This window comes from Puma concolor, chromosome D3 (assembly GCF_028749965.1).
Source record: "Puma concolor isolate L17-30 chromosome D3, mPumCon1.1.hap2, whole genome shotgun sequence".
Classification (NCBI taxonomy): domain Eukaryota; kingdom Metazoa; phylum Chordata; class Mammalia; order Carnivora; family Felidae; genus Puma; species Puma concolor.
Window position 1 is genome coordinate 87,088,798 of NC_141678.1, and position 144,179 is coordinate 87,232,976.

A 144,179-nucleotide genomic window follows, 5' to 3' on the forward strand; every position below is an offset into this window, starting at 1 on the left:
AATCATATATCATGAATTTAGATTTATAATGTTCTAACTATGGTTATTCCTGACCATTCTGAAACTGCTATTTTCATACTTTCAATCTCACCCACGATCTATTTAGAAGGAGGTTTTAATCAGGTTTCTCCTGCATACACTTTAGTTATTAATTTTTACTATTACTCTATCTCAATCAGCAACTTGGGCTTTTATAATTTTGAGCATCGATGTAAATTTTCTATACAATGCCTGAGTACTTGAAACAATGAACCATATATGCCTGTGTGGATGTATGGAGAACTGTATGTATGGCTATTTGTAATTCTCTACTTGTGCTAACAACCGTGTTTGTTACATTAATTTAAATCCTAACTTACAATAAAAATGTGTGGCATTTTACCGGATGATAAATGGTAGTCATCCAGCTGGCAATGTATATATGGATCAGGAAAGGGATGAAGAGAGACCTTGTATGTTGGAATCTGCTTATCATCACAAGCTATGCAACACAATGGAAAAAAAAACATGGACCCAGAAGCGCATGGGTCCACTTAACTCTCAGCCATTCTTCAACCTTTTACCCATACCTATACATCACTAGCAGGCATGGCCTCAGTCTGCTTTACCCAATCATTTGGCTTTGGTGAAGATATTTATGCCCTAGGTCACAGGAAATATTCAGTTACTCTCCTAAGAGCTCATGATACTATTTGTGGTGATTTGTGCTAGGAGAAAAAGAAATGCTTTTTTTTTTTTTTTTTTCTTGGAAAAGTTGTGCACTTTTGTTTTTCCTCACAATGTGAACATGAATTCTAATACTTGGGTTATGTACAGTGGGTCTGTCAGTTGCGATCATATGCATTTCCTACCCTTTATTTCTCTTACCTGACTACATTAAAACATCTGGGGGTGCTTGGGTGCCTCAGTCTGCTGAGCATCTGACTTCAGTTCAGGTCATGATCTCAAGGTGCATGAGTTCAAGCCCCTCATCAGGTTTGCTGCTGTCAGCACGGGCCCGCTTCAGATCCTCTGTCCCCCACCCCACCTCTGTCCCTCCCCTACTCATGCTCTGTCTCAAAAATAAACATTTAAATTAAAATATCTGCCTCATATTCATATAAGCTAAACAGGGTCTTAAAACAAAGTATTATGTAGAGCACAAACCTTGGAACCAAACATAGCTTTGATGTTTATTTATTTTATTTTGAGAGAGAGAGAGAGAGAAAGAGAATGCACATGCACAAGGTAGGGAAACAGAGAGAGAGAGAGGGAGACAGGGAATCCCAAGTAGGTTCCACACTGTCAGCACAGAGCCTGACGCAGGGCTTGAACTCAAGAATAGTGAGATCATAACCTGAGCTGAAACAGAGTCAGACGCTTAACCAACTGAACCACCCAGGTGCCCCCAGACATAGGTTTAAAACCAGCTTTGCAACCTTCTTAGTTGCATAATTATGGGTGAGCTAATTAACTTTCCTGATTGCAAATGACAAAACTTTTACTCAAAGAAGTACGCAAAAATCAGTTATTTATTACCTCACTCTAGAAAAGGATCTGGCCTTAGAGACTCAAAAGACACTAATATTCTTTTTCTCAATATCTTAGCTTTGCTTCTCTGAGTGTGTTTGTCTCATTCTTTTGTATAACTGGCAAAATGTAGAGAAAGAGGGGAACATGGTCCAGACTTCCATCTTCCCATATAGCGACCCTAGAAGAAAGGGAAAGCTTTTCTGCCAACATCTGGATGTAAAATCCATGGTGAGAACCCCATCAGAATTGACATTATGAGATTGCCCGTTCGTAGGTTATTTATTCACACTCTGAGCTGCAGGGCAGGGTATTATAATTGGAACAGAGTTAAAAGGAGTTGGGCAGATTTCCACCAAGGAGATAGGTGGGATTAACAGAAAATGGGCAGAAAGAATCTTCGGTAGGGGGGAAAAACCTGATGCCTCTATAACCCCTAAACCTCAGCTTCTACAAGTAGAAATTGGGGTTAAAAATAGCACCCATTGGGGCGCCTGGGTGGCTCAGTCGGTTGATCATCCAACACTTAATTTTGGCTCAGATCATGATCTCACAGTTTGTGGGATCAAGCCCTGTATCAGCTCTGTGCTGACAGCATGGAGCCTGCTTGGCATTCTCTTCCCCTCCTCTCTCTCTCTGCCCCTCCCCCATTTACACTCATTCTCTCTCTCTCTCTCTCAAAATAAATAAATAGAATTTTAAAAATTATAAGATATTCCAGATAGGTCCTTCCCCTCTCTGCCATGTGAAGATGCAGAAAAAAGATTTGTCTTTGAACCAGAAAGCTGGGTCCCCATCAAACACAGACTTGTTAGCACTTTGATCTTGGGCTTTCCAGCCTCTAAAACTGTGAGACGTAAATTTCTGTTGCTTATAAGCCATCCCTATTCAAGCTATGGTATTTTGCTATAGTAGCCTGAATGGACCGAAATAATTGTCTTTCTAGGGATCGGATGCAACGTTGCATGGCATCTCACTATGGCTGCAAGCGTAACCACGGGGTCGCTCCCTTCGTCGGCGCCCGGCCTCAGAAGCAGGCTTGCCGCATCATTATAGGAGGCCTTACAGACAGAGGTGCTCAGGGCCTTACAGCTACTTGTGCAGCCATTGCCAGGCACAATTTCCAGAACAAAGGGAATTTTCCTCATTTTGCAGAGGGAAGAAACTATTGGCCCAAAAGAGAAATACTTTCACAAGCTCCTTTTACATTAATTGGGTTATTAATTTATTTATCACGAGAACATATTAAAAAAAAAAAAAAAGCAAGCAATAGGATTCGTAAACAAAAGGATTCTAACCAATAGATGTAGGGAAGTTATTCATGGTGCCCAGGGCAGGCAAACATTCTGTGGGTCTTCCAGAAAGTCACCTGGAGCCCAGTCTGCCTTACTTAAGAATAAAGATCCTTTATTAATGATTTATTAATAATTCTGATCTTTAAGAAGGAAAGAGACGCATGGCTAAAAGTTTCATCCCCTACTTGTGAATTTTCCTAATTATGCTCCATAACTTTGTCCTATGAATTTACATAATATTTAATTTTTAAGGGGATCATCAAATTCTAATTCGTTTTCCCAATACCAAAACAGAAAGGTAATAAATATTTTATGCCGTTTTAAACTGGGAGAATTGAAGCAAGGTATATTCATGTTCCACTTCAAATAGCAAAGCACATGGATTTGAACTCCGCTTTCTTTGCACATGTTAATAAATAGGGGTCTTAATTATAGATGTGGAGAAGCAGACAAGGATGTCTATCACCATTTCTGTTCAACATTATACTGGAAGTTTTATTCAGCGTAATTGGCAAGAAAAAGAAATAAAAGACATCCAGATTAGAAAGGAAGAGTAAATCTATTTCTATTTGCAGGTGACATGACCTTACATGTAGAAAATTCTAAGGAATCCACAAAGAAACTATTAGAGCAAAGGAAAGACTTAACAAGGTTACAGAATACAAAATCAGTGTACAAAATAAAGTTCTATTTGTGTATGCAAGCAACAAAAAATTCAAAAACTAAGTTAAGAAAATGATTACAATAACAATAAACAGAATAAAATGCTTAGGAATAAATTTAAAACAAATATAAGACATCCACATGGAAAATTACAAAGTATCATTGAAAAGCATTTTAAAAGACCTGAATAAATAGATGGGGCACCTGGGTGGCTGGGTCGGTTGAGCATCCAACTCTTGATTTCGATTCAGGTCATGATCTCACAGTTTGTGAGTTCCAGCCCCACATCAGGCTCTGTGCTGACAGTGCAGAGCCTGCTTGGGATCTCCCCCCCCCCCAACCCCCGCCTCTCCTTTGCTCGTGCACTCTCTCTCAAAATAAATAAATAAACTTTTAAAAAATAAATAAATAAAAAATAAAAGACCTAAATAAATAGAAAGACATCCTGTGTCAATGATTGGAAGATTTTATATTGTTAAAATGGCAATACTCCCCCAAACTGAACTACAGATTTAAAGCAATTTCTGTCAAATATGCAGCCACCATTCTCGTAGAAAGTGATATGGTTACCCACATGGAAAGAATATGGACATTATTGGCTTATATTCATATGGAAATTAAGGGAAACAGACTAGCCAAAACAAAATTGAACGACTTCTGCTTCCCAGTTTCAAAACTTACTACAAAGCTCAATACAATTGACAACCCAGAAATAATCACTCACATTTTGGTCAATTGACTATCTATCAGTGTGGCAAGATAATTCGATGAGGAAAGACTAGTGTTTTTCCACAAATGGGACAACTGGATATCCACATGCAAAAGAATGAATTTAGATCCATACCTCATACCGTCTACAAAATGAACTCTAAGTGGATTAACGTCCTAAATACAAGCCCTGAAACTATAAAATTCTCCGGAAAAAAAAAAAAAAACACACACACACACACACACAAAACATAGGCATACATCTTCATGGTGTGATTTAGGTAATGGTTTCTTAGACGTGACAGCAAAAACACGAGCAAAAATTCAGGACATGAAAAGATCGTGAACATCATTAGTTGTCAAGGAAATGCAAATCAAAAAAAAAAAACAAAAACAAAAACAAAATGAGATACCCCATCACACTCTCTAGGATGGCTAAAATCAAAAAGAGGAGAAATGGCATTGTTGGCAAAGAAATGGAGAAATTGGAAGCCTCACATGCCGCTGTTGAGAATCTAAAATGATGCGGCCACTGTGGAAAACAGTCTGGCAGTCCCTCAAAAAGTTAGACATAGAATTAACATACCACCCAGCAATTCTCCTCCTAGATATATACCCAAAAGAACTGAAAACAAGTATTCAAGCAAATACTTGCACACGAGTGTTCATAACAGACCTATTTGCAATAGCCAAGGTGGAAATAACTCAAATGTCCTACTATGGAGGAAATGGGTAAGCAAAAATACAATTGGATACTATTTAGCCATAAGACGAAATGAAGTAGTTATACACACTGCAACATGGATGACCTTTGAAAACATTGTATCAGGTGAAAGAACCACGTCACAAAAGGTCACCTATGATATGATTCCATTTATCTGGGTATGAGTTTGCTCAGGCTGCCATAACAAAACACCACAAGCTGGGTGGCTTGGACAACGAGCTGTATTTCCTCACAGTTCTGGATGAACTGGGAGGGAATAAATAAATCCTGAAGTCTGATGAAATAAATAAAGGAGTTCAAGGTCAAGGCACCAGAAAATTTAGTTTCTGGTGAGACCTCTCATTCTGGCTTGGAGATGGCTGCCCTCTAGCTGTGTCCCCTCACAGATTTTCCTCTTTATGTGCCTGGGGGGAGAGCCTCTCCAGTGACTCTTACTCTTCTTATAAGGACAGAAGTCCTACGGGATTAGGGTTCCACCTTATGACCTCATTTAACCTTAATTACTTCCTTAAAGGTATTCTCTCCAAATATAGTCATATTGAGAGAGCTTCAGTATGTGGATTTGGCTGGGAAACAATTCATCCCCTCTGAGGATGGTGGGAGGGGGGAATGGGCAGTGACCGATAAATGGGTACAAAGTCCTCTTTTGGGGATGATGACAATGTTTTGGACCTAGATAAAGGTGATGGTTGCACAATATTGTGAACATTCTCAATGCTACTGAACTGTATAGTTTAATTAAAATGTTAATTTTATGTTATGTGAATTTCCCCTCAATTAAAAAAATTAATTGAGGGGCCCCTGGGTGGTTCAGTCAGTTGGGCGTCCAACTTCAGCTCAGGTCATGATCTCACAGTCCATGAGTTAGAGCACCACAACGGGCTCTGTGCTGACAGCTCAGAGCCTGGAGTCTGCTTCAGATTCTGTGTCTCCCTCTCTCTCTCTCTCTGGCCCTTCCCTTCTTGCGCTCTGTCCTTATCTCTCTCAAAAATAAATACACATTAAAAAATTTTTCTAAATTAATTGAAATTTTAGGAAAAAGTCAGCAAATAACAAGTTTTGGCGAGGATGTGGAGAAACCAGAACCCCTCTATACTGCTGTAGAAATGTATAATGCTGCAGCAACCTTGGAAAATAGTCAACAGCCCCTCAAAAAGGTAAACAGCAATTCTACTTCTAGGTACTTGCCCCCAACATGAAAGCACGTACTCACAAACACTTGTACATGAATGTTCATAACAGCCTTATTCACAAGAGCTGAAAGATAGAAGCAACCAAAATGTCTGTAATTCATGAGTGGATAAAACATGGGTAGATGGAATGGATAAATCATATCCGTAAAATGAAACATTATATAGCTAAAAAAAAAAAAAAAAAAAGGTGGGGGGAATGAAATACTGATACACCCGATAACATGGATGAAACTTGGAAACATTATGCCCAGTGAAAGAAGACAACACAAAAGACCACATATTATATGATCTCGCTTACGTGAAATATCCTGAGAAGGCACATCTACAGAAGCAAAATGATGTAGTGTTTACTTAGATTCAGTAGTCGTTGGGGGAAAAGAGTAGCCACAGCTAAGGAGTGGGGGTTTCTTTTGGAGATGATGACAATGAAAATGTTCTAAAATTACCTGTGGTGACAGTTCCACGTAACTGTGAATAAATAAAAACCATTGAAATGTACACCTTAAATTGCTGAATTACATGGCATGTGAATTATGTTTCAATAAGGTGTTACAAAAATAAAAGCAATAAGAAGACATTAAGTTGAAAACAAGAATTTATTTTATAAAGAACTTAATGTGTAAAGACATCAACATAGTTTGGTAAGGAGAATTAGAAGAGTGTCCTTTTCTGAGAACTTATGAAAGCAGCATTTTCTATATATCTGGTGACATTTAGATGTAGCCTTCTAAAGTGATCGATTAGGGGCACCTGGGTGGTTCAGTTGGTTGAGCGGCTGACTTCGGCTCAGGTCATGATCTCACAGTTCGTGAGTTCGAGCCCCGCATTGGACTCTGTGCTGACAGCTCAGAGCCTGGAGCCTGCTTCCGATTCTGTGTCTCCCTCTTTCTCTTCACCTCCCCTGCTCATGCTCTGTCTCTCTCAAAAATAAACATTAAAAATAAAATTAAAGTGTTCGATTAGATGAATGGCTCTTATGTGAACCTTTGAGTTTCATTCCCAGATATCTACATTATTCAGCAAGACATTTCTGTCCCCATTTCCCTACTACCTTCCATTTAAATGTTCACTGTCACTTAACTTCTCAGAAACACTCCCTTTGGTAAAGTGAGGTAAGTAGATACTTTCATTTCCACACCGTGAGATTCGATTAGCTAATGATGGAGAAGTTCTTGGATGAAGAGTGCAGTGCAAGTTCAAAGTAATATTGTTATTATGTTTAGGTATCTTTTCAATATGTAAAGTCATATAACCTCATTATTATAGTCAGATACATGATTCCTGGCAAGTGTAACTTCCAGGGAAAAGAAATAAAAGCCAACTCTTTACAGATCTAGCACAAACACACATTTTCCTGTGATCTTCACGCGGTGCCCAAGTTTGCAATCTCTCTCTCAACTCAACTTTAATGATAATGGCCTCCATTTGTGCCCCTGCTGAATGTAATCTATTTAATTGAAGTTCCGAAAATGACCCTGACTTTCAGCCCTGCCTTGGCTGGTGAGACAGCCATGTTGAATGCATCTTGGATCTGTAAATAAAATACTGATTCTAGTCACTTCTACAGAGTGCATTTTGATAGTGTGGATTTTTTTTTTTTTTCAGTGCTGACTCAATTTTAAAGTTAAGTATCTCTAAGGGAAAGTGGGATATCAGTTAAGGCAAAAAGGCAGTCTAGGGCTAACACTGGTAATTTCTTTAAAAAATACTTTGAGCCCTCTCTTAATTTGTGAAGGTAACCTTGCACAGCAATCAGATAGATTAAACACCGTGTCATGTTGACTCTGAAATGAAGACAAAAGTCTTGGAATTCTAAAGAACGTCTTCTCGCATAGCAGGTCTCTACAATGAATACACTTCTTACTGACAGTATTTTAGGACACTTCAGAAGGTCTAGGGAAGACTGGGTCTCACAGGGACCTTTGGCTGACCACTTGAAGACCTCTCCATCTGTGCTTTTCCACAGGAGTTGTGCCCATGTTGTCTGCTTACTAAATATTCTGATTAAAAAATGAATGAACAGATGACACTTAAGATCATTGTACTGGTAGTTTCTTTTTTTTTTTTTTTAATTTTTTTTTTCAACGTTTATTTATTTTTGGGACAGAGAGAGACAGAGCATGAACGGGGGAGGGGCAGAGAGAGAGGAAGACACAGAATCGGAAACAGGCTCCAGGCTCCGAGCCATCAGCCCAGAGCCTGACGCGGGGCTCGAACTCACGGACCGCGAGATCGTGACCTGGCTGAAGTCGGACGCTTAACCGACTGCGCCACCCAGGCGCCCCAGTACTGGTAGTTTCTGACCATAATTTGTTAATCCTAAGTGTTTCCCCCTCTGCAAATTCAAATCCTTTGTCTTTTGTTCTGATGTGTACCTAGTTAGCAGAATAATAGTTCCCCCAAAGATGTCCCCATCCTGCTCCCTGGAACCTATGAGTATCTTACTTTACATGGCAAAGGAGAATTAAAGTTGCAGGTGGAATTAAGGTTGTTAATCAGATGAGTTTAACATAGAGAAATTATCCTAGATTTTCTTAGTGGGCCCAGTGTAACTATAAGGGGTGCTTGGGTGGCTCAGTTGATTGAGTCTCTGACTTCGGCTCAGATCATGATCTTGTAGTTTGTGAGTTCGAGCCCCTCATTGGGTTTACTGCTGTCAGCGCGGAGCCCGCTTTGGATCCTCTGCCCCCCTCTCTCTCTCTGCCTCTCCCTGGTTCACGCTGTCTCTCTCAAAAATAAACATTAAATAAATAAATAAATAATAAACAAATAAATGGCTTTAAAGATGGGGGGGACAAAAAAGGAGGTCACAGGCAGCATGAGATTCATTTGCTATCACTGGCTTTGACGATGACCAGGGAATGCTGTTAGCTCCAAAAGCTGGAAAAGGCAAGAAAGGGATTTTCCTCTAGAGTCTGCAGAGAGGGCATAACCCTGCAGACACCTTGAGTTTAGCCAGGGATAGCCTTGTCACACTTTGGATCTGAAAAACTGTAAAATAAAAATTTTTTGTCGTTCTAAGCCAGTGAGTTTGTGGTCATCTGATACAGCAGCATACAGAAAATGGATACAGTTGCCTCCTTCTTGTTCACTCACTAGAGTTCCTTGTATAGTGTAGATATTGACCTGTGGTCTACTTTTCCATCTTAAACAAGTCTTCTTACCTTCTCATCTGTCACTTTTTCTGTGCTGTCCTTCATTCAACAAAAATCCTTAATTTTTATGGAGTCGAATCTCTCATTTTTTTTTCTCTCATGCATCGTACTCTTTGGTATTTTGTTTAAAACCTTTTCTCTCCCTCAAGTTCCAAAGACATTTTCCTTTCTTTCCTTTGTTAGTGTTACGGCTTAAACTTCCCAATTTAGGTTTCCAGTTCACGGAGAAGCTGGTCGTTCATGCGGGGTGAAGTAGGTCTCTGTTGGTTAGGATGCTGTAATAGGGTCCAAACTTGCTGTGGCTTAAGAAAGACAGAAATTTCTTTGGCTCTGACTAAAGGTCAAGATATCAACAGGCAATCCAGACGTGCAGGACCTCAACCCGTGCCTTCCATTTTGGAATCAGGGCAGCTATTCTAACACATGTGTCATCTTAAGGGACAGGGGATGTTTTCATTCCCACCTACTTTCTGATAAATGCATCCAAAGACAGAAACTTATATTCTGTTCTGCTTTACATTTGTCTCCACATTTTGGGCTTTACATTTTTTAAGTGTCATTTACGTCTACAAATCTTATAATTTGCTGGGGGGGGGGGTTCTATTAACACTCGGCAGATTTAGCAGTTTTTCCTGTTTTTCATTGTATCGCGTCATAGAACAATCTTCTGTGACATTTTTGTCTTTGGGTCTCAATGTTGTGTCATGGTGTAATGTTTTGGAAGATATTTATTTATTAACGTTCCAAATGTCAATTAACATGCAACACCATGAAACGTATCAATGGAAATAATTAAGTTAACCCAATAGATACACAGAATCTGCAAAGTGTGGCTGCACTGGTAGGTACATAGGTGATGAGACTTATTTTATAATTGGCAATGGGCAAGTTTCTTTTGATGCTTATTTTTAAGACTCATTTCAATTTCAAGAACATGAATGCAGTAATATTAATAATAGTAATAAATAACAGAAAGCTAAGCAATTGTTCCACTTTTTCTACTAAAACCTACCACAAAATTTATGTTCTTCAGCACTACAGACTAAGCAAATATTTAAGAGAAGAAGAAAGGGGGGGAAGCACAGAAATATACATATATATATATATATATATATATATATATATATAGGAACCCTTATGCCAGTTGGTATGAATATAAAATGGTAGAAAAAATGTATGGCCTTTCCTCAAAAAATTAAATATTGAATTACCATTTGATCCAGCAACGCCGCTTCTGGGCACATACCCCAGATAAAAAGCTGGAGCCCAAATAGACATTTGTACACACTTGTCCCTTGCAGCGTTGTTCAAAACCCAACATGCAGAAGCAACCCAAGTGTCCATCAACAGATAGATGAATTAGATAAAATGTGGCTGATAGATGCAATGAAATATTATTTATCCTTGATAAGGGAATGAAATTCTACATGCCACACCATGGCTGAAACCTGAGGACGGTATAAGGAAACTAAAACAGACACAAGGACAAACACTCTATGATTCCACTTACGTGAGCCACCTGGGACAGTCAGATTTACAAAGACAGAAAGTAGAATGGTGGTAGCCAGGGGCGGGGGCAAGAGGACATTACCGTCGAATGGGTCCAGAGTTCCAATTGAGGAAGATGAAAACATTGTGGAGCTGGGTAGTGACGACGCCTGCACGACAATGTAAATGTGCTATGTCACTGTGAGCTGTACATTTAAAAATGGGTAAGATGGTAAGCTTTAAAGGGCGCCTGGATGGCTCAGTTGGTTAAGCATCTAACTTGATTTCCACTCAAGTCATGATCTCACAGTTCGTGGGATTGAGCCCCACGTCAGCTCTGCATAGAGCATGGAGTCTGTTTGGGATTCTCTCTCTTTCTCTCTCTCTCTCTCTCTCTGTCTCTGTCTCTGTCTCTCTCTCTCTCTCTCTCTCTCTGCCCCTTACCTCTTAAAATAACAAACATATTTTTAAAAATGGTCAACTTTAATGTATATTTTACCACCATTTTAAAAATAAAATTTTAAAAAGACAGATAAATTTGAAAAGTGAGAAGAAATGGCTGATGATAGGGTCCTGTAGTGTCTCATCACAGTTTCGTGATTTCGTCCAAAGGTGATCTTCTACAGTTAGCAAATAAAACAAACAGGTGACAACATCACACAGAAATGAGGCATCAGGGACCTATCAGTGCAGGGGACATCCAAGTCATGTCAGGAACCTGGATGGGGAGGTTGGAATCACAGAATGTAAGACTTCAAAGTGAACTTAGAGGGGGCGCCTGGGTGGCTCAGTCAGTTAAGCATCTGACTTCAGCTCAGTTCATGATCTCATGGTTTGTGAGTTTGATCCCCACATTGAGCTCTGTGCTCACAGAGCAGGCTCAGAGCCTGGAGCCTGCTTCGAATTCTGGATCTCCTTCTCTCTTTGTCCATCCCCCAATCACTCTCGGTCTCTCTCTTTCTCTTGCAACAATAAATTAAAAAAAATGTTTTAATTCAAAATGAATTTAGAGACAGTGTTCATGGTTTAGTTTGTTTGCTTGTTTATTTCTTATTTTAACCCAGTAGCTGTGGGCCTACAGACTGTGAGTCAATCCTAATTTGTTTATAATTTTATATATCTATTTTTGTTTTAGTTTTTTGAGAAAGAGAGAGAGAGAGGGCGCAGATGAGCGAGGGGCAGAGAGAGAGAGAGAGAGAATCCCACTAGGGACAGGGTGGGGGAAGAGACAGAGAGAGAAGCAGGGCTCACCCAAAATGTGTCTCATGTTCACCTGAAGAGGGGCTCGAGCTCACCTGATGGGGGTCTCAAACTCACGAACCATGAGATCATGACCTGAGCCAAAGTCAAATGCTTAACAACTGAGCCTCTCAGAGTCCTATATATAGTTTTTAATTTGCACACGTGCACCATTGTAGGGAGACAGTCTGTGACTTTCATCAGATTCACAAAGCAATCTCTCAACCTGCAGAAACTGAAGAAATAGGTCCAGTCCAAGCTCCCCTTTCTTGGATGAGGAAGCTGAGACTTGAAGAAAGATGGCTTCAAGCGCAAGGTCACAGAGTTAGTTACAGTAGAATCTGCTTCTCCTCTTCACAGAGGTATTTTGCGTTTCAGGTGACTTCCCCTTGAGGGTGTTCCCATTTTTAAGAGAGCGCTTCTTGGAACTAGCTGTCCTCAGAACAAAGGGATGGCTTGTAGCGCCCTTGGCTTTGCCGGTCCTGCCTTTACTGATTCCAGTGGGAGTCTTTTACCAAGGGAGGGACAAGGGCGACCAGAATAGAAGCAGAGGAAGGGTACAGTATCTTCTGACAGCCATGGAGGGCGGGGGGCAGGTGCAGGCTGTAACTTTTTGGATGTCCTTGGGTTTAAATGACGCCCCAGAGATGGTGACAGGAAGTAGAACCATTGTACTCATATCACAGAAGGATCTAGCTGCAGGGCGGGGCACAGCAAGGTCCAGTGTCCCCGGGGAGGCTGGAGAGTCATTCGCAGAAGGACCTTCCCAGAACAAAAAGAGAAGGAAGAAATTTGGGCTTAGCACAATGACTACAGAGAGCAAACAGGCAGTCTGATAAAGCATCAAGCCGGCCAAAGAAATCTAAGCCCTCTTCTTGTCGGGAACTAGCTGTGTTTTAGTAATAAGATCCTTCCTCAGAAAAGCAGGTGATTTGTAGACAACTGGTGTTCATGAGCACACATCAGTGGGTTTGGCTGAAAACCTCACAATGCCAGAGAATAGAAGAGTTAAATCAAATAATGAAGGTGCCATAGTGGTTCAGTAAACGGAGGCAAACTGCCCGGAAACCGTGCGCCCTTGTATTAAGTCTCAGAAATGTTGTGCCAGGCGGACACAATGCTCAAAAGAAGTGTTAGTTAAATTAGTAGATTAGAATTATCAGCTAATTAAACTGTGGGGCATAGTCTTCCCAGCATGAAGCAGTAGTCAGGCAGAGCCTATTCCAATTAGCCAGGGGGAAACAGGACTCCTGGGAGGAGGAGGGGAGCACCTCAAAAGGTGCTCCCGGATCCTCAGACTCTGCAGTACCTGCTCAGAAGATCCATTTAGTGATGGGGAGAGACGTGCTTTACGAATGTGGAGGATTCCAGCAACAACTCGTTTTTCTATACATGAAGATAAAGCGGTCTCTTTCAGGGGCACCTGAGTGGCTCAGTCGGTTGAGCTTCTGACTTCAGCTTAGGTCAGGATCTCATGGTTCACGAGTTCGAGCCCCACATCGGGCTCTCTTCTGTCAGCATGGAGCTCACCTTGGATCTTCTGTCCTCCTTTCTCTCTGCCCCTCCCCTGCTCTATCTCTCAAAGATAAATAAACATTAAAAAAATTTTTGTTTAATCTGCCTCTTTCAGACAATGTGGACAGCAAATATAAGAGACACTGGTTTGTTTTTTCTTGTATCCATGAAATGAACTCTCAGAAAGTTTGAGGCATAAGAATTAGAGTGTTCATGGGGCACCTGGGTGGCTCAGTCGGTGTCCAACTTCAGCTCAGGTCACGATCTCACGATTCATGGGTTCCAGCCCTGCATCGGGCTCTGTGCTGACAGCTCACAGCCTGGAGCCTGCTTCAGATTCTGTGTCTCCCTCTCTCTCTGCCCTTCCCCTCTCGAGCTCTGTCTCATGCTCTATCTCAAAAAATAAATAAACGTTAAAAAGAAAAGAATTAGAGTGTTCTGACAATGGCCTGTATGCTGGGCCAGAATTTGAATTATTTACACAATAAAAAATAAAAATTGTTTTCCTGTAATGTCAAATGTACAGTTTTCTGCTATTATAATTTTTAATCATATACTGACTCTTGCACTAAGGATTATCTACAATAATGTATAGCATCAATACATGTGAATGGGGAATTAAAAAGAAATTAAAAATCTATATGGTAAAAAAAGATCTGGTCAGTAGAATAATGAATGTTACATGAGCTGCTTAGCATGAGAAACTCTAAAAAGTCTTATGTGATCAACTGGTGTCAATTTGACATCAACTATAACAGTTTTATTTTTAGCATTGTAAGAATAAACATACAATAAACTCTCAAAGAAGATGTATCGTAAATAATCCAGTCTGGCTATTTTAACCACCCAAATAATTCAAGGTTATTGGATTTTTTAATTACATATTCAGGGGGCACCTGGATGGCTCAGTTGTTTGAGTGTCTGACTCTTGATTTCGGCTCCGGGTCCTGGGATCAAGCCCTGCCCTGGGTTCTGCACTGAGCGTGAAGCTTACTTGAGATTCTCAATCTCTCTCTCTCTCTTTTCCTTCTCCCCTCTCCCTTGCTTGTACTCACTCTCTCTAAAATTTTTTTAATTAAAAAATAAAATTATATATTTAGAGTTTTCACGATAGAAGTAATCATTGTCATTAAAGACATGTTTGAAATTACAAAGAGGTGGAAAAAGAAAAATTACATTTTACTTTAGGACTTCTGTGTACAGGTTTATTTGCTTACTTTGGGTACATAGTAACAGTACAGTTATAATACATATGATTTGGTGTTCTTATCTTGTTCCTTAAATGGAAATCATCTTCCAATGATTATTAGATCTTACTTCCAACAATAGTGTCTGTTATTATACATACCGTACTTCCTAAATTGCATTTTAATAGTTGCACAACATTCCGCTAATTGTTTATTATTTACAATAGCACCAAAAAGTGCTTAGGAATCAACTTCACAAAATAAATGCAACACTTGTACACTGAAAATTACAAAACATGATTGGAAAAATCTTTTTTTAAGGCCTAAATAAATGGAAAGACATCCTGTGTCACAGATTGGAAAACTCAATATCCGTAAGATGACAATACTCCCAAATTGATCTATACATGCAATGCAATCCCTCACAAAATTCCACCTGCCCTTTCCATGAAAATGAACAAGGTTCATCCTAAAGTTCACTGAAGAGAGGCTCACAGACACATAAGTCAGTGGTTTATTAATTTATTCAAAACACACAGTGAGACACTGTGTGGGGGGAGATAGAATAGTGCAATATAGCATAGAGAACAAGCACGGTAAAAGATGACCCTCCCTGAATCTTGGGATTCTCATGTCTCTCTCTCTCTCCCTCCCTTCCTCTCTCCAACCCCTCTCTTCCAGTCACAAGGACCAGAGTTGAGGTTAAGCAGGAAGTGCCTGGGGTGGGTTACAGGCACTGCCTCCATTAGAACCCAGGGGCAAGTACTTAGGGCCTCAGCTGTGAATCGCCAGCGGGCCTGCTGAACAACCATGGTTTTGTCCGTGTTGCTTAACCCAAGCACAATGGGGCCAGGATGGGTCCAAATGAGTAGCCAATTTAGGGACGATTAGCTGTCAACCTAGAAGTGACATGATCTGTACCTCATGACTTGGCCCATCTCATATTTTTCTTCTGTAAACACTTTTGCTCGTTTCATCCTATTTATCATATGTGTAATATGTCTTGAAAGTTGCTAGTGTATTATCCACATTTAACATAGCTTATGAATTCTGCTCATGTTTTTCAAGCGACTTCTTTCCTCATTTTCTATCTTTAGCACATCTCATGAGTTTTACCTATAACGGGTATGCTATTAGCTTATGTATGCTTATGTACACTTAACACATATGAGTTTCATCCATCCCATCTGTGATGGTTAATTTTATGTGTCAACTTAACTGGGTTAAAGGACGCCCTGATAGCTGGGAAAACATTACATCTGGATGTGTCTGCAAGGCTGTGTTTGGAAAACATTAGCATTGGAATCAGTAGATTCAGCAAAACAGATCCACCGTTAACCAATGAGGTGGTGTCGTCCAATTCCTTGAGGGCCAGAATAGAAATTGATTAGCATAGAAAAGGTAGAGGAAGAGTGAATTTACTCACTGTGCTCCGCTGGGATATACCCATCTTTTCCTCCGACATCAACATCTGTGCCTCTGGTTGTCGGGCTTTCAGACTCAGACTGGGACTTACACTCAGACCTTCAAGTTCTGGCTGAATTTTATCAGTGGCTTCCCTGGTCTCCAGTTTACAGATGGCAGTTGGTAAGACTTCTTGGCCTCCAAACCACATGAACCAATTCCTACCTGCTCTGTTTCTGCAGAAAACCCTAACTGATATACTTTCTGTCTCTCTCGTCTTCTGTCAGAATCAAATAGTCATAAATAATATAGCAAACTCCCATTTTTAAAATAATTTTTGTTCATTTATTTATTTTAGAGAGACAGAGAAGCACGAGTGGGGGAGGGGCAGAGAGAGAGGGAGAGAGAGAGAGAGAGAGAGAGAGAGAGAGAGAATCCCAAGGAAGCCCCTTGCTGCCAGCGAAGAGCCCGATGTGGGCCTTGAACTCATGTCCCATGAGATCCTGACTTGAGCCAAACCAAGAGTCGGACACTTAACTGACTGAGCCACCCAGGTACCCCAGCAAACTCACATTATAAGGATAGAGACAAACTACTGGATTTAGTCCATTTTCAGGGTACTTTCATATTATATATTTCATTATATATTACATCTTCATAAAATATTATAAACTTTAGCCATTTGACCTTCCAAGCCAATGTGACCCTTTGTAAAGTACTAGCCCTATTGGTTGACAGTTACAGTCAAGTTGTTTTCATCCTTGGCCTCCTAATACAACTGTATCCATCGAGAGACAGAAATCACAAGAGTTATTTTTACATAGACAATTTAACATAAAGGATCAATCACTAGATATAAAAAATCGTTGACTATGTTTTGAAGATCTGAAAAGCTAAAACAGGGAACACTAAACCACCATGGAGATAACAAAACTTCAGGAAGCAAGTGTCCCGAGGTGGTACTTTGATTCTGGTTCTTCAAAGGTTAGAAAAATTGCAAACTGGATTCACTTCCTGCCCTAGGAATCAGCCGCTGTTGTTGGAGTGAAAAAATATCGCTGGGGGTTTGCTCACAGCTCAGCGGCAGACAAGAAGCCCCCAGGAAGGAAAAGCCCTCATCCCTACCCCTGCAGCCTTCCTCTGGCCGTCCCTATGGGCAGAACCCACAGGGAATCAATTGACAGAGCAGATACGTGGTTTGCAGAGGCCCAACCTCCCAACACATAGCCTGGTAGAGAGGCTGGTGTGGAGTTGAAGGCCAAAGACTTAGTGATGGCACAACAACCCCGTCCAATGTAGTTAGATAATTTGTTATGTGTCGTTATTACTGAAGAATAGCAATTCCTCACTGGCATCAGAGCTACATATGGACTGAAGGCACAGGGGCCAATTTTTATTTCTATGGGTTTTAAACTGGTATTCTATTGCAGGGAAAGTCTAAGAGTCGATCCCAAAAGGAGTAACATATATTTCCTCTTTGAGTGGGGGAAACTATCCTGAATTATCAGTTAATGGTCAATACTTTATCCTCCTGAATGTTTTATTTTTAACCCACGTTTCTTTCAGACTTTCAAAAAGGCTTATTCAGAGTTTTTTGCTAGGATATAATGATAAGATACTTCTGAGTGTTAAACCTCTAGTAAGTGTCCCCATTTTCTACAAATTTATAAAGGGTCACTTTCAATTGCCATATGAATTTTTATCTCTATCCCATTGGGTATAAATATAGCTATAAAACTCTTTCTACTGAAATACTTAATGATTCAAAATAAGCTCCATTCACCTAGAGATATTACGCTAAGTGAATTAGGTCAGAGAAAGACAAATACCATTCGATTTCACTTGTATGTGGAATCTAAAAAACAAAACAAATGAACAAGCAAAACAAGACAGAAACAGATTCATACCTACAGAGAACAAACTGGTGGTTGCCAGAGGGTGGGGGGGAGGGTAATGGGTGAAATAGCTGAAAAGAATTAAGAGGTACAAACTTCCACTTATAAAGAATTCATGGGGATGAAAAGTACAGCATAGAGAATATAGTCAATAATATTATAACTTCGTACGGTAACAGATGGTGTGATATGATTCATAGGAAATATATATTTAGTCAAATGACCAAAATAGGTTTCTCAGATACAGTTGATCTTCATTCACAGTTACTGAAAATGCCCCAGAGCCATAGAGGTGAAATGGGGATCTTATTATTAAGGAAGGTAACTTTTGGATTGTACCCAAGCGTGGAGGTTAGTTGCCAGGAGGACCAACTCTGGGATTAGAGTGTTAGAACCTCTAGTCCCTTCCTCTGACCTCTGATGAGGGGAAAGCGCTGGAGACTGAATCAGCCAATAACCAACAACAATCGTGGTTATGAGATAAAGGCTCCATAAAAAAGCCAAGAGGACTGGGTTTGGAGAGCGTCCGGGTTGGCGACCACGTGGAGATACGGGGAGAGGGGTGTACCTGGAGAGAGCATGGAAACCCCACACCCATTCCTGTGCCTGACCCGTGTATCTCTTCATCTGACTATTGATTCGTGTCTTTAATACACTGGTAAACACAATGTTCCCCTGAGTTCTGTGAGCTGCTCTAGTAAATTACAAGAACCTAAGGAGGAGGTTGTTGGAGCCTTGAATCTGTAGCTGGCTGGTCAGAAGCACAGGTAACGGCCTGGGGTCTGTGGCTGGCATCCAGACAGGGGGGCTGCGGGGTGGGGGGGGAATCTTGTACAACTGAACCCCAAACCTGTGGAATCTTATGCCATCTCCAAGTGGATAGTGTCAGAATTGAGTTGAATCGAGTTGAATTCTTGGACACACTGCTGGTGTCCAAGAATTGCTTGGTGTTGGGGGTGGGGGTGGGTGGGGAACACATGCACAACATTGGACTTGAGTCCAGGAACCCTCTTTCAGGGTGGTAACTAGATTTATTGCAGTGATCACTTTGTAATGTATGTACATGTCAAATCACTAAGTTGTAACCTGAAAGGAATATAATATCGTATGTCAACTACACTTCAAAAAAAAAAAAATTGGAAGAATTTTATTAATTTTTAAAAATTTTAATGTTTATTTTTTAGAGAGAGAGTGTGTGTGTGTGAGTGGGGGGAAGTGCAGAAAGAGAAGGAGACACAGCATCTGAAACAGGCTCCAGACTCTGAGCTGTCAGCAAAGAGCCCGACTCAGGGCTCGAACCCATGGACCACAAGATCATAACCTGAGCCAAAGTTGAACGCTTAACCAACTGAGCCACCCAGGGGCCTTGAAAGAACTTTCTTTAAAAAAAGCAAAAATGAGCTCCATTCAGGGTACAGTATTTTTTTTTAATCTTAATTAATTAATTTATTTTGAGGGAGATAGAGTGCTAGTGGAGGAGGGGCAGAGAGAGAGGGAGAGAGAATCTGAAGCAGGCTCCACCCTGTCAGTACAGAGCCTGATGCGGGGCTTGAACTCACAAACTGTGAAAACATGACCTGAGCTGAAATCAAGAGTTGGACCTGACTCGGGGCGCCTGGGTGGCTCAGTCAGTTGGGCGACCAACTTCGGCTCAGGTCATGATCTCACAGTCCGTGAGTTCGAGCCCCTCATCGGGCTCTGTGCTGACAGCTCGGAGCCTGGAGCCTGTTTCAGATTCTGTGTCTCCCTCTCTCTCTGACCCTCCCCCATTCATGCGCTGTCTCTCTATGTCTCAAAAATAAATAAACGTCAAATAAAAAAAAAAAAATTAAAAAAAAAAAAGAGTTGGACCTGACTGACTGAAGCCACCCAGTTGCCCCTGAAGGCTTATTATGAAACTGGCTATGTGTCGTTATTTCTGAAGAACAAAACTCAGTTTAACTATCAAGGGAATTATGCCAATATCATTAACGCCAGACTTACATTTTCAGTAGTTTTTGAATATCAGTAGAAATTCAAGACTATATTGAAGTTTTAATAATTAATCAGAAATATGCAATGTTAATATATTCTATATGACTTATTATACACTGCACAGACATAGACAAGCATAGATCACACTATGTAAATGAGACCATAGAGTTGGGGAAAAACCCAGGACTCATTGAGGTAACACCTTCCCTGTTTTAATTTTAAGTAGGTTTACATCATCTTATTACTGAATTCAGAGTAAAACTAAACATTAGGATTGGTCACAAAGAACTATTAACTGCACACTCTACTTACTATAAAATGTTTTCAAAGTAATATTACTAATACTGATATTTCCCTTTAATTTTGTATATCTGTTATCTAAAATAATAATTTAAAAACCCCTGCGATCATAGAAGAATACGCAAGAATTGCTCACCATGGCAAAAGGGACTGTGTTCGTGAAGAATGTAGTTTTAATAGTGACAAAAGTAGTTTCATTTATCAAAATATTTTTTGAAAGACACATATCCAGATTTTAACCATTTGGTATTATATATTGTCCCATTCCTTCAAAACATTTTTTTTTTCAAGAAATACAAAAACTAGTTACCGCCCCCGCCCCAATGAAATTTAAATTCAGTAAGTCTGGAATTTTATTTCTGTCTGTTCATTGCATTAATCTTTCTGATGTAATTTTGGAACACAGTGACTGGCCTGAGTTGAGATATAACTATTCACAAATTTTGTCACAATGGTAACATCTGGTTTAGTCCCTGCCATCCCACCTTAATGAGCAAGTGTCTACGATATGTTACCTATTTAAATAACATGTTCAACCACTGTTTACAGAATACGCCCAGGGTTACATAAAAGGTTAAAACATTTTTCCAGCTAAGAAAACTGAAACAAGAATTTCTTGGTCAGGTTGTATCCTGGATCGAGTCCACCAGAACATATTCAACAGATAGTCTACTTGATGATATAACTGAGGCACAAAAAGAGAGAAAAGACTTCTCCCTGGTTTGTATCTATTCATTTTAATTAGTTTTTGGTTATTGTGGTTGCTGTAAACTTTCAGGAACTTGTTATTGCTAATTAAGTTTTAGTTTAAAGACATAAACATATACAGTGATTGTGCCAATAGGTGGGAAGGTTTATTTTAGATATCTTAAAGATTATTACTTCTTTTACGATCAGAAACACCTTGCAATTTTTAGGTAACTGATTAATATGCAGGTTGCTATACCATAGCAGCACTGCGAGTAGATAAAACACATTCAGTTCAGTAGTGAGGCATTAGGATTTTAAGAAGCTTATGGAATGATTATTAAATTCACAGAAAAACTCTCCATTTTGAAAATGCTTTTTTTTTTTTTTTTTTTTAGTAATAATTATGACATAAAGTGGCCAAATGTGACAGGTCCCTGACTTAATCCTTCAATTAATCTCCACAGTTTTATGGGGAGGTTGTTCACACATGAGGAGAATGAGTTAAAAAGCTAATGGAGGGGCACGTGAGCGACTCAGTCGGTTGAGCATCCAACTCTTGATTTCGGCTCAGGTCATGATCCCAGGGTGGTGGGATCGAGCCCTGTGTTGGGCTCCACATTCAGCTTAAGATCCTCTCTCTCTCTCCCTCTGCCCCTCTCCCCGACTTGTTCTCTCTCTCTAAAATAAAAAAGTAAAAATAAATTTTAAAAAGCTAATGACACTTGTCTTGGATCACACAACCAATAAATGACAGTGTCATTCTTCCCATAGAAGCACCTAAGAGCTGGTTTTCCTTAGAACAATTATTTTCCCACAGTTTCAAGGGGCCATTACACAAAGCTAAAACTGAAAAAAACCTTCAAACTCCAGGAGCAAAAGAACCTCTTGGTTCAAAGCCGGATGTTGAGCCAAACCTGAGACACCAAAATAACTCTTGACTTCATATCTGGCATCTTCAGCAGCAGGATCTCCATTCATTTGTACCTGTAACCACCTAACGGTGTGCAATCCAGCCACGTGCTAGAGATCTTTCCATCGATGTTCCCTCTGTGCTGTTCAAATTCCAAAGCTAGGGCCACCCGGGTGGCTCAGTCGGTTAAGCATCCAACTTCAGCGCAGGTCATGATCTCACCGTTCATGAGTTCAAGCCGGGCATTAAGGTCTATACTGATAGCTCAGAGCTCAGAGCCTGGAGCCTGCTTCAGATACTGTGTCTCCCTCTCTCTCTCTCTCTGTTCACTCTCTCTCTCTCTCAAAAATAAGTAAACACTGGGGCGCCTGGGTGGCGCAGTCGGTTAAGCGTCCGACTTCAGCCAGGTCACGATCTCGCGGTCCGTGAGTTCGAGCCCCGCGTCGGGCTCTGGGCTGATGGCTCTGAGCCTGGAGCTTGTTTCCGATTCTGTGTCTCCCTCTCTCTCTGCCCCTCCCCCGTTCATGCTCTGTCTCTCTCTGTCCCCAAAATAAATAAACGTTGAAAAAAAAATTTAAAAAAAAAAAAAAAAAAAAATAAGTAAACATTAAAAAAAATTTTTTTTAATTCTAAAGCTAACATTCCTAGGCCCAATTCCCTCTTCAGCTATCAACCTGATCTCTGCAAAGGTTTCAGTAGGTGCTGGTTACTGTTAGCTCACAAGCTCATTCAGAGAGCCAGAAGGTCTACATGCCAGAGAAGCTTTTGATACATCTCTGGTGTGAACCACCGTACCTGACACATAGTAGGATATGTTGAATGGATAAATAAACAAACGAGTAGGTGAATGAAAGTATGTCACAATGACAAGAGAAAAGTTGTTTTTGGGGGATTTACTACAAGTTTAGCAAGACAACCAAGGCTAGAGAGAGAAGTCTCTTAGGCACTGTTGCTCTCCAACTCTTTTGGTCATTTGCTCATTTTTCCCTGCTGGAACTCTAAGACAAGGGCACCATGCTCAACTGCCTCTCTTTTCCCCAGCACCCTCCCGACAGATGAACCCTCCAACCAACAAGGGAGTTAGTACAAAAATCAGTCTATCTCTTTTAATCAGTGGTGGGCTGGAAAATTCTGAACAACCGTGGGGGAGGGGGCAGGGAGCAAAAAGCACAAGGGGGCTCCAGGCAGACTGCCGTAGACTCCTGAGACAATGGAAGCGCCTAAAATTGTAAAATGAGAAGACCTTTGTAAGCTACCTGATTCAATGCTTTCTCTATTATACAGGGAATACCCGAGATCCAGCAGGAAGCAACTCCTCAGGGTCGCAGAGTTATGGCTGAAACCAGGCCACACACCCCTCATCCTGACGGGTCATTCCAAAACATTGGTCCATGGATACTGCTCATGGGAGTCACCTTTCCACAGCATACTGGAAAAGAAAATGTGTGCTCACTTATTTAGCACTGCTCTCTCTCATAAATAACATAATATTGACATAATCTCATAAAATAACAGAATTAATATCTCATAAATAACGACTCATTGTCTTCACATTGGAGAATGTTCTAATCCCACACCATAAGTAGCATGCTTTTCATTATTCGTCTAGTTAAAGTCAATACCAGGTCTCAGATGAAACGCAATTGCCAAGATGGAAAAGGAATCAAAACATGCCAGTATCTGGTAACACTATCTGTCCTCGATTTTATGTAATCTAAGGATAAGCCCCCACCATGATATTTTTTGGGACTCTGAGGCAGTTTTTATGCCTCTACCAGAGAAAGTAAGGGTCAGAATCTTCCTATCAATAGTAGGGAGGATTGTTCCAAAAGTTCTCTTCCCTGGCAATCATAGTTGAATACCTAAATCATTGACAGATTTAGGAAAGAAAGGTCAAAAGATCTGCATTCAAGATCTAGCTCTGCCATCTCTGGGTCGGGACACTCAACATCTCGGGACCTCCATTTCCATGGTTGGGACACTCAACGTCTCTGGACCTCCATATCCGTCTGTAGAGTGGAAAGGATATGAACACTCTGATTTTTCAGTATTATGGAAATCAAAAGTGGTGACGCATGAGAAAAGATGTGGTAAATACTCTGCTTTGTTATTTACCGATATACCTTCTAGAGAGACAAAGTAATGTGTTTAAAATAGACCAATGTTTAGAGAATAAGTCAAGATTGCTTTGTTGACAATTTGCTTATGAAGTACACAGCTTTCCAATTTTGAGACTTGATCCCAGTGAAAAAAAGCAAAATATGATGTATCTGTCTGAACTGAAGATAACTCTAGGTCAATTCATGCTCTATTAACCAAATAAAGGCGAGTAGTAACTATCCCAGATGTTTCAAAATTTCACAAAGATTGTACAAAAATAAATTTATGGGAACTGCATTGCTTTTATTTTTTTAAAGTTTATTTATTTATTTTGAGAGAGAGAGTGAGAGCAAGAGCACAAGTGGGGCAAGGGCAGAGAGAGGGAAAGCGTATTCCAAGTAGGCTCCATGCTGTAAGTGCAGAACCCAATGTGGGGCTCAAACCCATGGACCGTGAGATGGTGACCTGAGCTGAGATCAAGAGTCGGAGGCTTAACCAACTGAGCCACCCAGGCGCCCCGGAATCGCGTTGCTTTTAACAATGTGGTTAATTTATTACTTTCTCTGCAAGTAGTCTACTTTTAGGTTTAAAAAATAATCAGAGAAAACAGTGAAGAAAAAAATAAGACTTGCAAAGCTCTGAGTGAAACGTGTAGTGACTACTGTACAGGTCCCCCTGCGCTCTTGTCTCTAGTTTCCTCGCTGTCCCTTACGTTAAAGAACCAAATCCCGGTATTACCCAGTCACAGTCACTAAAATTCCATGGCTGTTTTCAGAAAAGCTAACAGCGTTTCAGAAAAGCTATTCATGGTTCATTCAGATTTCTTCACAGAGGGTGATAAGGTAGTGAACAAGTATTGTTTTTAATTGAAAAGTTGTCTCTCAAAAACAGTATTGAGTTCAATGGCTATTGAGTATTTGAAGTAAGATAATGATCTTCACAAAGTTTCAATGACCGCACTTGTTTCATTGAAGTAGATTTTCCACTTGAAGTATTTATCAGTTTGGGAAGGGAATTCTATTGTGCTGTGGTGTTTTATTTTACTGCAGAAAAGACATCGTTCACTTGGAAAGCATTTGCCTTCTTTTCTGAAGCAAGCTAAATTCGGTGACATGTGGTAAAAATAAAATAAGTTCATTATGTGAAGGTGCCACGGATATTTATGGTGTCCAATAATACTTAATCACTGTATTTAATGGCCTGTCCTTATTTTTTCCACTCCGGGACCTACGTGCCAAAGTGCCTAGCTGATAAGTGTCCCATACATATTTTAATGAATATCCATGCGGACTGATCTCTGTTTAAAAAAAAAAAAAAAGATATTTTCTTTTGCCAAATGGAAGAATTGCATAAACCATGGTGGCAAATGCTGTGGGAGACACCTTTCCCCATCTACATCTGCTACCCTTCCTTGGGTTGCATTCAGTTATCAGGAAGACAAGCCAGTCGTGGGTTGGCTGAGCCTCCACTGGTCACTCCACCAGGGGTTGGTCATGTTGGATGCAACTCCAGCCAATGAGGCGAGAGGGCGATCTACAGGGGACTCACTCTAAAGTAGGATACCAGAAGGAATGTGCTCTTCACTGTCCATCCAGCCTCTGGATATTTTGTGTGAGCACATGTTTGCAGCTGCTGCAGCCACCTTGTGACCATGAGGAAAGGCAGGAAATGGCTCAATGCTGTGAGGAAGGCAGAGCAGAAGGAGGAAATCTTTTCCCTCCATGATGTCCTGAGTCTCTGACTTAATGACCCAGGGAACCACCCTTCCTCCAGACTGCTTGCTGGAAGTTTCCCCTTAACTTTTGAGCTGAGTGTTCTGTTACTTTCAGACAACACGATTACAGCTGACACTTGATATAACCAACAATCAATTAGTTAATTGATTGGTTTTTGGAGTTGAATACCAGAATGCTCAGAGTTTAACTTAATAACAAATCATGACCGGGGCACCGGGGTGGCTCAGTCGCTTAAGCTTCTGACTCTTGATTTCGGCTCTGTTCATGATCTTACAGTTCATGGGATTAAGCCTTACATCAGGCTCTGTGCCACAGCACTGAGCCTGCGTGGAATTCTTTCTCTCCCTCTCTCTCTGCCCCTCCCCAGTATGTGCACGTGCACGTGTGCACCCTTGCTGTCTCGGTCTCAAAAATAAAAATAAACAAACTTAAAAAAATAATAATAACTTATCACCTTGTTCTGGTCCTAGCTCTTACAGGACATCAAACTAATATTAAGGGTGGTGATTTTTTTCTCCTCAATCCAGTGTCTACTGACATAAACCAAGAGCCTTCACCAAGAAGATAAGTAGAAGTAGAAATAGATTTTTCCTCCTCCTGTCTGCCAGTCCCCTGCCTCCTCCAAACTCGTCAGTCCCTTATAGGCAACCTGGGTACCTGGAGTGCTCTGACAACACGACTCCTTCTCGAGAAGGGACACGAGATACTGCATATGTCAGTACACTGAGTGGGGGAGGGCCTCCTCCCACTGTCTGCCGACTTCTGTTTTCCATCCTGTTCCTACTGATAAAGCTGATTTCTATACTGGGATCCACGGACTCACACGTAAACTGAAGTCAGCCTGCATTTATGGGAAACCTATCAAGGAAATCTAACACAGACCGATCACAATCCACCCACTCAGCTTTAGCCAACTTACCCTAGAAAACATGACCTGCTGGCCTTATGAGGACATCCTGTCATCCTCAAATATGCCCTGCTTCTGTGCAGAGCCCCATGTGGGGCTCCAACTCACGAACAACTGCAAGACCACGACCTGAGCTGAAACCCAGAGTCGGACGCTTGACTGAGCCACCCAGGTGCCCCTCTGCGTTGCCTCTTCTAATGCTCTATAAAACTCATTCTTGTGACAAATGGCTCCAGAATGACATTCCGCTGCTACTGAGGCACTGTGCTCCCCCAACCCATGCATTATGTTACCTTGGATAAAGGACATCAGAGCCACTGCTAAATTACTGTAGTTTTGTCATTTGCAACTATCTGTCTTTGCCTTGCTTCAGACTCAAATCCTGAGTGGATCTGGCATCTGGGCGACAGGCTGATCCCTTCACTGAGTGTCTGAAACTGTTTGCTTCCTTTATCTGGATTTGATTTCTGCTCAGATCTGATAACCAGACTGACTAGGGTAAGTAAAGGAATTTGAATTAAATTTAAATGGGATGAAAAGCCACTGGCTGGTTGTAAACAAGGAGCCTGACCCAGCATAGCCACTGATTCCCCACCAGGCCAATTTCAATCACTTCTCTGCCTGGGCCCTTTGGGCTTTGGAGTTGGTGACTCCTGGTGTAGAAAGAAGCAGGCAGGGAAGTCAACCCCCAGTCAAATACTCTCTCTAAAGCATGCGAGCAGTAAGTCACAGGGGCAAAAACATGTAATGTCTTTCAACCACAATCCCATTTAAGTCCAGTGGGGATGGAAAGGAAGCATAGGCAGAGGAAACCAAATCACATTCCCATTGCCAATCAAAAGTGAGTGGAAGAAATAGTTGAAAGAAAAGGTAAAACACACCCGCGGGATGATAAAGAGCATGACTTCCTGACATGAGGGAGCAGTTTAATTAATAAGCAAATCCTGGTGAAACTCCCACCAGATTCATCAAGAGTCGGTAAAGTCTCACGAATATATCTCAATTACAGAGAAATATATTCGGGGGATAACTTTATCTTTCTTCTGCTGCTGTATGTTTACGTGTGTCGGGGGTGGGAGTGACCATTGGGAGGATTTAATGTAATAATAAAATGGTAGAGGGGAAGGAGCGGGCTGGCTCCCGGCCTGAAGCAGAGGATGTGGGGTTGGCTCAGGAACCACCTGAATCCTGGGGTCACCTCCCCAAGGGCACAGCACCCATCCTGCTTTTTCTCTCTGGGTTAAAAGAACAATTGGGGAGGGTAGTTAGCAGATTCCATTTGTAAACCAGTTCACGTGGCCATCTTAAATAACTCCGACTTGTTAGGAAGTGAAATTGAATCTAGGGTAAGAATCTCTTTGAAGGGCATGTTCGGTAAATGAACGAAGGTACAATACAATTCCTATTTGAACATCTAGAGCCGGTTTCAACTACTACTCTTTCATTGGAATAAGCAAGAAATTATTTTTTATCCATTGCAGCTTTATTTAATTATGTAAACAACAGAAGCATCAATGCTCAGGGAGTAAAATTTTATTACAAGGGAAGAGTGACCGGCCTTGCATCCTGCATACTTGCCAAAGGTGTGCCTTTGTTAGTAAAAACTAGCTCGGGTGTGGTAGAACCCACAGTGCTTGTGAACTTACAGGCTTACAAAAACAGAAGCATCAGAGTAGGTTTCATTCACAAACAATGGGAAACTCACAAATCAATGCATTACTTACTCTGATCTTCAGATTGTTGCCAGAAACCAACAAAAAATAGCGTTTTTGAGAATTTTGAAGTAGTTCTTTTTAAAAGGGCTTTTTTTTTTCTGCTTAACAATGATACATTTCTTTACATAAATTTGTAGAGCATTACAATGCAAGGCAAAACCTTGGCTGGGCTTGAAGGAATATGGGATTCCAAATAGTACAATTGCTTGGATTTGTGTGAACACTATTAATTAACAGTGAATATCAACAAATGACATTGTTTGCTAACTTGGGCACACAGGAAAACTGGACTGGCTCAGAACTGTAAGAGGGACTGTGCTATTTACCTTTCCCATACCCAGAAACAAAAGATCTACCCGTGATTTAACTGTGGTTACAAATGAAGTACTTGCCTTATTTCTTTGTTTATTCAAAATTATTTTTCTCAAAATAGGATTACAACAGTGCATAAGGCAAAGGTCTATGGCATAATATTCACTCCCTCTCACCCTAGCAAAGTATTTAAGAAAAAAAAAGGCTATCACAGGAATTTCTGACAATGTTTTGGGAAAAAAGTGTGACATTTTTTTGAGTAGCAATGGAATGTTTTTTTAGTGGGTGGAAACTGTAACAACAGACACTCAGAAACATAATACTATATTTTTTTTTATTTAATGGAAAAATACTTTTTGAATGTATTGCAGTTTATAGGAAAAAAAGCAGTCTGTAGAAAAGTGAAATTTATTTGTTAGATTTCAGAATCATAAAATTCAGACAAAAACTTAAGAAACTTTATTTACATGGAAAATCTGTTTAATACTCTAATGTAAAAAATATTTTTGGGGTGCCTGGGTGGCTCAGTTGGTTGAGTGTCTGACTTTAGCTCAGGTCATGATCTCACAGTTTGTGAATTTGAGCCCCGCATCGGGCTCTGTGCTGACAGCTTCGAGACCGGAGCCTGCTTCGGATTCTGTGTCTCCCTCTCTCTCTGCCTCTCCCCTGTTCGTGCTTGCGCGCTCGCTCTCTCTCGCGCTCTCTCTCTCTCTCTCAAATATAAACATTAAAATATATATATATATATACATATATTTTTTTTAAACTAGTCATTGTGTTAAGGTGGTCAGATAATTAGTGTTTTTCTTTTTCTTTGCTTTTACAAATATTTTGATATAGATGGATAGATAGAGAAATACAGATACCAAAAACCCCAATTTATATCCATGGTTTTCCATATATATCCTTTAAGTACAGGACAACCCTTAAAACAGAATCATTTATTCAATTTAAAGCTGTATTGCATAGCTTAGAATTATCAATATCTGTTAGATGTCCAGGGTACTTTATAAAACAAGTACTCAGATGTTTTCATGCCAAAAATGCATTGAATGAAAAGGAAAAAACCGGGGCACCTGGCTGGCTCAGTCAGCAGAGCACGTGACTCTTGATCTTAGGGTTATGAGGTCAAGGCCCACATTGGGCATGGAGCCTACTTTAAAAAAAAGAAAAAAGAAAAAAAAACCCACATGAATTCCTAGTTTACCATTTCGTTTTGCAACACCCACCTTACCATAATGTCACCCAGGAAGACTTATGCAGACTTCTTTTTATCTGGCCATTCAGCCTTTGCTATAATTGGTATCATAGCGAATGTTCCAATATTCTGATGAGAGGGGAATACAGAAACGAGATTGTGGCTAGTGGTTCCAAGTCTAGCTGGCCATAAAAACTGCCTTGAGAGCTGTTTTTGAAAATCATCATAAAGCCAAGAAAAGTATAGAATTGTAAGAATTAAAATTAAGTCCCTGTTTCTTTCCTTTTCACCACAAACCATTTCCTAGAGATAACCACTGTCAACAAGCCAATGTCAATTTTTCCAGATATCATGGGTGCCTATATAAGCACGTAGGAGGTATGTGGAAATAGAATGTATGCACACTCATTTTTGGATAACTCTAATCTTATTATTCACATCATTGTTCTGCAACTCTCTTTTTAACATTTGTTTCCTCCCTTAATCTATGGCAAAGACTAGAGATTTATTCATTGAATACACTGACCCAGAGGGGTTCCGGACCACAGATTTCTCGGATGGCCAAAGCATATCAGGCAGAGTCTTGGTAGGAAACAGAAGGCACAGTCTTCTTTGCACAGGAAAGAGGAGAATAAGTGAAAGTCTTTTGTTGGCTAAATACCCAGCAGTAGAATTGCTGGACAAAACGGTATTTCTATTTTTAATTTTTGGAGGAAACTCCATGTTTTTTTCCAGAGCGGCTGCACCGATTTACATTCCCACCAACCGCACACAAGTTTCCCTTGTCCCCACAGCCTCACCAATACTCGTTAATTTTTGTCTTTTTGATACCAGCTATGAAATACAACATGGTGGGGCGACTGGGTGGCTCAGTCGGTTGAGCATCCGACTTCGGCTCAGGTCATGATCTCAGGGTTTGTGAGTTCGGGCCCCAAGTTGGGCTGTGCTGACGGCTCAGAGCCTGGAGCCTGCTTCGGATTCTGTGTCTCCCTCACTCTTTGCCTCTCCCCCACTTGTGCTCTGTCTCTCTCTCTTTCTCTCTCTCTCTCTCTCAAAAATAAATAAAATGTAAAACAAAAGCAAAACAAAACAAAACTACCACATGGTTGTACAGAATGAAAAGTTGGAAAGATAGAACCGAAGATCTCAACAGCAAGATCAAATATAAAAATCAGTATCGTTTCCTAGTACTACAAATAAAGTTATTCAAGATTATGTATAGATAAGGGTATTTATATTTTATAGATAAAGAAATCTGGGGGGGCACCTGGGTGGCCCAGTCTGTTAAGCAGCCAACTTGGGATAAGGTTGTGATCTTAGAGTTTGTGAGTTTGAGCCCCACGTTGGGATCTGTGCTGACAGCTCAGAGCCTGGAGCCTGCTTCCAATTCTGTGTCTCCCTCTCTCTCTCCGTCCCTCCCCAGCTTGTGCTCTCTCTCTCTCTCTCTCTCTCTCTCAAAAATAAATAAACATTAAAAGAAAAAAAAGAGGGGCGCCTGGGTGGCTCAGTCGGTTAAGCATCTGACTTTGGCTCAGGTCACAATCTCACAGTTCGTGAGTTCAAGCCCTGCATCAGGCTTGCTGCTGTCTGCGCAGAGCCCATTTCCGATCCTCTGTCTCCCTCTCTCTCTGTCCACCCCCTCCCGGCTTGTACTCTCTCTCTAAAATAAATAAGCTGAAATAAATAGATAAATAAATAAATAAGAAATAAGAAATTTGGTAAAACTCAATTAATTTGAATAATCACTCTTATAATTATCAAAAACATATTTAAAAACATACTCATGGTAATAAAGGAAACCTTTGTTTACAACAGAGAATTGTCTAGGTGCATTCATTTTGTATGTAGTTGTGTATATGTATGTATTCAGGGTTGCCAGATTTAGCAAATAAGAATGCAGAGCACACAGTTAAATTTGAATTTTAGATAAACAATGAATATTTTTAGCATAAATGTGTCCGAGATATTGCATGCATACTTACACAGAAAACTATTTCTTGTATTCCTGAAATTCAAATGGAATGGTGCCTCCTATATTTTATCTGGCAACCCTGGAGGTACGGCTGCTGGTAAAACCAGTTAACATCCAAGCAATGCTGACTTTTGACTCTAGTGCATTTATGAAAATCACATCTGAGAACTATAAAATAAAGATCATTTTAATCTTACTGAACATAAGCTTCTACTTAAACAGAGATCACCATTCGTATCATCAGATACCGCTGTACATTGGTCAATTAAAATGCAAATTCAGGCTATTTTGCCTGATGAGCATACTTCAGAGATGAATAAAACTCATGAATAACTGATTAATGGTGAAAAATGATATATGGGTTTTAATGGCACTGTGAGATAAGTTAATCAGTAAAATTGGAAACAGGAAAAGGAACAAATGCCTGTATAATTGTAAGACGCTCTATGGATCATACAACAGCAAGACATCTCCTTAAGGGAGTTCGGTACACAGGACTATTTCGAGGAAGTGGTGGGGCACACATAATCGTATTATATGCTTCCTTCTCTACCTAACTAGCAATTTTGTCCAGCTGGAATCCAGTTAAATAAATTTCAAAGTCTCCCTTGAGGAAAAAGAAAAGCCACAAAAAGGCAGAGGGGGAGTAGTTTCCTTTTTTGCTTTAGAAATTTGGAGAGAGAGTATACAGTAAGTGTATGCGACGATCAATTTCGCAATAACCAATGGGGAGAAGGGGTGGGGGTGGGGAATGGAATAAACCTCTTTATTTTCCCCTGTACAATTCCAACAATGGGACCCTGGAGACAAAGGACTAATGCCATCCATGGCCCAGGGATGGCTTCCAATATAAAATCAAGAAACTGTAAAATACGGACAGCTATCATTTATAACTGAGATGTCAGAGTTTCAGGATGTATCGATGTTAGGGAGCAAGAGGTAAGTCATTTGGTACTTAAAAATTATGGCTATATCTTGACTATAAACAATGTGCGCAAGAATCATCCACCCGCTCGTTGGTGAATTGCACTTGTTTCTGTGGCTTTTTGATGTTGTCTCCTAAGCACCTCCCCCTTCACTCCAACACTCTGGCCCCAGATGTGGCCAGCACCCAGCAGTCCTTAGCTGGGGTCTCTCCTTTTGAACACAGGCACCCTTCCCACACCTTCCTTCGAATTCACCACCAGCACTGTTGAGAACCTAGAGCTGACCTCATACCTCTTTCGTCACTCTTCTCTGTGTGAATTCATTTTGCTCTGGCTGGTAGCTCGATGAGACTCAAGTGAATTATATGAAAGCTTCGTTCTAAGGAAAAATTAGAACGCAACCATTTGTCTTGTAATTTTGCTGTATTTGTTCATCAGTTTTCAAGTTTGGGAGATCGTCTCACCTTTAAAGTCATGGATTTACGTAAATAAAATCTACTTTCTTCTCAACAGAGAGAGGAAACATAAAAGATTAACAATTTGAAGACAAGCCAAAGTATAGAAAAAAGCAAAGCTCTCTGAGACCTTAGGAACTGTAATGAAATCATGGGTGACTGTGGGATGATTACAGTTTATTACATCTAGTTCTAAAACCAAAGGCAGAGTAAGATCAGATTTATACCATATATGCCACATAACGGATATTTTTCCCTAATGGCATTGTCTTTGTTTGCTAGTTCAAAAAGAATCTGTCTTATGAAAAACTTGAAATTGTTGTCACTTAAGATCAACTTATGTGACAGTAGTTTCTCTGACAGAATCTCATTTGAAGGGAAGGCCCTCAGGCATGGGCCTGCCGGACAGAAGACCAGGAGGCACAGAGACTTCTCAATTCTTCTCTGAGAACGAGTATTTTGTATTCTGTATGCACACATTTTGTATCTGTTTTACTTAAGAAATCATTTCTAAAACTATTTACTCATTTTGTTTTCACACCGGTGCTACTGGTATTCCTCAGAAGATCCATCTCACTTTTACACATTTTTCGATCATTGCTGGTTGCATGTAAATAAATCATTTCTTCACTTCATTGCCTTCCCATGCAATTTCCTGAAGTCCATTATTCAATGAAGGAGGCTATATTTTTTTAATACCAGGCACTACAATACTGGCTTGACAGTAATTAGTCTCATGTTTTTTTCTGGTAAACAAAATGGGATGTATGTGACACACCAAAATTTACATGGAACTTCCAAATAGGAGCAGACCACAAAAATTGTATTTAATCTGAAATACTATGCTCAATAACAGCCCCTTTCCAACTCTCTCATTCACTTTCCATGTTATTTGATTAATCTTTTCAACTACTGGTAACATTTTAACATGTAAATTTGAAAGACTAGCATGATGAACAAGCACATGCACACATTATGGCATTTTTCTTCAATTTTAGCATGCAGCTCCATAAAAGGAAATTCTCCTGTACAATCATGATAGCATTATCATCCCTAGGAAAATTAACAATAATTCCTTAATACGCAGTCTGTTTTCAAATTTCCCCAATTTTCTGCAAGTTTTTTTATAGCTAGTTTTATTTTACTTTGTGTTTTCAAGTCAAATGTAATATATGTGCTAATTGAAAATTATGTGCTGGGGCACCTGAGTGGCTCAGTTGGTTAAGTGTCTTGACTTTGGCTCAGGTCATGATCTCACAGTTCGTGAGTTCGAGCCCTGCATCGGGCTCTCTGCTATCAGCACAGGACCTGCTTCAGATCCTCTGTCCTCCTCTCTCTCTTCCCCTACCCTGCTCTCTCTCTCAAAAATAAATAAAACATTAAAAAAAACAAAGAAAATTATGTGCTAAACTTGAACGTGCATATATAAACATAGATTCCATTTCATTTAAGTGGAAAGGCTTGATGAGATTCCATTTACATATTTCTGGCTATTTTATAGGTGATGTGTGTACTTCGTGTTGCATCCCACTAACAAGCACATAATGTTCGATTATTCTAAGGCATTCCACCTACGGCAGAGACATTTCATATAAGGCAGAGATAGCCAGACAATTCCACTGTGGGTACTTTTAAATTTTGTGATTAGGAAATACAGTAAGTCATTTATAACTTAGGAAATGTGCTCCTAAAATTCATAGGCTATGCAAAATCACAAAATAAAAACCACAGGGTTTATGGGGGAAATAGGGTTAGAGGCACAAATCACCAAAACTTCATCGGTCACACACACACACACACACACACACACACACACACACACACACACACGGAGAAACCAAATAAACATGGCTGCAATTCAGTTTTACACATGCTAAATGCTTAAGAAATAGATAAACACTATATAAATATGGCATTTTCTCCCCCCCTTCCCCACAAAGACATGCAGATTGCATGTGGGTGTCAGGAGGGTGAGTCTGGTAAATGAAAACATGCATAAGCAAGTGTTATGCTCAATTTGTGTTATGCTCAAACTGTTCCCTAATGTATCAATCACATTGGAACTCAACTGTGGCTTCAAAACAAGCATTATAGCAAAATGCAATCTGCGGGTTGATGCTTTGACACCACATGAACATCCAGATTCTCATCAATCCTTTTCTTCCTGGTTTTAGCATCCATTGGTCATCCCTGCCTGAGTCAATGATTTCAATGGCAGTTGCCATGCAGCGATTTTCAAATTCCTTCAATCTTTCTGTATTTATAAGCTAACAATCCTAACAATCTACGCAAAGAGCTTTTCTCTTCCAAACAGAGAATGGTCTGTGCTACCTCTTTGCATTACACACAAGTCTAATCTTTCTTTTCCTGTCTATCCTTCCAACGTTTTAGAGCCATGATTTTAGATTTCCTCAGTCTTCCTGTCTCCCAATGAAACATCCCCATTTCTTTAGCTATTTCTCATATCACATGCTTGGGAATTCCTTCCCTCTTCCGGTCACTATCTTTGGAATAAGCTCCAATTTGCACACAGAAAACGTAGTTTCCCAGGTGGGGTCTTACTGAGTGGATTGAGACAACTGCCTTCTTCACTCTGGACGTTATGGTGATAGTCATGCAGCTGAAGGTCAGCATAGCTTTGCTAAGGTCACATCTTACTGTTGACTCATATTCTCACCAAGATTGCTGAGATAAATTTCCTCCAACCACACATGTCTGGCTTTTTTTTAACCTCATATCAAGAACTTATTGTGTTTAATGCCATTTTAGTAAATTCAACCCAATTGTCCAAATTTTCTTTTCAGTTTTGTATACCAGCTATAAATCTAAAGGGCTCCATATTTTTATCCAAGTCATTAACAAATTTGATCAGCAAAGGGCCAAGGACAAAGCTTGTCCTTGATTACGATCATTTGACATTTCTTGATTATAATCATTCATCCAGAGTTCCATCTATCAAACTGTCCTTGCCTCAAGCTAACATTTCTCCAACGAATCTTCAAAGATATCATATGAGGACGTTGTCAAATGCTTTGCTGAAGTCCAAATACTCCGGGTCTATAGTGTGGCCCTTAATTACCCCTTTAGTCACACTGTCTAAGAAAGAAATAAGGTTAGTGTGACATCACTTGTCATTAGTGAAACCATGCCATAGCCTCATGATGTTAGTTTCCTTTCCAAGGAGTTCATAAACTACAGAATATCAAGCAGCTCATTCATCAATGTAACAAAAGAAGATGTTCTTTAAAAAGTAAACATGAAATACATTTAGGGAGAATTATTTTGAAATTCAGATATAATATTAAGTTGTAATGCTTGCTTGTTTAAAATTTTTCAAATTCCTATCATGCTTTCTGACCATGAGTTAATTTTGTAGAGGCATGAAAATATAATGAACGGCCGTAAGTGTGGTTGATTTTAAAAGAAAGCCTTTCATTTATAGTTTTGATGCACTGTAGTAAGTTCAATTTTTATATATTTTTAACAAGTCATTCTTTTCAAGGGTTTGCAATATTCTAAAGGAAAAAAAAATGTTGAAGTTCGTCCTTTTCTCCAAACCTGCTTTTAAAATTCTAACATGATTAGCTTGTAACACTGGCTGTGCAGCCTCATTAAATAACATTCTCACATTAGGGCTTTATGTGATGTTTGATAGGTCTATAAATCTATCTAAACAGAGAGAGGAGGAATCAGTTACCAGGGGATCCAACCAAAGGGATCAATCAGTAATTTTCTGGCAGACAATCCTGAAAATAGATTGGTGTGTATTAAAATTTTAGCATTGCAGCAGTTATATTCTAGAGTGAAAATTCATGCAGTAGAATCGACATCGCATTACTTCATAAAATTAAATACAAGTGAGAAGAAGTCCAGTGTCTATTTTTATATAGGCTTACAACACTAAAGATATGTTTCTAGCAATAAATTTTCCTAGACCTAAAACAACACCATCATTGTCTTTGAATTCAAGTAGGAAAACCAGTCAGTAGTGCAACGCCTAAGGTTTCTCTCTTGAGTTAGTGCTGCTGAAAACCAAGAGAGTGAGATACTACTGGAATGTTTGTTCTGTTTAAGATATTAAGGCAGTTAAAGAGCTAATATGCATGCTTAAGGTATCAGGAATTGAAAGTGAATAATATATAAATAACTTTAATATGGACTAGAATGCTACTCATCTAATACAAGGAAATGAATATGTTTAATATTATCACAATAATATTTCAATGTTAAAAAATAGAAAATATTGAAGTCCACTTATTTCAAATGGGCTAAAAAAAATCCTATTTTAAAAAAGGATAATTTAATTACTTTATTTTCCTGAAAAGATAATTAGTACTTTTCCTTTAATTAATTTGAATTTCACTAGGAATTCTGGATCTAAATATTACTCGATAATTTTCATCTTCTATTGAAATACTGCTTTCCCCCCCCAAAATATCGAATAATTGTCACATTCAGCAAGGAATAGAATTCATAAGGCAAATTATTCCTCCCCTTCTTTCTACATTGAAAACAGAAATTATCATCTGCTTCTTTTTCAGTGATTTTTAAAAATCTTGGTAATTACTATAGGTATTGGTATTGTGTTTATCATGCTAGCCTGTATTTTAGGGAATTATGGACTATATATCACGCAAATGAAATCAATTTCTTAGTGAATTATACAAAAATACATTTTACTGTGGAAGGTTAGATGTTAATTTCAGATGACTTTCTTATGAATTTATTTATTTCTCTCCCTTTCTCTCACCCCATTGGAACAAATTCTATTAATTACAAATTTAGCTCTGGCTCAGGAAATTACTGACCATGCTTTTCATTTACTTGTAGTGAGCTCTTCAGGACTATAAAATTAGCAGGATAGAACATTGTCCTGGTTCTGTGCCAATTACTTTTAAAATAAACATCTTTTAGCTAAAATGAACATTGTGCCTATTTATGTATTTGATTTAGAAAATGATTTTTAAAATTAGAAGAAATTCTTGGCTTAGTTTCTGTAATGGTCTAACATTACTCAAGTCCATTATCGTCTTTAGATTGATGAGTTCCATTGTGGATGACATTTAATTAAATAAGATAATGCATATCTTATTAATATGAATGTTCTTATTTATCTCTTAAGAGGGAGTTTGCATACTAAAGGAAGTCACATTTTAATGGCTACGTTAAATAATATTTTTCAGGTTGGAGAGTATAAAAGGCTTTTGAAGTATAACTGATTTTCAAATATTTATTGTGTTATATGCAGTTAATTTCACAAACTCATATATATTAAGATTCTACTTTTTGTTCTATTCCTTTTTGAAATAAATGAAACATCTTGTGGTTCTTAGATATGTTGGTTATGTTTATCATACTTATCTTTATGAAAATAAACTTTTTCTCTTTTCTCATATAAAAATATTCAGGTACAATCCACAATCTCACACGATCCATAAAGCAAAGGCATTCCTAGGAAAGAAAATTCTGACATAATTTGTTCTGAATGTTATTACTTAGTGTCATGCCACATTTTCTATATGAGATGGGTATCAGACAATGAGTAAACCCCCTGCGGTAGAGTTGTAACTGTTCAGAATAAATTCCAAAATAAGAAAGAAAATAGGAATGTAACTACTTCTAAAACATAAAAAAAAAAAAGGAGACTAATTAGGACTTTTTGTTTCAAACACAACACAAAGGACATGTGTGACATAATAATGAGTTTCAAATATGTGAAAAGGATTCTATAAGGAGAATATTGAAACTTGTCTGTATTTGCAATGAAAGTCACAATCAGAAATGAGCTCATGTGGAGGGAGTTTTACTGGCCCATTAAAAGGTCTTTACCTTCCACCTGATAAAACACTAGAATAACAGCAGGTTGCTTACTCATAGTTTAATAGAAGGGTAGATAACACCTATTTTCTGACCATTTTACACATTCATAAACCAAAGAGAACAAGAGAGAGAGAGAGAGAAGAATGGCATTACTATGGATAAGCAAAATGCACAGGTCATTTACAACTTATAAGTTAATGATTTTTCAAGTATTGTCAGAAAACCTAGTAACTATCATAAAACAGCTCAAGCAATAACAAAAATAGCTAACTTGAATTTCATTTCAATTTCCAAATCTTAGCCTCTGTGAGGATGCGAATGGCCTCAAAGCAGGCATCCGGATTGACATTAATTAGTTAATTATGTCTCGAAGGGAATACCATTCCACAGTGTTATTTCTAACATATTTTAGAAGGTAATGAGGCTCTGAAATTATAGTTGAAATGGCATTAATAAAAAAGAAAGTAACAGAAAGTGTTTTAACATGTAGGGGAGATAAAAGGGAAGCTAAATAGGGAAGAGAAGACTATGGGAGTATAAATATGTGAGGGTTTTACTAGAGATACAACACCACTATGTATAGTCTGTATTATACCAGTATGGATATATCGTAAAGGCTCGACCATATGCCATCATGGGAACTTGGTTAGGTGGGCTCTGTAAGGTTGTAGTCTTTCTCTCTGGTGTTTGGTCTTCAGGCTGCAGGGCAACAGGCGGGAAGGGAAGGCCATGAAACACGTCAGGGAAGCTGGAACTCAGAAACAGGAGCTGGAACCCACAAGACAGACTGGAACCTGGTCAGTGTCCTTTAGGGGAAGCTGGCACTTTTCACCTCTGAGCTACACACGCACCGGGCCCACACGTCAGAGAGGAGGATGTGGGGTAGTGTCCAGACCAGCAAGGTGAACGGCAGGCAAATGACACAAAATGAACGAGCTGCCACACACCTGTGCCTCTCCGCTGCTCTCCTGAGCATAAGAACATTATAACCGCAATTTCACTTCCCCTTTTCCAACGTCTTTGCAGCGCCCCACCCCCCTGCCCCGACTAGAAATAAACAGGGACGGGAATTCTGAGAAATGTTGTCCTGCCTAGCCAAGTTAGCATATTGCCAGGCCACCGGAGTATGCTTAGGGATTATCCAGAAAATGAAATGACAGCCTGGTTCTAAAGTGTGGGCTCCAATGAAACTCCTCCAAGCTACAAACCTGAATTGCATCCACTTGCGTGGTACGCAAAAAAAAAAAAAAAGACGTGCTGCTTCAATCAGTGTTGGCAGAAACAGAAGCAGACCCAAAGGGTTTAACCAAAAAAAAAAAAAAAAAAGTTTAAGAAAGGGACAGTATATAGAGTGGTGAACAGAGTTAAGGACTACCAAGGAATAAGGACACCCAGGAACCAGCAACGGCAGGGAGCCAATGCCCCCCACAGTCGCCTGAAGAGGCAAGTGGGGGGAACAAGCCCCCCTGGGAGACAGAAGAGGCTAAGAAGCATCTCAGGGAACCTAGTTCCCCGGGAAGAGGCAGGCTCTGTCTAAACTGCGGCGGAGGGAGCACCCTGGATTCTCTCTGCTCTGCGTCTCCACTCACAGGCGGTGTCCCCACTTTGCGGGACCTGCCAGGACACCAGTGGGTCGAGGAAGCCGCAGCAAAGCCGTCACGGAGGGCAGCCTCTTGGGACATGGCACGGAGCACGGAAGGGTGGAGGAGGAATTTCCATGGAAAACAGAGTAAGTGGCACAAGCCATCACTCTAAAATGACCTCTTTCATAAGCAGTGTATACCTTAAATGACTTTTGCTGACCCTCCTGAAGAAGTTACCAATCAGAACTGTGTAAATATTACCAAGGGTGACAAATTTCTGGCAAATACAGAAAAACCTTGGATTGCAAGTAAGTTGTGTGAGGATTCCACAAGACGAGCAAACATTTCTGGTAAGTTTTTTTTTACTCGATAAACGAGCCATGTCTTGCAATGCGAGTAGTACCCATCGCCAAATGTCACGTGATCATCACTAAGCCCAGGGTTCTTGAAATTTGCCTTGATATACGAGTGCTTTGTATTACAAGCGTGTTTCCAAGACAAATCATGCTCGCGATCCAAGGTTTTACTACTAAGTGACCCAAAAGGTAGATGTTCCTAAGGGTCTTTCTACCTATCGCGGTGTGCTTTACTTGCTGTTTCGGCTCGTGCTCCCTCAGGCACCAGGACACTTGCAGAGCAAGTGCTGATGCTCACAGTGACCCCCACTCCTCTTGGTGTGTATACATTTCACCAACTGTTGGATCCCTGCGCTCCTAATCTCCCCACCCCCCCAGCATCAGGCCAGCAAGCCTAGCATGCATTGTGGAGAAATCGAGACAGCCCTCTCCCACGCAAGGGTAGCAGAGCTTCACTGAGGGGCTCACAATGATTCTGGAACAAGGGAAGTTCGACAGAGCAGAAGTAAATTGTTAAGGCACGTTGTGGCCCTTTCCCCAGAAATGCTCTAGGACAACCTGTGGGCCAAGGTAGGAAAAATCTTCTATTTAGATCTATCCTTTTCTGCTTCCTCAACTTTTTTGTAATGTGTGTGTGGCTGGCCTGTCTTCAACCTATCTGAAAGTTAAGCCTCTTTCTCTGTACCACCTGGAAATAAAGACTTAAATACCCCCCAGCCATTTGTTGGGAATAAAATGTTTATCCCGCAGCCACTCAATACTTCAGCAGCGACTCAGCTGAGAGATACTATATTTATGGCGAGAACCTGTCAGGGACCCGCTGAGCACTGCGGAAGGGAGGGCTGACTGCTGGGATTGCTATTGTCCGCAGTTTTCAAACAAAACTGAACCTGAAAACAATCAATGACAGAAGGAAATCTGAATCATACTGATGTTTCCTTAATAGCTCCCTAGGTCTTTGGTTGCTTTCTCTTTCCAAGGTAAATCCTGGAGTTGTCAGTTTTCCTGAGTTCACGCACACTCAGCAACATTTTAAAGGGAGGATCTGTTTAGAAAACTGTTTCAAAGGACAAAGGATTGCAGTTAATTATAAATAATTGCTTATTTTTAATACATGTTGGTTTGCTATTGTAATAAACTATACACTATATGCCAATGAAAATGTAATATTTATTTATTTATTAAAGTTTATTTATTTGGGGGGAGGGGCAGAGAGAGAGAGGGAGACAGAGAATCCGAAATGCGGGATTAGTTATTATTAGTTAATGCGGGGCTCGAACCCTCAAACCTTGAGATCATGACGTGAACTGAAGTCAGATGCTTACCTGACTGAGCCACCCAGGTGCCCCAGAAATGTAATATTTAAATAGGGATTATTGATGGACATTCATTTACTTCCCTATACAACGGAGAATTGTTCTTTTGCCAAGGGCTTTTCCTAAACTGGTATACAGACTACTCTATTTCTGGGTCTCACTTGAAGTCATACTTTTTCATGGTGACAACCAAGGGGTAATAAAGGGAGAGGGCAAAAGATGCATAGGTGGCTGACTTAGCATTTATCGTGTGATCGTTGTTAATTTATAGTTAAAAGTTAACTCTACCTTCCCAACTCCCCTTGGCTGAAAGTTTAGGGATAAGATAGCATCGAGAACGGTTTGCTCTCCCCACCCTTTTTCCATGTAATTACATAGTTTCTTCTTTGCAGAATACAGTTACCATGGACATAGCACGGTGATTATTCTGATGTCAACGGTAAAGGGAAAACGGAAGGACAGATCACACCAAGGATATGGTTAGGACATGCAGCTTCTTTTCATGAGGATGTAAGGTTAAAAGATTAAGCAGTTTATATATTTTGAAACTTCACAAGTGTATGTTAAATGCAATTATTTTTTTAAACTAGTACTTTGGGGGCGCCTGGTTTGCTCAGTCAGTTTAATGTCCATCTCTTGGTTTCGGCTCAGGTCACAATCTCCAGGTTTCATGGGTTTGAGCCCCATGTCAGGTTCTGCACTGGCAGTGCAAAGCCTGCTTAGGATTCTCCCCTGCTCTCTTTCTATCCCTCCCCACTTGCGCTGTCTCTGTCTCTCTCAAAGTAAATAAACTTAAAAAAAGAGTCTATTCAAAATTCTGAAAAATTAGATACTAAACACATGGACGGGGCACCTGGGTACCTCAGGTAACCTCTGACCCTGGATTTTGGCTCAGGTCATGATCTCACGACTTTGTGAGTTCGAGCCTGGTATCAGGCTCTGCGCTGACAGCACAGAGCCTGCTTGGGGTTCTCCCTCTCCCTCTTCTCTGCCCCCCCCCCACATATATACATATGCTCTCTGTCTCTGTGTCTCTCGAAATCAGTAAACAAACATTAAAAAAATAATAAACATGTGGACAAAAATACGTGGGCGTATTCACGTACCTGTCGGCCACCTAGAAGTCCCATCCTTCCCCATGCTGAACATCACACCTCACTCTCCTTAAGTGGTAGACGCATAGCGGGTAATGGTGAAGGAGGTGTGCTAACTCAGGTGATGTGAGTTCAAATCCTGATTTTGTCACTTTTAGCTGCATGACACCAGCAAGTTTTTAAGCTCTCTGTGCCTCATTTTCCTTATTTGTAAAATGGGACGTATTAGTTACCTACTACTGCAGAACAGATTACCCCAGATTTAAAACAAACACATATCATCTCCATTTCTTTGGCCAAGAACTCAGAAACAGTTTAGTTGGGTGGGTCTGGCTTGGGGTCTCTTCTGACTCTGAAGGCAAGACATGGGTTAGGCTGTGGTCATTTAAAAGCTGATCTGGGGCTAGGGTTTCCAAGATGGCTCACTCACACGTGGTTCGTGTGGCTGGTGGGAGGCCTCAGTTCCCGCCCACCCAGGCTTCTTTGTGGGCTGCTTAGGTCTCCTCACAAGACGGTGATGGCTTACCAAGAATCCCCCCACTTAGTGATTTTCCATCCACTGACCCTCTTACCAGCTGTCTTTACCGTTTTCAGAGTGAAGCTGGTCTCTCTCCCCTGCTACAATAGTCTACCACAAGAAAATCTCCCTTGCCGTCTTAATAAGAATCAGAATTATGTTTTTTTCATTAGCACCCTCTGGGGCAGGGTCCTTTGTCTGTTACCGAGTCCCAGCTCTGGCCCACAGGTCCACAAAGCCCACAGGTGGCTCCCTTATCCTTGGCCTGCACCCCTCCCCCCACCGGGGTGCTTTGTTCTGCTGCTGGGTGATAGCAGCTCTAATCAGTCCATATTCTTCATCATTTTCCTGTGTGAACTTGACCTCAGGCCCTTGAGAACGCAAACACCAAGACCATAGGTGATCTCTCTGGGTTTCTTGAAGCTTGCCATGATTTGGCTCAAAATGGGGGGAGGAAGCATCTCCTTTTCTCTCTCTTTGAAGGGCGGGACACACAGCCTCTTCTTTTGTACCGGGAGCTAGGGTGGTTGGTGAATTCAAGCGAATTCAGGCAAAACAGGTTTGGAGCCTCTCCTTTTACAAGTCCAGCATCAATCAGCACTTACCATAAGGTGAGGGGACTTAGCACCTGTTGTTCCCAACCTCCACCAAAATGCTGAACCCAAGAGCCATTAAAAGGGATCCTGGTGGGAAAGCACTCACTGCAAACATTTTTACTCTTCTTTTAGAGAGAGTGCTTTCTGACCTCAAGTCCTTTGACCAGCCACTGCTAAGATGGGACACGAGATAGGAAGTTTTATACATGCCAAAGGGATGTTCTTACTGTATGCAGCAAGATGTTTGCATCACCACTATTTTTCCCAGCACAGGTCTCACAGTTTTCAAATATTCTGCTGTTAATTGAAAAGAGGAAAATTACTTCTGTGTAAATTATGATTGGTATAAATTCTATACTAACCCTTGACTGGCAGCCTCATGCATCACTACTTACATTCTGCATGCTTGTCTTGGGTCGTTCGCTAAGTGATATAACACCTACAGTTCCAGTGTCTGCCCCTTGAAGTATTTTCTCTGAGGCACATCTTTCAGCACATGTAAGGTATTTTGTAACCCGTGACTAGTTTCCTTCTCAAGAATAGTAAATTCGAAGACAACTACCCTAAAGTAATTGTCGCCAATGCAGCAGTTCCTAACTTTTGAAGGTGGTCAGTATTTGCCACCCCAAACTATGCCACTTTGGCGTCTTGATGGATGCTTTTGAGCTGAAGGTAATTGGAAATGGCAGACACAGGAAGACCTCTTGGCCCTCCTTTCTGCCTAAAAGCAGCGCATATATTTCCCCCCATAAAGGTGACGTATAGTCCTATTGGTAGAGAATAGAGATCCTATTCTCCCCAGGAGGATCAGAGAGGCAGGGAGATAAGAGGAAATGAGATGAGATGAGTCCGTGTAAGAAACCTTACTCTTGATTACCATGTATTTCCTAGTCCTTTTCTCCTAACTTACTGTCCTGGAGCCCAGTCCCCTCATTCTCTGTCTATACTTCTCTACAATTTATTGCCCCCCCTTTTTAAGGTTTATTTATTTTGAGAGAAAGAGAGCACGAGTGGGGGAAGGGCAGAGAGAGAGAGAGAGGGAATCCCAAGTAGGCTCTGTGCTGTCAGTGTGGAGGACGATGCAGGCCTGGTTCCCACTAACTGTAAGAGCATGTCCCGAGCTGAAGAGTCGGACGCTTAACCGACTGAGCCACCCAGGTGCCCCATCCTTTTCTTTTTTTTTTTTTTTTTTTTTTCTTCCAACGTTTATTTATTTTTGGGACAGAGAGAGACAGAGCATGAACGGGGGAGGGGCAGAGAGAGAGGGAGACACAGAATCGGAAACAGGCTCCAGGCTCTGAGCCATCAGCCCAGAGCCCGACGCGGGGCTCGAACTCACGGACCGCGAGATCGTGACCTGGCTGAAGTCGGACGCCTAACCGACTGCGCCACCCAGGCGCCCCCCCATCCTTTTCTTAATAGCATACACAAACCCCCAACTCTAACTGCTTCTTTGGGTTTTTACTTCTTTTCCATGAAGTCCCTACGCCCATAAAAATATTAATGTCAATAAAAAAAATTCATATGCCTTTTCACCTGTTTTTCTGTCTTTTGTCAGTTTAATCTGCAGGATTATAATTTAAAAGGTCAGAGAAGTTCTCTTTCTATGCTTTGGATTCATATCCTTTGGAAAATAACAGTGAGGAAAGAAAAGGTCTGGTAAGGAGTTAGGCTTTTACTGAGGGGGTTCAGGACATCCCCCCCCCAAATATGGCACCTTAACATACTGAATATTTGGAAGCTGAAGGAATTTGAGAAGTGGCACCTGCAGGAAGGAGTTTCTGAGCTTCGCCAGCCCGAAGCAGGTCATAAAACAGGGGAAAGACTTTCTGACTTAACATCTCAGGCAGGTCAGGGGTGTCCTCCCTATATCCCGAGGCAAGGAGCTCATCTGTCGTCTCCAAAGATAAAGAGACACCAAGAGGAATCTGAACACCCTGCTACTCTTCAGTCAACCTATTTGTCTTATCATATCTTGCCACCACTTTCCACTCTCCTTCATACATGGAAACACTCAGGTTGAACCATTCTTCGGGTCTTCATTTCCTTAGGAAGACCCCCATGGTACATGAGCATTGATATTAAATAAATTCGCTTTGCTTGTTTGCTTAAAGGGAGCCAGAATAGCCCAAATTCAAGGGGAGGAGGGTCTCAAGGAACTTTCGGATGTTTTTTACAATCACCAAAAACTCCTTGCTCTTGATCTTAACTTAACTCACCTGTTAAACTCCTGAGGTCATCCAAATCCATCCAGTTCACGTTCATGACCTCTACCCCAGTCCAAACTCACCCCTTTCCTGGGCTCCTACTCTCCTTTCCAACCCTGTCCTGTGGAAATCTGTTCTCCAAGATCTGTGTAAACCCAACACTCTTAGAATAAAACTAAAACTCCTTACCTACAAGGCCTGACATGATTTGCGACCACCCCCCCACCCATGTCTCCCGCCCTAACCATGCCACCTTCATTTCCTGCCTACCCGTTAACTCTTCACCATGCTCTAGCCCTACCCGTCTTCCTTCTTCCTCAAGTAGCCAAATTCTCTCACACCTCAGAGATTGTCCCAGAAGGCTTCCCTGCCTGGGTCTTCACACTGTTTTCTCAACCTTATCTTTCAAGTTTCAGAGCAAAGATGACTTCCTCAAGGAGGCCCTCTTGGATTGACTCCTACAAGAGCGGCAAGCCCTCCCCCAGTTACTATCTGTCTCATGATCCTGTTTATTTCCTTTGCAGCACATTTGTAATCTAGACTTTTCTGTCCATTTGCTTATTTAGTGTCAATTCTTCCCTACTCTCTCTTCCCCCATTCCCACTAAATTAATCCCTTTAAGGGTGCTTTAACTTCCTCATTCCTTATCCACCACACCAAGAACTATGCCTAGAATATGGTGGATGCTCAATTGACATTTGCTAAAATATCCCCTGCACCTAAAACTAGCCTGGAACCTAACATATGTCCTGGAACATAGATGCTCAGTAAATATTTGTTGACTCCTGAACGAGCGGAAGCTGCAGTCTGGATCCGTGCATCTCACCAGTCACATGATCCGGCCTCTGCCTTCTTGAATGAGAGAACACTGGAAATTTCCTGTAATCGTTCCTAGGGCTGCTCTACCAAAGTATCGCCAACGGGGTGACTTAAAACAGCAGGGATTTGTTCTCTCACAGCTCAGGAGGCCTTAAGTCTGAAGTCAAGGTGTTGGCAGGGACACACAACCTCCAAAGGCTCCAGGGCAGAATCCGTCCTTGCTTCTCACACCTTCTGGTGGTCATCAAGAATTGTGGGCATTCCTTGGATTGTACTGCAGGACTCCATTCTCTGCCCTCATCTTTGCCTGGCATTCTCCCCGTGTGTTTTTGTCCAGATTTCTCTCAGACAAGGATCTGCCCGTGGAATAGGGCCCACTCTAATCCAGTATGAGCTCATTTTAAATGGATTACATCGGCAGAGACTATTTTCAAATAAAGTCGCATTCACAGGGACGGGGGTTAGGACTTCAGCATATCTTTTGGGGAATACAATTCAACCCACAGCAGTACCTAACACAATATTTATACTGGCAGCTCCAAAGGGAAATTTTCCTTTCAACTTTGACTTTTCTCTGACCTCTGCTTTGGTTTCCCTGCTTAGATTGGAAGCCAGCCCTGAGTCTAGGCAATTCACTTAACCAAGGCTCGGGTTCCCTCTGGGCCCTCCAAAGTCCTTCCCCCTGGAAGCCAAGACCCGATATGTTCACTCAACCCTGTGGTTCCCAAGTGCTATTCGTTCCTAAGGAGCCTACCACTGATACACTAGAATAGTTTTCACCTGACATCTAGCCTATTGGATCGCTAGAAAGATTTAATATTCATTCTAGTTGTATAATTTAATTGCATTACAAGCTGTTTTGGTTGGGTAGAGGAGATAGTCTGGGAATCTAATGACCATTTACAACATTGCATCTTTCCTTAGAAACATTGAATTGTAAGTTAAATATATAATCTAAATAACAAATAAACTCTTACAATGTAATTGCATAGGTAAATTGGGGAACACCTAAATATAAAAAGTTAAAAATGATGCAAGAATCAAATAATATGATAGTAATATATGGGTCACAGGGTAATAAATTACTGATGACCCCTAAAAGTGCTATTGGTTCTAAGAAGGTATTTGTATTTTAATACCTCGAAACCTAAAGGAACAAAATTCTAATATAGAATATTAGTTGATGCCCTAGGAGGTACAGTATTCCTTTTTTTTTTTTATGATGTGTTAGGACTTTCTAATGCATTAGAATCATAAACATAGTTATAAATTTACTTTTCCGTAAATGCTGGCCCTAGCTTTTGAATCCAGTGACCAAACAACTCACTCTGTCTTGCCATAGAAAAGGGACTCTCTAAGAGATGGGTTTCTGCACAGCTATCAATGTCACTGGGAGGGGAAGCCGTAATGGCAGTTCAAGACTACCTTGAACTGGGCCATAGGAGTTCTGGCTCTCTGCCCACTGTAGGGAAGAATTCTAACACATTCTTCCATTGTTGGCTTAATGGGGGGTGAGGATTATATACTGGGTTATTCTCTACAATAGAACATAGCTCCTAAATTTCCAGGAGAGGCAAATACATGCCATTGATTCCTCATAATAATGGGTATTTGCTAGATTTTTTTTTTTTTTTTTGCACTAAATCCACAGGGTTATTTTACATCGTGAAAGCTTCCTAAGCAGTCAGAAGGGCCCTGGATCCTGGAAGTGGAGTAGGTAGGAAAGAGTGAGGTATTTCTTCAAACTGTCTACAGATAGGAATCTTTGACCTGAAACAGAGAATAATGTGAAGCTAAGCTGGATGTACCATGGACTCATTCTATGGGAACAACGTTTTGCTGGAGAGCCACCTTTGTGAGTAAACAGGTGTCCCCATACCTTCTGCCAGGTCTTAAAAATCCTCAAAGCTCATTGTTCTGGTAACATTCCTTTGACTTCAGCATGCTCCCGGCTAGCAGAATCTAGCTGCTCATTAAAATTGCACAGACATTTTTCAGGAAAGCAAGTATTTGTCACTTCCCAAAGGAAAAACCAGCCACTCTTCAAAGAAGTGGATCTTAAAAAGGGTTTTGGAAGTCCATTTATCATGGGGCCATTCTCAAATAGATGGAGAGAGGAATGGAATATTCCTATTTATTTATCCAACATTTCTTAAATCCCTACTGTGTGAAAAATCTTCATTCAAGGCATTAGTAGCATAGTGCAAATATGAACAGGACAAAGCATCTGCATTCAAAGGAGGAGAGAGAATTGTTGCAACTTAGGGGAAAGTGTGAAGGGTGACTCTAAAAGAGGTTGAACCCAAGGTAGGGTTTCTTAATAGGATGACATCACTTGTGATTGGGCAGATCTGAACCTTGCCTGATGATAAGATTTTCAACAAAGAATCAGAAAGTACGGGCAGGCGGAATGGAAGAACATTCTAGGAACAGAGAAAAGCATGAGTTCAGGCATAGGGCGGAGCCTACCTGGAGAAGCAGTTACCCAGTGTGGCCTATCGAGGTGTGATATGAGGAAGTGGACTGTGAGGCTGGAGAAGCAGGTTGGGTTCAGCTCTCAAAGAGCTTTGACACCAGGTGCCTGAGTCACTATTTTATCTAGCAGGAGGAAGGCAGGGTGAACACAGAACTTATTATCTGCGTTGGAACGATTTTGACACGACAAATGGCACTCTAAACATTTGTGGCAGAACAACAGTCATAAGCTGGGTACTGGTCCGGGCAAACTGGGTCCTATGGTCACACTAGTAACTGGGAGAATCTGCACACAGGTGCTTGACTTGGAAGGAGAGTTCCAGAGAGCAGAGGACACATCACGTGGCAAGTAGGCCTATTCATTCCCCGTGGCTACAACCACAAAATACCACAAACTGGATGCTTAACACAACAGACATATATTCTCTCACGATTCTGAGACCTTGAAGGACAAAATCAAGGTGTTGGTAAGGCCATGCTTCCTCTGAAGGCTCTAGGGGAGGATCCTTTCTGGCCTCTTCCTAGCTTCTGGTGGCTGTCTGTCCTGCTATCCTTGCAGTTCCTTGGCTTGTGGATGTATCCCTGCAACCCCTGCCTTCCTAGTGTGCTTGCTCCCTGTGTGTCTTTATGGGGTCTTTCACTGCGTGTCTGCCCCGTGTCTCTTCTCTCATAAAGAAATCAATGACATCAGATTAAGGTACCTCGTACCAATTTAACTACATCTGCAAAGACACAATATCCAAACAAAGTCACATTCTGAGGTTCTGGGAAGGACACGAACCTTTGGGGGACACTCTTCAACACAGCAGAAGTACCAGAGAAGGAACATGTATGAGTAGAGGATAGCTCAGGATCCTCAAAGACAGGAAGGTGGGAGGCAGCAGAGGGCAGTGCATGGGAAGGGGAAAGGGAAGTGGAGGGTGTGGAGTTTTGCTAATTCGGGCAGCTTCCCCCAGGGGCCTGGAGGGTGGAAAGCTGCCAGCGTACCCCATCCTGCTTCCACCCAATTTTCTCAAGTCTCGGCTCTTTCCCCCCGCCCCCCCCCCCCCGCCACCTTTCTGGAAGGAGGGAAGACGTTTATTTAATACTAAAATTCAAACCAGACTTTAAAGAGATGGCATGCAGTTCAAGTCATGACTCAGCTGCTTTTAACTTTGTCATCTTGGACGAGTCATATGACCTCTGAGTCTGTTTCCTCCTCCATAAAATGAGGATATTGTTGATGACCAATAAAGGTCTTTCTGGCTCTAGAAGCTGCAACTTTAGGAGGAAAGGTGGAACTATGCTCCCCTAAAGGGACAGCTTCAATAGGACCCTCGGCCGTCACCATCTTTTAGCAAGTATTTTTATCTAATGACACAGCGTTTTTAGTTGCAAACAACAGAATTTGGTTGTCTGGAGCAAAATAGAAGGCTGTCAGGGGCTAGCACTAGGAACAATCTGGTCCAGTACCCTACTAGGGTGTGTCCAACCCCCTTCCCCTCCCAGGCACCCTCCCCGTTTGCATCGCTTCCTCCAGGGTTAGGGTCTAATCAGCAGTCTCAGTGCGGAGTGTGCTTCTCAGCTGTGCTGGGGATAAGCCAGGATAAGATTTCCCCCAAAGGGAGATTAGGTTGCTGATAAAAGGAAGGGCTGGATGAGAACACGTGTCTATAGCCAAGAAGCATTTGGAATTCAGCCAAGCACGAAGATGTTAATAGATCTTAATTTTAATATTTAGCCACTAGTAACTCCACCCTAACGTTGTTGCTCTATTACTAATATGATTATCACTATTATTTTAATCTAGTGGTTAAGAGCTCACATTCTGGAGTCAGAGAGACCTAAGTCTGAATTTTAGCTCTGCCCCATGGCAGCTGTGTGACTTTGGGAACGTTATTTACTACTAACATACAAGAAGTCTCGGTTTTCTCACCTGTAATGTGGAAATGAAAATACTGACCTTACAGATAATGGTTAAAATTAGAGGAGATTATATATTTAAAAGCGCTTCGTGCAATGCTGGTCTCATAAAATATACATTACCTAGTAATGATAATCCTCTGGACCAGGCACCAAATTAAGTGGATTTTGTGCATTATTTCATGTAATCCTCACAGCTATCCGACATAGTTAATATCAAAACTGACTCCCTACCCTGCTTCTTTACAAGTAGAAACTGAAGTTACAACTGAGAACCTTGGTTAAGGTCACACAACTATATGAACTGTCAAAGCCAAGGATGCTGGCCAGCTGACAGACTCAGAAGCCCAGGGTTTGACCCTATCTGCTGGAGGAGCCAGCACGGTGCTATGCTAGCTCAGGGCTCACCAGGCCCTTTGCACACCCAACTGCTAGCGATTTCTTTAGATCAGATGATAGACACTAATCTATCCTTATGAGGCAGCTTAAAGCAAGAGAGGGTGGAGTTGAAAAGTTTGCTTTTCTTATCATTACTTGTTATTACTGCTAACTTCTCTGACCATTCTATTTAGTCTGCATTCACTGTAATGAGTTATTTGAGAATGGAGTGGCATTTAGATCAGGATGACCATAATGGTACAGGTTTATGCACAAATTCAAGTAAGAACCGAAGATGATAACAAGGATCTCGCGAATCACACACAACAAACGACACCAACCTTCCATGTATTGTTTAATCATAAAAACCGACTGAATCACTTGCTAATCCAATGTTTACATTATTAATCTACACTTTGTTCAAATGAGTGAGTATTGTGATATTTATAGAAATTAAGATCAACTATTTGAACTTGAACTGGATGCTTTATTGAGATACAATTGAGATATAAATTAATGCTGGAACATTAAGACTTTCTTCCCTAGCCTCATGTTTCTTTTTTTTTTAAAGGTCCCATTTCAGAAACACAACTTTTAAAGTCAACAATAATCCTTAAGCTACATTTTAAAGATACCCATCTTTAATCGCTTTTCATCACAAGAGAAATGAACATTTTTCTGTAGCTTCTCATTGGCAAAAAACCAAATTTGCTGTGACTGCTATACATAAGGGCGCGTTCAGCCACTTTCCAAAGAAATGAGTCAAGTTACCAACGTGCAATTTGACATGACACTACCCTGAGATTCAGCGGCACAAACAACAGCGAATGAACTATGGTGCAAAACACTAAAAGGACTAAATGGAAAAGTAGACGGCTTGAAACAAGCAATAAGTTTTCTTCTAGCAAGCACATCTCACGATTAAGCTAGAGAAGGCGAGGGGAAGGGCTTCCCCACAGGGGCCCTGCTCCGGCTCGCTTGCTCCGGCTGTCCTCGGTCCCTGCCCGCCCGCGGAGACCTCCAGGCCGGGGTCGCCGCGCCAGGTGGGCGCACCCTGGCCGCGCGGAGGCCGCCGCCCCGCCGCAGGGGCAAGGGGAGGACCGGCGCCCGAGGGCCCAGAAGATTTTTCTCCTCCGCGCGAGCCAGGGCCACCCGAGGAGGGGAGGCAGCGAGGAAGAACGAGCACGGAAGGGGCGGCTGGACCAGCCCGCACGGGCAGTGGGGCTCCGGGCTGGACGCAGCTCGGACCCCCGAGTCCAGCCGCCGAACGCCCCTCTCTGACCCACAGCACCCCCGCCCCCACGACCCCCGCACGCTCCCAGACCCGGCGCGCCCCCGGCCCTCAGACGCCCCGCACACGCCCTTCGGCCCGGAGCGGCCCCCGACCTCCCCGTCACCCAGGCGCCCGCGCGCCCCCGCTCCCCCCCTTCCCCGACGCCCGCGCCCCCGCGCGTCCCCGCCCCCCGCGCGCCCCCGCCCCCGGCGCCCGGACGCCCCCCGCCCGGCCCGCCCCCAGCGCCGGGAAGCCCGCCTGCGCCGCGGGCCGAGTGGAGGGCGCGGGGCGGCCTCCGCTCGGCTCCTCCGCTGCCGCTCCGCGCACGGGCCCAGGCGCCGCCGCGCGCCCCTCCTGGAGGAGGAGGAGGAGGAGGAGGAGGAGGAGGAAGGAGGCGGGAGGAGGAGTTGCGGGAGAGGAGGGACGAGCGCGGCAGTCGCGCCGGCGCCGGGCGAGGAAGCGGAGCGGGCCGCCGCCGGGTGAGCGTCTGCGGAGCCGAGTCGGAGGCTGGGTCTGGGCTTTGCTTTCCGCTCCCTCTTCTCCGTAACCCGGGGGACTGGCCGCGGGGGGGCTGCTGCTCCCCTCGGGGCGGCGGGGGCGGATGCGGCGCTCGCCGGGATGGGGAGGCCGTCCGGCGCGCCTGCAGCGCGGGGTCCCGGCCGGCGCGAGGCCCCGGCCGCCTCGGCGGGTCCGCGGGCGGGGGGCCGGCGGGGAGCGGCGTCCGGGAAGCCGGGCCGGGCGGCGGGGAGGCCGGGGCCGGGGAGGGCCGAGGCCTGCTTCCGCCGGGCGCCGGCCCGACCCCTCGGCCTCCCCCTGTCCGCGGCGCGCCGGGCCGGGCCTCCGCCTTTGTTGCCCGCAGCCCCGCCGGGGAGAGGCCGGGGCTCGGCGAGGCCCGGGGCGGCGGCGCGGGGCCTGCGCGGCTCGCACCCCGCCGCTCGGCCCCGCGCGGCCCGGCCCCGGCCGCCGGCCCCCCGGCCGCGGTCCAGGGGCCGCAGGGCGGGCTCGGGAGGGCCCAGGCCGCGTCGGGGCCGCCGCCGCCCCCGCCCGCCGGGAGGTCGCGCGGGGCCCCCCGTGTGCGCAGCGCGTGACGGGGCCGCCGGATAGGATTCACTTACGCGGATGTGGGGGCTGTGGAATTCGAAACTGCCCCTGGCGCCGAGACAGGCCTTAATTTTCAATTTGCTTCAGGAGTTGGCAACTTCAGGGGCACCATTGTGGCTCGTTAGGTAGCACAACTATTGACGTTTCTCGGTGGCAGGTCCTGGCACAGAACTTGGAATGTGTGCAGCAGGCCGGCTGCCAACTTCGCGTTCAGTCGGAATGGGAAACGCGGGGCTCCCGCCCCCACCTTGTGGGATCAGGGGCCAGGTGGGAATATGTGGCGAAACCCAGGCTTCCGGTAGTGAGACCGAGAACGTTTGCATTCGGTTCAGCGAGTGTTTCTTGAGCGTCCACCCTGGGGAGCGCAACGTGCTACTTTGTGTGAGGACGCAGGACGTACTAGTCCCAATAAGATTGTGAATGAGACACCAAATCCGTTTTTAATTGCCTGTGTTTCTTGGAATACAGCTCTGTTTTGTAATCAGACAAAAGTAAACTGCCGTCTACTTCGAGATGAAGTATCCGAGGTGTTCTCAACCGTAGTAAGCATAAATAGATCTTGACTTAAAAAAAAAAAAAAACAAACAACCGACAAAGAACGACGTGGAATCCACTTAGCTGATTTGAATGAATGAATTTTAAATGGAGTAGTTAGTGCTATGGAGAGTCAGCGCTGTTTAGAAACATCAGGGATGTTGTTCACCAGGTTTCACAGAAAAAAACCACGAGAAGGTGGCCTGTGAGACACCTCTTTTCCTGTGTGCTTTCTAATTTTCTCATGCTGCATCACCGAGTGTGAATGCTGTAACTTTCAGGATCTGTCGCTGTTCTAAACACAGTGCGTGGCCCCAACCCCTGATACTGTCCTTAACGTTTTCTGCCTTTGGGGAAGCTGGCTCGCTGATCCTGCGCTTGATAACCTTTCTCAGAAGAACTTGGGGTTTGGCAAGTGCTGTCCACGGTGTGATCTGGTTAAGGATGAACCCTTAACCCCTTTTAGGTCTCCATTTGGCATCTCTTTTGAAATACTTTTTCCTTTTATTATCATCTGTAAGTGCCTTCTAAATCGGTGGGGGTACCTCGCACTGCCCCTCTCCTCTTCTTTTGGTGGGAAGATAGGGCAGGCCTTAACATGGCCTCCGAGGGAGCCAGGGGCACACCCTGGGATGTCACGTGGCACCCTCCCGAGGCAGCACCTTGCAGGGAGTGGCAGAGAAAGGGTTTGGGTGCCCTTGACCTGGGCCGTAGCCGACTTGGGCTGTGCCATGACCTCAGAGGAAAAGCCCTGCAGTACTCACTGGATTCCTCCTCACTTTGCCATCCTGGGTGTTCCTTTTAACAGCCGCCTTTTTGGGGAACAGAAGCAAGAGTCTGCTTAAGACTGTCTTGTTATGTAACGTCATTCCTCAGAGAAAGCCGGTAGCTTTCTCCATTGTGGTGAGTTTTCGGGAAACTTTTATGTTACTAACGGTGGGTATCTTTGATTTTGCTCATAGGAGTAATTGTGTGATCTTAAAAAGTCACGGTATCGTCTGAAAAAAGGAAACGTTAGGTCCATTTCTGAATCTGTGGCAATTACTGTTGTCTCACAAATATGCAGTCATGTGAAATGGGTTGATACACGAATATGTTGCGTATGAGGTCAGATACCCCATGTTGTTTATAATATAGTACGACTAATGGATGTGTGTGCATCTCTTTTAATGCGTAATAAAGTTAGGTAGATAAGTAACAACCTAAGCTATGATCACCTCTGCTGTTCTGTGCGTTGTGTCTTTTTTTTTTTTTTTGTTAAGTTCATTTATTTTGAGGGAGAGAGAGCATACGCGAGGGAGGGGCAGAGAGAGAGAGAGAGAATCCCAGTCAGGCTCCTTCGTCTTGTCAGCACAGAGCCCAATGGAGGGCTCGATCTCATGGACTGTGAGGTCATGACCTGAGCTGAAACCAAGAGTCGGGCCATAACCGACCGACTGAGCCACCCAGGTGCCCCTGTTTGTTGCATCTTTTATGGGAAGCAAAGATTATCTATTTCAGTTCTTGGTCCTCATCCCTAATCTTTTTCCAGTTTTGGAAATGGCACATCTGTGGTGCCTGAGTACTTTTGTGACATTACTCCTTTTACAAGGGAGAAATTTATAGTACTAGTGTATGGCATAAAAAGGGGGAACTTTCTTGTGTGACTAGATTGATCGAAAGAGTTCGGGCAGTAAAGGCGAAAGAGCAGTGGGGACATGTTTTAAATTGTATTGGCAGTGAAACTGTCATTAATGTTTTTGTGGTTTGTTACTCTGTACAGTGTGTTTCACTCATGAGCAGTGAAGGCTTTAGGACTAAGGGCACATTTGGTTTGGGTCTTTGATGATCCACAACAAACCTTAGGTTTTACTTAGTTGGAACAATCATATTAGGTGGCTGTTGGTCTTGTTGATGTTTCAAGAACAGACGTACTCAGATAAAGTCATTTAAGATTTCAATCTTCATGTTGCAACCGAGGACCTTTTGGAGGTGTTTGCTCTTTAGTATGCATTACTAGCCTTGTGACCTTGAATACATTTTATGTCTCCTCTGAGTCTTATTCCTTCTGTGGGTCTAATGTGAGGATAATAAATCCACCTGACAGTTGTTGTGAATATATATTTTGTTTAAAGTACAATCCAAACTCTCCGTCTTGGGCTATAAGATTTCCGCCTAGTTCTTCAGCTCATCTTGAACCCCCTTCTGTGTCTGACCAAATAGTTATACTCTGTCCTTTATATTCCCTAACGTTGCAGGCTGCTTCTGGCTTCCTCATCTTACGTGGTAGTTCTGTTTGCCTAGCATGTTCCTCCTGTGGTTGGTTCATTCTCAGACCTTAACGCCAGGTTCACCGCATCAGGGAAGTCTTTACTGTTCCTTACAGCTACTTCAGTAGTCCTGTCTAATCAGGTCTTATCAGTTTGTGTGTTTTCTCATAACGTTTATTTCAGTCTGTAACTATTTTGTTTATTTGTTTTGGTCTTTCTCCACATGTAAGTCCCACATGGGCCAGCCGTGGCCTGTGGTTCTTCTGTCTCTCCCTAACACAACCCGTGGGGACATGGACAAAAAGTGATTATAGTTTTTACATTGGTATCTACACATCAAAGGCAAGGATGTGCTGTAGATCATAGAAATCTGGTGTTTTTTTTGTGTGTTGCTTATTTATCCCCATCTGAGCTGATCTTAGCTAAATGAATCACAGCACTAATAATGCCAAAGTTTTTATAACTACGTGGCCCAAGTAGCCTCACACCATGAGAATTGCTTTTTTTTTTTTTAAAGTAAGCTCTATGCCCAACATGGCAAGCAGCTCAGTAGCTGCTCCTAAGACTCACCAACCCCAAGATCAAGAGTTGCATGCTCTACCGACTGAGCCTGCCAGGTACTCCAAGAACTGTCTTTTTTTTTTTTTTTTTTTTTTAATGTTTATTCTGAGAGAGAGAGAGTGTGTGAGTGGGGGAGGAGCAGAGAGAGAGGGAGACACAAAATCCAAAGCAGGCTCCAGGCTCTGAGCTGTCAGCACAGAGCCCCATGCAGGGCTCAATCTCATGGACTGTGAGATCATGACCTGAGCTGAAGTCGGACGCTTAGCCGACTGAGCCACCCAGGTGCCCCCAAGAACCTTCTTTACCTGTAGAGCAGGCATCCCAATAACAACAGCATTCACTCATGTGTCCAACTGGCTGATCACAAAGACTGGGCATCTAGCCTTGAATTTCAGCTCTGAATTTATAGGGAAGGTTTTTATTTTAGTTTTAAACTTTTATTTAAAGTTTATTTACTTAGTTTGAGAGAGAGAGGGTGAGAATGAGTGGGGGAGGGGCAGAGAGGGAGAGAGGGAATCCCAAGCAGACTCTGTGCTGATGCAGGGCCCAGTCCCACGAACCACGAAATCAGGACCTGAGCTGAAATCCAGTCAGACACTTAACTGACTGAGGCACCCAGTGCTCCACTCCCCTTTTCTAAAGTTTATTTATTTTGAGAGAGAGAGAAGGAAGGGCAGAGAGAGGAAGAGAGAGAATCCTAAGCAGGTTCCGCACTGTCAGCACAGAGCCAGATGCGGAGCTTGAACTCACAAACCTTGAGATCATGACCTGAGCTGAGATCAAGAGTCAGAAGCTCAACCCGCTGAGTCACCCAGGTGCCCCTATAGGGGAGGTTTTTAAAATAAATCTGTCTTATTTGCCTTATCTGTAAAATTGTAATAGTGCCTTTCTCAGCATTGGTGTGAAAATTAAATGAGAAATGCATGTAAATGAATGGGTTCAGTGCCTTGAATATAATGAGTGCTAATAGTAATAATTAGTTTAAAATACACCGTGATTAGTTAAAAGGAGTATTCTGGGTAATCAGTAACCTTTATGGAAGACTTGGTTTTTCTTGTTAAGGAAGCCCTGTGTGGGGAAAGGGCGTAAGACCAAAGGGACAAGAGAAATGAAAGTAAAAGAGGAAAGACGAGACAAGCCCACAGAAGTTTAAATGGTGCCAGCTGCAGAATTGTAAGGGTTACAAACGTGAGCAGCCACTGAGCTGCCTGGCACTGGGTCAGCGCAGTCAGTCGGAGGGAGCCGGAGAACGCAGAGGTTCCGTGCGCTTGCAAAGCCCCAGGCTCTTGTGTTTCTGCTGTTTTAATCTTTTTTAAATCACTGTTAACAACCATCACACTGAAATGTTTTCTTAAAATTATTAAAAGGGCATCACACTTGGAGACTATGTTTGGGGAGCGGTGGCTGTGCCGTTGTCCTTGGGAGCAGACTGTTGAGTAGTAGAGAAGAAAGAAGGAAGAAAAGACGGAATATCTCTGAAGGCCTGGGAGACAAACCGTTAATCCTGAAGACGTCACTATGCCATCCTGAAATTTTCCCGCAGGTAAATTTGGTCATCTTAAGGGGCATCAGTCTACATAGAGCACTTGAGTGACAGCATGAGATCATATTTAATACACACACTTGTGCTTAGGGTTTCCCTTTTAAGAGAACGAAAAGAATATATGGTTCCTATTAGAAGAGATTTCCATCAAAAACAATTTTAAGAGTTGAATGTTACTCTTTGGAACTATTTAGAAAAGGTGTGTTCATCAAGGACCCTAGATGGCCTGCTCTTTGGCACTCCTGCTGGTGGTTTTTTCAGTGATTGGTGTTATTCTGGATACACCAGTAACACCGGATGGTTGAAGCAACAGGGCTGATATGCCTGTAGCGTAAGGTGAATTCTCATTGGTAGACTTGTTACTTTGTATGACTTTCCTTTTGTGAATTTTGTTTTGGTGTTTATAGTAATGAGATGTTTCTTATTAAGGCTTAATTTTGGTTTTAAAGGAAATATCTTCATTCTGTGACAATAGTCGTTTTCATCTGTTGACATTGCTTTTGAAAGTGACAACCATATACTTAGGGAGTAACATTATTACCAAATATCAGAGTGTCAGAATGTGTAAGCGTGTAACATACATGGAATTGTATTAGGATTTTAGTAGTTTTGTATATTTGCGGAATTACTGCATTTTGTTGTTTTTTTTTTTTAAGTTTATTTATTTTGAGAGAGAGCGCACACATGTGCACGAGTGGGGAAGGGGCAGAGAGAGAAGGAGAGAGAGGATCCCAAGCAGGCCCCACATTGTCAGTGCAGAGCCCGATGCGGGGCTTGAACTCACAGATCATGAAATCATCCCTGAGCCGAGATCAAGAGTCAGACGCTTAACCCACTGAACTACCCAGGCACCCCTGCATTTTAGAATTAGAAGGAACCTTCTGATTATTGGTCAGCTTCATCTTTATACAGATGATGAGGAGACTGAGACTAATAGCAGTTAACTAATCTGCTCCAAGTCATGGACCACATTTCTAGCAGATTTCAGGAAGGATGGAGTCTGATGTCGGTGACTCTTCTCATGGTTGATGCAGGATGTTTTCATTTACTCTTAGGTGGTGGGGAGTTTGGATTGTGTCTTTGTGGATGATGTCACAGTTGAGCTGGCTCTTGGAAGGTGACCTTTGTTTGGGAGGAGCCCTGGGTGGCAGGGACGTTATCTCAAACAGGGTCAACAGCAGGAGCTATAACATCAACGTAGAGATTCTTTTCTCCCTTTCCTAAGCAAGGTTACCTGTGTTCTGTTTCTTAGTTTGCTTCCTTGATTTGATGGAGCTCATTCTTCTAATAACTTCCTGAGAAAGGAGATGGGGGAGGTGTGTTTTTTAATGACCTCGTGGGAGACCATGTATGTTTCACATACTCTGACTTCCAGTCTGGCCGCATACACAATTCTGGGTGACGAGTTTAGTCAGGATGGAATGGGTGCTGCTGCAGTGACAGATGAACTCTGGGGTTCGCGTGTGTAAATACAGGCTGCTGCTTACTTTCCCCGCGTCCGCACTGGGCCTGGGGCTCCTCTGCCATTTTCCTTTGGACCCAGTCTACTTTCGCCTGCAGTTCCCCGTTGATCACCCGGCTCTGAGGCACCACAGCAGATGCAAAGGGGAGCCGATGGGTCATATGCTGCGCTGAAATGTTTGGCCCAGAAGTGACACATGTCACTTTTCTCACACATTTACCAGAACCAGTCACATGGCCCTGCAAGGGTGCTGAGAAGTGTGGAGGTGCGCAAGAAGTCACTGGCTGTAAATGTGCGCCGTACTGAAAATAAATGTTCCCTGGGAATTTTGAAGACATTGCACCACCAGCTTCTGGTGTTACTGAGTTAGTTGCTGTTTCCCAATCGTTTGTATGTATTTTTTTTTCCTCTTTTTTGGGGAACTTTTGGTACCTTCTTATTATCTCCTCTCCTTCTAAATTTTAAAATTTCATTACGGTGTGCCTGATTATATTGTCTTTTCTTCTTTGGCTGTACAGAGCATCGCATGGATACTTTCAGTCTGTAAGCTTGTGTTTTCGGTTATGGGAAAATTTTTTAAATTTCTTTTATGATTTCTTCCCTTTCGTTTCCTTCTCTTGACTGAAGCTCTTCTTCATCAGATGTTGGACTTCCAGGATCGGTATATTGATTTTCTTAGTTTTTGCCTCAATTTTTTAAGCCAGAATAAAAATGACAACAGCAAACATAGATCTTTGGGCCTTCCTTAATTGTTAGTAGTTTGTAAAAAAAATTCTCAAAGGGTCTAATCTACTGGACACTTTAACCAGTGAGGCCTTAGTTTGTCATAGGCAGTGAACACAGTGAAATTGTGTAGGGAACTTACAGAGGTTTTAACTTTTTAATGTATACTTTAAATGTATAAATGTATACCTTAAAAATTTAATCTGTATATGCCTATAGACAGTGATGAACGGGTGTAGAGGTGTGCTACTTTTTTTAAAGATTTTATTTTTAAGTAATCCGTAACCCAGCGTGGGGCTCGAACTCACGACCCGACCCCAAGATGAAGAGTTGTATGCTCCATCCAGGCACCCCGAGTGTGCTACTTAAAAAATTTCTAAATACTAAAATCTGAACTACAAAATTAAAGAAGAGTGAATTTGCTTCATTAATCAGTTCTTAGGAGCCAGTTCGTTAGCATTTTAAATGATTGAATTTATGAACATTTTCATATTCAACTTAATAGAAATATGTTTGACACAGTTAAAAAGATGCTTTGAAATGCTCATGGAAGATTTGTTCCCTGCAGGTTAAATTTCTAAGTCTCTGCATATTTTTACTTCCATTGAATCAGGTACTTTTAGGGGTGGATGTGCTTTAGAGGTCAACCTCTTTATTTCATGTGGGAAAACAGACTCAGGGAGGAGATTCACTCAGTGTCACACAGCAGACTGGTTCTAGTGCTGCCCTCTAGTTTTGTGTCAATAGCCTCTAAAGTGGGAGTGTATTGGGGCGCCCGGGTGGCTCAGTCGGTTAAGGGTTCGACTTCGGCTCAGGTCGCGATCTCGCAGTTCGTGGGGTCGAGCCCCGCATCGGGCTCTGTGCTCACCGCTCGGAGCCTGGAGCCTGGAGCCTGCTTCGGATTCTGTGTCTCCTCTCTCTGCCCCTCCCCCACTTGTGTGCTCACTCGTGCGCTCTCTCTCTCTTTAAAAAATAAATAGATGTAAAGTGGGAGTGTATCACTTGAAAATTTACTAGAGCTTCTTAACTCACTAAATTTGAAATTATATGGCAACTTTAAGTCCATTTTTCTTAACTTTGTTACCTTTAAATTTCTTTACCTTTGCAACCATGTAAATATTCGTGTTACTTTTTAAAATGAAGCTCATTGTGTAAGATCTAGAGGCCCTGAAAGAAGTCAAAGCAGTTCTTGTAACGACTTTTCATTTATCTTTATTTACACATAGTTGTGAAGAACTGACGAGTAGGAAATCTCACCCTGTGCTCAAGCCAGCAAGTTAGCCTTGATGGGTGCTGCCGCAGGACATGATGCTCCTGGGTCAGAGATACAGGACTTCATTACACAGGTGCAGCACTGTCAGCCTTCGCGCCAAGTCCCCACGCACCAGGGCTGTGTTGGGAAGGGAATGTCGGGGCAGAGGAGAAAGCAGGAGACGAGTTGGGTGGCAGTTAAGTAACGTGGACAAGACGCACTAGTAGCGTGGAGCAGTGTGGCGGTAACAGGTGCTCGGACTCTGCATACATTTTGAAAGTAGCTGAGACACGACCCTGGATGGGTGTGTGAGGAGAGCCCCAGGTGGTTGTGGACGTTTTCATCTGAGTGGTCGGAAGAATGGAGTCACCGCAGACCAGAGAGGGAAAGGCTGCAAGCAGAGCAGATCTGGGGCTGGGACCGGAAAGAGCCAGAGTGTATTTTGGAACATGTTACCTTGGATATCCCTGAGTCAGTGAATGGCAATGTCGAGGAGGGAGCTGCCTGAAACCAGGCTGAATAAAGATGCAGATTCGGGAGTGGAGGACACAGCGGTGGTGTTTCGGGCGTGAGGCTGAGTGATGTCACTGTGGGGCGTGAGTGAAGAGATTGGAGGCACAGTGGTCTGAGTAGGACTGATGAGAGCATCTCAGGTCGGGACTGAGGACGGGTGCTGGCTTGGCAGTGGGGACGTCATGGGTGGCGGTGACCAGAGCAGTTTCCGTGTGACGTGCTAGAGGTCTCTGGTGTGGGTAGAAGGGAAGATGGGAGAAAGGGAATAGTAGGCCTCGTGTGCCTGTTTTCCCAAGGTGTTTTGTGGCAAAGGGGATTAAAGAGATGGGACCACAGCTGGCGGAGAAAGGAGGGTCAGGACAAGTTTGTTTGTACAGGTATATGGGAAATGTCGTTTTAGGAGCGATCCGGTAGAGCGGGGAAATGGTTGGGAGGTGAGGGAGGTCTGGTACACGGCGGGGGGGGGGGGGCGGCGGGCTTTAGAGAGGTGTGTGGGTCGGTAAACAGGATGGTTCTGTCCGATTTTCTTCTCACGTCCTCAGTCTTCTCAGTGAAGCAGGAAGCTGGGCCATCGGCTGAGACTAAAGATGGAGGAGTAAGCGTTAAAGGTGTGAGGAAAGATGTGGGTTGGTCGGTGAGGGGCTGAGTAGAAATGTGGTGGGATTTCCAGGCGGCATTAAGGCGCCACCTGGGGGGTTCACGGTCAGGACTGTGCAGTGGGGCCAGGCAGAGTGGCTTCGTGTTTCTCAGGCCACATTTCCCTGTCAGGCGTGGTGTGGGCGGAGCTGCATGTCACCAGTGCCGCCTCTGGCCAGGAGAGCGTTTCAGAGTGAGCATGGGGAAGGGAGTTGAGGGTATGTGCTACGAGGGACTGTGATTTAGCGGGGAATGTAAACCGAGCAAGGAGTCAAGAGGGTCATTGAAACGCTGGTGGGTTTATTGCTCATTCAGAGTTCGTAGTCTATACTAAGTCTGTGTTAATTAACTCTGCAAAACTTAGATTGAATATTTCAGGCCAGACCCTGTACGCACTCATCACAATTAAATGTCAGATTGGTAGAAACTTGTTTTCGGTGGGGTGAGGAGAAAGAGAAGGCTGCCTAGGTTCTAATGAAAGAAAAACAATATAATATTCTTACGTGTTGATTTATGTTTTTGTACAGTCATGGCCAAACTGAAAGCCAAGAAAAGGCCTTGCATTTTACTCACCATACCCTTTAAAAAAGTAAGAACGAACAAACTCACAGACCTTATTCTTTAAAAAAAAATTTTTTTGTTGTTTTTTTATTTTTGAGAGAGACAAAGAGTGTGAGCAGGGGAGGGTCAGAGAGAGGGAGACACAGAATCCGAAGCAGGCTCCAGGCTCCGAGCTGTCGGCACAGAGCCCGACGCGGGGCTCGAACCCACGGACCGCGAGATCACAACCTGAGCCAAAGTCGGATGCCCAACGGACTGAGCCACCCAGGCGCCCCAAGACCTTATTCTTTTAAAAACTCAATATTCGTCATAGAATATTTTGAAAATAAAGTATTGAAAACAGTGTTTACAGAGCATTCTGTGGTCCAGATGGCACTTCTGCTGTATTTCTTTCTGGTCTGCTGTTCCCCCCTATTCTTTCTACATAATCGAGACCACACTGTACATATGATTTTGTTTCCTGTGTTTTTGCACTTAACAAACGAACAATATGAACTTCTCCCTCATGTTATTTATAACCCTGTATAAATTCAATGTTAGTGGTTCCCTAAAGTTCCATTGTGTAGATGTGCTAGAATTTTGTTTACAGTTCTCACACTGTTGGAAATTAGAATGTTTCTGATTCTTAAAATTTATTTTTTATCATATATAATAATGCAGGAGACATTGTTATGCTTTGGTTTTATGTTATTTCTGGAAGAGTTATAAAAATGGCATTATGGTGTCAAAGAGGATGAATACTTTTTTTGAAGTTTATTCTGAGAGAGAGAGAGTGGGAGCGAGCAGGGGAGGGGGGGAGAGAGAGAGAGAGAGAGGAAGAGAGAGTCCCATGCAGGCTCCGCGCTGTCAGCACAGAGCCCAATGGCGGGTCTCGAACTCACGAAACTGAGAGATCATGACCTGAGCCAAAATCAAGAGTCGGACACTTAACTGACTGAGCCACCCAGGCACCCCCAAAGAAGATAAATATTTTTAAGAGTTGCATAAACCAAGTTTTTTTTTTTTTTTACAACTATATTAAGACATTTTCAAGTGATAAATATCATCATTTAGGAAAACATTTGCCGATATGAGTTGTGAAAAGTCATTACTATTTTACTTTGCATTTCATTGATTCTTATCAGGGTCAGTATTTTTTTGTGCACATGTCGAGCCGGTTGGTTGTCCGTGTGGAAAAACGCAAATTAATCCTTTCTATAAATCAATACTAGATTAATCAAGGATGTACACGTGAAAAGCAAAACTTCAGTACTTTTATAAGAAATACAGAAAGAGTGTATGATTTCAGTACTGGAAGGATTTCTTAAGACAACAAAAGGGGCACATGATGAAAGAAGCCAGACCCAGGCAACTGAAGTAAAATGAGGCACTTCCTCATGGTGCCACAAAAAGAAGAAAGTCAAGATACAAGTTACTGTGCAGCTGTAGGAAAAAGAAGGTAGACGGTTCATATGAACTGATGCGGACTGATTGCTAGGTGTCTGAAATGTACCTGCTGTGTCTTAAATCTTTTTGTTCTGTGTATTTACTCCCTCATTTAATCGTTTACCTCACAGTAAAGAAAACAGAAAAATGTTTGAACGTCACACCATTTTGTATTCCCACCAGCGTGGTTCCAGTTTCTCTACATATTTGCTTACAATGTGTGTGGTATCACTGTGGCTTTAATGTACGTTTTCTTAATGACCAGTAACATTAAGCACCTCTTCATGTGCTTATTAGCCATTGGTACGTCTTTGATCTGATCCTGTCTTCTGTTCATTTAAATTTTTTTTTTTTAAGGTTTATTCATTTTTGAGAGATGGAGAGTGACAGAGCACAAGTGGAGGAGGGACAGAGAGAGGGAGACACCGAACCCGAAGCAGGCTCCAGGCTCTGAGCTGTTGGGGCCCAAACTCACAGAGCTGAGAGCATGAGATCATGACCTGAGCCGAAGTCAGACGCTTCACTGACTGAGCCACCCAGGCGCCCCTCTTCCGTCCATTTAAAGCATCGGGTTATTTGTCGTATTCAGTTAAAGAGTTCTTTATCTGGGTGCACGTGCTTTATCAGATATGTGATACACAAATATGTTTTCCTGGTCTGTGACTTGCTCTCTCTTGATGTGTTTTGGAGCGTAAAAGTTTATAATTTGAACGAAGTCCTGAAGTTGAGTAGCTTTCATGAAGTAGGTTTCTCGGTTGCATGCTGTTCGACCAGCACGATGGAGAGAGGATTTATCAACCTTCTCGTTCTGTCACGCCGAGAGAATACTTGCTTGACCCCCGTTTCCAGACGAGGAAACTGAAGCGCCGATGTCCCGGTCATTAGGAAATGCTGGCTGTGATTTGAACTCAGACACTGTGGCCCTGCGATCCGTGCTCTGTGTCGATAGGCACCCATCCCTGGTGTTGTGCTAATACAGTCAGAAAAGGTGGACGTTTCTAGATGATGCACCCTGTGTCAGCGCTTGTCTGTTACTTGGCCCCTTCCCTGTGACTTTGGGCAAATTGTTAAACTTCGTAAGGGTTGGCTTGCCCTTCTATAAAACGGACGTGAAGATAGTACCTTGCAGATAGCACTCTTGTGAGGATTCACGAAGACTAATGTGCATCTTTAGGACGAAGTCACCTCCGTATGGGCGGCAGATGTGCTGGTATTGCTAACGGAAGTCCTTTGGGAGCAGAGGTGCTGAGAGTGGTGGCGGGACTGGCTCCTCTCCTTCCCGGTGTCCCCTGGACGCAGATGGACATAACTTCCGCCACATTGCTTCCCTCAGTCTTCTGCAGATGTCTGTTTGCTTACCTTCTGGACTAGAATCCAAGGGTCCTGGAGGGGAAGGACTTCATCTTTCATCCCCGTGTTTTTACTAGGGCTGGAGGCTAATCTCCTTAGACTTTTCAAGCAGGTGCCGTGTTCTGTGAGTGTCAAGACAAGGATGTCACCTGGAGTGATCAATGAGGCAGAAGAGGGAGGCACAGAGATGGGCGTAAGTTAAGGGAACTTAGAGAAATCCTCGTGAACGATCAGAAGCTGAGAAGCACTTGCTGTATGGGGTGAACCCCAGGGGGGCACGGCTGTCAGGGGTCGGGGATTGGGGCTGGATGAGGTATCCATTGCTGGTATCTGTAGGGAGCAGAGCTACTGGAAGGGCCCCGTGGTGAATAGGGAAGCAAATAGACTGAAATGTGAGAGTGAGGTACACGGAATGACACAGGGCGTGAAAGGGAGGAATTTGCATCATAAGATTAGCAGCTAGGGAGAATGGAGAAAGGTTTGGGAAGATTTAGGGAAAGATGGATAAGGAAAACTGTGAGACCTTTGACCCTGAGGGCATCAGAGTCCTGCTTTTCTTGCTAAGAGGTTACTGAAACACACAAGTACATATTCTTTTCCCTAGACAGACTATTGTCTGTTAATTTAAATTTTTTAAGAGAGAAAGGGAGAGAATTCTAAGGCTGCACCCTCAATGCAGAGCCCCATGTGGGGCTTGAACCCATGAACTGTGATATCATGACCTGAGCTAAAATCAAGAGCTGGCTACTTAACTGACTTAGCCACCCAGGTGCCCCCATTTTTTTTTTTTTTTTTTTTTTTTTATTTTAGAGCAAGCAAATGGGGGAGAGGGCAGGGGGGAAAGAGGGAGAGAGAACATCTTAAGCATGTTCCATGCTGAGCATGACCCCAACGTGGGTCCGGATCCCACAATCCTGGGATCATAACCTGAGCCAAAATCAAGAGTCGGACACTCAGCCGAGCCCCCCAGGAGCCCCCAGGTGGCCTGTTTCCTCAGTGTGCAGCGTGGTGGTGGTGGTTTTGTAGCAAAGTGAAATGCGCTTACTGGGCTCAGAAAGATCTAATGCAGGATTCCCCTGCTGTCTGAAAGCAGAGCATTCCTGTGAAACTGTTTGTAAGCCAAAATGGTGCAAACTGAAGAAGCAGGTATCATTAATTTATATGGAAAATGTTTTGAGCATTTCCAGACCCCAAAAATAACCTTTTGCTTCTCTGATACCTTAGAACACATCTTGCAGACAGATGCACAATATAAATCGAGATAAAGCACACGTGCTCGCACAGTTCACAGCTCTGGCAGCTGGATGCTGAGATGCTGAGTGTGGTTCCCGGGGTTCCCGGGGAAGGAGCTGGGTGGCTCCGCTCCTACCGCCTCTGTACCGGCCCGCTGCAGAACCCACACCGAATGCTAGTTTTGCTTTTCGCCTTTTCCGCAAAAGCAGAAATCCTCTCTGGATTTCTTCCAGTCGGCAAAAGCAGGTACTGATGTAGGTCTTTTCGTGAAAGCAGCATGGCCTAAGGCACAGTTTGAAAGCGGACGATACCTGGGTAGAAAACGGCGGTCTCTTGGCCTTCCTGACCCTGTCCCTGGTCACTAGAGGTGTAATCATCGATATGTGGATGTTCTCTGAGAGATTCAGTCCGTGTACGTAGGCATATAAACACGTACACACTGGGACGTGCACGTTAGTGTTTCACTTTGCAGCTTACCGTCCACCAGCCGTGTATCTCAGGCCTCTTTGTTTATCTGCATCATACTCCATCGTACTGGTGGGTTATAACTTACTAAACCAGTCCACTGATTTTTGGTGTATATTATTCTTGTTACCTGATCTCTAGGCCAACTAACTCCGCATTTTTGCCAAAATAAATTATTCCGTAAATGTCTGCATAGTGATTAAAATGGGCTCATTCTGTAGAATCCGTTCTGTGATCTTAGGCATGTCCCTTAATCTCTGCCTCAGCTTCCCCATCCATAGAGTGGGTTTATTACTGTTTTTACTACTACTCTTAGCTGCAAACACCTATGTGGCCTGATATGTGCTAGGTGCTGTTGTAAGGACACATTTAAACCTCACGGCATCTAACTTGAGTGGAAGACACTCTTATTTCTGAGATCACACACTGTTAAGCGGTGGAGCCAGGAAGTATGTGAGTCGCACGTTCAGGTTCCACAGGAGGGCTTTCCACTCTGTGACACTGCTTCCTGCACGGTACTGGGATTACAGGGTTAGAAGGGTTAAATGGGATGCACTATATTCTGAAGGCTTAAACCAAAGCCTGGCATGTATCAGGCCAACATGTGGTCTGTAGTTACCAGTACTGGGTACATGATCAAGTAATGCTAGCTTTTGAAAAGATTTAATGCTGTAGGGAACATCAGTTTCCATATGTCCTTGTTTTGGCATTAGTGTATTGAAGACGCAAATTCCTAATCACGTAATTACTTGGTTAAAGCATATGTGAATTTAAAATTTGATAAACATTTTCAAATAATTCTCCACAAATTGTGCCAATTTAAACTTCAACAATAAGTAAGTGCTCAGTTTTTCATACCCTTGCCAACATTGTTACTGATGTACCTTTTTTCAGACTCAGCGGTAAAAGATATTACCTCATTTTTTTAAAATTTCCTATTCAGTGGCTTTAAAAGAAAAATGTTTGTTTACTTACTTTTGAGAGAGAGAGCATGAGTGGTTAAGGGGCAGAGAGGGAGAGAGAGAATACCAAGCAGGCTCCACACTGTTAGTGCATAGCCCAATGCGGGGCTTGATCCCACGAACCGTGAGATCTTGACCAGAGCTGAAATCAAGAATTAAATGCTTAACTGACTGAGCCACGCAGGTGCCCATCTTTCAGTGGATTTTTAAAGTTGAGATTGAGTATACCTACAGTTAAAGTCTGTGGAGTTTAACAAGTGTAGTCAGTTATGTAACCACAGCAATCGAGATACGGAATAGTTCCCAGGACCCCAGATTTCTTTAATTTCTTTGTTAGGAATGAAGGGAGGCTCCTCTAGGATGGTGATGGGTCACTTGAATTTGTTTTCTTTCCCTCTCCCTCCCCCTCTTCCCCCTCCCTCTCCCCTCCCTCTTCATATCTCTTGTTTTCTTGCCATTCTTACTTTCTTCTGTTATTCTTTTTTTGTGAACTGTTCTTTTGCATATTATGCCCATTTGCTTATAGGATTATGTGCCTTTCTTGTACTGATTTCTAAGAGCACAGTCTGAGTTACAGAAATTAGTTCTTTGTCATGTGTTTGCAGTTTTCCTCCAGTTTATCTTTTGGCTTTAATTATGCCATTCTTTCGGCTGTCCAGAAATTTATAAATTTTGCATTGTTAGATTGTCAATCTTTTCCTCTACGGTTTCAAGGTTTTATGTTGCGCATAGAAAGGCTTTCTGCAGTGCTGAGATTTTCAAAAAGAGTTTTCTCCAACTTTTGTATTATTTTTATTTGTATATTTGATCCTTCTGCACAGTATTTTTGTATCAGAAAATAAATGCCTTGCTTTGTCCACCACTTCCAAATGGTTATCCAACCTGTTTGTCATCATTTCTTGGATAATCCGTCTTCCCCCAATAGTGTCACATGTTTTCTTGGCCACATGCTCTTTTCATCTGTGTCTTGGCCTATTTCTTGGCTTTCTAGTCTTTTTTTCCCTCCCAGTGGTAAGCTATCTCATTCTCCCTCAGTTGTTCCTTTAGATTTTTTCTTAATCTTTTCATTGTTCATATGTCCAAGTTTATTTCAGTATCATTTTGTCTGGTTTCTTGCAAAAATATCATTGATGTTTCTTGATCTTGAGTTAATGTTTTGACAGGATTTAATTGTTTTTACCTACGAACAAGGTGTGTCTATGTATTTGAGTCTCTTGTGATCCTCTGAGGAGTTTTAAAGTTTTTCAAGTAGTTCTGGACATTGTTTAAAAATTAATTTAATCTTTTTTGAAACTATTATAAATAGAATCTAGTCTTTTATTATGTTGGCTTACTAGCTTTTTAAAAGTAAATATTTACTAGTGGTTTTTACATCGTAAATTGTGTAAGCAGTTGGTGGAGTGAGGTTTTTTTTCCCTCTTTTCTCTGCTCTTGGCTGTTCAGCCACATGTGTTATATTCTAGGTGTTCAGTCATGCCATCTGTAAATAATGCCAACTTGTCTCCTCCTTTCCAATATTTATACTTCCTTCTTACCCTTATCTAATTAATTAGGTAATATGTTGGAAATAATGCTAAGTAACACTTGATAATTGGCATCCTTGTTGTTGGCTTTCAGTGTTTCTTTGTTACTCATGTGAATCTTAGTTTTGTTATATATAGCGTGTTAAATGTCCATCTACTTCTGTTTGAAGGAGTGTTTTTGAGGGGGTTCGGGTTGATGTCATTTTTTTTCTGATCCATTTTGTGATTTATAGCTGTGGTCATATGATTTTGCTCCTTTGCTCTATGGTAAATTATAAATTTGTAAGTTCTCAGCCGTGCTGGCAGTCCTGAGATGCGCCTTACCTAGTTGAATCCTTTCCCTCGACATCCCGTTTTTTGCTGATATTTGAGATTTGTTTTTCAGGGACGCCTGGGGGGCTCAGTTGGTTAAGCATGTGACTCTTGCTCTCACCTCAGGTCATGATCTCACAGTTCGTGGGATGAAGCCCCAGGTTGGGCTCTGCACTGACAGTGCTGAGCCTGCTTGGGATTTTCTCTCCCCCTCTCTGCCTGCCCCCTCTATCCAAATAAATAAATACAAAAAAAAAGTTTTATATATCAGCATTCATCAGTGAGATCAGTGGGTGTTTCTGGTTTTGTTTTTTGCTTTTTTTTAATGTGTTATCTTTGTCCAGTGGTGATATTAATGTTCTTTGGCTTCAGAAATAAATTTGGGAGGTTTCTTTTTCTATGCCCTGACGTAGTTTAGTGAGTATTTAATGTCTCTATTGACTTGTGCCTTTTTCTCCCTGAAGAAAGAGAGGGCCTTAGTAGTTCTTTGAGAACTTTCTCAAGTTCTTTGACAGCTTTTAGCCTCTTTTGGATTCCTATCTCTTCTAGTGCAAATTTTGGTAATATATATGTTTTGCCACAAAATTAGCCATTTTTTCTGAGTTTCCATTTTTTATTGAGTTTTCAAAGTACTCTTAACATATCTTGATTTCTCACAGATCTGTAGTTACTACTGTCTTCATTTTAATATTCATATAAATGTTTTTCCCTTTTCCTTGACTATGGCAGCCAGTTTTTCACCAACTTTTTGTTGTTTAATCAAAGAATCAACTCTTGTTTACTACTACTTTTCTATTTCATTAATTTGCGTTTTCTTTTTTTTTTTTTTTTTGTGGCTCAAACTGCTGGTTCCCTGAATTGAATGCATAGTTTGTTTCTTATGATTCCTTACTGTTTAGTTTTGTAAATGTTTAAAACTTCTTTGAAGTTTTCTGTGAGCACAGTTTTAGGGTCTTTCAGAATCGCATCGATTTCGATCTGTAGCATTTTCATTATGTTTATGAAGAGTATGCCATTTTTGTTCTCATTGAGATTTCTTCTTTGATTCAAGAGAATGTTGGGTAATTTTTATTTATTTTTTCTGCTTTCCTTTTCAGTTTTATTGTCTAGTGGTCACTTGATGAGGTATTTCTGATTTTTTAATTTGCCAACATTTTCAATGTGGCCCACTCTGTTGTTACATTTAGTAACGATTCCATAAGTTCTTGACAAGAAGATATATTCTCACTCTTTAGAGTATAGAATCCCAATAGAAAAAGTAATTATGTAATTTAAATCTATATTCTTCATTTTTGTTTATTTTATTTTCTTGGGCTGAAAGAGATATCTTAATGCTGTTCCATTTTGTGTGTAAAGATTTTTGGCACTTTTATTTTCTTTGTGGATTATACCTTATGTAATGTGCCCTGTTTTATTTTTGTATGACGATTTTTCTTGAACGTAACGCTGTCTTATGTTATTATTGTTACCCTAGCTTTCTTATTGATAGCATTTTCCTTTTTCATTCTTTTCTGTTAGAATATTTTTCCTGAAGCAGTTAGGATTGGCGTTTGTCAGTACATTGGAAAACTTCACTGACGTATGGATCCATGTACTTTTAGACATTTTACTGTATTTTTAAAGTTTATTTTTTTGGGTGGGGGGGGGAAGCTCAAGTTGGGGAGGGACAGAGAGAACATCCCAGGAGGCTGGGCACTGTCAGCACGGAGTCCGGTGTGGGGCTTCAGCTCACAAACCAGGAGCTCGTGACCTGAGCTGAAATCAGGTGTTGGTTGCTTAACTGAGTGGGCCACCCGGGTGCCCCTAAATATTTTATTTTGAATTCAGACAAGCAGGTATACAGTCTTTCATTAATGTCCATATGTGGGACCAGGGTTTTTTCTGTATCTATTGACTGAACTCTGTCAGCCTGAATTATGTAAAATCTGTCCTTAAATAATGCATTATATGTTAGTTTCCAATTTGGCACTTGGAAAGGTAGAATTAGAAGTTAATTACATTTGAAAAGCAATCTTTGTTCTGCTCAGGTCTGATCTCAGGGTCCTGAGATCCAGCCAGGTATTGGGCTCCGATGGCACAGAGCCTGTTTAGCATTCTCTCTTTCCCTCTGCCCGTCCCCCACTTGCGCTCCTCCTGGGGCTCATGAGGGCTTGCTCTCTCTCTCTCTGTCTCTCTCTCTCTCAAAAGAAAAAAAAAAAAAGGAAAGCAATCTTTTTTTTTTTTTAATGTTTATTTATTTTTGAGAGAGGAGAGACAGAGCGTGAGCAGGGGAGGGGCAAAGAGAGGGAGACACAGAATCCGGAGCAGACTCCAGGCTCAGAGTTGTCAGCACAGAGCCTGATCCGGGGCTCGAACTCCCAAACTGTGAGATCATGACCTGAGCTGAAGTCAGATGCCTAACCGTCTAATCGACTGAGACACCCAGGCGCCCCAGGAAAGCAGTCTTTGTACAAAGGCCTAGATTTGTTTAAAGTAATTTTTTCTAGGCTTTTGGAGTGGTTTCATTTACACTTAAGTCTGCAGAAGATTTTTTTTTAACCAGCTGCATTTATTTAGTGTTTACAAATCAATTGAGTGTTTTCGTAGGAAGAACTTTAAAACAGAATTCGTTTACATGCTTAAAACATGCAGTGAATTTAAATTCAGAAAAATTAGGGTGCACATCAGCCATGTCCAGGTCCTATTTTAGGTACTGGGGATATAACTGTTGACAAAGACTGATCGCATTCCCGATCTCAAATAGAATGTGAGGAAATGTAATTCAGCTGATAGTATGGAATGATCACAGGAATGCTGAAGAAGAGGATAGTTTAATAGAGGTGGCTAATAGAGATTTTACCATATTTTGAAACTTTCTGAGATAGTCGGTTTTAATGTGTTTCTATATATGACTGGATTTTTAAAAATATTTCTTTTTTGCTTTATTTTATTTATTTTTTATTTTGAGAGAGAGAAATAATCTTAAGCAGGCTCCACGCTCAGCCGGAGCCTCACATGGGGTTTGATCTCATGAGCCTGGGATCCTGACCTGAGCTGAAATCAAGAGTTGGACACTCAACTGAATGAGCCACCCAGGTGCCCCTGGATTTTTAAAATCAGATCTGAAAATCTTTTTTCTAATAGTTGAGTTTATCCCACTCATACTTAATGGCATAACCAACACTGAGACCTAAATTCTATCATATTTCATGTTATATTGGTCATTGCCCTTATTTTCTCTTTTATTATATAGTCTATTTTCCTTACTTTCTACTTCTATCTGGAAACTTTTTTATAAACTTAATGGCAAGTAGTGTAGATTCAGGAACAATGGAGAAGAATCCAAGGAACTACAGTGGAAAGTCATGAACCATGGCTTGCTAAGAAACTGGCAACCTTTAGGGCAGAGAGATATTTACAACAGTGAAACTCTTTATCTTGCTAATGTTTTGTGTGGATGCCTTGCTTCCATTAAAGTCTTTTTGTTCTTTTAAGCTGGTAGCTCCAAGTATGGTTTGTGGATCCCCTTTGATAATGATGCTAAAACATTATTTGCCTCTTTCACTGCATTGCCATTTTTACCAAGGGGGCAAAAACAATGGTGGGTAAAATTGAAGGTGCCTTTCCACGGACAAGGAGTGGCACCAACTGTTGTGATGGAATTAAACTTCCATAGGAGTTGTTTTTTTTTTTTTTTTTTTAAAGAAAGTAATGATTTTTAAAAATTTTTAAAAATATTTATTTTTTGAGAGAGAATATGCTAGCAGGGAGAGGGGCAGAAGGAGAGAGAGAGAGAGAATGAGAATGCGGGGTTTGATCTCAGAACCCTGGGATCATGATCCGAGCTGAAGTCAAGAAGTCAAGAGTTGGGTGCTCAACTACCTGAGCCACCGAGATGCCCCTTTCATAGCAGTTTTATATTCCTTACTTCTAGACATTTGTGGTAAAAAGAAAATTACAGTTACATTTAAGAATGTCACTGATGAAGCTGTAAAAATGACTGCATTTATTGAATCTTGACCCTGTGTACACATCTTTTCAGAATGCTTATGATGAGATGCAAATGTGTAGAACGTGTTCTCTTCCACATGCTGACCGAAGAAGGGAGCCTTGTGCTGTTGTTGTAGTTGCTGAGATAGCTCCTGTTTCGTGAAACACCACGTTTACCTGGCTGGCTCAGTCGGTGGTACGTTGGACTCTTGATCTCGGGGTCATGAGTTCAAGCCCCATATTGGGCGTAGAGCTTACTTTAAAAATAAAACAAACATTAATAAGAGAATAGTTGATGCCGAGATCCAGCCCCAGCAGGTCCAGGGGTTCCCGAAGGATGAGGGGCGTCGGCGAAAATAACAAATGGACACAGACAAGAGCAGTGGGTTCGACTGGCCGCTTTACTGTGGCAAACGTGGCGTTATATTTGTTAGCAGTTTCCTTGTAGTGTGCGTCATCTATGTTTCTCGGCATTACCTAATTCTAAAAACGTTCCTTTGTGTAATCACCCATTAAGGAACTTCATGGTTATTTCTTTGTAATGTTCCCTCCTGCCTTTTTGCTTATTGATTAACTTCTTCATACTACTTTCATTACGTATCTACGTTTATTTATAGTTTTGTAAAGCGTTTGCTTCGCTATTTTCATGAAAGGTCATCTAGCTCTCAACACCTCAAGTGGAACATTTACAGGGACCTGACTTCTTAATTGTTCCTTCGAACCATTTGCGGTACAAGGAACAAAAGTATTCGCTTTGGTCTGGGGTGCCGGGAGGGAGCCAAGAGGGCCCTGGGAACCCACGCCTTATGCGTTCCCAGAGAGACAGTGGGAAGTAATGAACCATTCTGTACCTTGACCCACCAGGTCCAGTTATGCTCCGGAAGGCCTCCTGGGGGCCAATTGGGCCTAGGGGTTTGAGTAACTTCTACCCATAGAGACATTGCTTTGTTGCCAGAGTGGGGCTTTTGAACCCACTTGCCCCCCTCCTTGGCTGGGAAACATGGGGCTATCCTTCCTTTAGGTAGGGGACGGGCAGGCGGGGGTGGCACCGGCTGGATATAAGGTTTCTTTTTTGTCCTGGGGGTCATCCCCAGAAAATATCCCCGAGTTTGCCCCCATGGCTTTCTTTTGAATCATCAGTGCCAGTTGGACCATGGGGATGGCCATGATGAGTAAGAGGAGGGATACCAGTAGCTTCCCGCTTGGAGGTTCGCTGTGCGTTGCCCTTCTGCCAACCACCTGGGCTGTGCCATCAGAAAGGCTGGATGGATCGGCTCCCGGCAAGTTGACAAACCATGGTTTTTCAGCTTGAGTTTTTAGTAGATATTTTCTCATAAATTCACTGACAGGATTGGTGTCAGTGATACATCCAAGCTTTCAAGCGAACATAGAATTGTGGAGAACTTGGGTCTACCGCTGTTAGCTTAACCTGCTTCCCAGTGCAGAGACTTTTCTGATGAGATCAGTGGTGATGTTAACAGGTGTGATTTTTTGATACTATATTATGAAATCTCTAATACCTGATGTTCTAAGATCGTACATTCCTAGAGGATTGATTCAAAATGCAAGCTAGACCAATGGATTTGAATGTAATAGAGTAAAAAGTTATTGAAAGGGTTTCAGATTTCCCAGTGCAGCTAACTTTTTAAGGAACTATCACTTGTTGATTTTTGGTATAATATCACAGGAAAGCATATCCACAGTTCTATAAGAAGTTTATTAAAGGAAATATTTCTCCCTTTCCCAGATACATATCTGTAGGCGGTTGGATTTTCTTCTTACACTTTAACTGAAACAACATAATGTAACAGATTGAAGGCAGATGGAAACGTGAGAGTCCTGCTGTCTTAAGTCAGACAGAAAAAAGATTTACAATAATGTGAAACAGCACCACTTCCCTCACTGAATTTTTATTGTTTGGGTAAATACATTTATTTCTTGGGAAAATGTTATTTACATTAACACGTGATGAGTATATTATCATTTAAAAACAAATATTTTAAAGTCTCAGTTTTAGTTTCTACTAGGGTAAATTTGAGTAGATAGAACCCACCTAGACAAAGCTTCTTGTCTGTGCTTTGGACGAGGATAAAGAGGTCCTCAGCCTGGAGACTTGGGGGAACCCTGATTTAGCAGCAGGAGGACTGGCCTGGCGGCTTGTCGCAGGGGAAGAACGTGAGCTTCACGGTGCAGCCGGGTTCAGGCTGCACATCTGCTGTCTCCTCATGACAGATTATTTAACTTTGTTGGGCAGCTTTCAATCTCTGAGACCCAGTTTCCTCACTTGTTAAACTGACAATAACAAAACTATTTTATTCGTTGATGTTAAGTAGCTGTTCCATGTTGTATTTTAAATGTTTTCTTTAGGTGTTTTAATGGCCAGCACGACTAAGTCCAATCATTCCTTAAAAAAAGAGTCTGTGAAATTACTTGAAAACGTTACCTGCGGCCCATACAGATCAAGTATGCTCGTCTAAAACCTTTTCCCTTGAACTTTTTTATACACATTTTCAAGTATATGTGTAAACTTCGAATTTTACAATTAGAAAAGCAGTAAAACTAATTCAGAACATTTACTTAGGCATGATGAGACAGATGGTAATCCTATAAAAAGATGGCATATATTTTTGGAAGTGCAAACAGAAAAACAGATACTCTTAAAAATTCCAGAGTGATCTTTGCCTAGAAAATGAAGGGAAGAGAGAAAAGGCCATATGTTCTAATAGAACTTTTCATAGTTCTTAATGCATAGGATTTTTGTTTATTTAATGTTAGTGTTGAGTTACATATGGATTGGCAGTTGAAGGAGGAATGATTATCATGTAGATAATTACCAAATACTTTTACTGTGGTTGTCAGTCTTTTGTTTCTACGAAATGGATGCAGTAGTGGGAAGTAGAAACCATTTGAACCCAAAATTTAGCGAGGTTATTTTATTAAATAAAAAAACTTGAGTTTATTTACTTATTTTGAGAGAGAGAGCAGGCAGGGGAGGGGCAGAGAGAGGGAGAGAGAGAGAGAATCCCAAGCAGGTTCCTCACCGTCAGCACAGAGCTGACGTGGGGCTCGAATCCACAAACTTCAAGATTGTGACCTGAGCTGAAACCCAGAGCTGGCCGCTTAACCGACCGAGCCAGCCAGGCGCCCCTCGTGAGGTTAACTGAGATGTGAATGTGAGTCACCCCAGAGTCAGTCACCAGGCCTGCTGCCGGGGCAGTCGTGGGCATCAGGTCGCCTGTCGTGTGGAGCAGTGTTCACGTTCGTTTCACTGCGGTGGGCGCTGAATGCAGTTGTATCAAGTACCTTCTTTGGACCAGGTACACGCTGCGAGCTGGGGTTGAGATGTTGGAAAAAATTGCCAGGGTCTTTGCTTTCACGTGGACTATGGATGGTCTGCTGGGCTGAGAGTCATTAATCAGATGGTTATACAGACAGATCTAAGTGCACATCCTAGGAGAAGTGTGCAGGACTACGAGATCCTGGAATCCGGGGATCTCACCTACTCTGGAAGAGCAGGGTTCCCCGAGGAATTGGTGGATAACGTGAGGTGTGAAGGCATTAGTTGGAGAAGAGACTGGAACAAGCATTTCAGATCGAAGGGGCAGCACATTAAAAGTTCTGTGTCGAGTGAGGATGTGGTGAACATGAGCACTTTCGGTGTGACTGGAGCAAAATGACCAAGTAGAGAAAGGCCAGACTGTAGGGTTTTTATTTACCACGATAAGGAGCTTTGTGACTTTATTCTGAAAAATGGCAAATTATGGCTTGAGGGTGGGAGTGTGGGAGGTGTAGGCGGGCAGGGCATCCGATCAGGTTTGCATGTTTAAAATGGTTTTACTCAGGGGCGCCTGGGTGGCCCAGTCAGTTAAGCGTCCGACTTCGGCTCAGGTCATGATCTCGCGGTCCGTGAGTTCGAGCCCCACGTCGGGCTCTGTGCTGACAGCTCAGAGCCTGGAGCCTGTTTCAGATTCTGTGTTTCCCTCTCTCTGACCCTCCCCCGTTCATGCTGTCTCTCCCTGTCTCAAAAATAAATAAATGTTAAAAAAAATAATAAAAAATAAATAAAATAAAATGGTTTTACTCACAATGACTGAGCACCTCCTAGGCCCTTGGAATGGTCCTAGACTCTTAGGAGACATCAGTGAATACAGTGGAGTTAAAATCCCTGCTTTTGTGAAGCTTATGTTCTTTTTTAACGTCTGGAGGGGCAGAAAGGCAACGGAAGAAATGAGAAAGTTTTATTGTATGCTACAAAACACTAACTCGATTCAAGAGGGTAAGAGGCTCTGTATTGCAGCTGACGTGCTGGGTCAGGGCAGGTGACCTTGAGAAGGTGGCAGTTGAGCAAAGACTGGACGGAATTGCGGGCTCAGCCGTGTGGCACTGGAATTGCGGGCTCACCAGCGGCACTGGTGCCCCAAACGGTAGCATGTTTGTGGCATTCTCAGAGCATCGAGTGGAGGAGTGGAGAGGGCAGGTCGTGCAAAGACCGGAGAGTCCCGTCAGCTCGGGCCCTACCGCTGTAGAGACTTGTGTTTTTCACTGAGTGGGGTGGGCAGCATTTCAGGGTTTTACTGTTCCCATGGTTTGTCGATTGGATGCGAGAAAGAGCAGAGTGTATGCGGACAGCAGATTGGGCTGTGTCGCCTCCATCGGGGCCGCCCCGGCCCTGCCCCTGTGCTCTCCACATCATGCTCTGGGGTTTTCTTCATCGTCATATGGGCTTTTCAGAACTTACCCAGTTAAGGATCTCTAAAACTCAGGCTTATGGTGTGTAGCATGGCCTCCAGATGTTTTCCACCCGACCCCGAGATGAATCTGGGTTATTTCTACTGTGTTATCTGAGGCCACACAGCTACACACACGTACACATACACGCGTACGCACGTTTCTGATGTAATGACTCGTGTGTTCGTAACTGGCGAACCCAGAAGCATTTGCAACTATAACTGTTTCCTATCAGAGGTCATGTTTCAGTCAATTAACAATTTTTAATTGAAGTCAAATATTCATGTCACTAAAACTGTATCACAAACTGGGACATTATAAAGAATGACTTGTAAATGGAAATTAGGTATTAATAAAACCTTCGCAAGAAGTTGATTCATTTTTTACTCTCTCCAGTGCTCATATGTTGACCCTGAAACTCGCTCAACCCAGCCATTGTTAAAAAGTCTAAGAGGATTGTGGTCTACTAGGGACACTTGGACAGTCCTCTCCAACAGCTGCACGTAGTTCCAAGTGATTGTTTTAATAGCTTACATTTTATGAAGAAAGTGCTCATCTGTTCTTTGGAGAAGGTACTTGGAGACCCCGGGGTTTTTGTTTTTTGATCTGCTTTTTGTCTTCAAAGGTACAGTCCTGGTGGGTTTGTATGTGTATGGTGGGGAGGATGATCTGTGGGCTCAAAACTGGGAGGTGCATAGTTAAACTAGAGCTTGTGCTTTTAAAAGCTTTTCATTCTTCTGAGCGCGCTTAGAATCCGACCCAGACACCTCGGTGTGCCATCTCATGCCCCCAGCCCTCCTTCACACCATACGGTGTCGGGCACGGTGGGCTCCCCGGTGTTTCCGTGTTTCTGCAGTTTCCCACCGCAGGGCCCTTGAACTTGCCCTTCCCTCAGTCCAGAGAGTTGTTCTTTCCACCTCAGCCTTCCTTTGCATGACTGGCCTCTTATCATTCCAGCCTTGGCCCAAATATTGGCTTGTCAGGGAGGCTTTTTGGAGGGGTCGTAGGTGTTGGTGGATTCTAGAGTGGGAACCAGTATTCTCTGATTGCTTCCTTTCCCACCATGGTATCTGTCACAGTGACGATTATCCTGTGCTCCTTGGTTCACTCGTTTACAGCCTCTCCCAAAATAGTGACCATGATGATGGCAGGGCCACCCAGCTGTATCACTACCAGGGTGTGGTGTTCTTTCCACTTACAAGGTTTTCTCTGAAGACGGACCTTTTTGTGGGTTAAGACTCCTTTCAGGATCTGATGATAGTGATGAAAAGAACATGGACAAAGTATTTGGTCTGTGAGGTCAGGGGCTTGAAAGAGCCAGTAAGACCTGCTTGTGGATTTTACTTCCAGATGTGCTGGCAGTCGGCATGCAGCCAGGAGGCAAAGTTAGGAATCCCCAAATACCCTTCCCTGTTTCTTTGTTTACAGCCTGGTCTGACTTACATAACCTCTTAATGGTTGGTCGTGTTCTAAGTTTACTTCTCAAGAATACTATATTAGATTGTCCCTGTCTAGCCCTTTCCCGTCATTTCTTTGATCTGTCTTGGAGCCCACAGATGTCTTCTCTTAGTTTTGTATCAGCATAACTTCTTTTTTTTTTTTTTTTTTTAATTTTTTAATGTTTATTTATTTTTGAGAGAGAGACAAAATGCAAGCAGGGGAGAGGCAGAAAGAAGGAGACCCAGAATCTGAAGCGGACTCCAGGCTCTGAGCTGTCAGCACAGGGTGCGACATGGGGCTCGAATTCACCAACTGCGAGATCATAACCTGAGCTGAAATCTGACGCCCAACCGACTGAGCCACCCAAGTGTCCCAAACAGCATAACTTCTCTTGGATCTAGTAGAGTACTTTTTTTTTTTTTTTTTTTTTTTTTAATTTCAGGGAACGTGCACGTGCGCTTTCATGGGGCAAGAGACAGGGGGAGGGAGAATCTTAAGCAGGCTCCATGCTTAGCGTGTAGGCAGACACAGGGCTCAATCCCAGAACCCTGGGATCATGACCTGAGCCTAAGTCAGGATTTAGGATGTTCTACCGACTGAGCCACCCAGGCGCCCCAGATGCAGTAGAGTAGCTCACACATGGAGTGTGGAAAGGCCCATACAGAGCTTTATGAAAAATAGCTTACAACAGGAAGGACAGTCCGTAGTACCTGCTGTAAGATTCAGATGCTTAGTACAACTTTGATTTCCCGATGATACCATAATCCATATGTAGATAATGCCATGGATTCTGTACTTTTCACTTATCTTCAACTTTTCAAGATCAAAAAAACTTTATTTTTAAAATACTTGTATAACTAGGGGTGCCTGGGTGGCTCAGTCAGTTGAGGGTCTGACTTCAGCTCAGGTCATGATCTCACGGTTCATGAGTTCAAGCCCCACATTGGGCTCTGTGCTGACAGGTCAGAGCCTAGATCCTGCTTTAGATTCTCTCTCTCTCTCTCTCTCTCTCTCTCTCTCTCTCTCTGTCCCTCCCCTGCTTGTGCTCTCTCTGTCTCTCTCTCAAAGAATAAATGAACATTAAAAAAAATTAAAAAAAAAGAATATGTGGAACTGAGTAATGGGGGGGAGTATTTACTATATTTACTTCTTTCTCTTTACTGGTATTGATTTGGTAGAATTTCAATAGCCTTTGTATATCTGAATGCATACCATGTGAAAGTATAGGAATAGATTCTGTATGGTAGAGCTTGTTGACTCACAGGCAGGTGTTTGTCCCTGTGGCCTTTTTAGGTGGAATTGCCAGTCCTGGGTCACTTGTAATAAGGGCTTCTTATAGATGTTAGATTTTGCTCCATTTTGTTAAGAGATTCAGCCAGTTTTGCATGGTGTAGTTTTCCTGTCCCATCATTCCTATCATTTAGTTGATAGTGAAGGAATATTTATTTGGTATCAAAGAATTTAAGCAGTATATATTAAATATGTAATGGTACCTCCTAGTTAGGAATAAAAAAATGAGTAAGACATTTCTCATTTCTTTCTGTAATCCTCTCTCTTCAAGGATTACAGTCTGGGGAGATACGATGTGAACAGAACACAAGCAATTCTAGGGCCCTGTGTGACGTACTATTAAGTAAGTGCATACGGAGTATTTGGAGTTCAGAGAAGGGGGAGAGAACTCTCCTCCGTCTGGGTGATCAGAGTAGATTTCAGGAAGAGGTATATTCTTCTAAGGAATTCTCTGAAAGGTGGATGACAGAAAAGAGCATTTAGCAGGAGGAGGGAGTAACCATAAACAGGCACAGAAGCAGGAAAACAAAAGCCTTCATAATTAAGATTGAAACTGAACTAACAGTTTACACCATTCCTAGAAAGTTGTTCCTGACCCTCTGTGGTCAGGTTGATTTACCTGCTTGGGTTTGAGAGACGGGGTGACATTCCAGACAGATCATTAGGAGTCATTCTGGTTGTTAATCCATTGATGTAGATCATCAAGAATTTGCTGATTGTCAATAATCACTGCAAACATCACTCTTACTGGGGCTGAACAGGTTTGTTTTGTCTTGTATTTGCATCCTTTAGTTTTATATTTTATAGCTATTGGTAACTAAGCTTTCTTAATCTCTGTGTGAATTGATGCCCGGTCCTTTGTATGAACAAAATTGGATTCGTCGCTAATGAGCCAGAAAATTATCACTAACACAGGCGGCTTTATTAGTCTTCAGGTCACCATTTCAGCCTGTTAAGACAAATAAATGCAATTTCAAATATTATGAAGAATTGTACTTAAAAGTTCTCTCTGATTAAGAGAAGTTAATGGGACTTTTGGTATACTTGGGTTGTCCTGTTTTCCTTAGCTTCACAAAAAAATTTGACAGTTCTCCATCCCTTTGTGGTATCTTTTGAAGTTTTATTCTTTTCGTGCCTTGCTTACGAAATTTTATTCCTATCTCAAAGGCTTAAAGATATTTTATATTTTATTCTAACTAAACAGATTTTCACTATTAGATTTTTAATTTACTTGCAGTTTATTTTCATTGGTGGTGTGAGATATGGAATCCAGTTTTCTCATTTTTCCGGATGCATAGCCAGTTATCTTAGCACCGTGGACTAAATTGTGACCTTTGCCATTGGTTTGCCTTCTCTCGTGCATCAAGTTTCCATATATGCACGGGCCTGCTTCTGTGTGTGACAGTTTTTCTGTTTGCAAAGATTTCTGCAAATATTTCCATGGTACACACGTATATAATATGACAGAATTATTTTCTGTTATTTTGGAATAGTATTTAGTTGCAACAGAATTTAAAACTGATTCTCAGGCATTTTTAAAACTTCATACTCTGATGAAGGAGTGTGAACATGCAATGTACAGATTTTCATGAAGACACTTTTTTTGGCCTTCCTAAAATATTTCTGTAGAAAGGCTAGTTGATGTGAAGTTAGTATGTAAATGCTAAGCGTGGTAAGTTATATTAAGTCACTGGTTGTCAACTTTGGGAGTAGCCACGTAGTCTGTTGGGCTGTGGGGTTCCGTGGTCAAGGTGTGGGGTTCCGTGGTCAGGGTCCAGGACTCGGTCATCCGCGAGGCCCATGATTTGGGCTCACGTTATACAAACACGTTACACTGATTTTTGCCAAAAGCCATCTGGTTCACTTTTATTTACTATTTATTTATTTCTGTGGTGAGTAGGATATTGTCTCCTTTCTGTTGATCTTTTTTTATACTTGGTGACGTTTTAAAATTTCAACATAATTGTGCACATATTTTTATTCCCAAGTGAACAGCTTATTTTACTTCGCTTGCATTTCACGTTGGCCTCTTTCTAATGGCAGGTTGTAATTCATCCTAGTCATCTATCACCAAAATATCTAAATTCCACTACATGGCGGTTTTACCTTTTCAAATGTACCTGTCACAGTCAAGGGTGTGGACTGTTACTCTTGTCAAAAGAGATTAGATATTGGAATCTGTCTTTGGCTACAAAACCTGTACTTCGTCTACTTCGTCAACTCCAAAGGAGTGACTTACCAGCTAAAGAATAGTGTCCTTATATTCTCTACTTCACATTTATGAAATGGCCATGTTTTTGTCAAACAAATTAAAAATGTGAATAACTTATGCATTACATGTTAATAACTTAGATATTAGGTAGAAAGTAATGGTACTTGGATAACGAGTTCATCTAATCCACAGCTTGATATGATGTTTAAAAGTAACTGGTGCTCCAAGTACTTACATGCATTTTACTTCCTACAACTTGCTCAAAAACATAGTACATGACAGTACGACTTTTTAAAATTGCTTTTTTCTTTATGGAGATGATATTGCTGATCCCCTGATAGGTTGTCTGATCTGAGTGGTTTTTATTAAAAATAATTTCCTGCCGATTCTGTGTACACAGTAACCAAATCCTATCTGTCCATGAAGTAAACATTTAAAGATACCTCTCCCCTCCGTTCCCACCATAGTATCGTCAGTATGTTACTAATAGATTTGTATTATAATTTATCCATTCATAGATGTCTCTCTGCCACCGGGTTATGAGGCCAGAACTGATTTATTAATCTGCATATGACCATACAGTGCTGGGTTTGTAACAGGGGCTTAGTAACTGCACAGTGAAGTCATGAATGTCGTCAAGCTTGGAGCCTGTAGTCCTTTGCCAGGAAACAGAGTGGTGGTAAACTAGTGGTTGGGGAGTTGGAATCTTGCTGTTAGTTTTATCAGCATTTTGCTCAAGTCAAGCTAATCATCTTGTGATGGCATTATACTTTGATGCTTGCAGAAACTGCAGAGCACAGACATAGAGGAAATAAATATAAAGCATTGTGCGTAGTTTCAACAGAATGTCTTTGCAAAGCAGTTATTACTGTTAATATTACTTCTGGGGCAAACTTTTCCCTATAAAACGACAGTCAGAAAGCCTTCGCAGAATTGAAATCCTATCTTTTCAGTGTTGGAATGATGTACAAGATAGTTTAGAAAATATATTCCTGGATACAGAGGTATAAAAACTTGCCAGGCGAAATTACCAAAAAAAAAAAAAGGAAGAAATCCTAACTCGGGAAATGTGCTTCATAATCTTCAGAATAGATCCACACCTACACATATCTAGGTTTTCACGGTCGTCCCCGGCTGCCAGCGTTGGGCGTCTCCTCTGTGCGAGGCGCTGGGAACATGAATGGGAAGGGGCCTTAGTGTCAGGAAACGCAAAGGTGTGTTCTAAAGGGGCATTTCTAGACTTTTTCCAGATTATCACAGATCATGGGATTCTTTTACGTAATTTTACAGATGCCTCCGTATTTGAAAGCGTGTGTAGATTGTTGAGGAGTCAGGCCGACTCGTTCTCCTGCTGGTGGGACTGGGCGTCTCCACCGAGAGCGCGTGCTGTCGCCGTGTCGCGGCCTGGGGCTTGGTGCAGGCAGGGGAGTGCGGATCCGTGCGGTGCGCGTGGGGCGGAGGCTGAGAGTGGGTGTCGCGGGGGCGGTGTCGGCGAAGGCCGGAGCGTGGACTCCTGTCCGGAAGCCGGGTGCGGAAGGAGAAGAGGAAAGTTAGGCTTTGCCCTCGCAGCATCCTGACAGGCTTGGCAGGGGCCGTGAGCAGGGGACTCACGTGTCCTCGTGTGGAGGCGAGAGGATTGAAACCGTAAAGTAAAACTTCTGTGGAAAGACTTTTTTTTTAAATGTGACTTTTTTTTAATTTTATTTTTTATTTTTTAGAAAATGGCTCCAAAGGGTATATGAAGCTGGAAAAGTACATAGATGCAGCATTGCAGCCTCTCCAGATGTTTGAGGATAATATTCCGGAGAGAAATTGATCCCCTCGGATTAGGTAACTAGTCATAATGAAGAAAATTAGTCTTAAAACCTTCCGAAAATCTTTCAACTTGAATAAAAGTAAAGAAGAAACGGATTTCATGGTAGTGCAGCAACCGTCACTGGCCAGTGATTTCGGAAAAGATGACTCCTTGTTTGGTAGCTGCTACGGTAAAGACATGGCCAGCTGCGACCTCCACAGCGAAGATGAAAAGGGTGGGAAGAGTCGATCGAAGAGCGAAAGCCTGATGGGTACGTTAAAACGACGCCTGTCTGCGAAACAGAAGCAGAAAGGCAAGGGCAGCGCGCCCTCCGGGAGCTCGGCTGACGAGGACACCTTCTCCTCCTCCTCGGCACCCCTGGTCTTCAAAGACGTGAGAGCCCAGAGGCCCATCAGGTCCACTTCGCTCCGCAACCATCACTACAGCCCTACGCCGTGGCCTCTGCGACCCACGAACTCGGAGGAGACGTGCATCAAGATGGAGGTGAGGGTCAAAGCCTTGGTTCACTCTTCCAGCCCGAGCCCAGCCCTGAACGGGGTTCGGAAGGATTTTCACGACCTCCAGTCTGAGACTGCGTGCCAGGAGCAGAGTAGTTCACTCAAGAGTTCAGAGTCTCACAATGGAGACTTGCATCTTCACCTTGATGAACATGTGCCTGTAGTTATCGGACTTATGCCTCAGGACTACATTCAGTATACTGTGCCTTTAGACGAGGGGATGTACCCTCTGGAAGGGTCGCGTAGCTATTGTCTGGACAGCTCTTCTCCCATGGAAGTCTCTGCGGTCCCTCCGCAAGTGGGAGGGAGCTCCTTCGCCGAAGACGAGAATCAGGTAGACCAGGACCTAGTGGTGGCCCCAGAGATCTTTGTGGATCAGGCGGTGAACGGCTTGTTGATTGGCACCACGGGAGTCATGTTGCAGAGCCCGAGAGCGAGTCACGACGATGCCCCCCCACTCTCACCGTTGCTACCTCCAATGCAGACCAATCAGATCCAAAGGAACTTCGGTGGGCTCACCGGCACAGATGCCCACGTGGCGGAAAGTATGCGCTGTCATTTGAATTTTGATCCTAACTCTGCCCCTGGGGTTGCAAGAGTTTACGACTCGGTGCAGAGTAGCGGTCCCATGGTTGTGACGAGCCTTACAGAGGAGCTGAAAAAACTGGCGAAACAAGGATGGTACTGGGGACCAATCACACGCTGGGAGGCAGAAGGGAAGCTAGCAAATGTGCCAGATGGTTCTTTTCTCGTTCGGGATAGTTCTGATGACCGTTACCTTTTAAGCTTGAGCTTTCGCTCCCATGGCAAAACACTTCACACGAGAATTGAACACTCAAACGGTAGATTTAGCTTTTATGAACAACCGGATGTGGAAGGACATACGTCTATAGTTGATCTGATCGAGCATTCAATCAGGGACTCTGAAAATGGAGCTTTTTGTTATTCAAGGTCTCGGTTGCCTGGATCTGCAACTTACCCGGTCAGACTGACCAATCCAGTGTCACGGTTCATGCAGGTGCGTTCTTTGCAGTACCTGTGTCGTTTTGTTATACGTCAGTATACCAGAATAGACTTAATTCAGAAACTGCCTTTGCCAAACAAAATGAAGGATTACTTACAGGAGAAGCACTACTGAAAGATTATGAGAACCCCCGCATCTTGCACTTTGGGAATAAGAAAAAGAGATTGAAATACAGTTTACAAACTTTCATTGCTATCGAAATCTTTTGCTGCCATACTATTTCAGTTTTATGTGTAAAAGTAATCAATTTGTTTAGTTAGGGGTGGGGAAGTGTCAGCAAGGTGTCTTGGGTTTATTTTGGTTCTTTATAAAGGGAAGTCTCGAGGTTTTGGAAGTGTGAATTATCTTTCATCAATGTGCAGAATAATCACAATGTGAATTATCAGATTCTCCTTAACCACCCCCCCCAAGTCCTTTGCTGCTATCCACTGTGATTTTTATGCATTAAAAGCACATTTCATGTGTATTCAACCCTAAGTAAAGTTGAATGAAACTTACAGAATGAGTATTGTTATGTCTCTTTAAATGGCCCATTTTCAAAGATAGTGTTGAATAAACATACCCGTGTGATAAAACACAGAATTTACACGTACACTGAAAATGATTTTTAATCTCCTACTTTAGAACGATTTATTTAGAATTATGATTTGACATAATCTTGGGTATTAGAATGTAGACCCGCAGCATATCTTTTACAACACTTACTCTAAATTGTTTCTGAGGTTGTGCTGTGTTTTGGTTGTGGAAAGTGGAATTTTTCTGTTGCCTTCATTTTCATCTTGTGGTTTGTCTACTTTAATAGATGGCCTTACATTAAAAAATCATCAAGAAGTATATAACACCAACGTAAGAAAGCGTTGCCTTTTCTGTCATTAAGCTCTGGTACAAATTGGCATAACGTAAAAAGATCTGTGGGACTAGAACTATTACTGAAGAAATTACTAGATGATCATAGTTTCCTGTGATGATAATTTTTTTGTGTGTTAATTATACTTTCCTTTGGTAAAGTGTTTTTTCTGTGATTTCTTTCGCTTAGCCAACATTTTCTTTGGGTGAACTTGACGTAGAACCGATTTTCATAAAAAGAGTGGGTTCTCTTGCAACATTTAAGTTTATATAAAGTTTTAAATTGATTTGAATAGAAAACATTGTTTTAGAGTTGGATTTTTATTCTTTTATGTAGTCACTATTGAGATATGCTAGGTTTGACCCTTCTTCCTTCTCCCCACCAAAAACCAAAAAAACCCGATGACTTTAGTTGAAAAAGTGTGGAAACTGTGGAGCATCATGTAAGAAGAATATTAAAACCATATCAGGTATATGGAAGTCTTGTCACCTGCCATATACCGCTGTTTAAAACTAATTTATTGTTTTTTGGTTTTTTGTTGTTTTAAATCTAGCTGAGTCTTAAGTAAATTGGCAGGCATCGTTATTTTATCTCTAATTTAGTCGCTTGGATTGTGGGGCGGGGGGGGGGTTGTCCCCAGTACTTTTGTTATTTTTCAAATTCAGTGTTTATTCGCTGCACTATTCTTTAGTGAGTATTTTGGAAGTACCCCATGTAGAAAATGTTTCCATCTCAGATGAAACATACCATTTAAGACATTTCTTCCTTTGTCACTCAGTTTTCCTGTCTCTTACCCGTCAATTAAAAACAAGAGTAAAGGTCTTAGGTCAACCCTAATGGCTTAGTCATTCAGTATCCCTGTTTTTTTGTTTGTTTTTTGTTTTTTTTTTCCTCTCTGCTTTTTAGGGTCAGAACTGAGAAATACCAAGAAAAGGCACAATGATATCGTGTTATGGTATTTTGCCATAAAGGGGAAAAGGTACTTAATTTTGGTGGAATGTTGATTGTACCTTGTCATAAAGGCTCCTCTTTAATTTTCTGATGTTTTCACCTAATAAGATGGAGTATACTGTAATAATATAATTTAAGTGTTCACTATAAGCTATTTGGATTAAGAACTATTACAGAGTTGTAAACTTATCAAATTAATGCAAGACATTTAAACTATTTTTTTGCAAAACTATTTATTTTTAAACAATTTAAAATATATCTAGGGTGAGTTAAAAGTCCCTGTGCATCTATATTAGATGGCAGGTATTGTCACAGAGTCACTGTGTATTAATAATAAATGTTGAAATGGCTTCTCCATGTTTCTAGAAGCATTTACATGTACTCTTTGTGAGACCATGGTGCACAGAGGTCTTTGGACTGCCCTGAACCCCGTCTTCTTGTGTGGACATAGCCTGTTCCCCACGTGTTCCTTATGATACCATGTGTTCAAGATTTAGCTATTTAGTTTCAAGATTATTTTGATTTTCATCTAATGGTTTTTAAAATCATATTTTGTGTTTTATGGAGGGCAGGTCTAGATGCCGTTCTAATTTAGAAAGCCAGTTTTTTATGTGCTTTTTGTACATTCATAACATAAAATACTTTAAAATGCCCCATTCTAATCCTTTTTGAAATTGCTAGGGTCTGACAGTGTATTGAGAAAAATAAAAGTATTTGCCAAGAAATTATTTACAAACAAAGGAGTATTGCAGTATTTTCTGCTTTTGTGTAGAGAGAGCCATTTGGCATAGGCAGCACAAGATAATGTGAAAGATCGGCTTTATAGGATACTAAAATAGTCTGCTTAAAAATGGAAGGGAGAAAAGAGAGAAATCTCCATCCCGTAGTTTGGTCTAGAAACCATTTGCGTAAACTTCTGGATTACCCTGAGTGGCAGCTTAGATGACATGGACACAACCTGTAAGTGACATTTAAAGATATGAGCTCAAGGCAAGAAAGAGAAAACAGGAAAGCTGTATCCTTTTGCCATAGTAAATGAATCAGAGTTGTTTTCTTGAAGATTTCACCACAAAATACAGTGGAGGCCAGAAGATAATTCTAGGCTTCCTAGGACACTTTTGTGCATTTTTATAAATAATAAGAAAGCATAGAAAGTACTTGAAAAATATCTCCCTCTTTCTCTTTCTAAGGAAATCTTCTCTTTCTACTTGGTGCAATAATCTGAAAATCTAGAAGGTCAAAAATATATCACAGGAAATGATCATAGAACTAAAAATAGTTTTTAAGGAAACGAGTTACAAGGGCAACCATCTTGCTGTTGAAGAAAATTGTGTGCCAGAAGGCTAAATCGTCGGCGTATTAGGAAATAAACACAAAGTATACCTTACAATTTCTGAGCCAGTATTACTGAAACAGGATAAAAATTACAAAAATCTTAAATAGGTTCTATGCAGTGTCCCTGCTAGTGCTGGGTCTAAATATCTTAATGCTTTCAGAAATGCCAATTTTAATCGTGGACATTTCACATTATATACGAGAGATAATCTACATGAGTGATTCAAAATAGTATATATTAAATCTTAATGGCTGTTCATCGAATGCGAAGTCTTAATTTGAAAATGGAATCACACTACCAGCAAGACAGTTTTGTTGAAAACTCTAATAAGGAACAGTTGCCAGTTCCATAAATAACTTTAAAATTCCAAAATAAAGTATTGGTACACTAGTAATCACAAATTTGATTTCTTTTAATACTTTTAAAAATCCTATTAGGAAGGGTTTTTTTAAAATAAATGTTCTTTTTATTAATTAGTCATAACATCGTGAATGTGTAGTTGCTGTTTCTGAAAAGTGATCCAAACTCTACATCCAGAGATGATGAAAAATTCTTATAGAATTTTGTAATAAGTATACATGTTGGGTTTAAAGATATTTTATAGTCGTTGGGAGTGCCATGAAATTAATACTTGCAATCCAGATTGCTGTAGTTTACCCTTTTTCTGTATGTTTCAAATCAGGTGTGTACCATTTGTACTGAGAACACCACAGAATGAATTATCCAAAGTCCATTGATTTTAATATGTGTTTTGGTTTGTAAACAAATTATAGTAATTTCTTGCACATTTTTGGAAATTAATTGTATAAGGATTTATGTATCTGCTTCTAGATACAGTGTGTAAATAAAAATTTCATTCACAAGACCTGCCTTGTAGTTTATTTATATTTAATACCTGGATTACAGAATCTGATTTTAATTAAATCAGTTAACTAGATAGTTTCTGGATGTCTCATAAACTTGCAGAGACTGGAGGGTAGGGACCAGCAAATTTAGTTAAAAAAAAAAAAAAGGCAGAAAAAAAACCAGGAAAAAGTGAAATAGTGTTGCTCACAGGAGAGAGGAAATGAATTTAGAATTAGCAAATGTTGCTAACATCCTAAAGCCTTTAACATAAAGGCTGGAGTGAACTGACAAACCATAACAAAACCTCTCCTAAACAGACTACTTAACATTAGCACAGTAATAAGACTTCACTAGAAGTTTGTACTGGATGATGAAATGTTTGGATCGTGACATTTTTTTAAATGTCCCTATTGATAATATTTCATAAAAATAGAAGCAGGCTATCAAATTTTCTTTAATACTTTTAACTTTTTCCAGTTACTGGTTCTGAGAGTGTCTTAACCTTCTGAAACCTCTTAAAATTTTTTTTGACTCTTGTTTTCTTGTCTTTTACATGACTTGTCTTGCTAATGGATGTTTCACATCAGCTTCTCTGTTCCCACTCTCCCTACCCCAAAGCCTTCTCCCCAGAGTCCAGAGTCCCCAGAGTCCCCTGTAAGGCCAGGTCTGATGCTGGCAGAGAACCCAGTAGTGGTGGGGTCTGAAAGTATGTGTTTCTGAACACAGTGGACTTTGCTGGGGTTACACTTTTTGTCTTAAACTGCATATTCCCTACTTACTACCAGGCAACTTTGCCACCTTCTCTGAGGAGTGAGAGGAGGGTCCTCTTGGCAAAGCCCTCCTATCGGTTGTACAAGCCAAAGAGGTTGGCCAGAGCAGGGGTTGTTTCCAGAGGGTTTACAAACAGGGCCAACTGCCTTATGTAGGAGTCACTTTGGACCATCAGATCCTGTGCTTGGCAACTGGCTTGCAAATAATGGTAAATCTTAAAAGGGAGACTTTTTGATCATGAGACATGGTTTTCCCCACACCAAGAAAGTTCTAGGAAGTGCAGATCTATATATGAGGCTGCCTTTTTCTGGTCTCTAACTTGGGTCTGTGAGTCTAACAGACACTTAGGACTCCATTACACCAGCCTAGGTCACAAGTGAATTTATAAAGTGTTCTCATTTTAGTAGAATCTTACTAAAGAGAACTTCTGTTGCTTTGTGTAAATAATCTGCTCTTTGGCCCTGCCTTGCCCCTAACAATTTTAAGAGCTGGCATCTCTGATTCCCTCCACTGAGAACTCGTTCTGAAGCCACCTGTTCACCTAATTCCTTTGCCACGGCGCATTTCTCTCTCCTCGCTGTAGTCCTTGGCATTCTTGTTTTCCGGCGGCTGGCAAGTGATGAGCATCATTTGGCCCAGATAATTACCATCCCAGTAGTGATGTGGGGTGTAACAATTGCCTAGAAAACCGGTAGATGTGTATCTTTTAACACAGAAGACTACACTACATGGGTTCTGGAATCAGCAGATGAAACTCGAGAGCTGCGTTTTATATCACCCGCCCCTTAAGAATCATAAGAAACATAAATTGTGCTGCCATATCTACTGCTAACACTTAGCATATATTTTACATCCTCAAAACAGCCCTATGCAAGGCAGGCACCTTAGCATCATAAAAAAAGACACAAAGGTGAACTACACAAGGTCACAAGATAGTGACAGAACCAGGTTACAAGTTCATGCAGTTTGGTTCCAAGATCCATACTGTCATGCAATATGATACACTTCCTCTACTTGGGGTTTCCTATTATTTAGAATGTTTATTTCGGATTGTCATGGGAAAGAACTTCAGCACAAGCAAATGAATTACCTACTGTGGTCTTCTTCAGGCAACTACTCTGTAGCTTAAACAAGATGTTCTGTCTGGGCACTGGCGGGTAACCGTTTATGGGGCCTGACTCAGTGTATCTTATGGGCTTCATCTTTTAATCCTGAGGAAGGGAACATGGCTTTCCCTTGCATGGCCTTAGAAAAGTTCACTGGAAAGAAAACTGCCTAGGGACGCTTCTGTGGTTCAGTTGGTTGAGCGTCTGACTCTTGATTTTGGCTCAGGTCAGGATCCCAAGGTTGTGGGATTGAGCCCACGCTCAGTGTGGAGGCTGCTTGGGATTCTCTCTCTCTCTCTCTCTCTCTCTCTCTCTCTCTCTCTCTCTCTCTCTCCAGCTCTGCCCCTCTCCCCCACTAGCACTCTCTCTCTCTCTCAAAACCCCCCCAAACCCTGCCTCATAAGCTAATATAGGAACACGATTTGGTGGAGTTGAATTGTAACTCTTGGGAAGCCTTCTCCACGTGTTTGGTACATAAGGAAAAATGATCTCTCTGGGTTTTTGGTAATGTATTTGATCACACTGCCTGAGACGTTGTTGTGCCCTGTTGTACCAGGAGTCACAGTTTTATGCTTTATGGCACACAAAAGAATCCACCCTTTCCTTCTCATTTCCCACAGCCATGCCCAGCCAGTTCTCTTAAACTTCCTGTCATTTTGTAGTAAGCACATCCTGAACAAGAACTTCCTTCTGGAAGTAGTTCTTTTTTTTTTTTTTTTTTTCAACGTTTATTTATTTTTGGGACAGAGAGAGACAGAGCATGAACGGGGGAGGGGCAGAGAGAGAGGGAGACACAGAATCGGAAACAGGCTCCAGGCTCTGAGCCATCAGCCCAGAGCCCGACGCGGGGCTCGAACTCACGGACCGCGAGATCGTGACCTGGCCGAAGTCGGACGCTTAACTGACTGCGCCACCCAGGCGCCCCACCTTCTGGAAGTAGTTCTAACTAGAACTCTGTGTTCTAGCTTCTCACCTGCACCTTAAGTGGGTAGAAAAAAATCACCAGCTCTGTTCATATGGTAATTGTTATGATGACTTCAAGGTAAATTCCCCTCCCCACTTCTGGGAAATAGCCACTTATATTATACCTAGCCCAGTATCATTAAAACAGCAATAATCGTGTTGTTACAAACTTTGAATAGTTTCCCTAAACCCTATCAGCACATATGATTAGCCTTGGAAGTTTAGAGAATTAAGACAATTAAGTGAAACTGAAAGTAGCTAAATCCCATTTAAAATGCATGTCAGTGTTTTCTGTGGTGTAAGTCTACAGGCAATGAATTCTCTCACCTTTTGTGTAACTGAAATGTGTTTATGTTGCCCTTTGTTTTTGAAAGACATTTTCACTGGATATAGAATTCTGGATTGACTATTTCTTTTCCTCTGTGAGTACTTTTAAAATATCAGGGGCATCTAGATGGTTCAGTCGTTGAGCGTCCGACTTCGGCTCAGGTCATGATCTCACAGTTCGTGGGTTTGAGCCCTGTGTCGGGCTCTGTGCTGACAGCTCAGAGCCTGGAGCCTGCTTCGGAATCTATGTCTCCTTCTCTCTCTACCCCTCCCCTGCTCGCTCCCTGCCTCTGTCTCTGTTTCAAAAACTAAAAAAAAAAACATTAATTTTTTTTTTTTTAATCATTCCATTGTCTCCAGGACCCTGTTATTGCTGATGAGAACTTGGCTGCCATTTGCATTGCTGTTTTTCTGCAAATTATGTGGAATTCTCTTACTCCCCCCACCACACAGCTTTTAAGATTTTCCCTTCTCTTTTTCTAACCCTTTCTTGTTCTCCTTTCCCTGCACTACTGATAATTTTTGATTGGATGATGAACATAGTGGATGAAACATTTTAGGAACTCTGGGCTGTTACTGTTTTCCCCTGAAGGGGGTTAAGTTTTCTTCTGGAAGTCAGCTAGAAAATGGAGAGATCATGGGGTGCCTGGGTGGCTCAGTCAGTTGAGCGTCCGACTTCAGCTCTGGTCAGGATCTCACGGTTCATGAGTTCGAGCCCCACATCAGACTCTGCGCTGACAGCATAGACCCTGCTTGGGATTCTCTGTCTCTCCCTCTCTCTCTCTCTGCCCCTCCCCCACTCAGGTGCTCTGTTTCTCTATCTTTCAAAATAAATAAACTTAAAAAAATTAAAAAAAAAGAACCAATTAAAAAAAATGAATAAATAAAGATTCAGGAGCATTCAAGAGTTCCTGAGGAGCATTAAGGTGAGGACCAGAGAGAGGGGAGCTTATCTGAATTTTGCTACTGGTTTTACTACATTTACCTTTTAATAAATATTGTCTAAACTAAAATCATATTAAAAAATTCAAAAGTATCTTAATTGAGAATAATGAACAATCTTTCAATAGCGAGCAATTTGCAGATATATGAATTGCACAATAGAAAAACGTTCCTTTGGCATAAAATTTCCCATAGCATGTACATTGCCCATTTTCATTCAAAAAAATTGTCTGCAATAGTGTAAAGATTCTGCTGTGCACAGAATTAACTCTATAGGACAGTATCAGGTGTTGCTTTTACCTTTTGACCCATTGATGAAAATCAAGAAAAGTATTTGTCTTACTGGATTATTTAAAGGGGCTACTTTAATGATAACAATTTTAAGAACTCAGTATTGCCTAATGGGTAGAACCGAAAAAAAAAAAAAAAGTTTTTCCCCCACTTAGTTAGATGTTTAGTTGTAATGATATTTCTCAGGGGCATATGACCCTATAATGGTATTTTGGTTTAATAATTCTAGACAAACCCAATCCATAACCAAGAGAACTTTTTCCCCTTTCGTTGTCAGTAAATGAATCCACTCTGGATGGAAAACATCCTGTCATTAATTTGCTTTGACTCTGCTCTTGCGGCCTCCATCCCAGGGGTCTTTCAACCCCAACCCAGCCTTTGTTTTACTCCAGAGAGAGAGCATTGTCACTATTTCTGTTTGCGCTTGGGTGTGATGCTCCAGCATCTAACAAAAGTCCTGTTTCAAAAACAAAAATTGATTTTTTTTCAGGGGAGAGATTCAATCCCAAAATATTTCCTCCAGTCGTAGTATATGAATAGATTCAAGCTAAAAGGAAATTTAGGTTGCTGAAATCATTCCATCAGAGGTTAAAATGTACAACCCCTCTTTCCTTCCTTTGGTGGGGCACTGCTCTTCCTTATGGATCTCCAAATGAAACCACTGTAATGAAAAAAAAATGTGGCCAAGCGTGAGGCAAAACTATGCATCTTTGCTGCGACCTTGGGGCTCTCGTGAAAATGTGCTTGCAGGGTCCCTACACATTTACGAAAGGATTGTTTTCATGGCTTTGATCCTTTCTGAGCTGGTCTCTCAATTTACCCAATGGCCTCATTTTCACCAGAGAATACCTCTCCAGGAAGCAACAAGATTGTGAAAGGAAACTTTGATCTGCATCCTTTGATTATGGGGAAAAATATAAATGTAATTCACTTATTAGAAACGGTGTAATTTTGGGAGCCTTCAGCTGGCAAGTAGCACCAAGGCGTGGGTCATAGAAGCTTACACTTTGAGGCCTCCCTCAAATCCTGACTAGTTATTTCCCCAGCAGTGATGTTTGATGGTTGGTTCTGATTGCTTCACAAAGTGATTTAGTTTTCTTTTCCTTTCTTTCTTTTTTTCTTTTCTTTTTCTTTTTCTTTTTTTTCTTAACTACTTCTGAGGAAGCAGGTTTTCACTGTTTAGAATTTAAAGACAATTGGTGGAATCCAGAAATTCAGCAAATGCCAACTGGAAAGGGAAATCTGAACTTTAGGTTTTAGAACAATTTGGACCAGAGCTTGATTTTTATTTTCCTTTCTGCCTTACAGACTGATATTCCTGAGCTTTTATATTGTTTCTAGTCATTTGTGGCTTTTTAAGCTGTCTACATCTGCCGTGTGATAGGGAGATAAAATGTGAATTCTGTGTTTAACTAAATTAATTTAATTAATAGGAGTTGTTAGCTCAAGGGCATGAAAGAGTCCATCTAAAGTTCATTCAATATGTAACATTGATCAACTGCTAAATTGCTAACCTTCATCATTAATTTATAGGATCTTGCATTTTAACCTTGTTAACTGTTTTAGTTGAAAGGATTTCTCTATACAACCGACTGATAAGACTGTAACAGGGTGGGAATATATTTCTATTGTTCTCAGAGGAAGTTAAAATGCAAGAGGTTTAAATGTGCAAGTAACAAAACTCATAGTAAAACTCTGGGTAAAAGAAATAAATGTACTTATTTTTTTTTCAGTTTTCATTTCCATGTTCGCCTTAGGGTAAAAATTCAATTTTAATATCGTAATGTTGGTTTCTATTCAGCACTTGTGGGAGAAATGAATATGCTGGGACCCAGAGGTTGAATATATATTAAGATAATCTGTTTGAATTTTAGTAATTTTAATAATCTGTGTGAATTTTTCAATTGCATTTCTCACCAACTTACAGATTAGTAAACTTTATTTTTCATTTAAGTAGATTACAGCACAAAGTTCTGGAGCAAATTTGCTAATAGCCTAGCTCTTTCGTGACACTGAGTCAGATATTATATGTTTATAGCTCTCATTTTAGCAATTAACCATAGACTGCTTAACTGTTCACTGTAAAACTGTCTGATTCCCACAGGAGGTTGGTTATAAAGTCCTGGAGAGTAAGGTTATAACATTGCCATATTATCCAGTGTCTGGAACTTGATTACTTTCTTTAAAACTTTACTAAAAGTAATAATAATTTTCATTAGCAGGCACATATGCCAAAGTTGTTTATGGTAAAGATAAAGGTGATTGGAAAATCTTTGAAGTCTTTCTTTTTCTCTTATCTTGAATCTTTGCAAATCATGAGTCTTTTAAAAAAAATTATAACATAGGGGCATCTGGGTGGCTCAGTGAGTAAAGCATCCAACTCATGATTTTGGCTCAGGTCATGATCTCACCGTATGTGGGAAGAAGTCCCAAGCCAGGCTCTGTGCTGATGGTGCAGAGCCTGCTCGGGATTCTCTCTCTCCCCCTCTCTCTGTCCCTACCCCACTTGTGCTTGCAGAAGTGCTCTCTGTCTCTCTCTCTCTCTCTCTCTCTCTCTCTCTCAAAATAAATAAACACTTTTAGAAAATTTATGATGTATATATTTTTTTTTTTTTTGTTTTTGTTTTTCTTTTTTTCTTTTTTTTTTTTCAACGTTTATTTATTTTTGGGACAGAGAGAGACAGAGCATGAACGGGGGAGGGGCAGAGAGAGAGGGAGACACAGAATCGGAAACAGGCTCCAGGCTCTGAGCCATCAGCCCAGAGCCCGACGCGGGGCTCGAACTCACGGACCGCGAGATCATGACCTGGCTGAAGTCGGACGCTTAACCGACTGCGCCACCCAGGCGCCCCTGTATATATTTCTTAAATTCTTCATATCTTTCAAAGGGGACCATGTGAGGTTCTGATATAAATTTCAAGAGGAAAAATAAATGAAAATTATCATTGTTGGTTACAGTTGAGTATTCTAGACTCTACAGAAATTTAGGTTATTAACAACAGAATTACAAAGAGACCATTGAACCACTTTTATAGGGTAGAGGAGGATGTGATACAGAAGAAAGAAAAAAACTCTTCTCAGGCTTTTTGTTTCTGGTCTTGAGAAATGATAAGTAAAATGAAGGAGAGAGTGAGAAAGCCAGCATTTTATGTCTTTCTACCCCTGGGATCCCCAACTTCCTGGAAGAGTTGATGCTTTAGCAGTGTTCAAATTGTTTAAGAATATTAAAGTCTAGAGTTTAAGTACATGAAAACTATTCTAAAATGTGTAAGCACAGGCAGTTTAAAGGAATCATCTTGCAGATACTCAAATACCATCTGTTCTTTTCTGAAAGTGACGTGCGCGAGAACATACTTGTGGTAGAGACGTCATTCTGGTTAACTCCCCGTTCACAACCGGCCTTCTCTGTTCCATTGCTATAAGATACCATCTAGGCCACTCTCCACACCATCCTCACTCACATCTCAACATCATTTTTAAAGATGTGGGGAGGAAGATTTCCAACCTTGCATACTACACAGAGCCTAAACATTAAGCAAATGTGAGGGTGGAATAAAAAAACATTTAAAGACATGAGAAAAAAAAAATGGACCTTTTCTCAAAGAATTACTGGAGCATATGCTCCAACAAAAAGAGGGAGTAGACCAATATTTCTAGGGCGCCTGGGTGGCTCAGTTGGTTAAGCATCTGACTCTGGATTTCAGCACAGGTCATGATCTCACAGTACAGAGTCTGTTTGGGATTCTCTCTGCCCCTCCCCAGTTAGCACTCTCTCTCTCTCTCTCCAAATAAATAAACTTAAAAAAAGAGAGAGAGAATATTTCCATGTCAATAGCTATACTAGATTGGAGAGCAATCAATCCAAGTTCTAATGAAAGGCAATAAGGCCAAGGAGGGATGTTTTTAAGCAAGGAGAAAAATTGATAGATTTCTTGCTGTGTTCAGATATATTGAGAAATGATTTCCAATTCTGATGAAAACTTCCAAGATGATCAATATATAGAAAATTAAGTGACTGAAAGCGAAGTGACAAATAGTGAATGCAGGTATACAAGAAAGAAATAATCATAGCATAATATATGTTTTTAGTTAATAAAGATATTTACTTGCTTATAACAATGTAAACAGCTGGATAATGACTTAACCAAAAATTGTGATACAACTCTTTTTAAGTTTATTTGTTTATTGTAAGATAGAGAGAGAGTGCATGCATGAGCTGGGAAGGGGCAGAGAGAGAGAGGGAGAGAGAGAATCCCAAGCAGGCTCCACGCAGTGAGCATGGAACCGACTCAGGGCTCCACGTCACAAACCGTGAGACCATGACCTGGGCTGAAATCAAGAGTCAGACACAACCAACTGAGCCACCCACGCGCCCCTGATATAACTCTTCTGGGAGAATGGGGGAAAGAGGAATATGTATGTGTGTGAATGTGTGGGCGCATGAAAGAGTAAATTAGTTATCTCTGTCTTAATGTTAAGGCTTATATTAAACAAGAAAATCCAGAAATTGTGGCATACACTGGTAATATAACAAAAAAAGACTTTGGAATTGGGATGGAGAGTAGTGAGTGTGGTAGGCAGAACCCCCCAAAGATGCTCGACTCCTGTTCCCCAGAAAACATGGCTATGTTAGGTACCATGGGGTAAGGGACTGTGCAGATGTGATTTAAGGATTTTGAGATTAGGAGGTTATCCTGGATTTTTTAAGTGAATCCAATCACATGAAGCTTTGAGGTCAGAGAGAGGACAAAGAGAGAGAGAGAGACAGAGAGAGAGAGAGAGAGATGTGACCACAGGAGTGGTCACGAACCTAGGAATGACCCTAGGAATATGGGCCTCTATAAGTTGGGAACAACCCTCATCTAACAAACAAGAACCTCAGTTCTATGACCTCAAGGAACTAAGTGTTGCCAATAACCTGCAAAGGAAACAGATTGTCTCCTGCAGCCTCCAGAAAGGAAGTGCCCTGTGGACATAAAGATTTTGGCTTGGTGAGGCCTGTGCCAGACTATGATCTATAGAACTGTAAAATGATAAATATGTGTTGTTCAAAGCCACTGAATTTGTAGTATGTGTTATAGCAGAGCCGACGGAAAACGACTACAGTGAGGAAGAGATATTTTATTTAAGCTTTGGGGAACATTTTACTTTTTAGATAAATAAATTTGTTTTAAATATGTACAATTTTTAAAGCTTTAGTAAAATAAGAGTTGATATTTTTCTCAATGTAATTAAAAACAGAACGAAGCCAACAGTCAGCCTCCTTCGGGCTCCCCTTCCATTAGGCATATTATCTCTGAATTCTGGTGGCTTATGCAGTCCGTGAAATTGGAGAAGGGCCCTTGAGTTTCAGTCCATTTTGGATGTTGCCGTGTCTATACAGTTGTGGTGGTTTAAAATTGTGGCTGTGAAGACTTTGGCACTCCCACTATTCAGGGGTGGGGGTTATGTGCCCTTTGCTTTTTTTTCTGGGCTGGCTTGTGATGGTTTTTACCAGTCAGTAGTAGAAGAGACACAAGGTGACATGTGGGCCTAGATTATAAAGGACTATGCTGCTTTTGCCTTGTTCACTCCTGGAGTCTTGAGGCACCGGGTACAACGTCTGGTTACACTGACCTCACACGTTGGGAGGTCACGCGTGGTGTGCTACTTAAGACATCCCAGCTCTACTGGTTCTTCAGCCATCCTTGTCCAGGCATGCGTGCCTGAGTCTTCACGTGCATGAGGCCATCCTGGGACCCACCAGGCTAGCCCATCTGCCCTGAATTTTTGTCACACCCACATAGAACAGAAGAATCACCCACCTACCCACATTCCAGACCTGCAAAACTGCGAGGTATAGTAAGATGAGCTTTGTCTTAAGTCAACAATTTAAAGTTTGGGGATAGTTTGTTATGTCATAATAGAAGACCATAAAATATTTTATTAGAAGGCAACTTCTGATGGTAGGTAGCTTCCACACCCACAACATTAAATTTGGTCTTGCAGATCCTGGCATGAAACTCCAAAACCCACAGTGTGTGGTTCCTTCCCGGGGTCCAGGGAGCCATCCCACAGCCAAGTCCCACAGAAGCCCCCAAACCTTGATCTATGGAATCCACCAGTCTCTCCAAGAAGGGCCACCTTCTTCTATTACTCTTTAAGCAAAATTTATTTCCCTTAATGCATCTCACAAAACAAAGTTAGCCTTTTTGTAGGCAAGAAAATCCTGAACTCAAGGGCTCTAAAACCAACTATTTTGCTTAAAAGAGAAAAGGGGAGAATTTGTCATGCATACATAGCAGGAAAAACAACATCACCAATCATCAACCAGCTCCCCACCCTCATAAACCAACATGTCTAGGGTTAGAAGTAGGGTTAGGTGGAGGGGAGAGGATGTTTAAATTTTACCAATTAGGGCACCTGGGTGGCTCAGTCAGTTAAGCGTCCGACTTCGGCTTGGGTCATGATCTCGAGGTTTGTGAGTTCAAGGCCTGTGTCGGGCTCTGTGCTGACAGTTCAGAGCCTGGAGCCTGCTTCAGATTCTGTGTCTCCCTCTCTCTCTGCCCCTCCCCCACCCACGTTCTGTCTCTCTCTCTCTGAAAATTAAACATTAAAGAAAATTAAAAAAAATAAATTTTACCAATTAAAAAAAAAACTATTGGTTACTATAATTTTTATAATATATTAAGATGTTCTTAATGTCTTAAGATATGATCAATTCTTTAGCTCTTCCAAATGTTTATATTAAATAAATATATGTTGAATGTATTTTTGAAAAATCTGTTAATTGTATTATTGAATTCTTCCAATAATAATAAACAGTTACATAGTATTTACTGTGGGTGAGGCATTGCCCTAGAAACTACAGATAAATGAATTCTTCATCGATTTACTTTTTATCTATATTTCTTTATATTTAAAGTGGGTTTCTTTTTATTTGAAAACAAATGTTCTAACATTTATTTATTTTTGTGAGACAGAGAGAAACAGAGCATGAGAAGGGGAGGGGCAGAGAGAGAGGGAGACGCAGGATTTGAGAGCAAGGCTCCAGGCTCTGAGCTGTCAGCACAGAGCCCGACGTGGGGCTCGAACTCACGAGCCATGAGATCATGACCTGGGCTGAAGTCAGACACTTATCTGACTGAGCCACCCAGGTGCCCTTAAAGTGGGTTTTTTATAGACAACATATAGTTGGGTCTTCTTTTTTAATCCAGTCTGACAATCTCTGTCTTTTAATTGGTGTTATTTAGACCACTGACATTCAAAGCGATTACTTGTATAGTTGGATTAGTATCGACCATATTTGTTATTGTTCTCTGTTACACCTTTATTATACCTATTTTTGTCTTCCATTCTTTTTCCTGCCTTTTGTGTTTTAATTGAGCATTTTATATCATTCCATTTTCTCTTCATTTTTATGACATCGGTTGTATTTATTTATTTATTTACTTCTTTATTTTTAGTGTTTGTCTCAGAGTTTGTGATATACTCTTACAACTAACCCAAGTCCACCTTTAAATAACACTGGATTGCTTCCTGGGTAGTGTGAGTGCCCTATGGAACAAAATAATCCTAATTCCTCCCTCTTATCTCTCGAATCATTGCTGTCATTAATTTCAGTTATACGTAAGCATATACAGGCATATGTATGTACATAAGGTGTAGACAGATGCCTACATAGTTGAATACATTGTTCTATTACTGGTTTGAACAAACTTTTATCTGTTAGATCAATTAAGAAAAGTGTTTCTTTTACATTCACTTATTCCTTCTTTGATGATCTTCTTTAGTCGTTTCTGACCTACATCATTTTCCTTCTCTCTGAAAAACTTCTTTTAACATTTCTTGCAAGGCTGGTCTGCTGGCAACACATTCCTCCAATTTTTGTTTGTCTGAGAAAGACTTTATTTCTCCTTTGCTTTTGAAGGATAATTTTTCAAGGTACAGAATCCTAGGTTGGTGGGGTTTTTTTCTCTCAACGTTTAAAAATATTTCCTTTCACTCTCTTCTTGCATGATATCTGAGGGAGGATGGATATAATTTTTATTTTTGTTCTTCTAAAGGAAACATGATTTTTCCTTTGACTTCTTTCAGGATTTTTTTTTATCTGTGATTTTCTGAAATTTGAAAATGACATATGGAATGTAGTTTTGTGGGTATTTATCCTGCTTGGTGGTCTCTGAGCTTCCTCTCCTAAATGAAGTAAGAATCGTCTGAGGTTGTTGACATTATTGCTGCCAGAGCAGACTTGATCAGCAAGGCCTAGATAGTGAGGGGTTAAATGACACAGCTAGTGGGGGCAGGGGGCCTAAGGTGGGGGGTTGCACCCAGACAGTGTTATGTATGTTCTAAAGGCCCTGTGGCTCATGTAGACTATTTCAGACCGTCTCACATTATTTTGAAAAACTCATAGCATGCCTTATTAGCAAATAAGTCCCATTTTATTTATGAAAATAAAATGCTGACTTAACCCCAGTTTACTCTTGAATAATGAACATGTTTCTAAAATATTTCTTCCCTCTGCTATTTCTAGTTACTCCATTCTTGCTTGCTTTGAAGACACCACTTGGAAATCACTTTGACTTTTCATGTTCTTGTGTATTCTTTTATACTGGTGCCTTCCTTATATTTTTTTCCTCCTTTTCTGTCTTTTTTTATTCTAAATGTTTAAGAGTCAAAAATGACTAGGGTACTTTAATTACAATGATTTGAATGAGCTGGTTTGATTTGCCTGTTTAATCTGTATGGTGGCCCGGCTTCTGGGAGGTGCAAGGAACAGAATGAGTCACTGCCTCATCGGCTGCATCATCAAGACAGAGGGTGGCCAAGGGATGGAGGCTAGACTGAGATTTGAAGTTTCTGGATTCTAACTTCTGCCAGCTCACTGGGCATCCGTCTCTACATGGGGCTGGTTTTGACTATGGTTTATAGGTAATCACTTAATTTCATGTTATTTGTATCTTTTCCTTTCAAAAATGGCAGTAATTGTCCTTTGTCCCTCCACGTTCCCACCAGGAGATAGCAAAGATTCATTATTATTAAAAACAAAGTGAAATTGTCAATCTGTCCAGAGGTGTTTGCTATATAAATAGAGAAAACAATTCTAACGATTTCCTTGGCCTCTGTGGCTGTGCCTGTAGGGTAAATAGGCACTTTCTCAATGAAGGGAGCATTTTGAAATTCCTTCCAAAGAAGTCTGGCATTCATTCTAAATTGACCTGGAGGCTGGGGAGCCCTGGACTTATTCCAGCTGATTTGAATTCTGCCAGGTAAATATTTCCGCGAACTAACAAGCTGTGGTAGACTAGTTATTCATGGACTTGGCTGTTACCGTGGCATTGTTCTTGAGTTACTTTTGTGTTATATTTTTAGAACCTCTGTAATTTTATAGGTCCTGATGCTTAATCTTAGTCACTTTATGTTCTTTTAGATGCAGAATACTAGAGCTGGGCAGAACAGTCTACCTTTTAAGAAAGGCCATTTATTGTAAACTTAAGATGTTTAGAGGTAGGTAGGTGTTTTGAGATAGTGACAATAGCATGGGCGGTCCCATGCTCTTTTTTTCCTTTTGCTCCAACCTCTAGCATGTTTAGTTTTTATCCTTAGGTTTGATGCTTCCTGGCACCCCACGGTTGCTATACCTCCAGACAAGTCTTCACATGGCAATTTATGAATGTAGATGTAGGGGGTCTATCAAGGTGGCAAGAGAAATCTCTCCTCTTATACCTGTCTCCTTTTATGCAGGAATGAAAATTTATCCCCAAAGTCCCTTTACCTGACATATATTTGGGCAGAAGGAGGTCTCATGGCCTCTCTGAGCTGCAACGGTGGCTGGAAAAGGGAGTATTTTGCTTTTTGAGTATCTACATTGGGGGTGGTCAAGGAGAAGGAATGAGGGGTGACAACCAAAGTGTTCGTCACAAGGAACAAATTCTTTTTCTTTCTTTCCCTTCTGTCCTATTCACAGAAATAGCCTGCCTCCAGCGGCCCACCGTCTTGGGACAAACTTACCATCACAAATTGACCATCATGACAGCTGATGCTACCCATCCAGGATGGAAGAATGGGTCTGCACACTTCGTTACACTGTCCTCGAAAGGTAATCAGCTGCTGTGCATGGGTGAAATGGAACGGGTCTATTTAAGTTGCTTTGAAGTTTACCTAGTCAAGCACCACAACCCGTGTCAGCGGAGGAATTGAGGAGGAAAGGTTACACGTGTCTTGATCTGTTTCTTACAACTGCCTTGTGATGGCGGCAGGCAGCCATTAACACTGATGATGTTATAAATATAGGATGAACAATTAAAGGGGTAGAAATTCTAATTCTAGGAACTGGGTGTGAACAGTTTCATTTCCAGGCTCTGAATGACCAAAGGTGCCTGGACTGTAAGTTTTCTGTTTCAAACACAGTTGGCACAGGTCCATTGGTAGCCGGAGTTTATCATCTGAAATAGATGGATCTCTCCTTTTAAATTATTTTTTTTCCGTTTCTTGCATTTATATTCCAGTTTGTATTGGTTTGCTATAAATAGTTGGAGAATAGCATGTGATGACCTTGTAGAAGGCAGTATATGATACAATCAGCTCTATGTAGTCATTCTAAAAGAGTTTCTCATTGGCAGGAATGTAGGAAACATATACTGGAGGCATGGACATCATTATCATGGACATGTCTCTTTGTTTTTATTGTAGCCAATAAAATATTCAATTCAGCAGGTTACCTTGGAAGAAAAGTGTGATGAAGTTGGTCTTCTGGTTTTGACTTTATTACCAACATATCAGGACCCAAATACTCTTAGTGTTGTCAGGTTGTTGTAATGATGCACGAAGGCAACCAGCACGTCATTCTGAACATGATCTCCTTTATCTGAAAACAAAGGGAAAAACCTGATCAAACCCGAAGAGTTTTGGAAAAGTTTAGTGTTTCTTGATTCACACTCTCTACTTGGGAATTAGCTGAGAAACCTTGATACTGCTTAAATAAATAAGGGTTTGCTTTTTCTTGCAAAGAGTATTGAGGTGGTCATCCCAGGGGGCCAGTGCACTGCTCCGTGGCCAGGTTCATTTTACCTTTTCTGCTCTGCTGTCCTTCAAGCAGAAAGGCTGAGCATCTAAGAATTATATCAGCATTCCAGGACAGGAAGAAAGACAAAGAAGAAAGGATAAATGGCTGTATCAGGACTTTGGAGCATCCCCAGAAATCCCAGTAAAGGTACGTCTTGTTGCCATGCACCATGTCCCACAGCTACTGTTAGCTTCAAGAGAGTCTGGCGGCTGCAGTTTCTTACCTGATCATGTTTGCATTGCCTGAAAACTGGATGAAATAGGGAAGTGATACTGTCTAAACAACTAGCAACCTATGCTACCACACCCATCATCACCAAAATATGGCATCTGTGTAATGCCTGTTAGGCATTACTTTAAACATCTATTGCCTTAGTAAGTGTAGAGGCAAGTGATTAGATATCAAAAAATAATCCACCATTTTATTTTCTTTTTCAAGTTAGCAATAGTAGCCTTCTCATTCATGTTTAGTTTGTTTTCTGATTTATGTGCACAATTTTACATATATTTCCCTTTCTTCGAGAGGAAGTGAAAGTTCGTTTGGCTAATAAAGAGAGTTCTGGAGAGGCCAAACTCATTGGATTGTTAGAGGTCTAGAATTCATGTCGGGACTGCTCTGTTCCCTGCACAGTCCAAGCATCCTGGCTTCCCTTTTGGAACCAGCTCCTCATGCTGACTAGACCTGGAGGCATTTTGAGTCCCAGGCTGAGGAGTAGCTTCTGAGTCACTAGGTGGCCCATTTCCTGCTGTGCCCAACCCAAATGTCTGGGTCCATAGGAACGCTCTCAATGGTGTCATAGACAACAGATCAACAGTGTATTTAAACAGAGCCAAAGAAATGCTATATCACAGCCCAACTGCATCACAAATCCAAGGCTCTAAGAGCCCAAATTGTAACATGCATTCCAAAACAATGGACACATTACAGAGTCAGCCTTTTGCAACTGTGATACAAATTTGAACGTTTTTTTCTCCTAACTTTTCCCCTTCCTATTCTTTTCTTTTTTCTTTTTTTCCCTCTATTTGGGTTTTGTCTTAGAGACCTTATTTGAACTTTAAAGTTAGCAAGACTTAAAGAAGTCACCTTTCCTAACTTCCCTTCTGTAGGAATCCTAGAAGACCACATCTGGGTTCTGCATGTAGACTCATGATCCCACATATCAGTCAGTTCTGAATAACATGTCAGAATGCTGTGGGTTTGTATTTGGCTGACCTCTCCTATTAGATTTCGTAATCTCATACCAACAGTGAAACTCCAATATCCCCTTTGACAAACGACAAAAAGGACTAATGTACTGACTAGGCATTACATTGCTGGGGCTTCCCTTTTGTAGAAGCTTTGTTGACTCAGAATTGAGTGGTAGTTCATGAGTCTCTATGAGGAAATTGGAAGGAGAGTATACATGAAGAACAGCAGCAATTCTGGGTAAAAGTTGAGAAATGTGATGGTTGTGAAGGAGAAAGAAACTGAACAGTGTTATTTGCCATTCTTTTTTTTTTTAAATATAATTTATTGTCAAATTGGTTTCCATAATACACCCAGTGCTCATCCCAACAAGCGCCCTCCTCCCTGCCCATCACCCACTTTCCCCTCTCCCCCACCCACCATCTACCCTTAGTTTGTCCTCAGTCCTTAAGAGTCTCTTACGGTTTTCCTCCATCCCTCTCTGTAACTTTCCCCCCCCCTTCCCCTCCCCCATGGTCTTCTGTTAAGTTTCTCAAGATCCATATATGAGTGGAAACATATGGTATCTGTCTTTCTTTGCCTGGCTTATTTCACTTAGCAAAATACCTTCTAGTTTCATCTACTTTGCTGCAAATGGCCAGATTTCATTCTTTCTCATTGCCAAGTCATATTCCATTGTATATATAAACCACATCTTCTTTGTCCATTCATCAGTGGATGGACTAGGCTCTTTCCACAATTTGGCTATTGTTGAAAGTGGTGCTATAAACACTGGGGTAAAGTGCCCCTGTGCATTAGCACTCCTGTATCCTTTGGGTAGATTCCTAACAGTGCTATTGCTGGGTCATAGGGTAGATCTATTTTTAATTTTTTGAGGAACCTCCACACTGTTTTCCAGAGCAGCTGCACCAGCTTGCATTCCCACCAACAGTGCAAGAGGGTTCCCGTTTCTCCACATCCTCACCAGTACCTATAGTGTACTCATCTGTCCATTTTAGCCACCCTGACTGGCGTGAGATGACATCTCATTGTAGTTTTGATTTGTATTTCCCTGATGATGAGTGACGTTGAGCATCTTTTCATGTGTCTGATGGCCATCTGGATGTCTTCTTTGGAAAATGTCCATTCATGTCTTCTGCCCATTTCTTCATTGGATTCTTTGTTTTTCAGGTGTGGAGTTTGGGGAGTTCTTTATAGATATTAGATACTAGTCCTTTATCCATATGTCATTTGCAAATATTTATTCCCATTCTGCCCATTGCCTTTTAGTTTTGTTGATTGTTTCCTTTGCAGTGCAGAAGCTATTTATCTGGATGTGGTCCCAATAGTTCATTTTTGCTTTTAATTCCCTTGCCTTTGGACATGTGTCAAGTAAGAAATTGCTGTGGCTGAGGTCAAAGAGGTTTTTTTTCCTGCTTTCTCCTCTAGGGTTTTGATGGTTTCCTGTCTCACATTCAGGTCCTTCATCCTTTTGGAGTTTATTTTTGTGAATGGTGTAAGAAAGTGGTCTAGTTTCATCCTTCTGCATGTTTCTGTCCAGTTCTCTCAGCACATTTGTTAAAGAGACTAGTTTTTGTCCATTGGATACTTTTCCTGCTTTGTCAAAGATTAGTTGGCCATACATTTGTCGGTCCAATTCTGGGGTCTCTATTCTATTCCATTGGTCTATGTGTCTATTTTTGTGCCAATACCATACTGTCTTGATGATTATGGCTTTGTAGTAGAGGCTAAAGTCTGGGATTGTGATGCCTCCCACTTTGGTTTTCTTCTTCAATATTACTTTGGCTATTCGGGGTCTTTTGTGGTTCCACACAAATATTAGGGCTGTTTGTTCTAGCTTTGAGAAGAATACTGGTGCGGCAAGGTCAGCAGTGCAGTGTGCAGCATTAAAAGGTGGTCCTTTATATTCCCAGGTTTAGAGAGAACGTGTGGCCTGGCAACTTGAGGGACAGTAAGAAATGAAAATGAAATAGGTCAGCTTGTGTTCATGGCTTAGCATTGCATTTTAATTAAAACAAAATCATAGTCTTTTTTTTTTTTTCCTTGTGGTCCAGCATCTTAACTGGTGGCTTACTCCAGCTCAGCCAGGGGACGGATTTGGGGGATGAGGTCAGCATATGACACATGCCGCCTCCTTTACAGGTTCACTGAGAGCCAGTGCAGTCCTACCACCATGGTCATTCCTTAGCTCACGAGGAAGGAACAGCCCAGCGTCATTTTCTCCATCCAAATCTGGCTGCAATACCTGATCCTGCACAACTGCAGGCATCTTCCCAGGAGTCCAAAGTCAGGGAACTCTCTGGAATGTGTGGACGTTGTGAATTTGGGTCCAGAACACTGGGACAGGAAGGCTGGGCCAAGGGGAGAGAGAGCCAGGCTCTGTGCCAAGAGAGGACGTTCACGATGCTGTTCTGTTATTTGCCATTTTGACCATCATCTTTAAAAGTGAAATGTTGAGGTTATGTCCTTGCAAGGATCTTTCATTATATTCTTTTTTCCATTTTGCACAAGACTATAAAACAGGTTTATCTTCTCCTTCCTGGTCTCCCTCTTTCCATGTCACTCTTTCTTTCTCTTTCCCTTTCTTCCTTCCTTTCTTTTCTTCTTTTTAAGCCTTATAACTATGAGCATTTTAAGAAGAGGTTAATCCCCCTGATTTGGCATGATGAGGGGAGGCATCATGTGTGAAGTGAGGCTTGAATTAATCTTGCAGGATCAGTATTTGAGTGTTTGTCAGATGGGAGGAGACAGATTGAATAAAGACAGATGGACCAATGTAACAATTTTTATTGAGTCTGCTGGAGTGATTCAGTCATGATTATTCAGGCTACTGTTGCATAAATACACAGCCCACAGGTAGCCATTACTGTTCACACTTCCTTTGTTTCACTATGGGGAGGGCAAAGCATTTACTTTGTGGAGTTAAAGTTGAATACTCAGTGATTGTCAATATTTTTCCCCAGGAGACCTGCATTACAGATGATCTTCCCAAGCAAGATGCTCCAAAGGAGGTAACGGGTTCTGTGCCATTCTGGGCAAGCTACTGCTAACATTACCCTTTTCTCTCTTAAAACCAATACAAAGAAGAGTAGAATTATAAGGGAAAACAAATATAGGTACCATATTTGTTTTTTAAGAATTGTCACAACTGATTGTAACTCACCATGTAGATGATGGTAGTTGAGTATTATCAGAAAATTGAAGTCCACAATGGACTTTGTCCACATCTGTTTATTGAAAGTTTACTACAGTATGGGAGTTAGCTACTATTACATTCCTTCTGCTGGAGACTCACAGGGATTTAAAAGGACAATGGGTTTAACGGAGAAAAAGGAGGAAGTGTGAAGACAAGTCTTTGATTGGTCACTTTCAAAGTGACCATTTGGGAGGGACTTTACGTGGGATTTTTGAAAGTGCCACGGAGGTGGTGGGTATAAGTAGGAGGCAGGGAGCTTCCTGATTGACTTTCAGATTCATTTTGTCATCTTTGATTGGTTCACTATCCCCAGGCACGTAACTGGGTCCTTCCCAGAATTGGTAGGCTCATAGGGGTTTTCCTGGTCCACTGAAAGAATATCTAGTTCCCTACTTGGGGTTCCAAGTCTACGAGAAGACAGTTCTGGATAATTGTTGCATTAAACTCTGAGGTCCTTTTTCAACATAGACCAGTGCCTGGTATATAGTAAGGAGTCAATGTATGTGGAATATATACCAAATATTTTATAAGAGGGATTTTTCCCAACATTTTACTGTAAAAACTTTCAAATGTAAAAGTTAAAAGGATCGTACAGTGAACATCCATATTCCCACTACCTAGGTTCTATAATTAAGATATTACTAGTATATTTTCTTTATCAAATATCTATCCATGTATTCACCTCGCAAGAGGAATTCTCATATGACACATTTGATTAAGCTAATAAGAAAATAGTTTATTGTCTTACTGCTTTCATGGGCAGAGATCTAGTCCAAGGGCATAATGAGTGATATTCCAGAGATGTCTTAATTGCCCTTATAAACCACTATTGTTTGCCAAATATGGGTGGGACTCGGGTCTTATATGAGGCAGTTAATGTTCAAGGACTTCAGTCAGTTAAGGTGTGGATATGCTAAAGGTTTATTAGTTGATAGTATTGTAGAGCCAGGATTTGCCTTCACCTGTAAAAACATATATTAAATTGGTAGGTAGAAATGCCAATTAAAAAAAAAAAAACAATACTAGAGAGTTTAAGCTTAATGGGGCTACTAAAATCAATTTATCATACGATTTTTATTTTAAAGATTCTTGGAAGTCAGCTTCGTACACAAATGAAACTTAATTCTGTAGGTTAAATGAGGTAGGCGAAAGTTGAATATGCCTGCTGCATCGAAGTCTATTAAGAGGCTAGTCATCAAAATATATTTGCTTGTTTTTTCTCTATTCTGTTTTTTTTTTTCCCTTGAGAGTTAATCTGTGTATGCATTATGACTCTTTAGTGCAAGATATTTGTGTACTCTGGAAAGTCCGCATATGGCCTCTGACCACATTTTTGGAGGGAGTGGTGAGTTGTGGACGCCCCTAGGAGCCAGAGTAGCCTTTTCATATAGAGTCAGATGCCTTGAGTTTGGGTCTGGCTCTGCCCTTCATATTTGGGGCCTCACTTTTGTAATTATAAAAGCGACTTAATACAAATGGTATTTACTTTACATGGCTGTGATAAAGACTAAATGAGATACTGCATGTAAAATGCCTGGCTCATAGTGACAATCAGTAAATACTGGTCGTCGTCTGTTAAAATGTGGCAAAAGCAATGTACTTGGGAGGAAAATTAAAATACGCATGTACTGGTATAGTAGAATTCTTTTTTTAATTATTAGTTTTTAATTTTTATTTTAGAGAGAGAGAATGAGAGTTGGGGAGAGGGACAGAGGTGTGAGAGAGAGAGAGAGAGAGAGAGAGAGAGAGAGAGAGAGAGAGAGAGAATCTTAAGCAGGCTCCATGCTCAGCATGGAGCCCAATGTGGGGCTTGATTTCACGAACCCTGGGATCATGACCTGAGCTGAAATCAAGAGTCAGATGCTCAACTGACTGAGCCACCCAGGTGCCCTAGAATTCTTGTTTTGAGCTGGAAGTGACCTCAAATATCCTCTACCTCAACCCCTCATTTTACAAATAAGAAAGCTGAAATCCAGAGACATTAAATAATTCCCCCCAAATAACAGTTGAAGGTATTCTGGAATAGGATGAAAACCAGGCTTTTAAATTTCCCTAGTGAAGCTCTTTCCACCACACCAGGCAATCCTGAATTGAGGATACTGAAAGAGGCCTGCTATAGTAATAAAGCACCAGCCTTGGAGACACTCACATCTGAATCCAGCTCTCATTATGTGGCGTGGGTGAATTATACCTTGGTTTTCTCTCTGTAAGTGGCTTTTGTAATCCTGCCAGATGGGGCTATTCAGAGATTAAATGAGATGATAGGAATGAAACACATTGCACAATGCTTTGACATATAGTAAATTCCCCATCTGTTCCGATTGTTTTATTTTAATGTTTATTTATCTGTTTGAAAGAGAGAGAGAAAGAGTGCACATGGGAGGGAGTGAGGGACAGAAGATCTGAAGTGGGCTCTGTGCTGACAGCAGAGAGCCTGATGCGGGGCTTGAACTCACAAACAGAATATGGTATCTGTTTGTAATGAGAAATGGTAAAAGATGGAGGAGGAGGGGATTTATGTATGTATGTATGTATCTATTTATTTAAAATGTTTACTTATTTTGAGAGAGACAGGGAGCACGAGCAGGGGAGGGGGCAGAAAGAGATAGAGAGAGAGAATCCCAAGCAGGCTCTGCGCTCCGCACAGAGCCCGACTCGGGGCTTGATGCGGGGTTGGGGAGCTCACTAACTATGAGATCGTGACCTGAGCTGAGATCAAGAGTCAGTGCTTAGCCATATGAGACACCCAGGTGCCCCAGATGGAGGGGTTTCAAAGGAGGAATAGTCCCTAATTCTCATAATAGATCATGAAAAACTTGCATCCTGGAAGACTGTGTCACCACTTTCAGATAGGGGTGGAAGAAAAGAAGAAACAAAGTGGAAGAATGGAAGACGGAAAGACTAGTAGAGAGAAAAGATGCCCGTGGAAAACGAGTGGCCGTCATCAGGCATGCCCGCTGCCTGGGGGTTTGTGACTTCGGTTAGGGATCGAAGATCACAGTCACGGCGCAGCTTGACTCCACTACAAGATCTGCACAAACAACCCTCTGCCTCATCCCGACGCATGTTGTGTTTTCTGGACTCCTACCCAAATTGAATTTTGGGGTCACTTAGATGCAAAATCATTGTCCCAGAAGGACCACTATTACAAAGAGTTTCAGAGCCAGAATGTACCTCCGAGGGCCTCCGCCTGCATGCTTTCACTTTACAGCTGATGAAAGGTCCTGTGGTAACAGATGATACAATGCTTCCGAGAAGTCACGGGTTAGGTAGGCTCCGGTCAGATGGGATGAGGACACAGCCACAACGTGTGGCAATGATGCTGTGGGAGGATGCTTTTACGGTTCTAAGCAACAAGAGTGCATGAAAGGATTTGGAAGATAATTTATGATTAGCTGGATTTGCCCATCATGAGATGCCTTTGACGATCCTTTACGTGTTTTTCCACCAGAAAACAGCATTGCCCGATTGTGATAGGCATCTGAGAATTCAACTTATTATTCAAGGAGATTCTGAGTTTTTCAGGGCAGGGTATGTGTTTTCTAATTGCTTTGCAACCTTTGCTACGTTAGCTATGTAAAATGTGGGCCCTGAATATGCTGCGTGTCAAAGAGAAAGAAATAACCTAATTTTTTTTTTTAATTCAAGCGAAACTATTATAATAGACAAGCAAAGCAGACAGACTGCTGGAGTCCGTTGGAGAGCGAAGTGTCATGGCTAGGCATACAGTGCTGCAGGAGAAGTGCCTGTGATGATGGAGATGTTCTGTCTGCACCATCCAGTGGAAGCCATGGGCCACATGTCAAGTGATAGCACTTGAATTACGGTTAGGACAATCGAGGAATTGAATTTGCAATTTTATTTGATTTTGATGAAGTTAATTTAAACTTAAAATATGAGTATGTGTGATCGGTGGCTACCGGAATGGGCAGTGTAGAACGTAGAGGGGGATGATGGAATGCAGATACTGTGGCACATGGCCAGGGTTCGCTTCCCAAACTTGCCTTTCCTACTGTCTGAACTGCTTAGTTCCAGTGTCCCCATCCGTAAGAGCCATCATAAAGATCATGAGTCAATATACGGAGTCAATACATGGAATGAGTCAATGCATAGCAATGAATCATTCCATGAAAAGTACTTAGAACAGCGCCTGGAAACAAATGTATGTGTGTGTTCCTGTTTTACTACTTTTGTAAGGAGGCTATGAGATCTGTTTTAACTAACTAGATCATTAAATAATTGTTTGGCCTGATTCTTGCCCTCTTTTGACTTTCTGGGTCTCTGTAGTTCTGTTAGTTAAGCTGTGGGGTTAGTCAGGGCAATCGCTGGCTCCGAGAATTGATGTTCCTGTATTTGGCAGCTTGTATAGACAATTCGTAGGAAGAAGCCTGGTTTTTGGTCCTGCAATAGACTTCTCTGTGGGTTATGTTGTCTTCTATCCTCAGTTTCTGCATCTGACAGATGAGGTAGCTTGGCCTCATTTCTCAGATCTACACATTTTAGTGCCACATGGGTGATATGGAATAATGTTTAAAGAAATGATTGCATTTCAAGTGTTTGGAACACATTTCCTATGAACTATCATAGTCACAACATAGAAACAGGATTTACTGAGTGGTTTTTCTAGGCACTGGGCCAAGTGGTTTATAGGCATTATTTCAGTTGATATTCAGTACGACCCCATTAGGAAGGTATTGTCACTGCTCTTTTAATGGGACAGGACAGAGGGTGCAGGCTCTGGGTCACTTAGCCAGTGAGCAGCAGAGGCAAGCTTTGTTCTCTTTGACTCTGTAGCTTGTAATCTGAAGCTTGTAGAAAGGCCTCCTCTTACCGTTTGAGAGCATACTCGCTAACACTTTGTGTAGTTTGCCCATAGGCATGGAAAAACTCAGTACCTGAGGAATCATTCTTAAGCTTGGAAAAATCTTGGAAGTGGGAAGCCAGGTGGCTTTTGTGAAATGAAGAGATGGCAAATTTTGGTCATTGATGCCCCTTCGGATGATGAAACTTCAGTCACTTGGAATTTGCTCTGGACAGTTTTTCTCAAGAAAGTCTCTCCCTGGAGGGTTTCTTATGCTCTTCTGAACACAGAGACCCTTTCCTGTGAAAACATACTCCTCGTTACCCTGGTTAACAAGTGAAGAATTGTGTGGCCATATGACAGTGTTGCGTCGTGTTTCAAGACACACACCTCTAAATGTCAAAAGGGGGGGGGTATCTGTGGATAAATTCCTTGAGATAACACCGGCGTATTATTTAGCTGTCTCTTGCCCAGAAAACTGTTTCCAAGGGATCTGGGGCTTCTCACAAGCCACGGGCCTATCTTTGTAGGCTTGTCTTCCTTCCTGCACTCTTGTTGGGTCATCCCATCGTCCTAGTCTTTCTCACTCATTCAGTGGATGAGTTCCGAGCACATTGCCCACGTTCTCCCCTCCAACAATCATTTCTTCATTCCTTCTGACAGGAGAGCCACGTTGGTAAGATTGAGTGGCTTCAAACACCCAGCACTTAGCATTGCTTTTTAAAACTATATAATTGCCAAACCCTAATCTTGCACCAAAACGCTCCTGCCTTGTACAAGAGCCAGAGAGACTCTGAGGTCTCTTACTTGAGATCTCTCAGAAATTCATGCTTGCACTGTGTCCCATAAATCTAAAGCACAACAACACAGCAAAAGGAGGAATTTTCACCGCCCTCCCCCACCCTGCAAATAATTAGGACTTCAAGCCTAGAAGCCCTCCTAATTGGAGTAAGTACCACTTTATTCTTGCATACCTCTTTTTCTTTTAGTTGTATTCTGAACGAGTGGCTCTCATTTTCCCAGCAAGAAAACTACCTCAACTTTGCTTCTTAGCTCTGGGCCTCTCTGCTTTATTCTCTGACCTCATTCTGCTGGATTCAGTGATTCATTTTATTTTGGTGCAAGACCTAAGTCAGCCCAATAAAGACCGATAGTTATCACTTCCAGGAGTTTGAGTAAGTTGCCAGAGACTTAAGTAAAGAAGCTTGTAGTTCTAGAAACTACTGGACATTGTCTTTGGAGCAAGAAACTAGGGGTCAGAGTTATCCAAGAAGAGTAGAATTGAGATAAGGAAAGAAATTGGGTCCTTGATAACCCAGCCTTATCTGAAGTCTAAATCTGGACTTTTTCAGTCAACTTGACCAATAATTCCTGTATTATTTAGGTGAGTTTGAGTTGCATTTTCCTTGACTAATAATGGCAAGCACCTTAACTGATGCAGATGGTATACTAAACAGGCTAGGAAGCATGATAGCTCCTGCGGTCACAAAGATAAATGAGACATATTTACTGTCAAAATATAGGAGTGCATAATTTTGGAATCTTCTTTCCCCCATTTAGTGTGTCTCTTCTTGCAAGGCAATGGGCAGGATTATTTTTTATGATGTCATTAATTTTTTTAAAATATGTATTTGAATTGAGATATAGTTCATATGCCACAATATTCACCCTTTTAAGGTGAGCAATTCAGTAGCTTAAGTATATTCACAAGGTTGTGCAGCCATCACTGTCTAATTTCAGAACCTTTTCATCCCTCCTCTGCACCCCTCCCCACCAAAAGAAAACCCCACATCCATTAGCAGTCACTTCCCATTCTACCTTCAACTTTCTCTCTTCAGGGATTTGCCTGTTCTGGACACTCCATAGAAGTGGAATCATACAATATGTTGCCTTTTGTGACTTGCTACTTTTACATGACATAATATTTTCTTTTTTTTTTCTTTTTTTTGATTTAACTTTATTTTTTATTTTTTAAAATTTACATCCAAATTAGTTAGTATATAGTGAAGCAATGATTTCAGTAGATTCCTTAATGCCCCTGACCCATTTAGCCCATCCCCCCCTCCCACAACCCCTCCAGCAACCCTCAGTTTGTTCTCCATATTTATGAGTCTCTTTTGTTTTGTCCCCCCCCCTGTTTTTATATTTTTTTTGTTTCCCTTCCCTTATGTTCATCTGTTTTTTCTCTTAAAGTCCTCATCTGAGTGAAGTCATATGATTTTTGTCTTTCTCTGACTGACTAATTTCACTTAGCATAATACCCTCCAGTTCCATCCACATAGTTGCAAATGGCAAGATTTCATTCTTTTGATTGCTGAGTAATACTCCATTGTATATATATATATATATATATATATATATATATATATATATATATACCACATTTTCTTTACCCATTCATCCATCGATGGACATTTGGGCTCTTTCCATACTTTGGCTATTGTCAACATGGCATAATATTTTCAAGGTTCATCGTGTTACTGCATGTATCAGACCTTCATTCCTTTTTATGGCTGAATGATATTCCATTGCATAGATATACAATACTTTGCTGATTCATCAGGTGATGGACATTTGAGTTATTTCCATTTTTTGTCTATTATGAATAATGTTGCTATGAACATTCATGTACAAATTTTTGTGTGGATATATATTTTCATTTCTCTATGCCTATGAGTGGATAGGTGGTCATATGGATAGTGGATGGGTCATATGGTAACTTTATGTTTAACTTTTTGAATAACTACTAAACTGTCTTCCAACACAGTTACACTGAACAAGAAAATAAGACTTCTGTTCTCAAGGAGTTTATAGGTACTGATGTTATAATAGATTGCAACTTTGGAAAAAACTAGACCAGAAAGAAATCTTATAGCATCTTATATACAATTGTCTTTTTTTTTTAATTAAAAATTTTTAAAAATGTTTATTTATTTTTGAGAGAGACAGAGCATGAGCAGGGGAGGTGCAGAGAAAGAGGGAGACACAGAATCTTAAGCAGGCTCCAGGCTCCGAGCTGTCAGCACAGAGCCCGATGCGGGGCCCGAACTCACGGACCGCGAGATCATGACCTGAGCTCAAGTCGGACGCTCAACCGACTGAGCCACCCAGGCACCCCTACAGTAGTCTTTAATACAATAAAAACGTCATCTGAAATTCTTACTACAGAACAGAGATTTGGTCCCCTAGCTGCCCTACATGAATAGTGATGTGTAGTCTATTTTTTCCATTATGACACTAAAAGCCTTTCAACTGGGTGTTTCAATTCCATCACAACTAAGAAGTTAGACATTTATAAATCCTGCTAAGCATCTAATTGAGAATTTATTATTACAGCAGAACACCAAGGAGCTGTTAAGTCAATAAAATTCTTTAAAATTCTTTAAGAATTTTCAGAGAATTGGAAACAAATATTGGCAACCTTATTTGGATTATAGGGATGAGAAAATATATATAATTATCCATAAGTGGAAATAAAATGCATAAGATGACAATCACTGCTCAAGAAGAATACGGAACAAGAAGGTACAGACAGCATATTTAGTACAAAGCACATTTGCTTTTTAAAAATTATTTTATTGCAGTTGCTAAAGTATGTGAGCTTATCTGTGGTGCTGTATAAACAGTACTAAGGGCAAGGCAGACATTGGACTCCCAACAAACCAAACCCGGCTGACCTTTATCTTCAATGCCTCATTTCATGATAGCTGTGACTTTCCCAAAAGGTATTTGAAATCATCTTATGACAATTAATTTGTGACAATTAGAAAAGGCTTGAGGACAGTGCCAAGGAAAAATCTGCATATCGTGGTGATGGAGGGGAATCATAGATTTTAAGGGTGGAAGGGACGTTCAAGTGTTTCCAATGTACCTTGCCTTCCTTCTCCCTCCGCTCGCCTGTCCCCCTCCCCCACACCCCCACCCAGGTTGCCCGAATGACAATGACAAACCTGCTAAAACATTAGCAATCTCTGGTTACACATACCTGTTCTAGAAGTGTGAAGATATTAACTGCAACCCCATCTCTAAACGTAAAACATTGGAGTAACCAAAACATCTAACACAGCAATAAGTCACTATTGTACAAATGGAAATTAGATCTGTGGACATTTGTGGAAGTGTTTCTTGTGATTTTAAATTCAAAAAAGCGGAATATAAACTTGCATTTAGATTATACTTAAAACTGTGCCCAGGAAGATGGAAAGATATGCAGAATAGAAACAGTTGTTTTGCTTGGGTTATGAGGGTAATTTTTCTTTTCCTTTAAACATTTATACATTTTCTATAATTTTGCTTATTCAGTGTTCCCATATCAAACTAATAAACATAAAAATATGGCTTTCCTTTTTTTTTCTTTTTGTGCTTGAAAACAGATAGAAGTAAAAGGGGGCTAATGTTTAGCTGTGGAGATAGAAATCTGCAATGGCATTCTCCAGGAGTCAGAGGCAATGATCAAAAAATATATATACATAAAGTTTTAAGTTCATTTGGTGAAGCCGGGAAATACTGCATACCTCCCATCCTTTTAAAAACCATTGTAGCTCTTTGTTGAATTTATGTTTGCAATTTAATAGGAGCCAGGGGATCATTAAAAAAGAACAGTTTTAAGAGAAACCACAACACAAGAGAAAAATGTTAGCCAATTCTTAGGACAAACCTAATTACATTTTTACTCATATCCTGAAAAAAAAAAAATCTCCTGTCTTACACCACATCGTATAGCTGATTGGCAGAAAGAGTTTCCCTTCGGCTTATTTTAATATGTCTTTATTACTTGGATTTCTGCAGTTTAGTGTTTAGATGCAGGGACACATGATCTTTCATTGTTGTGTCTTCTATTGTCTGGAGACCCATAAAACCAGAGGGTTGACCGGTTCAGCATTTTGTTCTTATTATCTGCCCAAGCCATTCGATAGTGTGATTGGTGCTGGTGCACTACAGACGTTCATAAAGGATAATGTCTTTATCTTAGGATGCAGATTTTCAAATAAGAAGAATCTAAGTTTTTTGGATAAAAAAGGTCAACCACGGCAAACTCAATTTGAAATAAGCTGCAAAACAATATCGCTGTCAATGTGGAGTGACTAGATTGGACATCTTTAATTTCAGCCTCTTTGACAATTTATGAAAATTAACGTTAAGGTTTTTAAAACCAGATGGAGATTAGCCATTCGTGTAGTAAGCAAAAATAAACATATTCTGTTGGTATTCAGAGAACAAAAGATACATTCTAATTTAGAGGAAGAATATTGTTTTCCCCTTTTAATATATCTGAAGTTCATATGATCTGGTATTTCTTTTTTTTTTTTAATTTTTAACGTTTATTTATTTTTGAAAGACAGAGATAGAACACGAGTTGTGAGGGCGGTGGGGGGGGGGGGGTGGTTGCACAGAGCAGAGAGAGAGGGAGACACAGAATCCGAAGCAGGCTCCAGGCTCCGAGCTGTCAGTACAGAGCCCAATGTGGGACTCGAAATCACGAACCGGGAGATCATGACCTGAGCCAAAGTTGGATGCCTAACCGACTGAGCCACCCAGGAACCCCCATCTGGTATTTCTTAAATAGTAAAAACATACTGTCTTTTTAGGGGCTGACATCAAATAAAGGGCAAGTCAAATATTTTTTGGTTTTACTCTAAATGGGTTGTATCAGACAGACTACAATTTCTTACTTTTCCCCCTTAGAATAATTCAGCACAATTGTATTGAAGCCCTTGTGGCTTTCTGATAATTAGAGAGAAGAAAAGAGCTCCTAATTGGCATGGTGAGGTAAGGGACACTTTGAATAAATGATTTTGATTTTCTTTTTTGTTGAACTTTGCTTTCATCTTAGTGCGAGTTGTCCCGCTCCTGGCTATTCCTGGTTTCTTTTTGTTTTGGCTATCTTGGAGGGTGACCAGCTTCCTGAAGCGGTAACTCTTTAGGATTTGGCAGGGATCGGCAATGACTGACTGCCAGGGCCCCTCCGTCTGTTGTCGGCGGTGGATGAGTCTGCCTGACAGAAATCTGGTCACAACTGAATCCCCACAGGGTGACTGGGACGGCACTGGGAACAGAAGACTGAAGAATGAAATGTTTTGAGAGAATTTGAGAGTTTGCCAGTGTGCATTTAATGAAAACATTTTCATCAAAAATGTTTAATTAAAAAAAAAAAACAATCAAGTAGACTTAACAATATGAATTCATTCTTCAAAGAGACGATGAATTAGAAAATTAGGAAAATGCATGGGGCGCCTGGGTGGCCCAGTCGGTTGAGCCTCAGGTCATGATCTCGCGGCCCGTGAGTTCGAGCCCCGCGTCGGGCTCTGTGCTGACCGCTCAGAGCCTGGAGCCTGTTTCAAATTCTGTGTCTCCCTCTTTCTCTGACCCTCCCCCGTTCATGCTCTGTCTCTCTCTGTCTCAAACATAAATAAACGTTTAAAAAAAATTAAAAAAAAAAGAAAATTAGGAAAATGCAAAGGAAACCACCCATCGGACTGCCCACATATCTAGGCAAAAAGGTGGGTGCATGTGAAGTTCTACCAAATGACACGGTTTAATAGGGTCCCAGATGCTAGTTAACCACAACAGTGTCCTTCTGGTGTGAACTTGACTCTGCTGAGGTTGTGGGCACTTTTACAGAAGCAGCAGCATTGCAAGATCAGTGAGCAGAATACCCGAGCTAGACAGAAACAGACATCAACTCTCTTTGATATGTGATCTTTCGTGTATTTGTGGAAAATCCACTTTGGCGGCTGAGGTCCTGAACATATCACTTAGATTTCATTGAAAAAAGGGAACTCGTTTCTTCTTTCTTACCTCCTCTTCTCAAATGCTTTAGAATTGCATCCACACCCTCCCTTCCTCCTTCTCTTCCTCCCTCTCTGTCACTCACACACATGCACACACACAGTCTTTTGATTTGTGTATTTATTTTGTTCCTTTTCGGCTTTCTGTCTGGGACGGTCACGTAATCACAGTGCCCTCCATCCACCAAGGGCGGCCGAGACCCCTTTCTTCCTGTAGAGCCTGTCTCTTGCCTCAGCCCTCACCCTGAAGGTATCCTGCAGCCCGGAGCGAGGTCCTCACAGCAGAAGAGTTTCTGAACAGTTCCTGCTGTACACGTCCTTCCTGTCCCACAGAGTTCTCAACAGCTGTCCAGAGTCTGGATGTGCAGGGAGGGTGTGCAGGAAGCTCAGGGGCTGCAGGGCTTGGAGGAGCCAGCCCTGCTTTGCAGGCGATGCGGTCTCTTTGCTTGTCCTCCTCTGGTGTCTCCCCTGGTTCTCTGGCATTTCACGCGTGTTTGGGGAGCCCTCTGGCACACAGTCTGCCTGATAAGAACACGGGGATTAAGGCGACTGTAGTCCCCCCGCCCCAGGCACTAACGTCGATGGTAGAAATGTATTTATATGTGTCAAGTAAGTTATGGTCTGGAAGGTGCATAATGAAAGGCTTCTGAGTGAGAACAGTCTCGAATGTAAGTGGAGACAACTATGGAGTCCATTGCTGATAAGGAAGCGACAGGTTTGGGCAGCCTGGAGGCAGACTGGTTTCACTGCGTGTGGGCTTCCTGGGGCCACTGTAATAAAGCACCTAAGACAACTGAAGCCTCTTGTCTTGCAGTTCTGGAGGCCAGACGTCCGAAACCCAAGCTGCAGTTTTGGCAGGGCTGTTTCTTTCTGGAGGCTCTGAGGGGGAGTCTGTCCCACGCCTCTCTCTAGCTTCTGCTGGCGGCCGGCAGTCCTTAGCTTGTGGACACATCACCCCCATTTCTTCTTTATTTTACTTTATTTGCTTACTTATTTTTTAAAGATTTTATTTTTAAGTAGTCCCCACACCCAACGTGGGCCTCAAACTCACAACTGCGAGATCAAGAGTTGTGTGCTCCGCTGACTGAGCCAGCCGGGCTGCCCAGCATCACCCCTGTCTCCGCATCCTGTTGTCACACAGTGTTCTCTTCCTTCTGTGTCGGTGTCCAAATTTCCCTCTTCTTGTGAGGACACCAGTTATGGACACCTCTAGACTCCAGTACATCGTTGTAACTTGGTTATACCTGCGATGACCCTATTTCCAAATGAGGTCGCATTCAGTGGAGTTAGGACGTGAACATAACTTTTGGGGGCACAGTTCCACCCGGAGCATGGCATTCTCCACATTCTCCACCCCCGTCTGTATTTGCAGCTCCACTTGTCTTGCCCCGTCCTCAGCACCTGCACTCTTTGGAAGTATCGACATTTTGCCCAGACGACTCTGTGGCGGACCGTCCCGGGCCTTGAGCGTGTTAGCAGCCTCCCTGGCCTCTACCCCCTGGTTCACACCAGAGTAGCCTTCCTCAGCATAGCTGTCATGGCCCCAGATGTCTCCAGACATCACCATATGTCCCAGGGACAAAATCGCTCACGGTCGACAGCCACTTCTTCACGGTGATTTCCGTTTTATCACATTCCCTTGTCTATTTTAAGACTTATTCTCATACGTATCTCCTACTATGTTATTTTTATCAAAGTTTACTTATGTATTTTGAGAGAGACAGAGAGAGCATGAGCAAGGAGGGGCAGAGAGAGAAGGAGAGAAAGAATCCCAAGCAGGCTCCGCACTGCCAGCACAGAGCCCGATGCGGGGCTCCCACTCACGAAACGGTGAGATCGCGACCTGGGCCAAAATCAAGAACTGGCCGCCCAGTCGACTGAGCCACCCAGGCACCCTGTACTGCTATGTTATTTAGTACGTAGAGATCCATGACTACAATACCTTTTTCTACCATTGCCAAATTACCCTCTGACTTTTTTATTTTTTTTTTTTATTTTTTTTTCAACATTTATTTATTTTTGGGACAGAGAGAGACAGAGCATGAACGGGGGAGGGGCAGAGAGAGAGGGAGACACAGAATCGGAAACAGGCTCCGGGCTCTGAGCCATCAGCCCAGAGCCTGACGCGGGGCTCGAACTCACGGACCGCGAGATCGTGACCTGGCTGAAGTCGGACGCTTAACCGACTGCGCCACCCAGGCGCCCCATACCCTCTGACTTTTTAAAATTAAATTTCCTATTATCGTTTATTAGTATTGGTATTCCTGCATCTTTTGTTTTTAATTTCCTGACAAATGACTGTCCATCATTTCCTTTTCAACTCATTTATAGAGTGCCTGTTTCTTTTTTATTTATTTTTTTTTATTAAAAAATTTTTTTAACGTTTATTTATTTCTGAGACAGAGAGAGACAGAGCATGACCAGGGGAGGGGCAGAGAGAGAGGGAGACACAGAATTGAAACAGGCTCCAGGCTCTGAGCTGTCAGCACCGAGCCCGATGGGGGGCTTGAACTCATGGACTGTGAGATCATGACCTGAGCTGAAGTCGGCCGCTTAACCAACTGAGCCACCCAGGCACCCCATATTTGTTATGTTTTTTTTTTTTTTAACGTTTATTTATTTTTAAGACAGAGAGAGACAGAGCATGAACGGGGGAGGGTCAGAGAGAGAGGGAGACACAGAATCCGAAACAGGCTCCACGCTCTGAGCTGTCAGCACAGAGCCTGACGCGGGGCTCGAACTCACAAGCTGTGAGGTCTTGACCTGAGCCGAAGTAGGTCGCTTAACCGACTGAGCCACCCAGGCACCCCTAGAGTGCCTGTTTCAACCACCACTCCCCCAGAGTGCTGCTCATCTAGTAAGCCTGGGTCTGCTCTGATCGCATGTCTCCCCAAAGCAAAGGGGGTGTTGTGCTGTCAGGAGAGACAGAAACTCTCTTAGCATCACCTTGTCTGTGTACGAAGATTAAGCTGAGAATCCTGTATCCCACGATTTTCTGTGCTTAAGCGACACATCTGTTGGGCTGTACGAAGAAGTAAGTGTCATGTTCTTTCCATTTGAATCCTTTGCCAAGTTTGAGGTTGCCAAAGAGAAGGAAGATTCTTTCTTTCTAAGCCTGTGAGTTGGACCCTCGGTTTCTGAGTCAGTTTGTGAGGGGGACCAGGGTGGGTATGGATGTGCTCCACCTTGGTACAGCCCATGCTGGTCCTCCTCACTCCCGATTTTGTGATGATGCCGCAAAGCTTTGGAGCAGGAACATAGCCTCTAGAAATCTCTAGAAATGAGCACATTTTCCCGGTTCTGCAAGTACTTCTGAAAATCTCCTTTTGCTTCTGGAAATGCACCAGATAAAATGTCCTCCACAAAGAAACCTTCAGAATCCTTGAGAAGAGAGCAGTAAGTTACACTTTAACATTTGCTATCTCTAACAGGAGGGGACAAATTCCTGAGGCTTGAAGTTTCAAGAGAATAGCAGATGTTTGGTTCACTTCATATCGGGTAATGAATTAGAGGTGCTTTCCTGGTCCCACCCAGAGGTCCACCCCCGCGGCGCGGACTTCTTGCCACCCACTCATCTGTCATCTTGCTCGACTGTCACCTACACAAAGCCTTTCTTTCCCCTCCCAGGCAGTGCTCATGGCTTCCTATTCTGGGTCCACCAGCCCTTTGTGTGTCCTATATTTAGAGCTGAATGAATTGTTGGGTAATGATTTGTTTATGTGTCTGTCTCTTGCAGTGGGTGATGAGCTCCTTGCAGCCAGGGACGATGTCCTCTTCATTTCCATACACCCGTCTCCTTTTGGTGAATGAACCTCTGATCTATTTTCTCATCTTTCTGGACACCTTTCTGATTCCTGTTGCCATCCGCATAAACTCCAGACTTGTGCCTCGAGTGCCTCAAGCCTGCCAGAGTGAAGAAACTCGGCCCTCCTGTGTGGGTTGGGCTCTCTCTCTCTCCTGGCATCGACACTTCTGTTGGCAACGTATCTTCCCAAATACCAAACCACCCCTCCCTTGCTCTGGGTGAGCCCTTCCTCATTCTCAAGGTCGGTAGCAGCACCCCTGGGTGTTGCTGTAGCATTGTGTGCTTTACCTAACGCATGATTTCACACACACTCTTGTGATGGCCTGCACGTCTGCTCTATCCCCTGGACTGAAAGACCCTGAGCCCCCTGTGTCAGTTTCCTGCCTCCTAGCAGAGAGCCTGGTGCTCAGTAAATATTGGTTGAATCACATCGCTCACAAAATCCACGGGGCGTATCACAAAAGTCTGTAGTAAAGTAGGGAGAGAATGTAATCAGAAGTTAGAAAACTTGAGTTCTTGTCCAGGTTACACACAAGGAGGAAAATAAAACATAAAAGTTTGCCCAAGTGTAAGAGCACTTTAGGAAAGAGGGGACTTAGGCCAAGAGAAAGAGGTACCCACCAGGAAGTGGGACCCAAAGTGCAAGGACAGTGAAAAACCAGACAAGTCAGCTTAGCAGGGTCGGGGGTTAACAAGATCCAGTGGGAACACGGCCTCTTCATGTCACAGTGGCTCAACAGCGCAAGCACCAGGGCAGAACTACTTCCAGGCAGGTGGGCTGACACTAAGATTGCCCCAGGGAAGAAACCAACAACAGAAAGGATCATTGTTTGGTTTGGGATAAAGACAGGACATCACACCTGAAGTTGACTTATTTCTGCATGTCTGCCATTTATTCCCCTGCTGACTCGACGGGAACGAATCTGTGTCCGCTGTGTGGCCTTGCGACATGGAAGGGACAGGGTGGAACTCAGGCTTTGGCAACCCTTGTGACGTGATTGGCATGTGACGGCTGCCCAGGTGGCTCACCTGGGTGTTGTTCAACTACCAACCGCATGAAAGGAAGCAGGCCATTCTGTCTTTGAGGCTCAGCGTCCGTCTCTAGAAAAATGAGGACACGTGTTTACATTACGAACCTTAGACAAAACTTAGCTATGACGTTTTTATGACTATATGAACTTGTTTATGCCATCCACCCATGACCTTGAACATAGCTCTAGGAGGACGGGATTCATCTTGTGTCTTCTGTGCCACCACTGAGCTGTCCAATTGGCTGTCGCACATAGTGGATGTTTTAAAATGGAGTTTATTCTCTGACAAATGTTAAGCCATTTCTCTTTAAATCTCTCTCTCTCTCTCTCTCTCTCTCTCTCTCTCTCTCTCTCTCATTGGATTAGATACCTCAAACCTACATTTTTCTACCTTCCTTCCTTATCTGGGACCTTGGCTGGGCATTGGTTGGAAAACCTAGACGTGGCCTTTCCATATTGTCTGAGCTTCCTCATAGTGTGGGAGCTGGGTTCCCAGGGCAAGTGCTTCAAGAGAACAGAGTAAAAGAGCATGGCATTTTTTTTTTCCTATGGCCTAACGATGGAGCTCATAGAGCCTTACTTTTGCCATACTTTATTGGTAAGGCAGACATAAAGGTCCACCCAGGCCGGAGGAGAAGAACACAGACTCTATCACTCAATGAGAGGAGAGTTAAGGTCACATTGTAGCATGCAGAATGGGATACAATTTGGTGGCCTTCTTTGGAAAATACAATCTACCACAATGAGTAAATTTTCACCAATTCATGGTGGAATGAAAAAAATGAAACCAAATTGTTTCAAGGTAGAGGACAGTCCTTGATTCTGAGCTGGAGTTTTCAGGTTGAAATGTCCTGCATTGAATGAAGTGACAATTATTGTACTTGGCAATTCTTTTTCTTAAGATACTTACTGTGCAAAATAAAAAGCTGGTGACTTTAGGCCAGGCTCCAAGGTTTTGTGAAATCAGAATCTGGCAGTTTTATTGTATCTACTTTTTCTGTTCAGTGTTACAAGGTCTTTTGCAGCATGCCCAATAAATGGTCATTCATTCTTTGAACACTCCGGGTGACCTTGGGCTCTCCTCATGGAAAGTTTAGCTACTCTCATTGTGAACAGTCCTTATTGGTATAAGTTCTGAGTTACCTTACTGCTGTAACTCGGACCCTTGATCTTGAATCTTCCCTCTATTCACTTGACAGCTTTTGTATTAGGTAATGACCTCGTTCACCGCCACACCATTATGTTTTCCTTTTTCTAGGATAGACAATCTTAATTGCTGTAAATGTTCTTTTTTTTTTTTAATGTTTATTTATTTTTGAGAGACAGAGAGAGACAGTGTGAGTGGGGGAGGGACAGAGTAAGAGAGAAAGACACAGAATCTAAAGATGCTCCAGGCTCTGAGCTGTCAGCACAGAGCCCGACGCAGGGCTTGAACTCACAAACCGTGAGATCATGACCTGAGCCGAAGTCGGACGCTTAACCAACTGAGCCACCCAGGCGCCCCACTTGCTGTAAATGTTCTTAAAGTGATCTGTCCGTAGATTGGGTTCTAGGTAAGCTTTAATAAAATGGTGGTATTATCTATCTTCTAGGACCCTGGTACCCTCAATTTGTTCTTGTTGGGATTATGGTCATCAAGGTTCTTGCTGGCTATACATTTCTGTATTCTACAATTCTGTTTATATACTTCTGGAATTGTAACAGTTTGGCAATGTTCTCCTTCCATAGGTGATTACAACAAGAAAATTGTTCTGAGCAGTACAGAAAACAATGAGACTACTAAAGCTCTTAGAACTTAAAAAAAAAAAAAAAACCCAAAAAACAGGTACAGCACAGAGATGGTATATATGAAATATATAGTTAATTAAATTTTTTTTAAACATTTATTTATTTTTGAGAGACAGAGCATGAGCAGGGGTGGGGCAGAGAGAGAGGGAGACAAAGAATCGGAAGCAGGCTCCAGGCTCTGAGCTGTCAGTGCAGAGCCCAACACAGGGCTCGAACCCACAAACAGTGAGATCATGACCTGAGCCAAAGTTGGATGCTCAACTGACTGAGCCACCCAGGCACCCCCTATAGTTAGTTTTAAATCCAAATTTAAGAAAGTATAAACTTCCAGTTTTCTTCAAGTCCTATCCTTATGCAATTATTTTTACACTCAAATTGGCTCCTTAATTTTATTCCAGTATTTTATTATTAATATTTTGCTATTGTTATTACTACTATTGCTGCTAAACACATTTCAACTGCTGGTTTTTGTCTCTCACTTTAGTCTCTCCAGAAGTTGTTTGTTCTGGTGCTTTCCTCTCTAATTGGTCTTTACAGTTTCTTTGCAAATTTGGTATAACCATCTTCTGAACCTTCATCTAAGTCATTAACTGAAACGGTGAACAGGATGGGCTGGAGTAGAGAACTCTGGATCACTTCTCCAGCTGATTGACCCTAAGTCTGGGTGACTCTGTCTACACACCTTACTGCACTACTGTGCAAAATGCCTTTCTGAAATTCACGCTTCTTAGGCTGGACATCCTTCTGCCTGTTTACCTTTTCAATCTCTGGGAGCAATTACATGAGAATGGGTAGATTTTTTTTTTTTTTTTTTTTTTTTTTTTGGGACAGAGAGAGACAGAGCATGAACGGGGGAGGGGCAGAGAGAGAGGGAGACACAGAATCGGAAACAGGCTCCAGGCTCCGAGCCACCAGCCCAGAGCCCGACGCGGGGCTCGAACTCATGGACCGCGAGATCGTGACCTGGCTGAAGTCGGACGTTTAACCGACTGCGCCACCCAGGCGCCCCGGTAGATTTTTTTTTTAATGAGTTTGGATAGGCTCCCCATGACCTCTGCTCTCCCTTTTGTCACAAAGCATCTGTTTTACAACCTGTTTTAGTATTTTTCTAGGAGTTCATTTCAAGTTTAGTCCTCTGTAGCTCCTGAGATCCGTGTTTATTACGTAATCCAAATAGGACCAAAAGTTGTCACCAGTATCTTTTGGGCCCGTTTCCTTCCATGTTCCAAATTTCTCTTAGGGTTCTGAACTGTGGTTTAAAGTTGCATCTTTTGGGTCCTGGGAATGAATTGTTCTGGACCTAGAAGCCAGGGTGATTAGTTTCTATGCGTCAAGCAGGAGTCACACATTGCCCATCTAATTTTAGAGTCTGGACAGCTTGAAACTATCAACAAATATTTAGCAACAAAATTGACCAACCAAAATGAAACTGCAACCATTGATGTTTGAGTGTACAAGTGGAGCGCTCGCCTGAACACCTTGAAGGGGCAAAGGGCCTATTAATGTCAAGGGTGTTGGGATAGAATGAGGGGCCAAGTGGAATTTTATTATTCCTTTGACTCCATGAATGCCCAGGCTGATGTGGTCTGAGAAGACATACGTTAGACTTAAATGACTCTAGTTTAGATGATGATGAATACTCCCAGATGACTTAGTTTTCCATCACATTCATAGCTCCAACCAAGTCTGAGTCAGTCATAACTAATTCCACATTGATAATGGCTTTCCTGTGTTTTCAAACATTCAGTTGATGAATTATCCTCAAGGAGTTTCTTAAGGCATGTCAAGAATTTATCAGAGGTTTGCTCTGAGAAAAATTAGTTTGGACTCTGGTTAAATCCTTTTTTCCCATGGATTGTAACTTGGCACCTGAGCCAGTTTTATTATTTGTGGGAAAAATGTTGTCACGTATCCGTAACAATGGGCAGTCTGTCCTACATTGCTACCTCAGTACCACTCCTGTCTCTCTTTGGCCCGATTCTGCTGTGCCACATGCGTTTTGCATTCTCATGTTAGAATCCTATTTTCTATGTACTTTTTCTTTTTAATGTTCATTTAGTTTTGAGACACACACACACACACACACACACACACACACACACACAGAGTGGGGAAGGGGCTGGGAGAGAGGAAGACATAGAATCCGAAGCAGGTTCCAGGCTCCGAGCTGTCAGCACAGAGCCCGACGCGGGGCTCGAACTCCCAGACCGCGAGATCATGACCTGAGCCGAAGTTGGATGCTTAACCGACTGAGCCACCCAGGCGCCCCTCTGTGTACTTCCTTAACACACAGTGTTCTATCTAAATGTTTTCTTTACTTCTTCTTTTTTTTTAAGGCCTGTACTCTTGCAGGTTTCTATTCCAGACATAAGTAGCAGAGCAATCTTACATGACGGTACTCCTGGGGACCTCACTGTCTCTTCCCTTGCAACTCTGACGTGGATCATGGAGCCGTCCCCTCCTCCTCTGCCCCCACCTTCTTTGGCGCAGTCTTCCATACAGACTCGCTGCCGTTGCAGTTCTATTGCTCCAGAAGATGGTCCTTCTGGAAGGATTTGAAGGCTCGGGTAGGCCCTTCTTCCATGTGACCCACATCTGGTCCATACAAGATGCTCATGCATCCTGTGCTTGGTCGTCTCTGTGAGGATAGACCACTTCCGTCACTGCTTTAGTCCATTTGGGCTGGGGCCCCTTTTTTGAAATTGTTCTGCACCCCCAGGCCCTTGTGCTCCAGGCCTGCAATGGGAGAAGAAGCCCCAAGGATCCCCGGAATGTCTCGGGTATTCTCTGAGAAGACGGAGGCTTTCTCCGCAGCTCTCCTCGTTTCTGTCTGAGTCTCACCCAGAATCGCCCTCCACTGTCCGTTCATGGCAGTCCAGCCTTCTCCTGGCACGTGCCTTACGACTCCTCCAGCCTCTGCCCTCTGCCAAGGCTCACGGCGCTTCCACGGTTTTAAGCATTTGTTATAACCACACCCCCACTTTTCGGTACCAGTTTCTGTCTTAGTCTGCCTGGGCTGTTATTATAAAAATTCCATAAACCAGGTGGTTTATAAAGCACGCTTATTCCTCCCAGTTCTGGAGGCTAGGAAGTCCAAGATCAAGGCACCAACAGATTTGGTGTCTAGTGAGGCTCTGCTTCCTCCTTGAAGGCTGTCTTCCTCCTGTAATGTCGCAGGGCAGAAGGGACGAAAGAGCTCTCTGGGGTCTCTTGTATAAGGGCACTGATCCCATTTATGATTACCCTGCCCCATGGCTTAATCACCTCCCAAAGGTCCCACCTCCTAATACCATCACCTTGGGGGTTAGATTTTAGCATAAGGATTTGGGGGAAGTATACACATTCAGTGTGTTACAATCCCCAAAGCAGCTTAGCTAGCCTGTTGGGTGTTCTGTACCTAACAGATTGGAGTTGACACTGCACTGGGACACCCTCTAGACGCAGGGTGTCGAGCTCTCCGGGCAGTCTTTTGGAGTTCCTTTTGCCAGTGAGGTCCTCGGATCTCTGCAGAGAAGCCTCTTCCAAACTCGTCCTCCAACCTCTAACCCTTTCACCCTTTCATACTCCTGAACTTTATTTTAACTGTCTTCCTTTGAAAAGTTGCAAGTCCTGCTAAGTGGTTTGTTCCACAACTTACTTTAACGTCTGATATGTAGAGGTACTATTTTCCTAAGGCCGCCTTAACCAAGTGCCATAACTTTGGTGGCTTAAGGCAGACATTTATTCTCTCACTGTTCTGGGGTCCAGAAATCTGAAACCAAGTTGTTAACAAACTCACGCTCCATCCAAAGGCTCGAGGGAAGAATCCTTCCTGGCCTTGTCCGGCTTCTGGTGGCTCCTGTTCATCCTTGGAGTTCCTTGGCCTGTAATGACATCACCCGGATCTCTGCCCCCATCTTCACACCGACCTCTTCCCTGTGCCTCCTCTGGGTCTCTGTATCCAGATCTCCCTCCCCTTTCTCTTGTAATGACAACAGCCATTGGCTCTAAGACCCACCCTAATCAAGTATGACCTCATTCTTAATTTGATCACATCTGCAAAGACTCTATTTCCAAATAGGGTCACATTCACTGGTATCGGGGTTAGGATTTAGGCACAGCTTTTGAGGCGGGGCGCAGTTGAACCCACCACGATAGGTTACTCGATGCCCTAGGTGAAACCTTCAGGAAAAATGTGTTTACATAAATTTTTAATGAGCTTAATGGGTCAAGCTTGATGATGGGACTATGTTAAAAAAACAAAAAAATAAAAAACAAAACAAAATGAAAAAGCATTGTTTAGTTGGTCGTATCTCCATATGGAGTTGCCACTGCAATTAGGTCCTTAATTATGTATCGTCTCACCATTTGGTTATATGGTGTATGGTTGTATGGGTTTTGAGAATAGAGGCCCCATCTTTCACATCCTTCCAAGGTTCATAGCTCACTGCTTAGTACGGAGTAAGTGCCGAGGAAAACCAGATGATGACCATTCTCTTCACGGCAGCATGAAAACTTCGGTTGTAGCGTGAGGGATTTCAGTGCAACGTGACATGTTTCCTGACACTGAAAATAATTGACATTGGCATGTATTCCCGAGGAAGGGTGGGGAATTGCTGTCTCTGGGACTCACAGCCCAGTGCGGAGCTTAGGGAAGCCTGCTGTCCCAACGGGCTGACCCTAAGGAACCCCCATGCTAAGACACACCATTCATTCCTTTACGTATCACTGAGGAAGAAACAATGCTGCCGAATGTGATTGTAAGGCGTTGCGAATGTAAGATGCATCATAACCACAGGCGGTAAAATTGGAAGAAAAAGGGGTGAATCTTAGAATCAATGAAATACAGTACTGAAACAGAACACAGTGTCTTTTCATCTGTGCAAAGGAAAGAGTGAGCAGGCGTTGTGGGCGGGACGCTGGGCTTCCCCAGCCCGGAGCCCCCAGGGTGGTGGAATCTGGGATTTTATTTGCAAGAGTGTGGTGTGGCGACTGAGTGTGGGTTTTGCAGTCTGACAGACAGGCAGTAGCATTTTACCTTTCCTTCTCGGAGTCTCCAGCTTCCTTATCTGTAAAGGTGGAATAGCAACAACATCCTTGTAGGGCTTTTTGTGAGAATCCAGTGACATGAGTGAACACGCCCATCTAGGAGCCTGGCCCTTGGGAGTTTCTTCTTCCCTTTCCTGTGCTCCTCCCCTTTGCCTCCCTCGGATGCTCACAATGGAGAAGTAGAAAATAACTTAGACTCTATCATGACCTCAGACAATTTAAATTCTGAACACTTGATTCGTTAGATTCCAAATAGAATCCTCATGTCTCATTATTACACTTGCATATTTTATTAGTTTCCGGGTGCAATAAGGTACCGCCAATTTTGTGTGTTACTCCAGTGCGGATTTGTTCTCTTGTAGTTCTGGAGGACAGAAGTCTGATGCAGGGTCTCTGGGCCAACATCCCGATGTGGGCGTGTTTGTATCTGGGGGCCCTAACAGGGTCTGGCTCACACCCTTTCTGGTGCCTGCAGGCTGCCTGCCCTCCTTGGTGGCCCCTTGCCCCCCACCACCAAAGGGGTGCCAAAGACGGCATCTATCTCCTTGTGCCTTTCTTCTGTGGTCACATCTCCTTTTGACCAACTCTCTGATCCCTTCTTCCATCTCCCACTTCCATTTTTAAGGGTTTTAGGATGATTACCTTGGGCCTGGCAGGATAATCCAGGATAGCCTCCCTGTTTTAAGGTCAGCGATGAACTTTTTTTTTTTTTTTTTTTTAGTTTATTTATTTATATTGAGAGAGAGACAGAGAGAGAGATTATGTGCGTGCATGTGTGAGTGCATGTGTGAGAGGGGCAGAGGAAGAGAGGGAGAGAGAATCCCAAACAGGCGACTCCCTGTCAGGCAGAGACTGACGTGAGGTTCTATCTCATGAACCACAAGATCGTGATCGTGACCCGAGCCAAAATCGAGAATCAGAGGCTTAACCAACTGAGCCACCCAGGCACCCTGGCCAATGAACATCTTTAATTCATCTGCTACTGTGGTTCCCCTTTGCCATATAATCTAACATATCTGCAGGTTCTAGGTTAGGACGTGGACATCTTTGGGGGCCACGATTCTGCCTACCATACATATTGTAAAATATCTATTTATCTCCCTTGTTTCTTAATTGATTGTATCTGTGTGGCTTAAAAAAAATCTCATGTTTGAATACCTGCAATTCAATCAATACCTCTATCATGTCACTTGAGCATTATATCAAAATGATCTATTTGTATGTATCTGTCCACCATACTAATACATATGCTTCTTAGGGATGCTTCTTATCCATCTTTGAATTCCCTGAACACAGGACAGTGATTAATGTAAAATAGATTCTTGATAAATGATTATGGAATGGAACAGGATGAGCTTTATTTATTTTCGAAAAATGTCTTATATTGTCTTTTTTTACACTCTTATAAATATCTTCCAAAACCCAAGTGCCTTTGGTTTCGAAACTTTTGTCTTTCTGTATAACAATTTTTCATCTCATAAACTTTGAGAAATACATGATTTGTTTCATTCTATTAAGTGGAAATTCACATAGGAAATGTAGAAAAATGAAAATAATAATAAAAATTATTTTCAGGTTGTTTTAAAAGGAGAATGAAGGCCTGTGAAGTTTCCTAATATATACAACCAGGATTTCACTTCAAATGTGAAAGGAAATTGGACATTATTTTCCCGAGAGACTTTGGTTCTATTAACAAGGAACCATTTGTATTCTGCATGAACCATGAAAGTCAATCATTTATCCTTAGTTATGTGACTTTCCAGTGTCTTACATCAATGTCTGCATCAGCAGGAATAATCCACCCAGTTTTGGTTGAAGCCAAACATATTTATTGCATTTTTCTGTGAATTTGGCAGAATATGCAATATTCTGAATATACAAATGAGATTCTGGGGAAATCCCTGTTGCTGTTGTTGTTGTTGTTGCTGCTGTTTCCTTTGTCATTAATATCTCTTCAGTTTTCTCATCTGGGCACAAAAGAGTGAAATAAAATCAACCTTTGACTCATTCTCAGATCGTCCATTAAAACTGATCGGCTAACAAGATGATCCATTTACTATATACTTTTAGTCTTGATATTTTCCCTAGTAACGTTTTCTTTAGTATATTCTCTTACCTCTCCTGTATTGTTCTTTTCATTGGTTTTTATGCTCCGAATAGGCAACATTCTTTACTTCCATAATCCTTGCTAAAATAGCATTCCCTGTCTCTTAGGAAAAGCAGGCATAGACCTGCTTCTAAATCAAAGGCCTCCAGCACTGAAGGTAGCCTCGTGGCTCTTTGTGGGCCCAGTAAAAATACACAGTCATCACTGCAAATTGACTTCTGTTCCTCAGAAGAAAGATTTACCTGTTCCCTGGGTTCTGCTTCTAGTTCTGCCAGTCTGCATGCAGTGACTTTGTAGGAGTTAAAACTGGGCAATAGGGTCGGTGCTTAACATATGTGGTGAGCTTCATAGGCCAATAATAATTCTGTCATTTCTAGTGGTCCTACAATTTTGAGATACAGTTGGAGTAAGTATTGGACTGTGGTTTCCTCTGATGTAAAAAAAGGGGATTTAAATATAACTATTTCTCCTTTTTAAAAGCATTATTTCAGGGGCGCCTGGGTGGCTTAATTGGTTGGGCCTCCAGCTTCAGCTCAGGTCATGATCTGGCAGTTCATGGGTTCGAGCCCCGCATCAGGCTCTGTGCTAACAGCTCAGAGCCTGGAGCCTGCTTCCAATTCTGTGTCTCCCTCTCTCTCTGCACCTCTCCCACTCACCACTCTGTCTCTCCCTCTTTCAAAAATAAATAAACATTTAAAAAAAAATTTCTTTAAAGCCTTATCTCATTCTCCATCACTTATTTCAAAAGAAATCCATGAAAATACAGATTTTAAAAAAGAAAAATTATCGGGGTGCCTGGGTGGCTCAGTCAGTAAAGCTTCTGATTTAGGTCATGATCTCACAGTTCGTGAGTTTGAGCCCCACGTTGGGCTCTGTGCTGACAGTTCAGAGCCTTGAACCTGCTTCAGATTCTGTGTCTCCCTCTCTCCCTTCTCCTCCCCCACTCATGCTCTCTCTGTCTCAAAAATAAATAAACATTAAAAAAAAATTTTAAACAGAAAAAAAGAAAAATTATCTATAATCTCACCAATTGGGGTGACAGCGTTTTAATGGTTCTTCTTTCCAATTTTTATATAAATTATAACTATGATATGACTGTGTGTATATATCATATATAAGCTTTTCTATGTGTATATCCTTTTATTTTAAAATAACAAAAACGGGGGCACCTGGGTGGCTCAGTTGGTTCAGTGTCTGACTCTTGATTTCAGCTCAGGTCATGATCTCACCGTTGGTGGGTTCCAGCCATGAGTTGGGCTCTGCACTGACAACAAGGAGACTGATTGGGATTCTCTGTCTCTCCTTCTCTCTCTGCCCCTCCCTCACTCACACATGCACACTCTCTGTCTCCCAAAGTAGATAAATAAACATTAGAAAAAAATAACAAAAATATCATCATGTACATGCTCTGCCCCCTCACCAGAATGAAATCTCCTTCAGGTGACTGTCTTCCTTATCTTATTATCTGTTCTAATTCCTAGAATAGCATCTGGCATACAGTAGGTCCTCAATAAGTAGACAGTTGTTGATTCACTGTTTTTATCACTGCACCCTGTGCTGTAAGCCTTTCCCACAGTAATTAATACAGAAAATGAATTTAGCCTCATCTTACTGAGGAATGTTGAAAAATGTGACTTACCACTTTCAGTTATAAAATGAGGAAGTTTTGGGGATCTAATGTGCAGCCTGGTGACTTTAGTTAATAGCACTGTATTGTATACTTGAAATTGGTTAAGGGAGGGGATCTTGAGTGTTCTTACCACACATGCACACAAACAGTGGTAACTGTGTGAGGTGATGGGTGTGTTAATAAACTTGACTGTGGTAATCCTTGCACTCTCAGTATGTATCTTAAACCATTATGTTGCACATCTTAAATATGTACAACTTCCATCTGTCAATTATACCCCAAGAATGCTGGGAAAAAAAGAGAGGTGTGATTTACCGTAAGAATTGTCAATAGATGTACTGCTGGGGCAACCACAGGAGGTAACGATAAAGAACAGAAGATCTTTGCCTGCTTAGAGCTCACAGCAGAGTCCTGCGATTGCCTTTCCTTAGCCAGACAGCCACCTAGCCCACAGGACACCTCCATCTGGGAACAGCCACACTCAGTGACTGGTAGATAAGGGGACACCAAGTCTCAGCCTCGTGTCTCAATTCAGTTCAATGCTGAAGGGCCATCCCTGCTGAGAACTCATGGTGTACTGGCTCATATTGGATATTCCCGGCCAGTGCAACACAACACAACCTCTCTTTTCACTCATCCTCTCCCAGCCTTTCTTCCCCAGTTGCTCCTGAGAGCAGAACGCCGACAGCAGACCCCCAGTAACCACCCAAAAGCTCTGTCTCAGAGTCTCTTTCCCAGGAAACCCAATGCATTCAATGTTTGGGCTGTTTCCACATGTTTTGCAGCTATAAACATGGCTGCAATGGATAGCCTTGTTCAAATGTTCGTCTTCCCCACTTAGTGATTTAGGGTAAATTGCCAGAAGAAAAATTTTGTTGATTAGAAAGGATAAATGTTTTTAAGGCTTTTGCTACCAGATGGCAAACCGACTCTAGAAGGGTTGCAGAATTTACAGTTTTATTGGCAATGTATGATGATGCCCATCCCCCCACTTTCTTGTCACCACTGGGGCTTCCTTTGTGGGTTGGTTTGATTTTAATTTTGATGTGTTTAATGGGGAGAAAAAGCTTTGTCATTGCTTTGTATTTGCAGTGCATTGATAACTAGAAATGTTCAACATGTTTCCCTATGTCTACAGAACGTTTGTGTTTCCTCTTTTGTTAATTTTCTGTTATGGTCCTATGCCAATTTTTCTTCTGAGGGTTATAAATGAATAAGAAGAAATCCTAATTGTATTTATACAGACTGTTTTCAATCTTCTATAACATAATTATTCCTGATCTATATTTTTACTATGTTAATTTCTTTAAATGTAGAGAGACATTTATATTTTTGTAGTTAAATCTGTCAACTTTTTCAGTCCTTTTTCTGTATAAATTTTGCACTTGGAGTTATGCTTACAAAGTCTTTCTCTACCTCTTAAGTGTGCAAACATTTGCTTCAACACTTTTCTGATGCTTTTTTATTTTACAAATATTTTTAACTATCTAGAATTCATTTTGCCAGCAAACAGATAATATAAACTGGTGGCCGGGGCTGTATTGGGCTTGCTTGGGTCATGGGTTTATCATGTCCCCCCAAAGAATATGTTCAAGCCTTTAATCCCTGTATCTGTGCATGTGACCTACTTTGGGGATAGGGTCTTTGCAGATGCAGTCAAGCTAAATGAGGTCCTACTGGGTGAGGGTAGACCCCAATCCAGTGATTAGTGTCCATAGAGCACATGGGAAATTTGGAAACCACAGACAGGAGATGCAATGCAGGAACAGAGACTGGAGTGATGTGTCTATAATCCAAGGAATACCAGGTCCCTCTGGACCCAGAGGCCAGGAGAAAGGCAGCTAACAACACATTCTCCCTCAGAGCCTCCAGAAGGAGCCAACCCCGCTGACACCTTGATTTTGGACTCCTTGCCTGCAGAAGTGGGAGGGAGAAAGTTTCAGTGGTTCTAGCTGCCCAGCTTGTGGTAGTTTGTTAAGGCAGCTCACTGTTTTAAAGATGTTTGAAATGATTGCCATCAGTGAAAAATTGGGGCATTTCATCTAAAAATAGCAGGTGAACTCTGAGCCCTCATGGTAGTGTGGTCTTGGCCGGACCTCCTACTCACTTTCTCTGCATGAGGAGGAGCTCATGGGTGGGGGAAGCTACCTTTCTCAGCTCTAACGATTTTTTTCTTTTCCTTTCTTAATGCTAAACTTGTCCCAACATCATTTCCTAAATAATGCAACAAACCATATGAAATGCTGCTTGCATCCTTGGCCATATGCTCATGTATGTTTGGGGGCTTTGTATTCCTTTATTTTTTTTTAAGGTTTTTACATTGATTTTTATTTATTTATTTTAATATTTATTTATTTTTGAGAGAGACACAGAGTGCAAGCAGGGGAGGGGTAGAGAGAGAGGGAGACGCAGAATCTGAAGCAGGCTCCAGGCTCCTAGCTGGCCTCAGCACACAGCCCCATGTGGGGCTGGAACTCACAAACTGTGAGATCATGACCTGAGCCAAAGTCGGATGCTTAACTGACCGAGCCACCAAAGCACCGCAGGGTTTTTTCTTTCTGAGAGAGAGAGAGCATCAGCAAGAGAGGGGCAGAGAGACAGGGAGACAGAGGATCCCAACGGGCTCAGCACTGACAGCAGAGATCCCGATGCGGGGCTGGAACCCACAAACCGCAAGATCATGACCTCAGTCCCAGTCAGTTGCTTAACTGACTGAGCCATCCAGGTGCCCCTTGTGGGCGGTGGGTGGGAGGGGCTTTCTAGTCTCATCCTCTAATGTGCCTAAGTAGCCACTCAACTGCATTGCACAGTTGGGCTTATGACCCTTTAAATATATCTTGTTCAATCTCATTGGGCAAGCAGGGGACACTGCCTTCCTTCAGTACTACAATTCTATCCATTAAGATAAGTGAATTTAATAGAAATAAATGCAGATTCTGCCAAGTAGACTTAAGATGACTGCAGCCCCTTACACAGGTCTCCCCATTGGAAATGTAAGCCATTAGCTTCCTGGCTACGGGTTGGTTTCCCACTGCCAATTTCTTTTCTATGAAAAACAGTAATTTGAGTAAAGAGTCATCTCATTATCATTGCAGTTGTAAACATCATTTGTTGTCTGAAAAAATATGTGGCATTAAAATATGTAAGATATTTGTCAGTTTTGTAAACTTCATTAAAATGTATGCGGATGTCCTTTTTCCTGTAGCCAAGTGTCACCTTCTTGAATTTTGTATGCACAAAATTTGAATTAGTAGGAAAAGGATTACCTAAGGGAATTATGTCTGTAGAATACTTAAAGGGGTGCTTGAAATGATTAGTTAGTGATCATGTTCAGAAGGTCCTTTTATTTAATTTTTAAAATTTTTATAACTTTTTAATTTGAAATAATTATAAATTCATAGGCAGTTGCAAAGAAATGTCTAGGGAGGTCCTGTGCACCTTCCCCTCATGTTAACATTTTATGGAACAATAGCATAGTATCTACACTAAGACGCTGCTGTGGGTACAACCCATAGACGTCTCCCAAGTTCACCATTTGTCATGTGTATCCCCATGCAGTGTGGCTTATTACATAACCACCACCACGATCATGATACTAAACTGTGTGGTCACCGCAGGCTCGGTCGTGTTATCCCTTCATAGCCACACCATCCTCTCTCCCATCCTAACCCCTGGCAGCAACCAATCTGTTCTTTATTTCCACAATTCTGTAATTTCAAGAATGTTACATACACGGCATCATGGAATAAATAACCTTTTGGAATTGGCTCTTTCATCCAGCATAATTCCCTGGAGATCCATCGAGGGACCACTCGTGCCTTTTCATTCCTGAGTGGTTTTCTGTGGCGTGGATGCTTCATCGGGTATAATCACTCACCCGATTGCAAGACATTTGGGTGGCCTCCAGTGTTGCCTATTATGAATGAAGCAGCTATGAACATTCCCATGCAAGTTCTCATGTGGAAATGTCTTCCTTTCTCTGGGTTGAATGTCTGAGATTGCAGTTGTGGGGTGGTGTGGTAAGACCACATTTACTTTGGGAAGAGCTGCGGGGCTACTCTCCAGAGGGGCTTACGGAAAAGCCATTTATTTAAAATAATCCTGTTCTTCTGTTTTCATCCCTTTAAAACACCTTTATTTGTTTCCTGCTTAAAAAATAATTCCTGTCTAAGAGGTATCATAAATACAACTTTGATGATATTCTGTTATTTGCAACTTTGCAATTCGGTCTTCATTTGTTATTGCTCTGTTTATAGTTTCTAGCATTCGTTTTCCCAGTTGTCCACCTATTCGTTAGGTCTCTTCGTCACCTGGAAAACAAGGTGCCTTAGGACAGAACCCGACGTGGGTTCCCGTGTAAATGACGTTTAGGGCTTGGCGGGTACAAATAGAGCTGCTCTGAGCACGTGCACAAGGTCGTGGGATGGGCATCTGCTCTCCTCTCTCCTGGGCAAGTACCCGGAAGCAGGATTGCTGGGTCACGTGTTCAGTGGATGGTTAACTTTC

At 41.9% G+C, this 144,179-nt stretch overlaps 1 protein-coding gene and 2 long non-coding RNA genes across 7 annotated transcripts; 1 reads left to right on the forward strand and 2 right to left on the reverse strand.

Annotated features, from left to right (window-relative positions):
* Positions 1-11,163: 11,163 nt before the first annotated feature.
* Positions 11,164-55,079, reverse strand: LOC147575684 (uncharacterized). The gene is made up of 4 exons (XR_015242645.1): positions 54,622-55,079; positions 23,106-23,278; positions 13,284-13,546; positions 11,164-12,736 (listed from the first exon to the last, which is right to left on the reverse strand). It is a non-coding gene; the product is annotated as an uncharacterized LOC147575684 (long non-coding RNA).
* Positions 53,767-92,886, forward strand: SOCS6 (suppressor of cytokine signaling 6). 5 transcript variants are annotated; one of them, XM_086683214.1, is made up of 5 exons: positions 53,767-53,985; positions 59,319-59,494; positions 61,180-61,346; positions 62,906-63,025; positions 87,269-92,886. In XM_086683214.1, the coding sequence occupies exon 5, from the start codon at positions 87,394-87,396 to the stop codon at positions 88,999-89,001; it is 1,608 nt and encodes a 535-aa protein (XP_086539340.1). In that variant the 5' UTR covers positions 53,767-53,985; positions 59,319-59,494; positions 61,180-61,346; positions 62,906-63,025; positions 87,269-87,393; the 3' UTR covers positions 89,002-92,886. The 5 variants fall into 5 exon arrangements, with proteins under 5 accessions (XP_086539340.1, XP_086539339.1, XP_086539337.1 ...); XM_086683213.1 differs by lacking the exon at positions 61,180-61,346; XM_086683211.1 differs by lacking the exons at positions 61,180-61,346; positions 62,906-63,025.
* A 36,069-nt stretch (positions 92,887-128,955) lies between these two features.
* On the reverse strand, positions 128,956-136,121 carry LOC147575685 (uncharacterized). The gene is made up of 2 exons (XR_015242644.1): positions 135,926-136,121; positions 128,956-129,190 (listed from the first exon to the last, which is right to left on the reverse strand). It is a non-coding gene; the product is annotated as an uncharacterized LOC147575685 (long non-coding RNA).
* Positions 136,122-144,179: the final 8,058 nt, after the last annotated feature.

What these genes read in the sequence shown, in the direction of transcription:
- SOCS6 (XM_086683214.1), top strand. Translation starts at nt 87,394, where the DNA reads ATGAAGAAAATTAGTCTTAAAACCTTCCGAAAATCTTTCAACTTGAAT.